The following is a 110,729-nucleotide window of genomic DNA, read 5'->3' on the forward strand; positions in this document are numbered from 1 at the left end:
GCTGGGTCCTCACCGCCCCGTAACTTAGGGCCGTACGGGAGAGGTCAGGTCGAGGCTGGGCGCAGGCATCGGGTTTTATACCCCGGGTAACATCACAGCGTATTCCGAGCCGGGAGGGACACACAAGGATTATGGAGTCCAGCTGCTGGCCCTGCGCAGGACATCCCTACGAGTCGCACCCTGTGCCTGACAGCATTGTCCAAGCGCATCTTGAGCTCGCTGCTGTGACCACTTCCCTGGAGAGCCTGTTCCAGTACCTAGCCGCCCTCTGGGAGAAGGATTTTTTCCTGACGTCCAACCTAAACTTCCCCAGTACAGCTTCATGCCGTTGCCCCGGGGTCCCGTCGCTATCACCACAGGGAAGGGCTCAGCGCCTGCCCCTGCTCTTCCCCTCAGGCTGTATCCGCAATGGAGTCTCCCCCCCGTCTCCTGAACGCACCGAGTGCCCTCAGCCGCTCCTCACGCGGCTTCCCCTCAAGGCCCTTCAACATGTTCACAGCCCTCCAGGAAAGGCTCGGGAATCACCCGAGGAGGTGATCCATGCTCGGGCTGGAGCCCAGCAGCACGGCTGTGTGGTTCAAGCAGGTGACAGCCATGCGCTCCACATACAGCCAGTCCCTGTGAGGCAGCTTCAAGCTGCTCAGCAGGCTCCTCACCCCTCCATGAGCTCTGGGTAGAGGGACTAGAGCATTCACGATTCACTGTCACCCTCTCAAGTCCCCTGCTCTCACTTGCTCAGGTTGATGGAGCCAAGTTTGTAGGTAGTTTGTAACCCCCTGAGTACGACAACGCAGTGTCGGCTCCCGACTTGGAGCGTCGTGGAAAGCAGCGCTCTGCTTTAGGATGGGATTGAGCAGAACTACAGCTGCATTGCCTTCGCTCACGGGAGGAGTGCACCTCCTCACTGGTACCGTGCATCCCAGAACCCCGGAGTGCACGGAATGGGATCAAACTGAACAGGAAAAATCTGCTTAGGAGCACTACTATTGCACTCCAGGTGCTTAACGGAGGCTGTCCAAAGGGCCAGACCTGAGCTAGTCAGAAGCAAAAGTCCCCTGACTAGTTCACAGCATGGACAGCCACGTTCTGCACATCACCCAAATTGCTCTACAAATCTTCTCCTGCAGATCTGTCACACCTGAAGGCATTCCAGCAATATTCACAAGTGCTGTCAAGTGTAGATGCAGCTACTGAGTGCACTCCACAGGTTTGGGAAGCTGCATGTTCCAAGTCCCGAGAAGCTATTGTAACCTGGAAGGTAGCAGCAAAACAGACCATCTTCATGATGATTATTACAACCTTCATTCCACTGTCTTTTATTACAGACATCATTTAATGTTTTTTGAAGTTAAAATCATTAGCTTTGACATTTCCAAAAGATTGTGTCACTTTGTTTCTACCAGAACTACTCAGAATAATAAATTCCCAGAAAATCTCAATTTTCCTAGAACAGGATTTCTCAGCTAATCACAAATTTACTGACATATTTTCCCACTCCTCGCTGTCATCTCTTACCACAGATGAAAACTCAGTCCCTGAGCTTTGCTAAACACTTTCCTCTCCATTCAGGGACACAGCTTGAACTTGTAAAATGCATGCAGCAGCAAATTACACTTAACTGTGTTATTTTAGCCACCTATACTTTTCCAGCATAGTCTTGTGTCCACCTGCTGTGCCTCAGCTCCTGCCCCCTCTCCCAGAGCAGCTCCAGAAAATGCAGTGCTCGCTGCGTGGTGAGGAGTGTAGGTCAAAGTGGGAACAGAGCTACACTCCCCCTTTCCCATTCTTCATTCTTTTGCCTCCCCTGCAAAGCACACAAACAAAACCACACATGGAGAATCACTGGTGAAGGAAAATGGGGTAGAAGGCTCTTGGGAAGAAGTCAGACATTTGGGAAAAGCAGTGAGGATGTTTCAGCACCTTCAACATCATCTCTTAGACTAAGTCTGACAAGGTAGGGTCTGGTTTGATGGGGAAGGAAGGAAAACACAACTTCAGTTCAAATCTCACAATCCTTGACCATCCAGCAAAATAAAACAGCACCAGGGGGTGGGGGTGTTGAGATATTTGTGTGCTTGGTATCAGAAAAGGTGAACATTCACTTCTACTTCAACAGGGAAAATAATATTGGGGGGGGGGGTCCTATTCTTGCCAAAAATAAACATTAGGATCTAAATTTCTTTTTTGAATTTTCTGAAGTCCTGAAAGCAGAGCAGAAGACTGGGCAAATAACCCACAGAAAACCAAAACAGAAAAAACTCACCCAACAACAACCAAACCAGACTAAACCACCCCCCCACCAAAAAAAAAAAACAAAAACAACAAAAAAAACCAAAACAAAACAAACCAACAAAACAAAAACCCAACCAAAAACCAAAGCAGGAAAGAGGACTTTCCATGTTAACATGAAAATGTTCATGAGCACACAAAATCATGACAGTCCATACAGAGTCCAAATATGAAGACCTTAAGTTGAAAGCAACCAGTGGCACAAAGAAATTACATAGGTTACTGATGTGCTGAACATCTATATTATATATACATTACACAATAAAGCAAGAAATCTCCCCTCAGCCAGTACCCAACAGTAGAGACAACTAATTATTAACATGCTTATGAAGTTAGTAAAGAACAGTTTAATTACAGATTTTTGTCAAATCTCTCGGGCGACACGTCTTTCAATTTTGATGCTTAGCTGTGCAATCATAACTTTAATTAATATTCTTTAGATGGTTTCTTGTTAAACAAGAAATTGAAACACCACAGGTAAGATCAACTCTAAATTATACTATTAGCTGTGCAGCAATTATGCAAATAGGAATTGCTGCACATGTATCAACACTGTAAATCTTCCCAAAAATTTGGGAAACGAGAGGAATGAAATAGATTTGTTTGTGGTTGCTCCATTAGGCATAAGGCAGTCATTTGGGTTCAAGAAGTTAAGAGAGGGATGAGAACTTGGTTTGTGTTTACATCTTGGGGGAGGGGGGGTGTAATTTTTTTTTTTTTTTTAGTTTGCAATGCCAAACCAAGATACTACCCACGTATGAGATACGGCCAGTTTTTCTAGTTCCTCACAAGGCTGATGTTAACTTGGACTATCTCGTCAAGAGAAAGTACAATTAGACTTATTTCAAAGCCATCACTTCTGTTACTGTTACTTTTCTTCCAGCCTCAGATTACCAGTGCTTCAGGCATAAGGTGGTGTGTACATACACACAATCAACAGTCAAAAAAGCCATTAAAATCATGCTACATCTGTTAAAAACAAACAAACAAACAAACAAACATCAAAACCCAAAAAACCCCCTAAACCCTCTGCCCATCATCAAAGGTCACTGTTGTCAGCTTCATCATAACTTACAACACATTGATTTCCACTATCTAAAAAAAACATCCCCCACAGAAAAAAAACCAACATATGCAAACAATACTGTATATTAATGTCCGTAGATTCCTTCATGCAATGGAAATGTTTTAGAATTTACCACATGTAGGTGCACAAACTTCCTCCATGTGCTCTTTAAATTTTGAATACAATGATGATGACACAGAGATTGTTCAAATTTACAGTGTAGCCATCCTGGTAAAATTAACCTTTCATAGAAAATAAGCAGTCCAGACTTCATCAGCTGTGCTTCAACAAACTTTAATGAACATTTGTAAGCCTGCTGTGTGTCTCTCTTCAAAAAGTAGACTGCAAAAGTAGTGACATGTGAAGACCAAAAGTGTTTCAAATTGTGCCCAACCACAAACCAGTGAACATTTGGTAAGAGCAACATGGCATGCAGATAGCATATCTGACTCTGCTTGTGTCCAGTTTAAAACAAGCCCTTTGATCAATAAAATTTACCCATGAAAGAAACAAACAAACGCACAAAAAAACCCCAAACAAACAAAAATCAAAACAAAACAAACCAACTGACCCCATATGGGGTCATAACTGCTGATACTAATTACAGAAATCCTTGAAGAAGGGAGATTCTGTAACAAGCAGCACTCTCACATCAAAAAACCCCAGAATTAATAAAATGCTATTAGATTTTATCTCTGTGCTGCTATGACTGAAAAGGCTCAATCAAAAGGAAAAAAAATATATTTTTACAATATGCAAAATACATTTTTGTATAAAAAATAATGCACTAACACTTTATTCCATGCACAGATTCTCCCCCTTTCAAAACTCCAGGTCCTCCTCCCTCTCAGCAACCAGGTTCTGCCCTGACCCTGTTTCCTTTTGTGAAGTTCATTCCTCACCTTACAGTACTGCAACCAGAGGGAGACAGGGCAAGGAAAGACTCTTTTGGAAAACTTACTTCCTCCACCTACTGGCACAGCAGCTAAGCCACCTGACTTACAGAATGACAGAATTAACTAGGTTGGAAAAGACCTTTGAGATCATCAATAATTCCTCCTGCTGCTGTTACTCTCAGAGCAAAAAGGGACTTTGAGAAATTGGATATAGATCTTCAGTGAAAGATAGGGATAAATCTGAAAAAGAGGGTTTCTTAAGCAAGACATAATATTTAATTTTTTTCTATTTAACTACATGGGCAGTTTTATCCCTTAAGTAATGGTTCTAGTTGGATTCCACACATACACAGGTATCTATATGCCTCTACACCCAAATTTCATACATTGATGTCTCTGCCATGGCATCTTAATCTGATTTTCACGTTTTTTTTGCCTCTCTCATGCTGCTATGTTTCTCTTCAGTTGTGATCAGGGCTGATTTTCCCTACAGTGTTTAGAAACTCATGAAAGACTTTGAAAAACACTTTGAGACTTAACATTGACAAATATCTGCTGTCCTGTAACTATAGCATCGGAATACATAGGACATACAGGGGCTTCCAACACAGCTTTTATTGCAAAAACGGTGGGCTCTCATGTGTGCTGTGGACTGTGGTTGTTTTGTGCCACATGTATTTCCTGAGCCCTTGGTTTTAGACATGAATGTCTTTTGTATTAGCATATAGTCAGTGCTTTTGGAGTTACTGCTTGGTATACATCGTCTGAATTCCTTTCTGCAGTAGTGATTATTCTGAATCACAACAGAGACTAGCTACATTAAAAAAACCTCCTACTCACTCACAGAAAACAGAGCAGCTGTTACAAAAGTAATTGGTTTTCAACCCTCTTTTAATTAAAGAGGATAGCTGGGGGGAAAATCATGTCAGAAAGACACGGGAAATCAGAGTAAGACTTCACAAAAGAACTAAGTCCTGGAGAAAATGTAACAGCATTTATTCAGATCATTATCATGCAGGGGAGATTAAAACTATTAAGAGAAAAATCTGACATTGTGTGTGCAGAATGGACTATTTAAAATAATTTACTTTTTGAAGATTTTGTTTGGGTGGTTTTTTTTAAGCAGAATAACATCCCCTTTACAGTACAATAATTGCTCGCTTCATTTCAAGTTTCCATCCTTATACACAATGCACTTACTAAAGGAAAATCTCAAGATCTTAGAGCTATCTACTGGAAATTTATTCCTAAACTTAAAATGTTGTGGGGAGCCAACACTTTCTTATCCTTGACCCCAGACTTTACAGATGGCCCTTCTCCTGCTACACAAAATGCTCTACAAAAAAATACAGACCACAGATACCAAAAAAACTGGGGTGAACAACACTATTCATCACTTCTTTCATTTATGGAGGAAAAAATCATAGTTAAAACACAAGGAGTGTTTTTTGAGTTTAATTCCTAAACTTATATTTACATAATTGACTAGAAATTAGATTATGAAAAAGTTCTTGGAACTTTCACTTACTTAAAGAGGACAGCAGTGCCTTGAATATTAAATTCTGCTCCTCAAAAGATCCTAAATGGATTTGCGTGCCTGGGGAATTTGAACCCTGTTACCCATAATGCCTTTTCAAATGCTGCTCTATGACTAACTGGAGATTACGGATCTTAACTCTAAACGCCATTTGTTTCCAACACTTGGGTTTCAATTATGATTAATTAAAAAAAAAAGTATTATATATGAACAACATGATTTATAGATATTACTATGAAGATCACCTCAGCAGAGGGTTGAATCCCTGTTTTCATGCAATTAACTTCAGACTCTGAGGTACACCAGCAGGCCAATCTGAGGCATCTCCAAACTCCCAGGCCTGCATCCTTCACCTCTAAAACATAATGGAAAGAAAAAAAAACCCTAAACATTTCAGTGAGTCTGCATAGTTTATAATTGTGCAAAAATCGGCACAAGTGCACAGGAGCAAGTACTGATTCCTTCCTCTAAAGTGTATTCCCTGAAAAGCACATAGAAATATGAAAACTTAAGCATTTTAAAGTCTGGTAGGAATTCAAGGAAAACAAGGCATATTTATATTCTCCTTCTCTTCTGGCCTTCTGATTAAAACAATGAGATGTCTGGGTACCTTGTGCAAGCCCCACACACACATTAAACCAGGACCTCAAACAGCATTTATTAAAATCTCACAAGGATTGTCCTTTCTCAAAATGTGATACGCATTTTATTTCACCGCAGATATAACTTACCAGGAAAAGGCTTGGCAATGAAGCGAGATCCTGGGAGAATTTTCAAGAGAGAATCATGATGATTACTACAAGTGCTGACTTTGTAATTGCAGGAAAACATTGAGAGTCTCCATTTTACCAACTTGGTGTTTTATGTTCTAAACTGTACAGGATTTTTTTCTATTCCATTTTAGCTTATCAAAGTTAAATATTTTGTGTGTGTGCACAGCAGATTACACAACTGTACACTTCAGCTAACCTGCTTCTTATAAAAAAGCTGAAGCAAACATAATCATCCCTTTCAAATAAAACATGGAAATTTTCTTTTATGGACCATCTAGAAAGAAAACCACTGGCACCAGAACAGTCTAGCTCTGTTTATCTAACAACGAGATGGCAAAAACCTTTCAACTGGTCATGCATCCAATACCTGTTCTCCTCCCACTTTTTCTACTGAAAACATCAGGGCTGCGGAACCATAAACATATTCTGGAAAACTTAAAATTTTAAAGACATTGTTCATAACCCTCTCAACACCTTTTCTTTGTATCCCACTCTGCACTTTGTCAGGCTGAGAGCTGAACTCAAGATGTTTGTTCAGTTAAGGCAAAAAGCCAGAAACATCATTGCTTGGGATTTGGTTCATCTACACCCAATCAACACAATGTTTTTGTGGAACACATTGCTAGACAAGCACCTTTTTTATGTGGTCATGGGCCATATTACTATCCCCAAGTAATAAAACAAAAAACAAGAAATTAACATTTAAGAAGCAGTTTGGAGCAATACACAGAGATCGAAGTAGATGTAGGAAATACGGAGGATAATCTCCAAATTTAACTGCACCTGTGGATAGTGCTACACTTCTTAAGAACTATAGGTATGAAATATTTCAAGAGATGAAGTGACACTATTGCTGTCCAAATTGCACATTTATATTGTATGGCAATACCTTCTCCTTGAGCAAATAAACATCCGTTCACTTTTCATGACACAAACCTCTATATAGCTAAGGAGGGAATGGAACTTCTGTCCAGGACTGCTAAGTTTCCAAAGTACTTTTGCCAGAGTATTTTATATACATATATATGTGTGTGTATATATATGCACACACACACACACACACATAAAAATGTAATGCTGCAGTAACAGCTAAACATAAGTATCACTCTGATAAGTCTTGCTTTCATAGTGCACTGTGAAAGCTTCCACAGAGGTGCCCATCACTCCCTAATTAGCTACAAGAAGCAATGAATTCTAAATTACTTAATCAAAACAGCCATACTGTAATTTGTCTGCACACCCTAAGTGTGGCACTATGTCACAACTGTCGTACATTAATGGACTGTTATTATTTTTTACATAAATACAAATGTCAGGAAAGGAAAAAGACTAACAACCACATTTGCACCTTTACCAATGTCACATTGCAAAGTTTTAGTGGAACAGAGCAGCTTGTTTGCACCTGTACTTCATGAGGTAATAGTGATTATATCACAGTGTGCAAAAGTGTGGCCATTGGTACTTACCAGATAAAGAAAAGTTCGGATCACGCTGTGGAATGATACCAAATCACCTCTCAAGTCAATCTTGGTGCACAATGCACCAAGTTTTCTTTTGATTTTTAAGAGCAAGATGTCGTGTATTTGTAAAAGGCATACTGCACATATATATTTGCAATTTATCATGACACAGACAGCAATGAAAACTCTATCTGCAACTAGCAACATATAGTTTGAGTGAAACAAGAATAAAAACTTACCTATTTGAAAAAAGAATACTTGACAAGCAACACTAGCAAGCTACTTCTGCTCCAGTATCTGCTGGAGTTTCCACCAGCTTGTCTCCGACTAGAGTGTCCTCACAAAGCTAGTAACTGGAGTGACACAGGCCTGATACCAGTTTCACTTTCTTTCTACCCCCAACAACTTAAGGAGTCACATTTTCAATTTTATATTCACATCCTTAGACCATCCAAGAGCTCAGACAGATCTGCACTGTGAAGCCCCTGTGGCTTCACTGGTGAAAATGAGATGTATCGTCAAAAGTTAATATCACACACCTCTGATTCTGAACAGACCATGGACAACATGTAAGTATGGAAAATGTAATACTGGAATATGGGGGGGTGGGGGGGAGAAACTGCTTAGAAATCTAATTAAAGAGAAATTGTAGACTGCTATTTAGAAAATGTTACACTGCCTGTACAGTGTGGAAACTGTTTTCCTTAACAAAAGAAAGGAGAAAAGCCTAGAAATTAAGAGCGGATTCTCAGTCATAATAAAAAATAGTGTTGTGAATCCTGCCAAATTTTAAATGAAGAAAGAGTAAGTGTAAGCTGTAAATCAATGACTGATGTCAGCGAACTTAGAGCAAACCCACCTTCTATCACTAGCTCAGCAAGAGAGGCCAGCCTAGGAAACTGATTTTTTCCTGGCCCCCAGAAGAGTGAGATTTCACATTATTTGACTTCTTGGTGCAGGGTTTTAAATCAGAGATTCATGTTAAAAATTGTTCTAGCTGTACACGTGGTTTTTGGGAGGTACTAGGAGGTAATCTACAATTCTGACAAAACATGGTTTGTATCCAGGCACCTTCCCAGACACACTGACATCTGTTTGCTGCTTCACAGGACAGAGTTTACACATCAAAACTGAACAACTTGATTTATTGAAAATTCACCTCAAAATGCATTGTGTTTAGTTTCTTTTTTAAAATGAACATTCAAAGCATCAAAATATTACTAATTTAAAAAGAAACTTTGTTAAGAATAAGGTAATTTACATACTGTAGATTGTAGCTGTGAGGGGAGAGAAACAACTGATGGTAGATTAGGCACAGTACGAAGGCCAACATGCCAGAAAACAATGCAGCTTTATGCTCAACTTTTAAATGATCTGGACAAAATAAAACAATTGGGCAGGAAAATGAAACCAACCACTTACTTGGGGGCGCTTGTATAAAACAAAAGTGTTAGTAAGTTTTCTATCTAGACCTAACTCATTCATGTATTTAAAGAATTCTATCTTCTTCCAAATAATAAAAAATGTTTCTAAACCAAGGCAGATTATTATTTGGAACTGGCATAGTAAAATAAAGGATCACAGTATACAGAGCTTAAAATCCTGTACCAGGAAAGAGCAACAAGTGGTTTACAAGGGGATCATTTAGGTATATTATCTAATTTTTAAAAACAGAGATATAAAATACCAGTTGCATAGGGATTTAAATATAAGGCCAAGCAGGAGATTAAAGTAAAATAGAGCTCATAAGAAGGGCACTATGGTGTTAAAACATAGTATTTCCATTTGAATTAATGTCTAATTCAAAATCACAGTATTTTGCTAGTACTACAAAAAGTGAATGTCAAACTGTCCCATTAATCTTGAACTGAAAACTGACATTAGAACTTCTAAACAGTACAAAACTAAAGCTCATTGTCTAAACCTGATCAGTGTATTAGCACAACAGTGCTTGGTACGTACCTGATTTATATACTCTACCTTCTGTAAATAATATAAAGGTTATTTCTTGTTAATAAGTGTGAGATCACAATATTACTGCATGCCATCAGTGGTTTGCAGGCTTACGTGACATTTAATTATTCAGTCTTTGAAAGTGTAAGATCCCACCCTGCAGAATCTTCACCCATTGAACACAGAACACTGTCATTAATAAAATACAATAGAAGTTCCACCACTAACAACTAACATATAAGCCAGGATTTTAGGTCTAAACCCAGTACAGTTCATTATTATTAACTCACAGCAATTTTTTGTTAGGAAGGCAACCTGTAGACTTCCAAATAATCTTGTGTGTATTAAATATAAACAAGTATGTAACTAACAATTGTCTCTTGGCATTTCAAGTAGATTATTCAATTGTGAAAGTATTTCTTCAAAATCAATTTTGAGTTGTTAAAATGAAGTTCAAATATTAATTTCTGTATCTACATGTAGCTTAATTAACCTAAAATTGTAAGGAATAGTAGTGTAAGGAAAAAAGAACTCTCCAGATGAATTAGGCATTAAGGTACACTAACTGTGAATACCTGAACCAACATTGTAACTGAAAAAGTGCATAAACACAGTAATACTACAAACGTGTTAACTACAGAACAAAAGGTTTTCTGAAAGCTCAGTGATATTATTTTACATATTATTTACAGGCTGTGATTTTTCCAGACACCACAGAGCCAATTCATGATCTTAAGGTTCCTTTGATATATTCAAAGTGTCCTTTGGCTTCCATCCTGTTCGGCAAGGAACTGATTCCCACCCCGGGCAATCAGGTACTGTACAGCTGAACAACAGCTCCATTGTGGTTCTGTGACTCTCCAAAACCCACTTCTTTCTGCTCTTCAGAGACAAGGCAGTGTTTTCACTTCACGCTCTTGGTGGGCGTCTCGGACTCCGTAGACTGTCTGCCATCAGTCCACGCCTCCCGCGTGCTCTTCAGGGCCAGCGTTTTCTGCTGGTCCACCACAACGTAATCCACCCTCTCGTCTGCCACGCTGCTGCCCGAGCCACTGCTCTTTTTCTGGGAACAGTGAGAAACAAGTTCAAGCAAATTAACAACAAAGAAGCAACTCGGTGTCCCAAACAGATACAGAACAAGCACTGGTTTCTCTGAAAGGTCCAACACTGACTCTCAACTGATCATGTGAGAAATGACCATTAAGGTGATCTTGCTGAAGGCAGTTTTGAACTCCTGATGGCAGAACTGCAAGAGCTGAACATCTGCTTACCTTGCGAGGTGGGGTGGACTTTCCCGAATCTAGGTCCAGATCTAAATATTCCACTTGTTTATCTCCTTTAGGTTTTACCATAGGGCTGCTTCCTCCATCAAGGCTGTTGCTTCCAAACAAATTCTGAAATCATAATATAAACAACCTCAGCTACAAATATATAGACTAGTGGTCCACATCATCAAATGTGCTTACTATAAATTGCCAAAATGTTAAAGGTTAAAGAAATGACTGAGACTCTTGCAATCACTTAAATCATGCAAATTTCATTGACCCTGTATGGCAAGGGGATACATTCTATGTCAAAACTGGGACAGAGTCAAAAGCCAATGGTAGGAAAAATCCCGAAAACCACCCACCCCCAAATTTAAGGTTGCCACCAAACCCATCTGTGCCTTCCACTTAATGTCCCCTTCATATCATGAAATAAGAACAGAGTGTGTTTTGTTCTTTTTAAATGTAGTTGTTACAGCTCAAATTTAGCATTGCTTAAGCACAAACTTTTTTTATTTCCTTAAATTGTTGTTAAATACCTACAATAACTTCTGCTTTACAGTACCAGCAAAGCTAAAAATGAAACTTTTACATTTTATTCAAAAATCATTATAATTAAGTTGAAAATCAGACTACTGTTCAATTGACAAGATCAAAATAGTCAAGCTTTGGAAAATATGTGTAGGGCTGCCTGAAGTTGCATTGTATATAACTAAATTTTAATTAGCCCAGACTTTTACAACCTCACCTCCTCTGTCCTCTCCCAGCCTGATCCCTCCCTCTTAACAGGTGTTATAGGAACAGTACAATAGAAGGACTCTTCTCTAAAAGATAAAGAAAAAACAGGAAGACAGAGGGCAGCAGTCAGCAAAAAATGAAGAGGAAGGCCGAAGGAAAGACAGAAGGGTAAGGCTGAAAGCAACTTGAAAGAAAAAGCAGAATATTGCTGATTTTATTAAATAAAACAGAAGTATGATATATCCAAACAAGATGCTTCAAAGCTGGTGACAGAAAAAAGATGAAGAAATACAGACTCCTTGCTAAGATAGAGTTGGAACAAGTAAAAATTCTCAAAAAGTCATATTTTAAAACAAAGGCCATGAGATATCTGGGAATGTTCTGGTTCTTTAGGAAATAAAATATTTTATGGTCTAAAGCCAAGTAGGCTGGGCTTTTTAAATGTAAGTTATCCATTATATGTCTATTGTCCAACTCATTTAATAATAAGGGGTAAAAAGGACAAACACAAACAACTGATACAAGTTCATTGTTGTTGCTCAAATACTCTGAACAAATTTCTGCGTATTAAACATACAAAAATCAGATTCTGTATCAATGTTTCCAGCACAAATTTAAAAAGCTGTTACTCTTTAAACAAAACATAATCTGTTATTTCAAACAAACTAGGCAGGCAGAACATATGCATTAGGAAACAGAAACTTTAAATATGTGCAAATGAAACAGAAAGGAAATCTGTAGAATAACCTGAAAATAGGACCGGTGCAAGCAAACAGAAGATATTAATGAGCTAGGCCATTAATTGGACCATCTTGCTATGGAAGTGAAGCCCCTAGAACAGCCTTAAGAATCAACAGAAACGCTTGGGTTGAACTGTGATTCCCTGCAGGGAGAACCGTGGGCACGTGTGGCGCTATTCCCTGGTGTAAAATGGGATGTTACAGGCACCTGTGGAACGGGACATCACCCATTACTTACCAGTGGCCCTTGCAAGAGAGGGGCTAAGATTTAACATCAGCAGCTCCCCCGTGCTTGGTGCCTTTCCCCTGGGAAGCACAGCACAGCTCTGGAGCCTGCACCCTGCCAGTTCCCGTGGGCAATGGCATGAAGGGGACCTGGGATGTGGCATCCAGAGGCAGCAGTAGTGAGATGGGGGGCAGGGACACTGGAGGAGATTGGGAGGGGACCCAGAGCAGCAAGGGACAGGGAAGCAAACAGCCTTGTGAGAGGAGAGTCCAGGGGCAGTGAGATGGGCCAGCATATGCCATATAAGAATGCAGACACGCAAACAGAACAAAAAGGGTGCTAGACAGGCTCTCCCCAAAGAAGGTCTTACATAAATGATTTAAAGATGAAAAATGCTGCAGTATTCCCTACTAAGAACCCAAACATGTGAGTGCACTGAACTGACTGGATGAGGCTTTGAACAACCCAGTCTAGTGGAGTGTCCCTGCCCATGGCATGGGAGGTTGGAGCAAGATAATCTTTAAGATCCCTTACAATCCAAACCATTCCATGATTCTATACCAGACAAAAAGCTGAGCTCGAGATACAGGATTCCTCCAGTGTTTTATGCATATTCTAAACCACATTTTAGTTTAGGCCTAGGTCTACTGCTATTGTTTTCCTTAAAACTACTGTTACTGTGTCTTCTTTTACCCACTCTCCTTCCCCTCACCAAAGGAAAACCACAGTGTGCATTACTGACTTCCTAACTAGCTGCACTCCATTCTGAGTATCTGAGGCTTCATTATCTGAGAAAATTCTCCCCCAAAGGGGAAAAAATAAAGACACTCAATACACAAAGACTCCTTCTATCCTCTTCTTTGAAAGAAGACTAATAAAACACACACGGTTCAGTTTCCATAGAATGCATACAACAAGTATCAATCCTTTTGTCCCCCCTGTTCCTTCTACATTTCCTGGAAGATGTCCTTTTAATACAGTTTTTTAAAGTATGTCTCAGAGGTCCTAGGACAGTTTATTTCCCTTGATGTCGTAATACTGAACTGGTACATAGCCCAAGGACAAGGAATTACAAAGAGGGGACAGATTATAGGAGAAAGGTAGGAAAAAAGTCAAGTCTTGAATTGTTTTATATAATTAATACATATGTCAACCATTCTCTCTTTATGCTCTTAACTTGTACAGTGAAATCCTACCAAAATTACAGCTTTGCTATGGAGATTTTTTTATCATTCTGTTGATCTAGAAGTATAAAGGGAGCAATGTTGAGTGAAGGATCTGCGTTTGCATGATTTAAAAGTAAGGACTGCGCAGGAAGAGAGGAGTTTAAGATGTAGATTTTACATACTGGGTCTTCAGTGGACTGATTTGGGTTCATGGATACATAATTCTCTTCACTGTCGTGCGAGTCACTGCTGGAAGTTGTGCTATGAACTGAATCCGGTCTGGGAGACACGGGAAACCTGGAGGAGCTAATTACCAGGAATTATTTTACAAACAATACATCTCAAATATCTTAAACCTCCTGGTAAACAACAAAAGTAAGCGTATTAGAGCTGAAATTTTCATTCAAGCTTACTGGAGTGTCACATTTTTTTTTGCTATACACAGTCCCTTATATTTAACATCACAAAACAAAATTTCACACGGACACACTTTATTTCAATGAACAGATACACACACAGACTCACACTCTTCCAAAGGAAACGTCAAGCTACAAATGACCTAAAAATATGATACAGATGTACACACATTTATTAACACTCTGGTCAGCAAAAATTATTAACCTGAACGAGTAAAAGCCAAGAAACTTACTCTCGTGCAAAGCTTCTGGTGATAGGAGATCTAACTGGAGCTTGTAGTTCTTCCCATTCAGGCAGAGGTTTTATTTCTAGTGGAGCTGGTTTTGCTATGTAAGAAACAGACAATTGTAAAGCACAGAACATTTCTAAACAAACTTAAATTTAATAAATTTTCACAGCCTAAATACAGAAAAAAACCTCTGTCTTTCAAGTAGTAAATTGTAGTAAGGAAAGGGAGACACTTCCATTTTCAGAGAGACATGATATATTAATTTATGTTTTTAATCTTTTCAGGTAATGTGAAGAAACATCCATTTAAAAATCAAATAATGAAATTTTAAAAACCCACTGCAATTTCAGAATTTTGCAGCATATACTTGAAGGTAGTAATTCTGTTTTGAAAAGAGATTCTGAAAGTGGCAGCATCGTGTTCTGTCCTCATTCTGCCGCGATGACTTGTCGAGCTGGCAAGCCCAGGGCAGGGCTGATGGGGTGTTACAGCAGAGCCAGCTCTGGGGACTTTTCTTGGCTCAGGGCCACTTGTTAACATGCAAACTCTGCCCTGGCTGTGTACATGTGCCCTTAGTGGTGAGGTTTCACAGCTCCACGAGTGGGCAGAACCTGCAGCTAAGACTAAGCCTGCAAAAGTGAGAAATGAGCCAACAGCAGGAAGAGCCTGGCTCGCTTCAGTGCTCATCCACAGAGCAATGTGCGACCCATGACAGCTTGTGCCACTCATGACAGCTAACACTGTTGTCAAAAAAAGTGCCATTTTAAAATTCCATTTTCAGAACAGAACCACGAGCAGGCTATTAGCAATAAACACATTATCCCTCCCTCCAGCTTATATGTCTCACCCCTCCTAAACATTAGAAAAAAAAGTAAAGTACAAAAAGGCTCGTGAGAAAAAAAAATATCACAGAGTCAAACTGCTGTCAACTTTATCCTCCCTAAAACTGTTTTTAGAAAACAAAATGCAAAGTCATCATAAAAACAGCCCTTTCTCTCCTTATGCACCCTCCCACCATGAGTTTTCTGCCTCTTGGCAGGTTCACTAAGATCAAGTGTCAGGCATGTAGTGACAGAACTGAATGTGACATAGGCAAAATGATACTAAAGCACGACTGACACAAAAGTTGATCAGCTTGGCTCAAGTCCACTGTAAAGGTCTGAGACTACCTGGCAGGAATTAACAGTGGGCAAGGTACTGCTGCAGCACAGACAGCCAGGACTTTGTCCAAAGCCCACCAAGAACAGCAGAAGTATTTCATCCAGTTGCAATGGACTTTAAAAACTCAGAGGTGATCAGTGATATTTCTCTGAGATTTTTAATGTTGTTAATTATTTTCTCTACTTCTTGTGACTGTGTTAGGGACCAACTCAGCATCTTCAATAAAGCCCATCAAATTAATTGCAATCCTCTTTAAGGTGCATAAATAGATGTCTGTACTAGTGTATGATCAGAGGATCAATATTTTGCTTAATTTCAGGAGACCTAAGTGAACTGTGATTTCAGGTTATTGCCTAACAAAAGTTTCAAGTAACTTACAAGTTACTATGTACAATTTACAAGTTATTATATACTTGCTTCTAAATCAGCAAACAAAAGTCAATCCAAAATATGAACAGCTACAACTTAAGACATCAGAACATTCATGTTATTATCAAAGAACAGTTTCCATGCACTGTTCAAGCCAGAAAGTCTTGAATTCCTTACACAGGAAACTGGCTGCTTGACATGGAAAATGCATCCATGACCTTAGACTACAGCATGAGAGAATATGCCAGAATTAAAGTTATTCTAAAATAACAGTTTTCTTAATTTTTGCTTCATTTATTTTTATAAAGCTCCATATACATACAGTGCTAAAGTACATACCCTTTCTTCTTGTAGTAAAGTCACCTATGGTTTGTGAATCAGTTCGCTCTAAACCATGTGGTTTAGGTCTTAAAATTTTAGGACTTTGACCTAATTGGCAAAAAGAAGACTCTTTTAATAATATTCTATTTGTAAGTGGAAAACTGGAATTTTGTAAATAAACATCACAACCCCCTGCAGAAAGGTTAATGCCACAAGCATAAGCAAGCTGCTGAAGGAGATTTTACAGTCTAGCTGGGGCTCACGCTAAGGGCTTAAGCACCAAACCAGAAACAAAGACAACACTTCATGCAAGTAATAAATATATCGGAGGCAAGCGTAAAAGGTGCACAAAAAGGCTAAAAAGTGCATCTCAACAAATATTGTAACTGATCATTGCTACTAACAGGTTCCACTAAAAAAAAAATTTAAAAGACAACTTTGAGGCTTATTTAGCATGAAAGGAGAACAGTCATGTTTCAGATGCAAGCTGAAGTACCCTCAGAGAATTTAAATCCTCCTTAGCCACAAAATTAATTTGGAAATAATGACTCTTGGGAGTCTCCACTCCTGTGGTGCTCTAGGGAGGTCTTCTACCCACTGTGTATCTCCCAGTTGAGATGCCCCAAAAATCTTTTTTAACAGTGTATTTGCTAAACTTGTTCCTCAGAGGTCTCCATCTGTCTGTACCAAACCCCACCATGCTGACCCTGCAGACACAATGGGATTTTCTTCCCAAGTTTTCAGCCTGCATACTGCCCCCACACCAAGCCACAACTCAGTCTCCACAAGAAATGACTCTGACATGAAAATATCAATCATCTCCCTCCATCTCCTCCCAACAAGGATGCTCTCTGGCAAACTTGACCAAACTCTCCAAGTGTTCCAGGTCACGCCGTCTATTTTAAATAAACATGATCAATAATGTGTAATAGCCCTAAGCTTTCATTAAAGTCTATCTGACAAAGCGTTAATATTAAAAAAGGCAAGTGCCTTCAAGTGGTACACCAAGAAGCCATATGAATAAACTAGATGAAAAGTTTAAGTCTGATTATGTTAGAAAGCTGCCCTACAGCACAAAATGGAAAAGGACTGGTACAGACTCAGGTGTGGGCTGGTACTCCCAGCAATGGGTGAGAATGCTTTGTAAAAAACTAAACTTGGCAACAAACACCAGAAGTTTGCAAATCTCTACCCCAAGGGTTTTGCATACGAAGTGCTCTATTACTGTTATCACTAAAGTATTGGGAATAATCAAGTAACAACAAGAAAGGTAAACACAGAGGTTTTGTACTGTATCTTAACTTCTATACAGTGCTTCTGAGAGACCAGGTAAGATAAAATTTATTCATTTATTAGTAGTGCTGCATAGCAACTTCCTTAAAAAGAAAAGGATACAAAATTATTTTTATACAGACAGGCTTTTTTGCCAATTTCAAAATCAAATGCTCCCTTAGATGGCTCAATGTGCTGATGAAATGGGTGAACAGTTGGGCAATGCTGACCAAAGACAGTATTTCTGACTAGAGCCAAGTCAAAAGCAGGAGCCAACATGTCGGTGTACTCAATTCTGAGCTGATCCAATATTCTCAAGTCCTTGCCTATAACTCTCTGATAAAAGGTAGCTGATTTAAAACGACCAGGATCTTAAAATCACTTGACCAAATGTAGAAGTTCAAATCTGAACACTTTTTATTAAGGACAATTCAATGCTGAATACCATTACCTGATAATAATATTTTTTTATTTTACAGTTTTATAATCTGATTTAAAAGAAATCTGGCCCAATGCAATTCAAGTTAATACGCACTGACACAGAAGCACGGATCGTAAGCACAGTGAGAAAACTAGCAGAGGTAACAGAGTTAATGAAATTATTTAAGCAGTGTGCACTTAATAACCTCTGCTCTTATAACCAACAGACTAAAGTACCTGAAACCCATAATACAGATAAGCTCAAGGAACTCAGAGCTGTGACTCATTATTTCTCCTTCTGTTAATGATGCTACGTGGTCTAGTGCAACCAACCTTCCTGAACTGGGATTAGCCCCATTTGTAAAACATGGATATTATGTAACTGCCTCCTTCACACTTAATTTAGCATTTACCAACCACTCTGAGATTTTCAGAAGAGCTATATAAATAAGTACAGGTCCCTTTAATACTTCTACATCAGACAAGAACATACAAAACTCACTGAGCTTTCATCTCTTGCTGCTGAAAGACTGTTCAACCTCAATAAATTTGGTGGCAAAACAGCTTGCTACTACCAACCAGCCAGGATAATGCAATTCCTCGAGTTTAATGTCTCACAGAGAATTAAAATATTTGTGCAGACTGTTTACTTCTTCCTCCCTACAAAACAAAAAACCCAAAGTCCTAATCTCTGTTGAGGAGCTTATACTGTGCAACAGGAAAGACCTGACACCAGGCAAAGAGGAGGAGGGGGGGGATCAAAACCATATATCTGAATATTTGTATAACTGCAGAATTCTTTCATCCTGTTTTTGCCCATTTAAGAGAATAAAGTGACATGAGCCAGGGCACTGAAAGGCCTTAATACCCCTTACTGCCTTCCAAAGACCATGTTCCCCAGGAGCACATCCCTGTATCTCTAAAAAACAACAAACTGATTAAAATATGCAGGGGAAAGGGCTTCCCACCTGTACAGCAGGCTGGTCTCCCACATCTGCTCTATCCACAACTACTCACTAAAGTGTCACAGGGCTGTTCTTCAAATCAGTGTAGTGACAGTAGGGCTCCATGAGGAGTCTGGCTGCATACAGCATTCCAACACCAGCAAGACTGAGGAACACATTTCCTGTGGTCTCCACAGGCCCAGATTTACCTCATCTCAGGAAAGATAATACTTATAACTTACACACTTATTCTGGGAAAGATAAATCTGGGTACAGGAAAAACAAAAAGTTACATTTATGCATTTTTATTTTTTTTTCTAACCAAAAAGGAAATAAATGTTGCAACACCACTGGATGCAAACCTACACATGAAAAAAAAAAAAATCCCAAATAAATTATGTCAAGTGAAACCAACCAAACAAGAAGTGAAAATTAGATGTTTTCACTGTTCAGTCAAGTCATCACCTGTGAAATGCAAAATGCCACAGCCAGGAGACAGAAGCTCAGCTTCTGCATGTTCTATCAGACTGCACAAGGACACTCAGAGCTGAAAAATCACTAATGAAGTCTATTTTTCTAACAAATGGCTGCTTGTACAAACTGCCAGGCAGAGCAGGCGATTATGGCTGCGGCACTGGAGCGCACTCAGAGCAGGAATTCTGCTCCTGCCATTTGGGGCATGTCAATGCTGCCTTTGTCTGTGAAGTCACCAGGAGAAGAGTCCTTTTCACATGTTGGAGTTTGTTTCAAACTCAACTGAAAAACATTTTTGGTTTTAGCACTGGCTCTTGTTGTTTTCCATAGAGCACTTGGAATATGATGCTGGGTGGGGGGAAGTTGTCCCGCTGCAGTAAATTCCTGCATCAGTGTAGGTGGGTGCTAATGTTTTTGGTTTTGAGGACATAATGCTGAAGAGATTCATTTGTTCTCAGGTCATTGCCTTGAAACACCAGAACTAAACATGATTTCTAATCAGGGCATTTCTTTCCTAACTGGATGCTTGCTCCATGGCTTGCTGGCAAAGGATTTCAGGTCAGAAAATCGCAAACATCCTCACAAAAGAGGCCAATTCTTCTATTTAAATACTGGCTATTTAGGGCTTACAATTTTAAGGTAAATATACTAATGTGACATGAAATTTGAAAAATGCATGATCTGATAATACTGTTTACTGGCCATCAGGACTAATCCTCATGAAACAAGATCAGAAGTAGGAATGCTAGGGCTTGGGATGGGAGGGGGAGAGCAAAAGGAAAAAACAGCCACATAAGTGCTCTGCATCCACACAAAAGTACTTTCAGAGAGGAAAATAACTAACCACAGTTTCTTGTATCCATCAACAAAATACACATCTTGCCCCCTTTTTTTTTGCAATTAGATGAAACTGAAATTTGCACTGAGGTCCAAGAATTCCCACACCCAGAATCACTGTAGATTTTTCCTCGAAAAATAAAGCTGAAACTCACTGTCTTGCTCCCACAGGGTTTATTATTTGGTTTTCAATTCTGCAGAGTAAACTACTTCTCTTCCTCACCCAAGTGAACTCTGATTCCCAAGTACATGGTCTTCCACACAGAACTCTACAAATATCATCAATTTACATTTTCATCCCTGTTTTTGTATTTTTTTTTCTGCCAAGGTACTTCTAATTAGAAACATGTATTTAGTTACACAACATTCAAATGCATCACCACACTAGTATCCAACAAATAGGAATATCAATAATGTGCTTTGTGCTGATTGGTGATAAGATGTGGATGCTGATACCTACGGTCTCTTTAGGACAATAAAAAAAAAATGAAATCAACTTATTCTTCAATGTTATGAAATATAAAAAGCAGTCACATAAAGAGTCACTCTCCAGTCTTCTCAGACATCTTTACCCCCTCAAAATAACCTTTTACAGCAAACTGGTACTTTGAATGCTACAGAAATTGGAAAAAACTCCCTGATTATGAAAAAGTTCAACTAGATCTGACAGCTAAGGTACACAGGTGCTCCTAAAATATTTGGCAAATGCCATAAAACTGCTGAGAGAATACCAAAGTTATTAATCATCAAAATACTATCTGCTCTAATTTGTGGGCAACTCCACGTGTCTGTATTTTAAAAGCCCCCAAAGCATGATGAACTAAATGTATTCAGTAACAAAGACTGGTTTAAAACCAAAGTACAGTGTTCTAGAGTGTTTATTGATTAGCACTTTAATGCTGCACTAAGGTTTGTGAAGTCCAACAGACTTCAAAAACAAAACACAGAAAAAACCCACAAAATTTAAATTATTCACCAGCAAACTGAAGCTTAACATTAAAGCTATTAGAAAGTAAAGGAAAACACGACAATATGTGCATCAAAAGCTATGTTTTCTTGAAAGAAATTATAAGGACACAGCAAAGAAGAGAAAAATTTTATGAAGAGGAATAAAAATAGGGCATTAATACCCATGTTCTCTTGTTCCTCCTGCTCTTATCTTTGGAGTTTGAAATTACCTAAAAGGAATATCCCTAACCCTAATCCCTAAATTTAAATCATCCCTAGCACTAGTATCAGAGCAAGTATTGAGTTTGTCTTTAGAAAACTGGCACGTTTAATTTTGTTACAACCATTGTGTCCAGCAAAGCACAACTTCCTCTGCAGCTGTGATGCAGCCATCCAAATGAAATCTTTATTGAAATTATTTGTTGTTTCAAAGTTTTAGAAGACAAATCACAGCTGCAAGCTGAGGACTGGTACATCACAGCAAGGAGTTATGTAAACTTCATTTAAAGCTGTTAAGTACAAACTCGACTTGGACAAGAAATTTAGTACAGGCACGGAGGAAATCTAATTTTCAGCTAAATGGGAGCTTGTGGAAGATCAAAGAAGAAAAAAAAATCAATAATTTTCTACTCAACTTGCTTTATGAACTCTGAGGAAGCACCAAAACATCCCCTAACAGCTTAATTTTTAAAAATTCCTAAATGGAATGAACAAGGGGTGTAACTTCCAAGAGAGAATATAAGATGTAATACATGGATTTCTCAGAAGCAAAATGAACAATACTTCTGTTCAGAAAAGTCACCATAAAAATTACAGTTTCTTTTTCAACAGATCTTTAGTTGAGTTCTTGCTGCAGATTGAAATCACCATTCTCATATTTTCAACGCCTACTTTCCCTAAAGCCTCAGAATATAACAACCTTTATTAAAGAATATGCAAGACAATGATGATAGTGCAGAACACTGAGGTGTTGCCAGCTCCTAATCATTATCATCATTATTATTTTTAAATAATTGTCAGTTCTTTCTTAAGTTTTATTTAAGGATGGCGTGGTGCTCCTGCTGTATCAGGACATGCAATATGTTCCCAGTGCCCAACTTAAATATTTACATGTTTGAGTGTCTAACAAGGAAACTGTTCATCAGGCTATTTATAGCCACCTTCATGATTAATGAGGGTTCTTAATTTCCTTAACAACTACCTGCTTTGCCTGGGATTTGTAGAGCACCATGCTACACTGCAACAATGGGAGATGATTCCAGTCATCCAGAAGCATCACAGTGGGTCCTATGGGGACCAGAATGTGGCAGGTGCTTCCTGCCATGGGAAAGCTCTGCACACAATTACATTTTCAAAGTGGGTCTGGGCTCTTTTATAGAGAAAACTGGAATTTTCTGTCAAGTTAATCCATTTGCGAGATGCTCATGAGGAGTGGTGGCAAAAATACAGGCACATTTTTAGAAGCAATCCACATATTTGTGGTTTGACCACACAGACTATGTCTTTTAACATCTTAAATGAGAAAAAAAAACCAAAAACTATGAGAAAAGCAACCAGATAAAATTTTTAACATTTTTAAAAACAATCACAATTCCCAACTCCATGAGAATTTTGTTCCTCTCCCTTGGTTTCTTTTGTTTGTTTTCTTGTTTTCAAGCTGCAACTGAGTATTTTTTTGGCATGAAAAGAAATGTGTGTATCACTCACTGTCTCTAAATCCAAGTTTACCACGTGCTGGGTTGAAAATTACCAGGGCCAAGCAGCAGCCTCTTTTAAAGGCAATCATGTGGATTTACAGTTCCTACAATTAAGTTGTAGGAAGCCTCTCAGTTTAAAGGCTGATATATTTTTGTTGAAACACAAGCCATTAAAAAAAATAAAAAACAAAACAAAGCAAAATCCACAAAAACAAACAAACAAACTTAAAATGCACCACACTAACTATTGGCTATCTTTGCTATCAGCAAAATAATCTGTGCCTCCCAATCCAAAACTAGGACTGAAAATGTTGTTCTAAGTAATCTTGAATGCAATTAAACCCTAACAATATCTGGACAGATAGAGTTGCTCTTCAAGACAAATGAAGCAAAGTCCAGTACCATGTTGTCAGCTAGGAATCCTAAATTCTGTATTGCCTCTGCCAGCAATCTGCTGGGTGATCCTGAGGGCATTGTTCCATCTCAGCTCCCCATGACCCTGAACTAGGACCTGTGCTAAATGGAACTCTCTCAGAAAGTGCTTTTAAGTATTAATGATCAAAAACTTTACAAATGGCACTTATTCATTCATACATTACATTCATATACTATATTCAAATGAATGAGACTTAACTTTTGATTTTCATTTTATCATGGCCATGAATTGTTAGTTCAGCCATATGCCCACTGCTCATGTATTTATTTTCAGAACCTTAAAAAGACCACTTTGGTAGGAATGTGCTGTAACACAGAAAAAAAGAAGTTACCAATTAAATGTAAGTGGGGCATCAAGCTGAGATTTTGAGGAAGTAAACTCCACCATCACCAATTCCATTGCTGACTTTACACTTGGATTCAGATATTGAAAAAACTCTATTTTATCAGTGAAGATGACAAGCACATATTTCTTAAGAGATTTCAACATTACAGATGGGATGATATTACACAGCTATAAGGACTTGCTCTGGACAGCTCCTAAAAAGTTATTAAAAACAAATAAATCTGGTTTTGTAGTTGTTTGGTCTCAAAGTCTTGTTTTAAGATGAGGTACCCCTCTTCCCTAGCCATGGAAACAAATCCTGATGGGGGCAGGAGGAGGTCACTGTCATGCCCAGAGGTTCACAGAGACCCTCATCTCTCAAATGCTGCACCACTCAAATGCTTCCTCCTGACTCATAAAAAACAATTCACACCCTTTAAATTTTACTTTTGACCAAAAACTTTTCCCTCGAAAAGAGAACCTGGTTGTTTTTTGCTGCCTAGTCTGACTAGGGAGTCTTCCTTCACCTCACAGCATTTGGGCACCTTTAATTTTACTGCTCCTTATTGGAAGAACAGTATTTTAATTAAGGCATATCACCATCACAACAAATGTCACTTTAGCTCTGTGGCAGAACCAGTCACTGTCTTTGAACAATTCAGAAAGCAAGACCCATCAACATGGGTGAATGCAATATTTTTTCTGTTTGAAGCCTTTTACCAGCAAACATACTTCCAATTTAGCATCAGGATTACATGCAATTGTGGCAAGCTAAAGCAGCCAAAAAGCAGAAATACGAAAATCAGTATAGCCAATGGTCCTATGTAACTAAAGAAACAGCACCCTAAAAAAAAAAAAAAAGAAAAAACAAAACAAAACAAACAAAACAAACAAACAAAAAAGAGATTATTTTTGTCCTTCACTTACAAGTGAATGCAGAAAAGCACCTGCCAAACACCTTCAATTTTGTCCCAAGCAACACATCACTTACCTTTAGGTATGCTTCTCTAAAGAAAAAGTAAAGTGTTTTGATTCAATTTATTGGGGCAGAGCCAACACCATGTTCTGAAATTACTTTCAAGACTTCCAGAATGTACTGGAAGTTCCCCATATTTACAGAAGCAGCTGTGAGCTAGAGAAATGAAACTACACAAATCTGTATTGTAATCTCAAGGCTATAGATGCTTTTATTCACTACTATCTTTTACCTCACTTTCTGAAACAAAACTCTCCTAGAGACCAGTGGAAAAAGAAACAGGCTGGGGAGATCAAAGAGCCTAAGGCTGTAAGCAGCAAGCCCTTAAACCAAAGGAAAAGAGAAGAGATGCTAAACACATACATCTGACAACAAAAAGCAGTGTATCCTTCCCTTATGGGCTGGTTTCACTGCATTATCTCTTTGGCAAATGCATTTTTAGCACTGGATGTAACAAACCTCCCTGGCCCACAGAAACATGACTAAGCCAAAGCTAATGCTCACGTGAAAGGTGTTGGTGGTATTTCTAAAAGCTTCCAAAAAGCTTGGAGGCAGTGCAAACACTGTTTTTGCAGCAATCTGTAACCAATTAAAAAAGAAAGACAGAGCAGCTTCTTCTGACAGAACACAAAATGTGCCCTCATAACACCTTACCCCCAACACACCTGATCTCTGCAGTATTTCAGAGACCATCTTTTGGAGAAGCACCAGTGGTCTTCAACAGAAGTTCTTTGAACCAATGGCATATTAAATCCCCTCAACATTTAAGGGCGCAATAGCCCAAAGGTAAATATTTTATGTTCCATTTCCTCCCCTTCTGTGTCTGCCAAAGATTTATTGAACACACAGACCTACTTGACACTTCTAATGCACTAATTTGTAGCAGGAGAGCATTGCAGTACATTTACATAAACAGAAACAACCTGATAACTGAAGCTGCTACAAGAACTTGAAAGCTCAAAAAGCAACACAGAAGAATCTAAAGCACACCATTGTTTTAGTTAGGTAAAGGTCCACTTAAACAAGGACTTCACCTCATTTATTTCAAAGGAACCTGCAGTTTTATTTTCCAAAAGGTGTATCTGGAAGGAGTTATTTGCATAGAGGTCTCAACTACTGAAATGGGAATATATTCCCATTCTGATGTGTCATCAGATCTGTCCTTGACAACAATGGAAAACTCAACAGCGGTGCATTTGATAAAATTAGAGTGAGGCAGTCTGTGTGTGTGTGCTACTAAGATAAAACCCTCAGTGGTAAATCAGAATCATTGCCATGCTTGGCAGCTCAAGATATTCACAGAACTTTTTTTTCAGCCCCTAGGCACTATACCATATTTACTTCTAGGGACAGTTTTACTTTAAAATCACTTTAGTTTGTAAATTACATTAAACAATCCTATTATTTACAGTGATAACATCTTCCAAAAGTCTACAGGCAAAAATTTCATCCAGTAATTCTATATTCATTAATAGGCATGTTAACACATTTTCAAGTCCTTCTTCTGGTATTAGCTACATCTTTCTACCTGTAAAGCATTTGAGGATGGGAGCAAAGCAGGAGCCTTACATGCCACTTTCTGAATGTGAAACACTAATTCAATTCCAAAAAGAGAGATGCAAGAGCAACTGCATGCTGCCCCAGCAAACATCTGTGTGGCAGCTTTGCACTGCCAACAGCAAAAGTGAGATGCTTTTCAACACACACATTTATTACTTCTGAAAGTCAAACATTTTACCAGTAAAATACACAAAATGGCCAGTCTGGGAAAATGTCTTAAATCAGCTCAGTTCAGTTTATTCTGAGAATGTTTTCCAGTGTCAACTTTCATCAATCTCCTGTCTAGTATTTCTTAAGAACTAAGCAAAACTGATGTCTGGTAGCACAGAAACAATTAGACACAAGCAGAGGGCCAAAAGTATTAAAAAAGGCCATGCCTCAATTTCTGAAGATGGACAGGCAGAATGAACGTGGTACTTTCCATTTCACACAGCTCATCTATCATAGTGATACCCTCTGCTTCCCTTAATTACAGGCTGTTTTCACTTAGTGGTAAAAATACTAATTTAAAGTATTCAGTTAGTGAGTATTTTGGATCATCTGAATATTTGCCATCACGCTTTCCTAGAATGAAGTCAGCCATTCTCAATGTAAACACTAATTTTTTTCAAGTACATAAGATTAAAAATAGGACTTACTCAAATGCAAAATAGGGCAGACATTTGACCTAATGTTCTTTAGTTCCCTCTCTACAAGAAAGTTATCTATCTTGTCTCAAAAACTTTGTAGGGAAACAAGTTCTTTAAGCACTTGCCTGTATTTCCAGTAAGATGGCTGATAAAACATTTTAGATAAACTTGAAAATTAAAGCTATTTATTAGGGATTCTCTATACAAGTATCTCTTATAGACACATTGCAACTCAATCATCTTGGTTCCTTAAGAACCCTGATCACTCAAATAATCCTCATTTTAAGGAAAAATAAATACATTACGTGCCAGATTTAAGAGATTAATTTTTTAGGATAGATTCAAAGGGGCCTTCTAAAATAAGTATGTGTGCTGATCCTGTACCAAGCATTGTTATGGCTATAAATTTGTGTTCTACCCAATACCTCGTGTTCTCTCTCTGCATCACAAGTGTCTTCTGTAAACAAGGACACACTTCTGAATCTTAGGAATTCAGTGACATTTATTCATTAGTAACTACAGCAACATAATCTAAACCTATGCTTTTATTTGGCATTGTTTTTGTGACGTTTAAATAATGTTAAAAATAATCCTAGGGCTCCTCAGTGATTCGGCTGTCTCACAGGACAAAAATTGTTTCTAAAATAATTTGTGAAAGCATGATAATTTTCCACTAAGCAGAAGTTGAGAGAGCCATGTTATTTTCTTAGATGATTAAAAATTAGGTTGTCTTGGAGGTTTTGCTCACCTTTTCTGTCTGGTTTTAGGTTCCGGTCCACTGGCGGAGGCTCACATTCTGCAGCAGGTACCGACCGTCTGGGAGGGGTCTTTGGGCTGGACCTGAAACCCATGTGAGCAGGAGGAGGGACTTGCTTTCCAAATAATGGAAAATCAAACGTGCCTGGTATCATTGGTACATAGTTTGTTTCCTGGATGGGTTCAGTGAAGCTGCTGGAATGCTGTCGTGGAGGAGAGTTGGGATTCATTGGGACATAATTTTCATCTAGTTCTTCACTTGAAACACTTCCCACTGTCAACATGCTTCTGTTTTTCTAGAATTAACATATATTTCCTTTAACAAAATAAGTTATGCAATCAGCCATGAATCATATGAGTCTTTTAACCTAATCTGCTCAGATTAATGAATTCTACTGAAAGTGAAAAATCACAAACACTGCACAGCTTGCTTTCTTACACAGGAACAAAGAGCATTCAAGCACTGTCACTGTTGCCTCTGATCAGATCAAGTCATACTTACAAAGTGGTTATGGAAGCCCTCCAATGAATTAGATCTGTCATTCAGAAACGTTCGTGGAATATCATAACAGTCTTGAGAACTAATTTCTAAAGAGACAAGAAGAGAAAGTGGCTGTTTATCACCCCTGTTCCTGTCACTTGGCGCAGGCATGCAGAGTCTGCTGTTATTTACTGTGCCCCCCAGATTTATCTATATTTGAGAGGACTGTGTTCACAAACAACATTAGCACTCATCAGTCACAACTTGAAGCTCTCACAGTGGCATTTTCCCATGGCAAGAAAAAAATAAATGAATTTTTTGCTTTTAAAGAAGCAGCAGAGCCTATCTTTCAGTTGAGCAGGTGTAAGAACTTGGTGTAAGAGAGAATCTGGGCCCTCATGAAAAACCTATTCTAAAGCAAACAAACAGATGACGTAGTTTATTGTCTGGAGAAAGGTTTTCTGACTGATGCCCTTTGCTTGGAAAGTGCTTATTCAAGGGGATCCCATCTGTTGCAGGAACAGGTGAATCTCTTCTCTCAGCTCCCCAGTATGGTCTCCAGGGGCTTTCAATTGGAGTGGACTGCTGCAGAACCAAAGATCTCTCCCTTTTCAGAGTCCTGGCTCTTGGCAGTCCCCATTAAGCAGGTCCTCAGCTCCATGGCTGGTTCTTTGCTGGACAGGGGTCTTTGTGAGGCTCCCAAATGCTGCTCATCCATGCTCGTCCCTTACCCTGTGGCAGGCATGCCCCTGCTCATGATGCCAGCACAGAAACTTGGCAAACTCTGGGGTTTATCCCCACCTTGCCCTGAAAAAAAAACCTCTGAAGTTTTTTTTAAGATTTTCCCCACAGAGGAAAGATAAACAACTCTGCTCTTAAGTACCAAATTTAAACAGTGTTTTCAGAAAGACTACTTTTCCTGAAGCAATCCCACGTTCGGTGTAGGAATACTCACCTATAAATGTAGCAACCTGAGAGAAAATAAGCAAAGCAAACAAGGATCTTTCACGGTGACACTTTGTAATTTTAAAACACTAACAACCACAAGTATATTATGCTCAGTCTACAAAATGAATGACAAATAGGACAAAAGTGTCTGAGCATCTGTATGATCCCATACATTCTGTATACTGCCTCCTCTAAAAGCCTTGTTTTTGTCCCCAATTTCAAACAATTCTCCTTTAAAATCACCTGTAATATTAGTATTGATTTAAACCAGTATAAAATTTCACTTTAAGAACAACACTGTAATACCCACCTGCTTCAGAAATCTGAAAGAAAATGAAACCCTTAGCCCAAGAGTGGTTAACAAGACTATACACATGACAGCACATCTGGAGTACCAACATTTAGGTGGCCACAAGGAACAACTTTAATTTTACTAAAAGACTGCAGTAAGCATATCTGTGACTTGGACAGAAAGGCTGGTGGCTATGGTCATCAAATCAGGGTTGGTCTCAAGGCTCTGGGTATACACCATACCCCACTGATCTTCATGAAACAATTCTCAGCTTCTGCAGATTGGACCACACTTCACTAAGCTCACTTTGGTCATTCTGAAAGACTGATAATGGTTCTATTCAATTCAGTTATATGAGCTTATTACCAAATAAATATGTCTAGATCGTCAAACAATTTTAGCCAAGGCTGAATGCCACAGTGCAGTATACAGCCCTTACAGACGTTCTCAGCTTTGGTGTTTAGATGGTTTCCTTTAAAAGTCTCCTGCTGGAACCCTGGAAAGTGAGAATTTTGGGCTTTCTGTGCTGTCAGGCACTGACCCCCAAGAGAACACTGCATTTGACCTGAGGCCATGGAGAAGGCTTCCAAAACTGAGTGACAGAACTGAGATCATGGGTGTGTAGTTTGAATGGAGGTGTGTATCACATGGTGGAAAACTTAGGATTTAAGGTCTTAGAATATAGTAATGTATAGAAAGCAAGATGGAGGTTTTAGGGTAAAGGTTTCATCCTTCTTCACCTTTTTCTTCATGGGTTTGGGTGATGTTTTGTGATTGGATGGAAAGGTCCGCATTGCAGGCCATAGGTGACTGGTTGTTGGGTTAAGAGTAAGGGTAGTTTGGGTGGCTTTTCTTAACTGGACAATTTGCCCTTGGAAGGCCTTGTAGAGAGAGAGAGAGAGAGAGATATGTCTCCATTTTTAGCCTGTTAGCTAGAAGTGCTGTAGAAGTCACTGTAATATAGATAAGAATTAATAAACATCTGAGTCCAAACAAGAAATACCATCTCTCCTTCACTTAATCCCAACCCTGGCAAAAAGAAGAATAAAACGCGATATTCTCCTTCCCTTTTTCTTACGTATTTTAAACACGGTGAACTTTGCGAGGGGGCTAAACTTGTTCCTACAGCCTAGGAATGCCCCCTCGCATCGTTTAGACCACACAGCCGGAGACAAAATTCGCCAGGACAGCGCAGGGAATACCGACCTTTGCGGAAGACGTTCAGATCTCCCGTGGAAATGGTGTTGCTGCGCGAGGGCGGCGCTCCCGCGGCAGGGATGCAGTAACTGCTGTCCGTGTCGGAAGCGGTGCGGCCGACGCTGCAGCTTTCCACGGGAGATCGATCCGCAGCCTGGTGAGGTTTGGGTGGCCGAGGTGGAGGGATGTCTGGAATAGTCTCCAGTTTTGAAGTCTGAGACAACGTTCCCTCTGGGAAAGTCCGTGGGATCTGGTAAGTACCTCCGGGTGTGGGGGGAATGTCGTAGCTAATGGAGATGTGCCTCATCTGTGCGTCTAAGGACGTCGCTGACGGAGTACTGAAAACATGCTGCTCTCCTTCGGCATCAGTCCTGGATGGGGACGCTGCCTTGGGCAAAACATCCTGGGAGTAACTCCTAGGCAGGTTGTAGAGGCTGGAGTCTGCCAGCGTCAGCGCGGAGCGGGAAGGCGGGGAGTCGTAGACGCCCTGCTGCGGGAAGAAGCCGTTCACAGCGTGCTTGCTCCCTGATGGAGCAGGGTTTTTGTGGCAGGGCAGGTTATCGTTGCAGTCTGTTTCTGAAGAGCTGGATTTTGCAGAGTCAGCATGAGATCTACATGTGAGATTGCGAGATTAGAATGTTGGTGAACCCACAGAGAAAAACAAACATTGCGAATTGTAAACACAGCGTTTATCATGTAACCAACTGAAAAGTCTACCAGTGTCTTCCAATTTTTTTTTTTTTTTTATTAAATGAGATGCAGGAACTCAATTATTAAACAAACAGGAGTACCCAGGGATACTAAGTAACAACATTCATATAAATCCATGCACGTGAAATACACAGCACAACTGTGCAGCTTTATCAACAGCTCCAGAACAGGTTGATGTTTCATAAAGCAAGTGATTTTCAGGATGCCAGTTTGAAGCCAAGTTTGTCTGGCAGCTGGAGGCTTTTTAATTACTATTTTTTTAACTCATGCTGCAAACTAGCAGCACTTTATTGGCACTGTTAAAGGTAAAAATGAGATGCTCAATTCTTGGATTTCCAGTACTTGCTCGTTCCAATCAAAAAGAATTAATGAGAAAAATGTCAAGAGAAAAAATATGATTGCTTGTAACCCCCCTAAATGCTTGTCTAAAGTTATACTGACCATATAAAACTCGTTTGAAATATGTAAGGAAAAGAGAAAGAAGAGATAAGATCACAAGTAGGAGGAAAAGAGTATGTTCTTTGAGGGGAAAAAAATCCATAGGTTGCATGTACAACAGAGAGCTTTTGTCTTGAAAGCAAATGAAGGTGGTGTTAGATAAAGCTGCAGAGCAGTTTACTTTTGATTTCTTAGGAAATTCTTTTATGAGAAGTACTGGTACTAACCACTACCAGTAAATTTACGTGGAATGTAATCACATTAAAATAATTTGATTTCCTTTCTAAACCTACCCATTTACTGTGCTCCAGGCAGAGAAATTCTGTTATCAGTCTTGCTTAAATGAAAGTCAAAACAGTCGCAAAATACTAACACAGGAGATGTTAGTGGTGTAGTTAAGGAAGTCCATAATACACTTTTTGATCAAACATATTTTCATTACCTCAATATCATACTATTGTGTTAATTTATACATGCATATGTAAGTATTGCAGCATGCATGAGTATCAGTGAATACCTGCAATACAACTCTTATTAGTAAGCTCTACTAAGCAACTGCTCCACAACTTTTCCACACGGTTCCAAAACTTTTGAGGAATAAAATGCAGAAATAAAGTACACCCACGACCACAAGAAGCATTCCACCCCTTATTTAACAGGCTCTGCACCTCAAAGTTATCATAACCAACATTTATTATTCACATTTCATTTGTCAATGAGTTTGTATGAAACTTTCTTAAGGGACAGCTGGATTTATCTCCCAGGGTTCTAGCAACCTGAGGAAAAAGGAATCCAGTTAAGCTATTCATTTAGGTTCCCTCTCCAGTCATCAGAGGAATGGAGACTGTGTGAAACACAATCTGTTCTTCTTAGATATCCATCTAAACCCAATTAATCACCCCCAAAGTGCCTCTGCCAGCTCTCAAGGGAACCAACACAATCAGCTTGGAACGGACGTCTGCACTCAAGATAAATGTTATTCACCTCACCAACTGGTTTTTGCTCTGTTTAACAGACAAAGATGCAATCTTCCATCAGAACAAGAGGCTTATCACAGCTCGCACTTCAATTTTATCACCTTTTCCTATCAGCTTATTCTTACTGTTTTAGCATTTTTTCCATTAGAAGTATAGAATTTTGCTCTGGCTACTATCTCAAACACAGATTTCAGTTCCGTCACTGGTCAGAACTGGTTTCCAGGTAACTCTGAACTTTAATCTGCATTTAGTTTAATTGACCTCCCCACAAAGAAGAGAATTTTCTCATTACTTGTTCTTAGCACAACCAAGGAGGTAAAACTTCCTACGTTCCTCATGATGTTGACCATTAATATATATTTCTCTTCCTTGTTAACAGTTGTCTCAGAGCTCTTTGCTTCAGAGCTTCAAAAATTCGTGCATGAACCACTGGTTTAAAACACTTGCAAAAAATAGAGCACATAGGACTGAAGGAAGCACATGAGGTTACAGAGTGCATAATAAATTGTGAACACTCTGAGCTCAGCCCCTACTGCAGCCCTTCCTCTTTATTCAAAGGATTGATTGAGGAGTTCCTCACTTTCTAGATATACTCTCCTAGTTCTATGATATCCATTTAGTCCAAAATCCCAGGAAAAATTCAAATGTTTTTCACATGAGCAAATACGGCAGGGATTGGGATCTCCAATTTTTATACTATAAAAATAAAGTGGGCAGCCAAGAGAATTTGGACACTGACAATCAATTGCAGAACCAAAATTATTAGTTCTAGTTCACTAGGATACACTTTAAAAGAAAAAAAAATCTAAAACTACAGGAGTAAAACAAACACTACATTTATCTTACAAAAACATACAGGAATATATAAACAAAGTTTAAAATTGAACAACAGCGTATTTACAATGCTAGAGCCTAAGGATTACCCACGAAATGCAAGCAACAAACACTATCCTTCTTAAATATAGGAGTTTTTCTGGGTCTAAGTGAATGATGCTTCTTCTTTCTTGACCACAAGCACTTGTGCAAACAGAAGGCTTTCAAAAACCATGACACGAGGCAGCCAGGTCTGTCATTTGCTTAGCTGTTGGAAACAGCTTTTACATTTCTTATTACAAGAGGGAATTTATGATTTAATTCACAATTTTGAAGGTAATCTTCTGGACTCAACATCTTAATCTACTGAAATAGTTTTCAAAATGTGAATGGGTTGTAAGCAATCTGATTTTGCACAACTGAAAGTTTGAAAACATTGAAACAAAGAAAGCAGTTTATGCCAAAATGAAGCCAGGGAATTCAGCCTCAGCAATTTAACTATTTTTAAAAGTCAGCAATAACCATAAATCATGATAAGAACACCATATACCATTCTGAAAACATACAGTGCATAATTGACAGGAACAGACTGTACTCCTGGTTTGAGGGTTTTTTTTTTTTTTTAATATTACTTCTGAACTTTAAGAATTTAAATTTTTCCCTTTAGTAAAGCTCAATTAAAAAAAAATCAATTGTCTTAAATATTCCATTAACAATTAGCTACGACAATAATAAGCATTAAAGTGTTTTTACACGGCAGTTTAAAATAATGGCAAAGCTGGATGCAACACAATAACTCCTCCCTTTATAAGCAGAGGATGACTATGACACGAATTCAATGTTATCACACGTGTGCATCACATATGTGCAAATCATGGTAAGTGGCCAAACTGTCCTGTACTCAGTGCTAGGACTGGCCATGTCTTTCCACATATCAAGGAATGAAAACTGTCCAGCCTGTTGACCTACAAGGACTGGGCACTGAGATGCAAGGAGAGGAGGTGGGGCAGTGAGACAAGGGGAGCCCAGTAAAAAGGCAGCCTCCACATACTAACAACCATTTGTTGACAGAGAGCCAGGAAAAAAGATTTATCAAGTGGTTTAGTCTGAGGGGTAATCATCTCATTTTTGCAAATAAATTGTTCAGGCTGGCTTGACCACTCATCCTTTTCATCTGATTCTTTTCCCACCCGCAGGAATCAATACAACTGATTAAACAGAATTATTATGAACAAAATGGCAGCAAAATTGCTCTTGTGTGCCAGCAATCTGGGACAGCAACAGCAAGCATAGAAAAAAACCAGGGTAGACATAAAAATAAGTAACAACCAGACCTCTTTCCAGAAAATGGAAGCCAAAGTTACACAGTTTTTCTGTTAAAACTTACAGAACACCATGCAAAATGAGTCTCAAACAAACAATGTTTTCAGGCAAGTTAATGGCTCTGTGATTAATTTCTCACACGTGTTCCAAGAATGGCTACTGTTCACTCACTGCTGTGGAATCTTTTTACTTTCAAAGTCTTCTAATAGCAGGTATTCCTGCCCTTCTTCTGAGAGAAAAGGAGACCCTTGGCTGGTTCATACACATAGGAAAGATGAGGAAGACAGCATTTAGTATTTCAATACACCTCTGGAATGAGCCAGAACCATAAGGGATTTGGAGGCAATGTTTGGCTGCATTTTCTTATCTAGGATCCAAACACAAACCTTAAAATCTCCCTAAATGCTACAGTGAAGCAATGCTCTTTCTTAAGTCAGCAGTAATCAGAGCATGAAACTCTTTTAGACGAAATACTGAATGATAGTTACAGCTGCAATTGCTGCATGCAAGACATTCCCACAACAGTATGTGGTGCACTCTATGATACTGTAATGGAGCATTTAATAACTATTTGCTAGGTCTGAAACTCTACAATTCTCAAAAATCCCAAAGAGGCGACTCAGAGACATCTATGTTTCAGTAACCCATCTCACCCAGAAAAGAACCTCAAAGCCTTGAAATAAATTTCAGTGGTTCCCAGATTACCTGTAAAGTAACATGCAGAAACAGAAGAGAAAATGTTCCCTCTGCATATTGGTAATTTTTAAGTGTAAAGGGAAAACATTTAAGTAACAGTACTTGCCTGCTTAATTACAGCTATTAAGCCTTGTACTTTACACTAAGCCTGTATGAAATACACAGATAAATTGTTCCAAGCCTGGAAAATAGGAAAATGATGCAGCCATTTAATTTTTCCTCTTTGCCTGTCAGGATGTGGATTGAGATAGAGTGCACTCTTGCTAATCATCTTAGTAATGTGCTACACAGATACACAAATCTCTCATTCCACAGGAAAATGTCTATATGCTCTATACTCTGTCCTAAATCCAGCATTTTACCTACGTTACCAGACATAAAACATTGGCAGTCCTTTTAGGTGGAACTGAAAGTCCAGCACAACTGTTATTCTGAATTTTCCCTATCACAGCCTTCTTAATGAAAGGACACAATTATTTAGTCACAGAAAATAAACTAAGCTGATATAATATCCAAATAATCATAATGTCAATGTCTTCAAATATTCCCATAAAGCCATCATTTATTTAAACAACCTCTACACTCACAAAGATTTTGTTCTGTTCTTTCAGTTCACCAGGGGTTTTATCTCCACTGGACCTTTTGCCTTCCCCAGTACCTTCTCCCCTGTGCCACCAATGAAATTTTGCAGGCTGATCATGGACTCCACACTTTGCCACATTTTGTGACCTCTTCTACAGTCTCCTGAGACTCTATTTATCCCACACATCACATAACTGGGGAAGTCAGGTCAGAAGGTCAATTACACATTCCAACCTTCATAATTCCTAAAAACACCTTCATGTTGTGGTGGTAAAACTCTGCTCTGAGCCTGCCCCTTGCACAAGTGAATGGGCACTCAGGCACATTTCTGATGGGGCAGGCCACTGAAATCCAAGTCAATTCCTCTGCCAAGGCATTCTGGAAGTGATACCAAACTTAAAAGCTTTTGGTAGGAACACTGACATTCCTCTGCAGCACTATCAGCTTCTAAACATCACTAAACACTACAACCTTCAACACTGGGTTTCCCCTTCTCCTGCAGGAGGTTCTGGGGCATTCCATGCTGCCTGTAACCAGCACATTCCATACTCTGGGGGAACTGTAGGCTCATTCCCTTGTTTATAAGGAAGGCTGTAAAGGGTGGATGCTTTTCTACCACATAATCATCAGTAAATGGAGCAGGAAACTCCTCAGGCACAACAGAGCAAGATAAAAAATGCCAAGGGAGTGCAGAGCACATGGCACAGGTAGGACTGGCAAAGCATCAAGGTGTTGGTGCAGAAGGCACTGCCACTAAAAGGTATGGCCCTAAGGAAGCATGTGAAATGAAACTCATGAAAACACTCTCAAAGGAAGCTTTCCTCAGCCTTCCACATACTTGCCTGTAATCACAAAAAGAATATGATTATTTTTGTTAATTTTTCTGGAAATATCCCAGCAGATTTTATTTGAAATTACTGCAGAAAAGAAGTTTGCCAGAGGGATTTATAAGGTTCTCCTACAGAATGCTCAAGGTCAGAAGGGACCTCTGGACATTATCTGTTCAGCTTTTCCAATACCTCTAAGCAAATCTTTCAGAATCAGGTGAAGCTCCTCAGGAGCTTGTCCAGTCAAGTTCATTTGTGGTTCTTTTAAATAGTTTTTTTTAAAGAGGACAGAGACTCCAGTATGTTCCTGGACAGCCTGCTATAGGAATGGCCACCATGATCCACTCTGGAAAATCACATTTCCCAGGTAGCTACTATGAATATCATATCCTCCTATGCAGGAGATGCTGTGCATTTATTTAACTTAGAAGTAGCAGATGGAGAAATAAATAGAGATTTAATTAGGTAGAAGTTCTAAATTTTTCCTTCAAATTTCCTACTGCAAGCTTCTCTAGAGAAGTGACTGTGTAGGTACTCCTTATTCAGTAAAAATAAAGCTTATTTGAGTTTCCTTTTAAATATCTCTTATTTGGAAAAAGCTGAAAATCAGGATAAGGAAACTGAGTGCTTTTAGCCTCTGCATTCTTAGTTATCTTAAAACAATTGTTTTTTTTTCTTGTTTGAGAGTCCGAACCATGCTAGTAATAGTAAACAAATGCCACTTGAAGATCACTGTAGTCAGGGATGTGGTAAGCTGGCCAGTGATAATAAAATCAGCATGAAAGCTTTAAATGGCAAAACTGGGGCACGAAATGCCAGGAGGGAGAAAGGCTAAATTCCTCCAGCTTTTTCTAGTACTAAACTGGACTTAGCAGACCAGACTGGGGCTAAAGAAAGGGTACTTCGTGCCATGCACCACTCCAAGCTCCAGTGCAAAGCTTGGATTGCTGCATTACTCTGTTACTTCATGTTGGCAATTGCTGTCCACACTTCTGGAGAATGCAGTGTGGGTCTAGCACTGATACAACAACTTACTAATGCAGAAGAAGGTTTAACACATGGAAAGAAAAGAAGGAAAAGTTACAGGCAGCTTCCCTGTGTAGATATGTGCATCCAAATGCTCAGTGTCTCGGCAATAAAAAAATGGGTTCAGCACAAACATCCTCGCCCTGTAACACAAATAAATGTCATTAAGAAACAAAAGTCACTTACCTCATAGGTTCAGGTTTTTTACTTTGACAGTTTATTAGCAGTAAGTAGTCTTGAGGATCTTCTTGACCAGAGGAAGGCTCCAGAGGGGGGACGTTAATAAGCCGGTAAGGAGAAGGAAGGGAAGATTCTGCTTGCATGGAAGGTGGTGAAGTGCTGATGGGCAAGGGTAACTCAGCAGATGGTTGTAAAGAGCTAACTGGTGGCTTCACAGCATCTGCAAACACAGAAGCATAGAATTTTTTATACAGTGAAGAAACAGTTTTCCAACACTAAGAAATGAAAATCATTAACAGAGGATGCAAAAAATCTCAGGTTTTAGTTCAAATTTGTGAAATTGGACATGAGAACAACTGGATTTGATGTTTGTTTCAGGGTACTTACATTTATAGATCAATCTTGATATTTTCCAACTGCAATCAGTTTCTTAAGTAAACCTTGGAAACAGAGGTTGTGCTTTATTTAATGACTTATTTAACCAGTTTTCTGGCCACAGAAAGAACAAAGATGCTGACAGCTGCTGTAATACAGCTAAAAACACAAATCTGTTGTTTTAATCAAGAGCAGACAAAGGCCCGTAAGTTATTACTTGAACGTGGCAACCTGAGTCAGAACTTGCAAGTATTCATTTCTTTTTAACCAAGGTCACTTCAGTGTTTGAGATTAGTCACCAGACAAGACCTGGCCACTCTCAATAGCTGAAAATCAAAAGGCAAACTGTTGCTTTTGCAATGGAAGATCCCTTACAGCTACAACAATAATGCAAATGTACAACAGGTAACATGTTCCACTAAGCCCCCTGATTATGTACCCTAATTTTTTGTTGTTGTTCAATAAATTAAGCAGTTGTGGTTGGGTTTGGTTTTGAGTTCTTTTTGTTGTTTTGTTTTGGCTTCGTTTGGATTTCTTTTGGGGTGGTGGGGGGCGAGGAGGTGTTGCACAGTGTTTGTTTTTTTTTTAAAATAACCTTATCTTTATCTTTATAATTTTTATCCACTTCTTTTTTCCTTTCAAATACATGCATCCAGACTATTAAATTATCTGCGAAACCAGAAAATATCGACACCATCAAACGTTAAAACAATCATTTGGTTTTTCATTGTTTTAATGACACATTGACTAAGAACAACATAATTAAGCAAACTGTTTCCCAATTATCAAGGCTCCCTGGCAACTCATTGTACATTCCAATTTGCACATCCCAAGAATGGACACTGATTATTAGCATTGTTTAAATGAACATAGTATTATCCAATGCTCCTGCTCCTGTCAGGCTTACAGGCCATCTATGCACTACAAAGTGGCTTCATTCAGTTTCTGCTTCCCAACACAACCCTGGGAAAAACCAGATGAGCAGCCCAGAACACAGCCCTCCTGCTTCCAGTTCTGTGTACACCAGGCACAAGGGACTTAGACATGGAAATGGAAATAGCAGCACTCGCTTTGAACTCCCATGGCACCTAAACAGGCTCAGAAATTAAATCCCACCACACCCACCATGTGGGTGGAAGAAGTCTAGGTGTATGAAAATTCCTCAACTCAACCTACCTGAAAAGGTAGGATAGCCTAAAAAAAGTTATTATGAAGGGTTGTGGCTGACCTATTCATCAAACTAGTTAACAGAAGAAAGGAAAAACCAGACTGTATTGAGGGATCACACACAAAAACAAATGGATGCACCCAGTTCAGATAAATAATAGTATAGAGATGTTTATAGTTCATAAAATCTTTATACATTACATTTCTTGAAACACATATTCCTGAAAATTCCTGACTACGTCATATGGTTTAGAAAAATGGGGGAAAAAAGATAAAATTCATAACATTGATTGTTTCCTGAAAATTGTTTCTTAAAATAGGCAATGTTTACTTAAATACCCTTGTCTTTATCATTCCTATGCACTTCCTATTTATTTGTATTCTAGAGTCACTTCTCTTTTCCTTTCAAATACAACAGTACTTGGAAGCAAAAGAGTAGTCTATTTTCTACTAAAAAAGTAGTCTATTTTCTACATGCTGAAATAAAAACATGAACAATTTTCTATCACTTATGAAATTCAAGAGCTTGAAGGAGCCTCTCTGAGGCACCTCCTAATGTGTCTTGATTTCCCCTAATGCAGGGGTTCAACAGCAGGAACAGAGAAGTGCCTGAATGGACCTACCAGGAACATACTTCTTGTTCCTGGAAAAGTGGTGGTGGGAAAAAGGACAAGCAGCTCCCTGCCCTGTCGCCTGCAGAACTGAGGAATACAAGTAAATTTATGCACCAGTAAGAATGGGGAAGAAAAGTTTCTTGCCAAATACATCATTCTTTGACCACACTAAGAGATGAGATCCTCAAGAGCTTCCCTGTGCCACAATCCCCACCCCATTCCTGGGCCCTGGCTGTGCACAACCTTCATGTCATTGGAGCTGCTCGGTGCCAGGTTCACACGAGGGGAAAAAAAAAAAAAAGAAAAAAAGAAATCAAACAGGATATCCTTGGGGCTTCCAGGGCAGATGGGTGTGTCAGCCAACCCTCATGCAGCCAGGAGTGCCAACAGGCACAGGTAAGATGCCTACGTGACCTGACACAATTAAACAGACCACGTACTAGCATTCCCAGGAAGAGTAGCGACACTCAAGGAAGTTGTCTTTCCAGGGCAAAATAAAACCAAGAAATCTGAAAGAAGACCAATATATCCACAAAGTCTGATGTACTGCTGCAGCTTCTGGGGCACCCCATGACAGAGGCTGCTTCCACAGCCTCTGCTGACCAACCTGTGACACACTATTCTCTGAATTTCTCCTACTTCTTTGAGTGCCTTTATATTTGTGACCTTTACTACCATCCTGTGGCAGTGAGGTCCACACCTTATTACACACGACATGAAAACCTGCTTCCTTTTAAACCCACTGCCTGATAGTTTCACTTCATATATTTCAGCTCCCATCTTCAAAGAAACTATGAACGATTGCCTCCTATTCATTCCCAACTTTACACAACTTTGTTGTAGTTTTTACTGAGTTGGTGCTGCTTAAGTTTTCCTAGTGCAGAAGCCATTTCACTGCACATCTGGTTTCCCTTTATCCTCACCTTTCCTAGCTCTGCTACTTTTTCCTTCCTGAGAAGGGAAACTAACTATTGCACACAAAGCACATAAAAAAAAAAATAGTCTGGGACACACTTACTGATTTACAAAGACATAACAATGATTCATTCTGTTCCTTTCCTAACCTCTCCCTTTCAATTGTAACTGAATATTCAAGGTGATGCTGTCCAGCTGTCTGGAAGCTCTGTGATCTGTTCCCTGAGCAAGGATTTGGAGCCCATTAATGTTAATGGATCGTTAGGGACACTTTCCTTCTGATGACTTGCCTCATTTATTTTGACACAGATAATACTTGATAAAATCCCTGATCCTCCTGCAGATCTGTGTGGGGTTTGTTTGAGATTGGTGTTTGTGTGGTTTGGTTGAGGGTTGTATTATTTTTCTTCCAGCACACAGAACTTTAACTATTAAAATACCAAATTTCTGATCTGAAATCCATCCTCATACAGGCATTTTGTATGTGTTAAATAGTGTGGGCTAATGCCATATTTAAACACCTACTGAACTTGGTCTAAAGCACTTCAGTTTTGCTTTATGCATTGATGCCATTTCAAATTTGACTACGAGGGAAGCAGTAATGTTAAAACTTTCATCACTGAGCAAATGAAGGCTGCTTGCCTATCTGCACCCTCTCAAATGCTCTCTTCAGCCACGTACTCCTGAAGTTGATAGAAGGAAAGTTTCTCTCCCAGCAGCCCATTATGATTTCAAAGAGTACAATCATCAGCTTGCTCCACTTTGGACTAGCAGATTTTTAGGGAAGGGGTCATCTGCACACCAAAGAGTGTTCTAAGTCATTTGGTTTGTTCCCAGAGCTCAGACACTTGGGCTGCTTTGAAATAATTGGGAGCTGGAAAAACAGCCAGAATATTTAACATGCAAATGAGTCTAACAAGAATCCTATTTTGTTTTTATAATTCCTACATTCAGTACAGCTAGAACAAGCAGCTTTCTCAAAACAGGGCGAGAGTTTTATCTTTTCTCAGCTGGCTTGTTATGAGCAGTTATAGGCTTCATTTTCACTAGAATTTATACTTTTTTCCTCATAGCCATTTTTGTAGCTTATGAAAATAATGAGGCAAAAAGAGCATTTTCTGAACAAGAATAACCTCCACTTTCTTCCTTCTTACTACATCAAGCTTCTTATTCCACAAGTTCCTATATAACTGTGCTTTGTGTACAACCTAGAAAATCTGAGTGTGGGAGTTCCCACTTAGGATTTGGTTTATATTTTGGTTTTTGTTTGTTTTTTTTTAAATGAAAGCAGAAATTAAATTGTTTGCCACACTATGATGTGCAGTCTCTTAATATTCTAATTAATTCTAATATTCTAATTATGCAAAAACTTGAAATGTTCTCATAGTGAACAAAACAGAGCCTCATTACAGCATGCATTAGTTTAAATGTCAAAATTGCAATCAAAGTAAGAGAATGCATTCTTTGCACATTGTAGGTAGAAAAATGAAAACAGAAATGGGATTTTTCCATTGCAACAGTGAATCAACAACAGATGTGCAATGGCATGATTCTTCTTCTTAGATGTTTCATTCCATCCACTTACTGTAATGCAGGTGTTATTAAAATAACCAGTGGCCAACAAAATATCAGAGCAATAACTTTGTGCAAAAATTCACAGATAGAATAGTAAGAGCCATAATTAAAAACAAACAGCAAATCAAAACCTTCATCACTTCAGCTGAACTGTGTTTGTCTGAGAGATCCTGGAATCAAAGGGCCACGTGTGCACATACAGAGCACAAGCATGTGTATGCTTGCTCTGTTCACACATTAACTTGATAGATTAGAGCCAGATCCAGCCCAGAAGGGGCACAGACACATGAGCATGGATTTGGGTTTTGGCATTAAGTGATTAGCTTGGCATCAATATGAAATCTATGCAGTAAAGCTCCATACTGAACCTGCTACACCCAGAGAAAGTCTTTTAAAATGCTCTAATAAAAACTTCCTACGCATTTCATAGGTCTATTTTCTTAGTTTAATATAACCTCAAAGCATCTCTCTCTTTCTGAAGATAAACATGATACCCTATTAAAGGAATGAAGAATTCAGCTTGGCACATATGTCCAGGACAACCCTGCCTGCTGCATCCAAACCAGAAACATGACTGACTGTTCCAGGTTCCATCAAACGCTGAAGTTTCCAGCTTTCAGAGCTAACATGTAAAATTTAGTTCTCACTATCTGCAGTTCATGTGTAATATTAAACTGCACTTTTGGTTACCCATGTAAAATTTGAAAATACCAAAAGCATTTGCACTTGGAATTGACTCCCCCTCCCCACCTGCAGTTTTTTTTTTTAAGACTATTAATTTAAAAGGAGAAGTAAGAGAAACATCTGTAGCCTATTCTCCCCATCCTCAGATGGCACACAGGCTGGGTGATGCAGGAAAAATAATCAAGGGGTCTGTTATAGACTAACTTCTGTAGGTGCTCATGAAGAGAAACAGAGCAGCTCACCACACTAAAAAGCTTAGGAATTCTTTTCCTTCACCAAATAGGCCCAGAGCTTTCCTGGGCAGGGCATGCTGCTCTGACCACATGGTGACTTTCCCCAGCTGGGGCTCCAGTTCTGTGCCTGGACCGTAGGTATCCCTGTGTTCCAGAGAGGCTTCCATCATTCCATGTGCTGCCTCCCAGCACCTCACGACTCACGGGATAACAACCTGCAAAACACTTTTCCAATCCTTCTCCCAGCAGCTCTACAGTAATGCTAATAGCACAAGAGGTGTCCAGCAGGAACAAGAGAAAATTAAATTAATTACTAGGTATAATACACTCAGCTTATTTTTCAAGAAAGAGCAGAATCATCTTCCACGTGAAATTCTGTAACATGCAGCTGTCAGCTTAAGATAATGACCACAAATGCTTGAGATTAAGATTCTGATCATACCTCTGATAGCGAATTATTTTTAAAATATATATGGTTTTGCCTCACTTCTTGTAAGGGAAGACCTACTGTTGCAGGTTTTGTGCTCTATTCATCATCATCATGTCACTTAACCAGCTGATCCTTTACTACATCATCTGGAGCAGAAGACATCTTAGTCCTGTCTGCTGCCCTCTCTTTCTCCTTTGAATAACAAGCAATGATCACCTCAGCTCGAGCTACCAGCTGCCAGCTCTACCAAACTCCTGATTACTCCTATGCAATTTTGCTAGAAAGCTCTAGCATCATTCTTCACAGTCTATCATCACCTTCCTCTCAGTAATTCCACCCTTTAAAAAAATCATATTTGTATGTCTCGGTGGCCATTATGCCCCAAACTTACTCCAAGTAAGCAACCAAGAAAGCCTTTACACAAGAGATGGCTTTGTGTCACTATTCCTTCTAAACCTACTGCCTGGCTGGTGTGACAACAGACCCACAACCCTCCTCTGGAGGGTTCCTCTCCTAATGCTTAACACAGTTCTTTTGTTATTTTTACTGCACTCCAGGTCATCAGTTACCCATCCTTCTGGGATATCACCTTTGAGCCAACAATTCTTTCTAGCTAATTGTATCTGAAACATACAAAATCACCTCTTCATTATGTACATAATCTCTATGGTGCAAACTTACTGCAAATTTTTTAAGTTTATTATTCTGTCCTTGCATTTCTCTTTATGCTCTACCAGATCCTCCCTTCCTTCATCTAGAAGCTCAGCTATTCCTGCTCACTTTTGAGCGTTTTAATGACCAAGGTGTCAAATATTCAACACGTGCTATTGGGATGGTGATTTTGCTTTGCCAAGTGTGCCAGGCCCTGTCATCAACTTTTTAAAGCTGTCAAAGGAAAACGGTTTTTATTTCTTACAAGCAGACCCTTCATGCAGGAAGGCCACCCTAAACATCTCTAATACCCACTATTTATTTATCAAAGACAAGGAGTCAGGATGGCAAGGTGAAGCTATGTTCATCCTGTCAGTCTCTGGTATTGCACCCAAGCTGTGATCAACCTTCAGAGTGTGGATTATCAGAACATCATTTTAAAAAAGCATGGTTACCCAAAAATAATTTTATTGCTCCAAAGGCAAAAAGGTAAGAGGGCATACACCAGACAGCAGCAGCCTGAACAGAAATTTTGAAAGCATCATGTTTAAAGCAAGCTGCAGCTCCTTCATTGTATGGTCCTTAAGATGACTAAAACCTTTTCCACCACATTTTATTATTTGTGTGAATGTAATTGTAGATTTCAACATCATGTTCTTCCCTTTCCCCTTCTTCTTCTCTACCTTGATATTTCTCCTGGTTTATTTTGCTACTGCTATCTTTATTCAAATTAATACATGCAAGTAACATGTTTGCATATAGTAAGATCATTTCCTCCTTTCCCTGCTCTGCCAAGCACGCAATTCACTAAATTACAGAAACATGGAGCTGGATCACATATGAAACATTCATCACAGATGTCTATTAAATTCTAGGGAAGGACTTTCACAGCCTGTTCTCAGATATCCTTCTAAGGCTTTTCTTTATCATTACATCACTCCCTGAGAAAAAAGGAAGTTCTATCTCCAGGTAACAACGGATCTATGTCTTATTTATCACAGTTTTTTATTTTATTTTATTTTTTGAAAGTCAGTTCTTCCCTTAATATTTTATAAACAGCGGAGAAAAAAAATCCTTCAATCTTTCTTCTCATCAGTCATTTTTAAAAACATATTTCCTCTATTTCTACCTTTCTTTAAACATTTATCCTCATCCTTCTGAAAGTTCAAGACACAGTATTTCAGAGGACATCTCCACAGCAGCAGGCACAAAATAGCCATGACCCATCAGGTCCTTTCAGATTCTCTGTCACTAGAGTTCAAATGAAACACTGGTGACACATTTTTGCCTGATAGTTCCATTTTAACCTCTAGATGATCTATTATACCATCATCTTACAGAGTAAAACATGAATGCTAAAAGTGTAGTATGAAACTCCGTGGCAAACCCAAACCCAATGCTCATGGGTGGTGCCCCCCAACTTTGCACATGTTTTAAACACGAAGATGCTGCAGAAAGAAATGTTTTACAGCTTTCATTTGAAAACAAGAAGCATTAGCTGAATGAAACATAAAAAGTACCCAGGAATTTATTTCTAAAAGTAAAAGAATTATTTACCTTATTTAAAACAAAAATTCCTTCCTGTTTCTGTCTTGTTTAAGTTTAAAATACCTAAATCACTATGAAAACTATCTTGAAAGAAAAAAGACAAATATTGCATTTATTGTAACTGTAATGCAATCATTACAGATTACACTACACTATAATGCAACCAGAAATGTGAACACTCAATGCTTGTAAATACCATTGAAGAACATAAATTTATCTGCTCTGTCCAAATACAAATGTAACATCAATTGCTACTTGGAAGATCAAAACAAAGCATTAGGTGAAAATGAATACTCAAAATAATTTCTAATGAAATAAACCAGAACTTTACATCACAGAAATCACTGAGTCTTTGCTATGTATGAAAGGAGCAGCTCAGAGCTACTCTGAGCTCTATTTTTCTGGTCTCTCTACTGCTATGAGCAGTACTCTTTCTCCCTCGTTCATCCCAACACCAAAGCCACAACTCCACACTTGTTTTCTAATAGCACTAGCCACTGGCATCTTGAAATTTTTTTCTTTATAAATCCAAGGAGGCAATGCTCCTGGATTTCTAAATGAACCTCAGCAGGAGCAATAGGGCAGTGGTGTCCCTAGTTCTTGATTGAGCAAAGGATGCCACTGACAGCACTCTCACAACCCTTAATCAGTTGGGCAAAAGACATTTTGTCCAGCTTCAAAGAAAACTATCTTCTGCTTCCACAGGCTAATAGAAAGATTGGTTATGCCCCATACTCCTTTTTTTTTAGCTCCAGACTGAAATAATAGTGTGGTTTTACTGTCTGAACTTCACCTGCTCTTTAACTTCCCCAAATAAACTGCAGGTGAATACAGATTTTATAAAGTACATTTACAACCTGCTCTTCTTTTGGCAGGCAGATTCATCTTGGAAAAATAAGAACCTGGCAATAAACACTCAGCAACTGATTTTCCCATTTCCCTTTTTTTTAATTCTTCCTCAATACACTGCAAGGCATCACTAAACCCATAAAACAGACAGTACTATCAACTCTCAGTTGTGTGAAGTAAAGGTGTTGGAGTAATTCAGCCAAAGCTAAAATGCCAAAGATGAAACATGCAATGAGAGTACAATGGGGAGAAGTTATCGATACAATTGACTGGAGCAAAAACTCAGTTTGGGAGGGCATAGCTACATCTCTCCACATCCATAGCAGGTTTACTCTTCAGTTCAAGCACAGAAAACACAGGGCTAACAATACACCAGCTCTCAGAGGAGAGGTCTGATGGTTTTGAGGGGACCCCACCTCTCTGTTCTGTGCAATGGACACGTGCTCCTTTGTGCCCTGCCCATGTGCTGCCAGGTGAACACGTTTCCTCTCTAGATCCCAGATTCCCAGTTTGTCCCCAGATCCAAGGACTTCTGCCCACAGCTGCACTGGTGCATTGCCTCCCTGCCCACCCCACTCTGGAAGGCAGGGAGGTCTGGCAGGCTGAGCAATGGATCCCAGGGCAGTCGCTCTCTGAGATACGCTGGGACTGTCAAAAGAAGCAAATTCCCTGGATTTGCTATTAGAGTGGCAATTCACAGATGAGGTTTTCAAGACAAAGTTGTAGTTCAAAACTACAATAAGGAGAAAGAAAAGGGCCCCTTCTTCAGAACACAACAGTATTTTCCAGTCACATTTGAAGATTTGGCTGGAGCAAAGTGATGCAAGCCCCTTTTTCTCCTTCACCTCCCTCAATCCACAATCCTACAGAAAGCAGGAATTTAACTTTAGCCCCTTCAGTCAGGCATGCCTTATGTATAACCCTCTTACCACTCTAATTTAATCTTTTCTTGGAACTGTGCACAGAGCTACAGCAAGTCACGTAACCCACTAATCTCCAAAAGGAATGTAGGAATAATAAGTAAATAAATAAGAATGGATTCAGGACAAGCAATGGCCGCAAGGTATTTGCAAGGAATTAAACACACCATCATGTCTCCTACAAGCTGCCTTCATACAATATCTATTTTGGTAGTACTTGAGTTGGATAGTGCAGAACTACAGGTTATTTTTCGTTTGTTTCAGCTGATGGGGGGGTGGATTTCTTTTCCCCCAAGTTTCAAAGCAGACGGAGAAATGGTAATATTAGAAAGCTGACATTTTGCACTCATTCCTGCTTGCATAACCATATGTTTTTATACCAAATGGGACTCCTTTGATGATTATGAAGATCTGCTGCTGTGCATGATTTTACTTAGAGATTTTTCCTGTGCTCCCAAAACCTAACATCACGCAGAACAGAAGAGCGTCATCCAAGCACTACGGCACACTTAATTTGTACCAAATTCTGAATATCTCCCTCTGTTCTGCTTACTTTTTTTCAGGGTAACAAGGAAGATTCAATGCCAATACACACAAGTTTTAAAACATACGCCAGCTAAAGATAGCCATCTGATCTTTGAAACATTCTTCACATGCAGGCACTGCACTTTCTCAGAAAAAGCAGCAGAACTTACCCTCATCTGTAGGGTTGAACCCACAGATATCACAGATACATCGAACCCACTTATTCATCTCCTCCTCGCTGTCTGCTACCAAATAGAAAACTCGGTCTATAGTGTTGATATCAAAAATATAGCTGTTTTCAAACTCCTTCTTGTTGAACGTTAATCCAGCATCCACTTGCTGACACAAATTTAAGTCAATAATACGGATAGGCTTCTTGGCATGGTCATTTTTGTAGTATTCCAATACATCTGGATCCCCCGTTAAGCGGCCGCTCCGAAGCACAAACCATCTTCTCTTCCATGCCTGGAAATTGGGGAGAGAGAAAGGGAGGAAAATTAGAAGGAAGAAATTACACTTGAAGACCTTTTATGTGTGGTTTCAGCCTTGGCTGAAAAAAGTACTAATAAGTAGTTCAATTATTACACTAAGAGATTACAGACCAAATACCTACATTTGACACTATTTAGGTATTGTTACAGCAGTGGACTTGAGGATTAGTGAATTTGTGTTTTAAATTTTATATCTTGGCTTTGTTTGCAACAACAGGATATACAAATTAAATCACTGTTTACAAAATGAGAGAGCATGAATACACTAAAGAAAAAAGTGGGGTGGGGAGCAGGAGAGGGGGAAAAAAGCATACAAAAAGGGCTACAGAGGAAGCTCTCAGAGGCATGGGAAAGACAAAATAAAATACATTTTTAAATGCACCATGATGTTTTGTTTCCAATAGCTGTTGTTTCAGGCTGATGCATTTTAACTGAATTTTTCACTGATACTCAACAGTAGTGACCTGCATTTAAGGAACAGACAATGCTCACATTGTACATGCACCTCAATGCCAGGGGAACTCTGCACTCAGAATGTCATCATATTTCTACAGTAGTACCTCTTACAGAAAAAAAGAGAAACATTATTATGTTTTGAATCTGTTGGAGAGATGGGGATGGAGAGAATGACCAAATGTTACAGTTTCACCACGTAAACCCAGTCTTTGGGGAAGATACAGAAGAAATTAATTTGATAGTCTGACACGGAGCCTATTATACCAGCCCTCCTGATGCTGCAGAAAGAAGCTGGTCTAAGAGAAAAACAAAAGCAAAATATCTCATTCTCTAACTAATCCTCAGCTGCCTTTCATCCCATGGGCCTCCATCACCTGCCATAATTCTCATCAAAGACCTTAACTCAAACCACACAACCAAGCTCTGCACACAGCTGTCCTGCTGCTTCCAACAACATCTTTATTGCCCCACTTGGCAGCACTTTTGTACCTCAGCTCTACCAGCAATACTGTGCTAGCAGCTTCTTTTTGTACCACAGTGCCAGGGTAATGGGCACAGCAGAAGAAAATGGATAGACTGCCATTGCTCACTAGGAGAGCTGCACTGCTTCCACACTGAGAAATCTGAAAGCAGAGCCCAGACACAGTGGGGAGCCACCCCTGTGCCATGCATTTGCTCTCATTCTTTTCAGCAAAGTTGGAGACCAAGGTAAATCAGTGCAGTAGCCATGCCACTGTGCATTACACCACAGACCCACGCCATGCCCCAAGGCACCCCACTTTAAACTTCTTTAGGATATTCAAACAAGGTTGTCAGCAAGTCCTTTGGAAGATAAAAAGACAAGCAGAAGAAATGATAAATAAGACAGGTGAGTGTATTTTCCTTTTGGCCAGCCCTGGCTGTGTGCTAACCAAGGAAAGGAACAGAGTTAGCAAGGATGGTCCCAGAAGGGGTCAAGATCTGTGACGTCCTTTAAATACTGGGACAGCAGCTTTGAAAACAAGAGTTTCTTACTGTGTATTAGGGAAAGATTCTGAGCCACTTCTGTGAGTGCACGAGAGTGCACGAGAATGCACGAGAGTGCATTCATTTCATTTTTTGCAGGTCCTACCTTCAAAAAAACTAGTGGAAGGAGGGCATAAGGGACAAGGAGCAAGAACTGCACTGCCATCCCCCCGCTCGGAATGAGTGCCGTGGGCTTTGCCCCAGAGACTCACAAAACCCTCACTGTGAAGTGGGCATGCCTTTCTGGGGTTTAGAAAGCTATTATGAAAAGATAATGCAGAAAACAGGAGAAAGGGAAAAAAGGATAGACTGCTTAATCAAGGCTTGTGATCCATTCTCCAACTACCAAAGCTCTATGTTTTTTTGATTTTAAGATACTGTCTGTACTTTACAAAACAACTGTATTTATTGTAGTTCTGAATAACAGTATCTGCTTTTAAATGCTGAACTGTGTGAATCAAGTCAGTCTCAAGCAACTATATCCACGGTAGCAGTAAGTTTAACTGGGTGGACAATTAAAATGTAGAAGATGCAATAGATGAAACCCCTTCAATTTGGATTTCAAATGTGAGCATATCCTAGCAGCACAGCTGGATAAGCACCATTTAACAGTGACCCAAAAACATGAGCAGAGTTTGTTTTATTTCCTGCTTCCAAATCAAGTGACAACTTAGATGCTGGGATAACAGGAAACTTCAGTAGGGGAGTCTCTCTCCAGGCAAGGCTGATCACAGATAACTGCTACAAACTGCTTCAGAAACAAGCTTTATCTTTAACCTCAGTCTTCAGTCACTGATGAAATTTTCAAAGCAGACATCAGGAGGAAAGAGATTAGAGATCGGAGAGGAACAGGAGCAATTGAGAAGCATGATGTGTTTTGTCTCATGGTTTGTGCAACAACAAAACCCCATGCAGAAAAAAAAAAATCCATCAACTCTGTATCAACCAGGCATGCCTCTTCTAAAAGTTTATTTCTAGAACTGTGTTGAAGGGTTTTTAGAAATCCCAAGAACTTCTGTTGTGTATTAATAAGTAAATAGGACTCTGAAACTGAGAAAAAATACTGATCTAAAAAGAATTTCAGCCCTTCAGGCTATAAAACAGCAACTCTTAAGTATTTAAAACATTGAATCTAGCCTGCTAGCACCTGCTACTATTTTTGAAGGGTTTTCACACAGTGCATATGCGAACATTTATTTCAGTCCTGTAGTGAGTCACACTCTGAAACTGGCACAGATTATATTCAAAAACAAAAGCAATTCCATAAACTACACACTAATAAGGCAGATACAAAGGTTCTCTGGACCACAGTACAAAGCACAATTTAGCAGCAGAATAAGGCTTAAAGCTAGACAAGAGAACTGACATCAGCACCCTTGCTAATCATAGTACAAAAGCGCCTCTATACTTTGTCAAAGTGCAAAATGAGCTCACATAAATCACCCTTTGTTATTTGAAAATATCTGGGATTCTTAAAGCTTGATCTATTTTTAACATTTCAGTATTTGTTGCTGCAACGAAAGCTGTGCACTGCCCCACTGAAGTACAGAATATTGTGCTATTTGTGTTATATGTGCAAGGAAGAGATTCTTCAGCACCAGCTTTCCAAAGAGCAATCTCTGAAAGAGAGAGTGCACATGTGCAAATACATACTTATGCAAGTTCTAGTTTTTTGTTCCCCCCCCCACCCATTTTGGCATTTTTGTTTGAAAATTTTGTGTTTTCTCTTACAGAAGAGCATGCTACAAACTATTTCTCATAATCACTCAAAAAGATGCAACCAATTTATGTCACAGTAAAATTAAAGGTACCAATTATTTACCTGTCATATAACTGATGTTATTATCAACCATACATTATCAAACACTGAAGTCAACTGCTTTAAGTTTGAGAAGTCGAAAAAATAGCCAGAGTATGATTTACACATTTTGTACTTGTTTAATTCTGGGGGAAAATTTGTGCAATTTTGTTTTTTTAAATTAAAGATTCACTCAAATTTATAAAATATGTTTTTAATACAAATAGGGTTTAAAAATACATTTTATAACTATACTAGCAGTTAGTCACTAAACACTGCTTGCAGAGCAGAAGCCTAATTCAGAAGAAAAATGGCTCCTTTTAGAAGTGTTGTAAGGCAAACATCATGGCAATCAAGTTCACCAAAAGCCTGTGTAGCCTTTGTAAATTAATACGAAATACAGTTTAACAAGGTTTGCTGCTTTTCCCTCAGTCTAAGAAAGGCCTCGTGTGCCTCTGAGCTTGTTTTCTCCTCTGGGCTGCACAGCACATCAGCTGGGCTAACACAGGACACCACCACGCCTGCCAAACATTGTCCTGCTTCTGTCATGAGACCATCGCATCATGAGACCATCAGAACTACAGAAACCAGCTTGTTTGCCTGCTTTTGAGGGAGGCTGAACTGTGACAAGCAGCTCACCCACAGAGCATCAAATGATCAAAGGAACAGAGGAATTCTGTATTTTTCACACAGCATTTTCAGTAAGGTTACAAGGTAAAACCAAGACATTCCTATGACTAGGTTGTTGTTTTTATTTTTAACTAAGGTTTGTGCAAACTGCTGATTTCAATGAGAATGAATGGGCTAAGAAATTGATAGAAAGCATCATGCAGCAGTGTTAGTGTTTAGTTGGTTTTTGGCTTTTTTTTTAACTACTGCATACTACTGCATGAAGTACACAATTTACAGTATAATTCTACTCACAAGAGGTATGCCTGTTGAAGAAGCTGTAGCTACACTTCCCTTAATTTTTACATTTATGGATTATTTTCCCCTCTGCTCTCCTCATATACACTCCAGATGTACCTCATTCAGGTGCTGCCTGTAGTTCAAAGATGTAGGAAATAGGGGATGTATATGTAAATAGAAAGGGAAAGGAAGGAGGAAGGGGCAGGAAAGAGCAGATAATTTATATTTTTAAAATTATTTAACTTTCATTTTAAATTCCCTTAAGCTGTTGCTCCGGAGGCCAAAATGATTACATGACCTGTTTAAATATAAGCTTAGGAATGTTAAATGAAAGACAGCTTTTCTGGTCAATTTTTTACAGATTTAGCTCTCGCATGGTCAAGTGATTGCTCACTGATAAAATGATCAATTACCCTTCTGTAGTTTCCTACTGTTATTACCCACCATTCTAAGGTTGCTTAAAGCTGATTTTCCTCTTCTAGCACATCTGCCACCATTTTTCTTCTGGGTAGCATCCAGTCAAAAAGCCTTTCAAAACTCCTGAGCACTGGCTAAGTCAAAGAGGATATCCCTTACACCCCACCACAGTAACACTGCTAATAAATCTTTCCCCGTGGATAATCAGTAAACCCAAGAATAAAATTACAAATCTCAGGCCTTCCTTCTCATCTCTCAAGTGTGCAGATGTTTGTGCTTAGGTTTTCATCTCTGTATTCAGAGTGCTTTAAAAGGGCACTATTTGGCATCCTTGGCATCCTCCTTTCTCAGAGACATCACCTACAACCTGGCAGAAAGAAATTGCTTACCCAGATGCACAAGGAAGGCTCCAAAAAAAAGTACCTGGTGTTTCATAAACGTACAACAAGACATTTCCTTAGTCCAAAAGAGCTTATGAAGTAAACAGAAGATAGAAGGCAGAACATGAACCAGAGAGAAGTAGGAACAGCAAGAGACACCGTCTGAGGCAACTTCATAATGCCTCTTGTGGACATTTAGGTCCTGTAGCTACTATTGAGCATTTTTCAGTTGTCTGCTGGGATCAAGATTTAATTTTCTTTATGATTTTTGCTCCCATCTGTTTACTCTATCCCTCTCTTGTTGTTAAACAACAGTGAAACTGGTACATGTCTTTGACAAACAACCAGAAAAAGGATCCCCAAACAGCAGCTGAGTATTTCTGCTCCTTTTTGCCTCCACATTTCCAGTGTCCAGGTATTCCAGCCATCACAGAATACAAACACACCTCTGGCACAGCTTCACTGACTTGTGCATTAGACCTGTGCCCTGCATCCCAGTAGAAGCTCAAATGAAACAAAAATAAAAGTGTTCTTTCACACTTTTCTGCTTCTTTTAAAGTCCTCTTTGTGATCAGCCTAGACCAGTGACGACTCTCTCTGAGGAGCTGCATCCCACAAGGCACGTACCAGGGAGCACTGCTGGGAAGTAGCACAGAGAGGTCACATTAGGTAACAATCCTGCAAGTACAGGACTTTAGTTTTTCCACTTGCTGCTCTTCCAACTTGAAGGACTAACTCCAATGCAATGAAATTGTAAAATTTGAAACGTTTTCCCTAAGGAATTAACACTTGCAGATTTCCATATGGATTTCTAGATAGATTTCTTATTTTGGGGTGCTTTAAAGAAGGCATTTTCTGTAAATCTTTTAAAATCTTTTTGGTTGGTTTTGTAGGTTTTTTTTTAATCTGGTTTCTTTTTTAAAGGCCATATCATGAGCACCAGGAACTGAAGAATATGCAATTACTAGATATTTCTGAAACCCTTGTCACAACACCAACTGGCAATAGACATCCTCTTATCCTCTTCCCTAAAAATTATGCCCTTTATTTTTTGAAACCTAAGACAGAATAACTAAACCAAGAACAAAAAAAACCCAAAAAAACCCCAAAGCATATTTAGTGTCTTGATTCTATACAGCAGAATCAGCAATTCCATGATTTGACAATAGTCCAAACATTCTACTCTTAGTAGTGCTAGATACTAAGACGTGTAAACAGATTGCTGGAAGACAAACAAATGCAATATGAGGAAAATACTGAATATGTTATGACTTTCTTTAAATACTTAAGACTTGTTTTCCAGGAAGCACCATCTTTTCTCACTGAGCAAAATAAGGAAAAAACAGTCTCAGTGGAAGTTTCCACTCTCCTGGCCATCATCCTGATCATCTGTTCCGAATACACACAAGGCCAAAATTTCCTGTTTTCAAACTATTGTCACCATTTTCTAGTCTTGTGCTGTCGATTCTAACTTTAGCTTGTTAAATAAACAAAACACTGAAAATGCAGCAGAACAATAGTTCCACACACTTTTACTGTGAGCTCTGTTTCATAGCTGATGTTTCAGCACGTGAGTTAAGTCCGCCAGCATGAATTAAAGTGCCAAAAAAAGGTACAAAATAAAATGCTGACAATGTAGCACAAATTGCTGCTTTGTTTTGTGAATCTGAAACTAGGTTAATATCTTCATGGCTCTCTCCATTTTGCATGAGAATTCTTAATTTTTTCTTGCCTTTTGCATCTTTTTTTCTACATCCTTATCCCTATTCCCAATGTGTAATTGTGCAGCCAGGTAATTCACATTAAACTGATCCTTTTTACAGCTGGGTTCAGCAAGTACTTTTCTGCAACATGTCAGAAATTTTTTAATGGCAAGCACAAACTTACTCCTGCACACCAGCGAATTATCACCATCTCTTCACCAAAGGAGAGCCTGTTCAGAGCTATACAGAGCAATAAAGCAGGAGCCCTGCAGCCCCCAGCTCACTGTCTCCAAGCCAGGAACAGTGACCAGATCATCTCTCTATTCCTACATCCTCTAATCCAACTGAAAAGCTTATAAAAGTTCCATTGTTTCTCACCTCTTGCAAACCCACCTTTTCACTTCTGGCCATTCTCCTCCACCACCCATCCTGTGTGGCCAAGATATAGCCCCTAGGAACTTTCTGGGAGCACGTTCCCCATCACTGATCTGAGCTTTGCCATCTCCTCTCACCACTCCATCTCACTCCTTTGTCAGCAGTGAAGACACAACACTCACAGCATGAGGTCTGCTTTGGCACAAGGAGGAACACAGCTATTGCAGGTCCCTTACTCACACATCTATATAGCCTTTGGTTTGCTGCCCTGTCTCCCAGAATATTTCTGAAATTTGGTCACTTCCTCTCTGACCATGACCATGCTCTGATCATCCCTCTCTCTAGCCTTTCCCTTACCCATCCGGTTTGAAATAATGCTGCCAGGAGAATCCCCCTTCTCTCATTCTGAATACATCATTTTCTGTTTTAAAGTTCCCCATTTATTGACTTGTTTTATTGTACTTGTGGGCCTCTTTTCCTATTTTGAGGCTTTTTCTACTTAGAAAGATCCGTGTTCCTACTTGACTCTTTCCCTCTTCAAGTCTCCCCCTATTGCTTTTTGCTCTACCACTGATTTGGATCGTTTTTCCTTCTCTCCTGCATCTCTCATTTTTCTTTTGAAGGCTTCCTGAACAAATAAGCAAGGGCAAGACATTGCCTTCCTTCAGATTTCTCCTAAAGATCAGCCTCTTTGACAGTGCTTGTGATCACCCAACCGAATTACAATCTAGCTTTGCATCATATGGATTTATTTTGAAAATAATGTTTCTGTGTATTCACCAGACAAAGGTTTGTTTGTTTAAGTGTTGTTTTTTTTTTTTTTAAGTTGCTTCAGTCTTTTCATCAGCTTTTAATTAGAAGTCACTTCTCCCCACAACTCTTAATCTAAGAAAGCAAATAATCCGGGGTAGGCTCTGCCCTGTTTTTAGAAGTCTCTGTACATTGCTTTTCACAAGGATTACCACTGTGCTGACAGGGCTCCTTAACAAGACAAAGCAGAGAAGACACCAGCCATGCCATTTGATTTGAATTCCACCGTGCTCATGACTGTAGGTTGCATGAAGCAACACCCAGAAAAATAAAAAAAAAAAATTGTATTTATAAAGATGTGAAAAATTCAAAGCTGAGACGTAAAGCCTACGCTTCACTGATACAAACAGCTGCTTGCCTTCTAATGGGCATAACTGGGGATTAACAATTTCACCACACATTTTTATCCATTCATTCCTCATTTCCTAGGAGGACGTTCGTTTCAAAGCAGCGTTTGTAACAAGTTGGGGAAAAATTCCCATTTCTCCAGATTACAAACCCAGTGCTTCCTGTAATATTTTGTACAAACTGAATTTTATTTATTTTTTCCTTCTTACTCTCCTGTGTAGATATCTATCTTCATCATCTGTGAAAGACTTACACCCAAGGAACAGCAAGAGGGGACACCAGAATGTTGTAACCTGACAGGGGTTTGGACCCTCTAAAGGACCCTGCAGTTGCAATGACCATACAACACATGCTTGAGTCACTGCTTCATGTTTGGATCACTCAACCATGCTCGTTTTGCAAACAATGCAAGAGTTTTCTACAGATGACAGGAGGCCAAGCATTCTGCACATCATCTCTTCAACAAAATACTCATAGGCTTAAATCCTGTGCTTTGTACACCCTACAAAAGAAAGGGGATTTAAACTACAGAAGCATCAGTATCCCCAGCTTCAATAGGGAATGATGAATTAAGAGGGATTTAAAAATGAATTAAGGATGATGGTACAAAGATACCCCATAATTTCTACCATTTGCCTCCCAAGTAACTAACCTGGTTTAACCTACCAGTTGCATTAAAGAATCTCCTAGCCATCCATTAACACAAAGTCTCCAATGGAAATTCAGTTTATGCTTTAAATAATCCCTGCAAATTAAATTCAGGACATGTTGACACTCCATCCTTATCCATTCCTCACAAGAGCAAGGATACACAGTCACTGAAAATATTTGAAAATCAAGCATGTGCAGACCAAGGCAGCAGCCTCTCTTGCAAATAGTCAGCCACTGCTCCAGCAATGAAAGGACTGACACTTACTCAAGCCCTTTTCCTCAGGCACAGTGAAGGGAAAGCTAAAGGAAACCTATTGTTCTGCCAAAGCTTCACAGGGGGAATCAGCACAGCAGTTTTTATATACTGTGAGGCATTGCAAGGAATTCCTTATTCATATTTAAGGAACATGTAATTCTTCCCCTGTGTATAAGAAAGGGGAAGAATTAGGACTGGCAATTCACATTTTAACACTAAAACTATGAACTTTCCCATTACAAATCACCAGATCTGAAATGAGCATGTGCAGAGATGGCAGGGAAAGTTGCTAAGAAAAGTAAAAGCTAAGATAAAATAAAAGTCAGGATTCTGTCTGATAAACAAATTCTCACTTTACATGGCTGAAAATATTTACCAATTGGGCTCCAGCAGTTTTTTCCTAGCAGAACTGAAGAACTCCAGAGAAAAATTTATTTCAAAATAAACAAGCACAAAGTCCAAATTCTTTTCAAGACATTATGATACATAAATTCCTTTCACTATGCTCCTTAATCCCGAGTTTCTACTGTACGAAAAAAACCCAAAACTTTTCCCAACAATTCAAACAATACTTTTAGATTCAAATAACTCACTGGCAGTAACAAGATGGTTAAAAAAATTCAGAAACCATCAACATCACATACCAATAGCCAATTCAAGTACATACTGGGATACTTAAGAAAATTAAGAAAAAAATAAGAAAATTAAGATTCTTCAATATAATTACTTGGATTATCTTACAAAACACTCCTCTAGATCTCATCAGCTCACATGAAAAAGTTTTGTGGTCCTTCCTGGACTGTAACAGTACCCCTGTGCTGTCCATTATTAGGATGAACAGCTTTGTAGAACATAAACACCACAACCAATTCCCAGTTGTGTGAACAGACAAGGAATCACACACAGCTCTTCAGTAACAGCACAGATACTAAGGTAAAATGTATTTTTAGAGAGCTGTAGTAACACACCTGGCACATACCCACAATGTACTGGAGCAATACATCAGAGCTTTTGTTTGCACTTCATGGCACAAAACCTTTCTCTTGTTTTTCTTTTTCAGAGCTAGTGATACGAGTGAACAAACAGGTAGAGAGGTTTAGGCTCTTGCTTCAGAAACAGAATTCACCGAGTTAAGTTGTAAATCAAAACAAAAGGTCTTTTTGAACAACAAAAAAAATAAATTTCAAGCACAAAGATAACATTCTTTAAGGAAGCCCCTGTTTACTCTCTCCGATTCATTCTCCCCATACCTAAATTACAAAGCAGAAAAGTAAACAGCATCAAGAACACAGTTTTTGACTAGTTTACCTCTTCAAGTCTTCACAAAATGTAAGCGATGTCGTGGCCATTTCTGTAGTTTTGTCTACCCCAAAATAAGCAAAGCTTTCTTTTTCCTGCCGGCTTCCCACCTCACTCTACACCACCCTATCCTCATAACCTTTGACCAACAGGAAGCAGACACAATGGACTGAAAATAACAGCAATTGTAAGATTTCAAATGATTTAATACATGAGGGGTGGGCTTAAGAGTTGAAAAACTTCCCTTGCTTTGGTTTTTTCAACAGCTGCTTAAAACACGTTATCTACATAGACTTAAAATGTTAGTTCAAAATCCTAGGTTAAATGGGGCTAAAAACTGTGAAACTTTTATTAGGCACTATTAAGAGCACGGAGGTATGCTTGCAACAAATGCTTGCAAATGTTGGGATTTTGTGTTCAAGTCATAGTCATTAGGCTGCTATACACAACAAACTTAGTTTTCCAACAGTGTAAGCAAGAGAAGTTTCTAAGAGCATTCTGTCTTTCTTTACAAAAACTTTTAAAACTTTCTTTTAAAAACTTTTATCTGAGCTCTTAGATCAGAAATAGGTATACGTCCCATAAAATTAGAAGACATTCTTGTAAGAAATGCAAGCGTCCATTTAAACACCGCAGTTCATCTGTGGTGATGGAAAGTCACAGGTCAGTTTGCTAAGACAAAAAGGACTTTTGCTAACTCTGAGTAGCCAAGATGCACTTTGTGGTGTAGAAGGAAAGATCTTTACTCCTCACATAAGAGCCCAAGCAATGATCCCATACATACCTTCATTAACAGTAAAAAATTCACGTGCTTTAAACTGTGCCAACAGCTTGGCACAAACACTGGAGGGTTACAGATTCCAAAGTCCAAACAGGCAATTACAGCACTTCTTGTTATTAGTTTTAATGGTTTTTTTGCCTTGCACCCCAAGTACTTGCTGATTATTATTTTGCAAAGCCACAATCACATTCCAGGTTCCTCCTCTGTGCTTACACCACAACACACAGATGTCACAGCCAGAAGAACAGAAGCACCAACTCAGAGAGGGGCTCACCTCTTGTACCAGAGCTACAGTGTGCTTTCTGTACAAAGGAAAGGGCAGGGGTGGGATAAAGAGTCAATGTCATTTTTTACACAAACTCCTGGTCCTGAGCACACCAAACCCAAGGCTCTCCCAAAATCAGAGAGGTTGGTAACATCCCCTACCTTGCAAACACCAAGCAAAATTTCAAGCCGTGAGTACGACATGGAATAGCTACAAGCATGCTGAAGTGCAAGGCCATAGTAATTTTTCAACATTATTAATGTTCCAACATAATTCTGAGTACGTTTGCTACCCCACGCACACACTTTATCAAGCATTCGCTGCACCTCCATTGCACATTAGGTACTGCTCCATTTCAGAGGCATTTTAATAATGGAATTACAACAGAAACATTCTTTTCTTGGCAGGGGAAGCTCAGGCACTGCATTTCTGCAGGACAGGACTGGATCTACGTTGTCAATGCAGTATTTCATTAAGGTCTGCTAGAGCTCAAAATAACTACAGAGAAGCCCCTCACAGCTCTTGGTATCCAACAACAACTTCCAAATAGAAAACATTCAAACAGCACACGAGCAAACTCCTGGGCACAGCAGCCCAAGCCACCACTGACATGTTAGAGGAGCAGCTTGAAACACAAATAATTCAACAAGGAAAGTAAATATGAAGTCCTCAGCCAGCCTGCAGTTTAAGAGTCCCTTGATACCACTCTGTCTGCTAATAGGATCCTCCTCTTCCCTTCCCCCATTTTAAGACACAACCTGATGCCATCACACCAAGGAATAACAGAGAAAGGATATCCTGCCTAGATTTTCCATTATACAGATCAAATCATCAATCCAGAGAGGTCTTTTCTTACACATGTGATAAAAAGAAGATGCTTCCAACTGATAAACCCTGAGAGGAAGCAAGGTTGGCTCTATGACTATTTTTAAGTAGTTAGCATTCACACAATGGCCTAAAATTAATGGCCAACCCCCAGGGTCCATGAAACCTTCATTATAAATAAAACGAAAATTAAAATATAAGGAGTTAGCATGTTTGAGAGGGGGAAAGCAAAAAAAAAAAAAAAAGAGAACTAGAAGGTGACAGATACAATTATGCTTCTTCCTAGACTCACCTTGAATTCAGTTTGGATGCTAAGTTTAAGTAAGTGAAAAGATAGGAAGCTTTATGTTATTTTCTCTAAAAAATGCAGCATTTCCTTCAAAAATTGCTGGGTGAAATCTTTCTTCAACAGCTCTTGTCATTTTGACTAATACTCTTTTGCTGTAAATATCATATGACAAAAAGTAAGCAAACAGAGAAAAATAAAAATATCTTTATTTAGCTGTATTATGAAAGGAGGAACTTGTTTCTTAGCCCTCATTTCCAAGGGCAGATACCACAGCTGTGCTGCAGCTCCAGCTGAACAGCTCCTTGAATCTCACCACCTACCAGACAAAGGGCATTTAGTTTAGCAAATGTCCAGTGTTTCACATTTAGCTCAGTTAAAAGCATCCCACATCTAAGGCTTCATCTAAGCATAAGAAAAGTCATGCTTTGTGCATCTGGACAGATGATAATTACAAACATCTTTGGCATAATCTGAGGATAAATAATTTAAGTGGCATCGTTTCAACGTTAAATTCACTAAAAATGCATTCTCCTGTCAGACATTTCTCTGGATAAAGAACAAGATGAGGCAAAAGGCCCTGTAAGACCATCCTTGTAATCTAGGAAATGCCCACAAACTCAAGACATTTTAAATATCACCATTCATCTCCACCTTCTACTGCTAAGAAGGATTTCTTCTTTTAAGCATTTCTCCTTGTGGAGGTTGTTGTTCTTGTTCTTCTTAATAACAGCATCCTTCTGATGAGTAACTAGGAGATTCATGGAAAACAAAAATTTCTGATCTCATCACAAACTATTCCCCTCCTCCTCTGTGCACTCAATAAAAAGTGAACAATTAGCCTGCTGTTTGCTCAGCACAGTGAGATTGTTCATTCCTTCATTTGTATCAGATCACATCACATCACAGAATAGAGAAAAACATTAAAAATACTTTAAAGAAAAAAAATCTACCATTACACTACCAACACTGCTCCGATAATTTACACCCCATCAGATTTTTATTATTTATTTTGGTAGTTTAGAGCAAGATTCAAGTGTTACCTTACCCTTTACATAATCTGGTCTGAAAAGTACTTCACATTTTTACGCTTTGCTCTTTGACATGAAAAGCAAGTGCTGCATTATCCAACTGGTTTTTTCCACCTTTTTTTTTTTTTTTTTTTTTTTGGTAACAGTTTCATAACTGGTTTCATTTGCTATAAAAGCGTTTAATTTTTAACTTACAGGCAGGAAAGAAACTCTAAAACTGAACTCCTTGCTACTTTATTTGTTGTCTTTCTTATACACCTAAACGGCATCTACTTTGTTTACTGACTGGAAGCTCTTACCACTGCCAGCACTTCAGGAACAATGTGACTGTGGAAAGGGAAAAACATGTTTTTCTACATTTTGTTTGTCATCTAACAGAATTATAAGGTACACATGCAGAAGTTTGAAAATATTTTTAATAGCGGATAACCTCAAATGGACAAAACAACTTAATTCAGCAGGTATTTATCTCAACTCCTAACTTAACCCTTTTCATTCTGGAGTCACATATGAGTAATAATTAACTCATAATAATGTAATAAGTAATAATTATTTGCTATAGCACTGGTTGTTTTTCAATCTCTGTATCATGACATTGAAAAAATGCATTCCGTTTCAAACAATGACCGTTTTTCAGTCCTTAAAATGTAAAGAGCCATGAGACAAGAACAAGAGACATGAAATCAGAAACAAGGTTTCATTTTGTACAGTATCTTGTACAAAATTTTCCACCTCCTAAACCTCTATACAACATTATTATTATGAATCCAGTTAGACACACAGCTGATCTGATGATTTAAGGTTGAACATGTTGTTTTGCCTCTGCTGCAAACCTCTTTCTCCCAGAAAGCCACAGAGCTGAAGCTGCTTATTCACAACTTGAATCATGAGAGACAAGCTAAGACCAGCAATAACAATGTCAAACCAGAATTTTGGAAATCAGTGATGCAGAGTGACTGTATCTTTACTGTCACTGACTGTACAGGCAAGACACTACTAATGTCACTTTATTTGTGCTGCTGCTGTCAGCTCCAGCCCCCTGCCAGGCAGGTGCCACTTCACTGGAGCTACTACAGGATTTGAGAGCACTTAGTTATGCTCCACAGGCAGAGAGGCCAAAGGCTGAGTGACGTGGAAACAAAAGCATTCTCACTTTTGGTAGAAAGCTGATGTGCCAGAGTGGCCAGAACATCCATTCTTACACTCCCATTTAAAAATTTTCCACAGAAAATAAGACATATTCCAGCAGATTGGGCAGGTCAACTTAAGATTTTACTAAAGGAAAATTACACCACCTCCCAGTGAAGACCAGGAGATTCTGAGGATGGGATGATGGGATGATGTAGCCAGAGTATTTAGGTTCAAAAACAAAGTTTAAAACATGAGGCCCCATGGCAGGTGAACGGTATAAATATTGCCAGGGCTGCTCTGATGGATACAATCCAAATTGATTCAATCCAGAGGAAAATTATTTTGGTGATGAAAGTCGGGAATCAAAGTAACAATAAAAAGCACTTATTTTAATGTCTTGGCACCTTAACCACAATACACTGATCAATCAATTTTTTAGTCACTTCATGACTAATAAATAAGCATAACCAGTATTTATTGTATGCTTTCTACTTCTTACATCTCTGCTCAAATACAATAATAAAAGCACAGTTTAATGGTTCACAGATTGATGGTTTGCTATGCTATGAATTCCTCCCCATGGTGGCAGGGACAGGTGATTTTCTGCAATACCTTGTGCCTGAATTAGACATACAAATTAATCACCTTCTGCCTGGCAGCATCGGATGCAGCTTGGGGGAGAAGCTACAGCTGAACTTCTCTCAGCATTTAAAAGAGGTATCACATCATCCCGACAGAACTGACAAAATTCCCACAGAATGTTAGAAAAGTTTCAGTGACTTTATCACACTCAACAGAAATGAGCTGGCAGGGTAGAGAGCCATATACAAATGACTGCTTTCTCTTTGATTCACAATATTTAGATTGTTATTTCCAGCCCAGGTAAAACAAACTGGTGTTATGATACTATTGTTAGGCTGCATGTATAAACACACTTATGCACTTTTGGAGGCAGGCCAGCCAGCTCAGCAAACACATTACAAAAGAAACAGCAAAGAGGTAGATCATGAGCTGCTGCTCAGGTTCACCCACCAGGCTGTTATGGGAGGTGGGAAGGAAGAAAACACCACAAAACAGTGGAGCAAAATATGTTGTGAACACACTATTTTAAGAAATGTGGAAAGTTTCTTGGAAAAAAAAAAAAGGATGGCCAAAGACTAGATTCACGCTTAGCAAAATAACTCCTGAACATTTCATACAGACAGACAATCAAATAGTTTAAATCACCTGGCTTAACCCAAGGCAAAAGAAACAAAAAAACAGCAAATATAGATTTCTTACAGTGAAAGGAAATTGGTGGGCAAAGCACAAATTACCATCATCAAAATTTTAGCCAGTGGAAAAAAAACCTATTTGTTTTCTTTAAGAACAAAGAATAAGGACCAAAAAAACATTCTGGGTAACCTAGATCTTCCACTGTACTTTCTCAGTCTTACCTCCCTCTCTTCTGCAACAGCTCAGGCACTTGACTCCAATTCTCCACTCTACCCAACATTTATCTACAAAATTAAATTGAAAATATTTTTTTCCTCACTTCAGTCAGGAGAGGTGTTTGGAGACAGGCCATTTACAGTTGTTTTCCAGGGGACTCAGTTTACAGATACAGAATTGAAACAAGCATATCTGAACCAAGAGAGATTATGGATTTTTTTCAGCCATTTTAAAACCAGCCTATACTAGCAGAAAGAGAGATATAAGTTTTACATAAGGAAAGCAGACTAACAAATACAGTCATGGATTAATGTCCCTAGCTTTCACTCTGTCTTGGTGACCCTGAAGTCATTTATCTGTTCCAACACCAACAGGGCTGAGGTATCATCCCCAGAGTTCATTTTCCAAGCTCATACAACATGCAGAAAGAAGAAAGCTCCATGAAGAAGTAAGGCCAGCAACTCATTCCCTTTAGAAAGGGTCTTGTGAGGTCTCTCATTTGTGATTTTCTCTGCTTTGTTCACAGGAGATGCTCTAGAAAGGATAAGCTGGGCTGCACTCATACAAACAAAGGAGGTTTTCTATTTTCATAATCAAAACACTTGCCTTGTATCATGGAAACACTCCATAATTTTATATTCTGTTCAAAGGAACAGGTCCTTCACTGGCAAAATACAGCTGCATAACAAGGCCTGGCTTTGCCCTTAAGGTAAAAAGTAACTGCAAAGTAGTGCCATTAATAGAGTAGCCCCAAACATTTCAGGAAGCATCAGGACTTGACCATGGTCTCAGAAAAGATCTTGAGATAATTCATACTTGAGAGCAAGCTGAAGTTGAAATGGAAAATATTTTCATGAGTATACATTCATAAGATATTGTAGAAGTCAATTCACTTCAGTCTACAACACAGAAAAATAATTACAGTAAAATAACACTTTGTGAACAGTTCAAAAGTTTTTTTCAAAATGAAAAAAAATACTACACTTTTCAATTAATTTATTTTCCTAAGTATTTGGTATTAGAGGAAACTTTACTTGATTTTGCATGCAAATAAATTATTGGCCTGCCTCTAATTTGCCTATCACTGATAGCCAGTATAACCCTGGATTTTAAAATCAATCACAAGATGATATCTCCTACCATCAAGCTATGCCACTTTTAGTAAGCTGGTAAAATAAAACCTGAAAACTTGATGTACATTTGCTCTGCAGATCACAATCCACACTGGTGTCTGTAACCTGTTACTAACTTGTACAAGTTTGTGATTTTATCTTTTGTCAAATACACATGAAAGAGCATTGTCTTCATAATGTGTGTGTGAATATTGCCCCATTTCTTCACACAGTGGAATAGTCTGTTGTGGTGGACTTTTGGTTTTGTGGCGGGTTTTTTAAAATTTTTTAATTTTTTTTTTTTCTGACATCAGGTCCAAAATAGATCCTAGACAAAGGCCACTTCCTCACAGAACTGCTAAATAAATAAACCACATTTGACAACAGAATTCAGAAGATAATGCATTGCTGGGGCTCCCTTGCCAAAACATAGAATATGTGTGCTTTTGTCTCACTGGATGTGCTTATTAGTGCTATACAGCACCTTGTGTAAGCAAAACAAATGGACAAACAGCTCAGGACACACAATGGAAGTTACAAAACTTCTGTTTGTACCCAAGCTGCCAACAGATTAACTGGACTATTTTTTAATACAGAAAAATCTAATTATACAGCAACAGTGGTCACTACCAATCTCACAGTAGCAGTCCTGACTTTCCAAAATTCTGGTCTAGTAACAGTTGCATTATAAATACTGTAAAACTGGAGATCCAGAATAAGAAACTTTGCAGCTTGCTAGCAAAAGCAAAGCTCAAGTATAGGACTAATCAAGCATACTAATTTTAATTTGAAATTCAGTGTTTTCAATGGGCTCCTTAAAACCACCAGCATGTCAAGAAGTCAGGTGGGGTTTCTGTGCATCACCAGCTCAGGTGTGAGCACATGCTGCCTGCCACACTGCTTGTAATCAGGACAGGCAAGAGGATAAGGAGTGACACTTACACTACACCTCATCACAAAGGCAAAGCCAACCTGCAGGAGGAACACAGACACTTTACAAAAACACAACAGTGAACACAGACACTTTACAAAAACACAACAGTGACACACAGACTGCGATATTCCATAGGAAGTTACACAAAGCACATCCTCCCAACATTAACAGCACAGAATTTCACAAAGAACAGCAAAGCATGATAAAACTAGCACAAGGCTGACAATGATTTTAAGGGAAAACTGCATCATCATACAGAACCTTACTTTTAAACACAGAAAGACGGAACATTCTTCATCAGCCTCCAGCTGCTGCAACTATTATCCAGGAGAAAAACCCAGCAAGATCTCCATTTCAGCATCAAGGAGAGCACTACACTTATTTAGCATCAGTTCCCAACAGCAATACAACTGAAAGCTCTGCAATCTGGTCGACTCAATGAAGGTTTTAATCATCTAATGAGATTACCTCATCCGTGTGTGGTTTCACAATGCAGTCTCAATGGTAGCCCATTATGGCAGTCCCCTGACATGCAGTATCAATCATGCTAATCGGCTTACTCTGCTATCACTCCTGCAGAGACTCACTGCCAAGCACAGAAACCAGAACCGGGCACAGCTTCCACCCCACAGGTTAAAAGGAATTGTGTAGAGAGGACACTGCTAGCTCCAAACGTCAAAACATTCACGTCGCTTCTATCCAGCAGGTTCTGAGCCACGTTCTGTTGTTAAATTTGACATACATATGCTATGCGTTCCATAGAACATGAAGTTTACCTACAGCAAATTACGTGCCTACACTTGATAAATATCACATTGGAAAAATCTTAAAGCTGCACAGACCATCAGTGGCTGCCTTTCCTGTAGCACGAGCTTCTTCCCCAGGTGCCAACAAGAGGAGCTCACAGAGCAAAGCCCCCTGCCCATTTTACTGTTACCAATATAAAAATGCTACAGTGATTAATGCTCTTCATTCATCAACGCCAGGAGCATCCAACTTCAAAGTGACATAAGGCATGTACAAATAAAACTTCTCCATTTGAGAGACGAGGGTAATGAGAACAACTAAATATTAAACACACACGCAACTAACACAACTAACATGAAGCAGCTTTACATGTTTACAACCCTGATTATCAGCCCACTTTGTTGGGACAAGCATCCAAAACTCTTCTGAATACACCTCACTCCACTGCCAGAATACTCACTTAAAATGGAAATGCAAAATGGGCAAACCAGCACAGCAACGTCAGGGCAATAATGCTTTGGACCTTGTTATCCCAAATTAACTGCCTAGTAAGCCACTGGCTCAGTTGGCCCAACAGAAGCCAGGATCTTACTAGGGACTCTTGTTTTGCTGAGCAATCTTTTTTTTTTTTTTTTTTTTTTTTTTAGACATTAAGATACCAAAAAAGTAACTTTGTGGAATTTGACATTCAAGACAAAACACATATCTTGGAAAATATCTACATTTTCTGCCCTACTTTTCCACAAGCATACTCAATTCAAGCAGTTCTATTTTTAGGATATCATCTTTGCCCATCCCAAAGTGAAGGCAGACAGCTCTAGTTCAAATAATTAAGTAAAGACTTATATATAATTTACCCTTGCTACTCAAATACATATTAGTCCTTCAGAAAAGAATACAAAATTGTAATACAGTTTAAAAAAAGCACAAAATCAAAACTCTAGGTACAAATCAAAAACGCTTCTTCCACTATTTCAACAGAATAACTGAGATGATATAAAGGAAACAGGACAGAGGAGAGGAGGGAAAATGCTTGTGACTTGGCTACAAAGAGAAGGAAAAATGTAACTCTCTAATAATGTTTTACTTCATCTAAAGTATCAAATATTGGCATTAAAAGTGGTGTTATTATTCTGCCACTAGCTTAACACTGAAATCCACCTAGAATGGGCAACTCGTAGCTGGTCTCTGTAAGCATGGAACACTCACAGTGCAGAAGTGTCTATCTTTAAACTGCTGAGCTGTTACTAAACTAAATATTTAATTCTGTCCCATCCAGGAACTTTCTATTGTTTTCAAATTTGAGCAATTTTCCAAAAGTCTCTTCCTTCTGAGACAAAGATTTTCCTTTCCCCCCCACCCCTCTCCCCAGAAAAAGCTGTTGTTGAAAATCATTGAAATGCCTTCCAGAATCTCTCAGCCTTGCTACTGAAACAATTTAAGAGGGGTAGAGGACAAAGAAGGACACCTTGCTTAAACAAACCAGTAATTACCTCATTTTTACTCCCTTTCTCACACACAGCTTACAACAGATATCTAGGACCAAAAGTCATTAGCACAACCAGTTAAAACATGATTTAGCTAAGACAATACTATAATGGGAGATGTTAGGCAACCTAAAACTTTGAAATTCATTGGATGGTGTATCTGTAATAAGATTCCTGATGTTATTATGTTAGTTTTCATAGGGATCCAAAATGTTAATTAAATGAAAAGTCAAAAAATGGGCGAGTTGCACTCTCAAAAGCCACCCCCCAAAAACAAACAAACAAACAAAAACCCCAGAAATCAAACAAACAAAAAAAACAAGAGATCAACTTTAAATGAAATCTGTTTTACCATCCCAAGTTTGCTTAATGCCTCTGCGTGATGCTCTATAAAATTGTCATTTAGATTAAAGTAACTCTAAGCTCAGGTAGGAGAGTCACATAAAGCCCAGGGGAGCTGCGTTAGGATGAAAGAATTAATTTTTAACAGCAGAACACAGAATTTATTGGCTTTCTGTCACTCATTTATCAGTGGGACCATATTTCTCCCACAATAATTTTTGTTATTCTCAGCAGAAGGGGCACAACAAGTCCAGAAATAAACACACTGTGCTGCTGACCAGACTCAGTCTGAGCATCACAGAGATACCCAGGTAGTTGCTCATTACTGTGAAAGAGCAGTGAATCACCAAGAGTGCTCAGAGGATAAAAAAAGGGGAAAAGAAGTTGCCCTGAAAAAAAAAAAATCAAACATATCAAGTCACTATTCACCTTTCTGCTCATTTTTCTGGAGGATCTGCAATGGGGAGGAGGGATAGGAGAGACCAGAAGGTAAGAATTCATGCATGCAGTTCACCATTCAGAATAGACTAAGACTAAATTAAGAAACTGCCTTCCTTTTGATAGAAACAAAGTGACAGAATCATGCAATTCCTGGATTTACTTATTCTTGTTGATCTCCAAGGTCCTAAATACCTCTCCTAGAGCAAGATAGGCATCTTAAAATTGCATGAGCATGCAAGCAAACAGAATGGAAAAGAGTGAAAGACAGGAAGAAACTGATTTTCAGTGCAGGACAAGTAGGAAATAGTGATTTGTTTTGGAATAGGAACTGCAATTATAAAAATAATTATAAAAATATTTCCAATCACTGCCACATATCAGGAAATTATTATCTCAAGCCTGGTATGCAAGACCATAATAATGCTTGATGCCTGGCAAGTCATTTTGGGTCATAAAAACATGCTATTTCTGGCACATTTCTCGTTGGTCAGAACCTACAGATTGCTCCACACTTCTAACCAGGACATTGCAATAGGTGCAAATGTTGAAAGAAGGCTTTAAGAAATATCTTCCCACCTGACATTAATTTCTTTCTGACTTCATTATGATGAAGCAGAGTGTGAAGCTGCACTGGAACTTACACCCACAGAAAAACTTTAAAGATGAGAAAATGTTTCTGGAGGTGGACATTTGACCACATTACGTACAGGACTGGGGTTGTTTGGGTGTTTTTGTAATTTTGCATATTTAAAAGAGTCCGTCCTGGGAAAGTGCAGGTGCTCCTCAGGCCAGCATGCTTTCAAACCTCACCTACAGGATTTGCAATGGATGCAGCTCAGAACCACAAACCTCAACACGTTGGCTGCACGGCACCGCCAAGACCACGTCTGCAGCCAGGCGTATCTCAGCCTGCCCAGCACACCAAACACCCTCCCTGAGCAGCACCACACCAGGGACACACACACCTTTGTACCCGGGCTGGCAAACTCGCTGCATCCCAGCTGCTCAGAGCAAGGAACCCTGACCACTTCTGCTGATCTTATCCCCCGGCCAAGCGAGCAGGGAACAATCATCACCAGGGGACAACCCAGCTGAAGAGTAAGGAGCTCCAGGGCGTTGTCTTACTAATAGTCAAAATAAAAAGCTGGCCTAGACAAGTCTTCAGAGGCAGCAGAGATCTAGCATAGTGAGCTCTAGACCCAAGAGGTTGCTAATAACCAACCTGCGATATCTTCTAATCTCTGTAGTGCAGATTCAGGGCTGAAAATAAAGGATAACATCTTTTTTTGGAATCTGCCTCCTGCCCCTAATTTCTGTTGTACATTATTACATACAGAGATACGGTATGCATACACCAGAAACAACATGATTTTACAATTATAAATTACCAACATCTGGTAAGACAGTGATTTTAGCCATTGTTCCAAGAGTACCAAGTAGTCATTCGTTAACATATGAATTGAAACTACATGAGATTTTATGGTATAAATTTACAGCCAAAAAGAAAAACAGAACAGTCCCATTAATTTTACTTACTAAAAGCACACTTGAAATGTTTCACAAAGTCCAGCAAGTTTTATGGAAGAGGGGGAAAGCACTGAAGTACACGCACGAAACCAGAGACAAGACATGCATAGGGTAAGTTGTTCCAGGTACAAAATACCATGGAAGAAACAGACCTGCAAGAAGTGGGAAAACTGATTAATCAGCCCCAAGACCGCACCAGTTAAAGCAGAATTAGCTAGCAGTAATAGACGTGTGTATTTCAGCAAAGCCCTGCCCACGCAGGGCCAGCTCTGGTCCCCGTCCTGCGCCGGGGGGACGCGTGGGGTGGCACACACCTCACCACCCACTGAACCTCCTCCTAAGGCCACGGTTTCCCGAGGCCATCTGCAGGAAGGATGTCTGTACAGACTGCATGTGGCTGCATCTTAGATACTCTGGCTTCAAGATTCCAACTTAAAAGGGAAAGCTGGTTGTATTTATTTATACTTGATCAGAGGTGCCTCTTAAGATCATAAAGAAAACAACTCTTGCTCATCCTTCAAGAATCTCCCCGCAGCTGCACATGGGTGCACACACACTTGCAGACATGTATCTTGGGAGGACAGGGAGAACAACAATTGATTTCCTGCAAGTGTAACGTCCTGTTGCTTTTCCGAGGTAATCTAGAGAATTATCACAATCCCAGATGTTTACAAGGGGAAACAGAAACTGCAGTAACTCTGCACAGGATAAGACAGTTGATGTTGCCTAAGCACATTATACTAAATGCAAATTCAAAGTTTCGCTGCTGTTTCTATAGAGGCTCTCTGTTCCAAATCCTGGAACTGCAAGCTGTGGGATATTAACAAGCATACATTTGAGTTTCCAGTCACTTCAAGTGTGTCTGAGGCAATGAACTTATACAAAGTATTTTTAGACTTCCTGCAATCAACTGTCCTCCCAGCATTGCTCAATATGACACCCAGTTGTCTGAGGGATGCAGTTGTGCTAACATACAGCTTAATTTTAAGGTTTCGTTTCTGTGTTTTCCATAAAATAAGTACTGGCAAATTTGCTCATCCAACAAGCTGAATCACAAGTGATTAAGGGTCATCTAAGCCGTGCCATATTGTGTAAATGCTTATTAAATTACATTTATAAAAAGTAACTCGTTTTATCTACATAAGATAATTGTGTAAACTAAACAAAACACTAGTAATGACTGGGCGTGTGTAGCAAAAAGGGATGGCTGAATTCTGCCCAGTGAAGTTTTGCCATTACAGCATCTCACAAGCCTAAGATTAGTCTTGCCTGGAGATAACCTACATCATCTGTGAAGGAAAACAAAAAAGAAAATGCTGCCTCTACTTTACACATCCTGCTAGACAGAACAACTGATCTCTAAGAACTGCCCTATTTCCTGGTGTGGGGCAGAAAACAATAAACAGTTCAATCATTTTGAGGAGGAGATAGGAAAGAGGGTGACAGCTTGCATCATCTGGGAATCTTATGTGTCCAAGAAAAGATCAATATATATCAGTGCAACCATGGCAAGCCAGTCAGAATATCCCAACACAAGATGTTCTTGCAAGAAAAAAACCATGGACAGGGTGATTACTGGAACAACCTAATTATTCAGCAGCATTGAGTAACAAATCACTATTTGATGCAGCTCCAGACTATCCACTATTATAATAAATACTGTCATTAACCATGATTAGGCATTATCTCTAATGAAGACGCTTCAAATGAAGGAGCTTGCTAATTAGCTGTGTCCTACATCTCAGAGCCAACAAAGGAATCTTAGAAGTCTTTTGCTACCAGTTGGTAAAAATGGGTGACTAGGAGTGGCCTAATAACATGTTGACGACACTTTTTCCATTAAGAAAACAAAAGATGCCATCAAGACGTGGCACTATGATTTTAAACTGTAGCTGATGTGTTTCTTTTGGACTGTGACTGCTCTTGGTGTTCTTTAGCACTGCGACCCGTCACTTAGAGAAGAAGTTGACAACTACTTTTGGCAACTGCCTCAATTCATCATGTCCTCACTGCTGCCATTACTATTAGAATACTAAGTCACAAAAATATTGATCACACTGCCAACTATTCAGAAAATAATGATAATCAGTTTCACAGACTAAAGCTGATGTAGAGATTTAACTGAATTGCCTTCGATTAAAGGCCCAGCTGAAATTACAATGCAAATAAAGTAGTTCATTATAAAGAGTCAGTTTTCACAGCAGTGTCCTGTTGCAAAGAAATTTAAATTTTTTGTGACAAATGACATCAAAATGACCTCAGTTTCTTGTTAATAAGGATGACTGTTTTCCTCAGACTAAATGATAACAGACGAAGAATTTAAATGAAAGAAATAGTCTTGGGGAAGAGAGAATCCTCTAAGAATGGCAAAGAACTGAGTGAAACAATCAGAATTACACTGAATGATTCAGTGCTGCTGAGGCTTACTGAAGTATGTACAAGTGACAGTAGAGCATTGTATTCCTTTTTTCCAGTTATAATCTTGGTCTTGATAAAACCAAGAATGGCTCAAGGAGTTAAAAAATAAGCCACATACAAAGCTAAGGATCCTTTTTAGTAAGCAGAGAAAACATTTCTTATTATGATAAAAAATGGGTTGATTAACTGTGTTAGCAAAAAGGAAAAAAAAAGCTCTTTTGCCATTTGGTTTTTTAGAACTCCTCTCCCATTCTGCGCAGCACAACCAGCAGCTCCACAAATGCATTATCAAAAAAGAAGCTTTATTAATTTGAACAAATTTCATACGTTTGGTAAACTGTAGAGAGTCCTTCACTGGCCAGCACATATGCAAAAGCATTCAAGCATCTGTTTTACAAAACTGTTCATTCTCTTTCACGTCACATGCAAGGAATTTTTCTGAAACACCATCTGAATGCAAGACTATTCTTGCTATCACCTGCAAGTCCAAAAGTAGCACAGCAGTCTCAAAGAGACCTTGCCCACATCTGCAAATTCCAAAATGTTGGTTGTAGGCTGCTGTTTTCACCACAGCTTTAGTCCATGTTTAGACATTTAGCAGCCCAGCACAAACAGCAGCAGCTCCAAGAGCAAGCCAAGTCTCAGCTTTTCAGAAGTCGAAAAGAAGAAAAAAATAAAAAATAAATAAAAAAAAAACAAAAAAACAAAAAACCACAAAAACAACAACAACAAAAAAACACCAGGCAAAACTCCAGTTACCATACTGACTTTGGGTTTACATGTGCAAAATATCAACAGTGACAACAAAAGGCAATGCTCCGAGTCCAAACTAACAACTCTTGCATTTGACATCTCTTGGCTGTCATGGTATTTAGCCAATTGACTCATGTCAATCAGTAGGAAATGCACATCTATTTACTAGGGATGTGATAGGAAAGACATAACCTATGTTGTCACTGTAATCCTGTTCATGTGGAATAAAACCAAGTTTGTAGAGTAAACAACCGAAAGGAAAGAGAAAGCACCAACTCCTGTCAGGCAACATATTTCTTTTGTCTTACATTATGAAAGGCTAAGAAATACTCCAACAGGAATTATGTGAATGTTTTAACAGGAAATTTTAATCTGAGAGCACCAAATAATTACTTTAATACCTATGGATTAGAGCAGAGCATAAATAAAAAGGTTTTGTTCATATTGAGGTAAAGCAAAGAGGTTGGTATTTGTGCCAGGAGTACACAAACTATTCGTAATAAAGCACAAGTGTTACTCTTGATACTCCTAAGAAGTATTATGAAAAAACACATACTGAAGGAGAAGCATGCACACAGAAAAAAAATTAAAACCACAAGAGAGCTCAAACTCAATTTTATGCCATCTAGTTTGACAGACTGGAAAGGTGAAAAACCTTGCCATCTCCCCAGTCCTCTCTGGGACATTTAATATTCTGCCTTGTTTTTATTAAGCACACAGAAAGTCATATTGAAATAAGTGACTGGAAACTATTTCACTTCTCTCTACAGATATTCTCATTTTGTATTGCCATCAGATCCTGACACTTAAATAAGAAATCCTGGTTGTATTTTATATGGGCTGTTATAGAGATTTGCCATTCAGAACATACTTTGCAAATTATTCTCCAGTGCTTTTAACTGGATAGTTAAATGCAGCCAGAGGAAAGTGCTTTGAGCAAGCCTTATAAAACAAAAGGCAGTTACAATTAAAACTGCATGTATAAGACACAAGAATTTACACAAATCAAGAAATATCTCAGATCCCACTTTTAAAAGCACCTATCCCAATGTCTACAGTTAAAAAACAAAACATAGAGAAAACCAAAACAAAAATACAGAACAGAGACCTTCATGTGAGTGTTTACTACTGTTGGGTGAACTTGAAAGCACAGTCAGAGCTAAGTTCCTCCTTTAAAGCCAAGTCAGCCCAACAACTCCTGTTGTATGCAGAAATAGTGCAACAAGTTAAGTTCATTTTCAGTATGGGAACATCAGCACCCAGAACAAGACAGCAGCCAAGGTTAGTTTCACATTTTCTCACTTGAGGAGTGAACACCACTTATCTCTGGACAATACATCATCTCACAGAAGTTGCTTTAACACAGGTGATGCATGAGGGAGGAAAAGTCTGTTCTTCACATGCAGAAAGGCAAAGTGTGTAGGGCATCTCCAAAACACAGTTTCTCTTTTCTCTTTACCTTTCCCAGTTTTTCTTAAAAGCATGGTCTGAGGCACTTTCCAGATCTACAACACTAAGATGAAACAAAATGTTTTGAAATAGACTTGGTAAACTAGAAGTCACAGTTTTAAACATAAGCACCAATCATTACAGTAGCACAGAAGTTTGAAAAACAATACTGCATTAGCAAAGACTGAATTCCAATTGTTTATTAGGCTTTTTCAGGCAGCCATGAGAATCCAGATAGTTAGCAAACCCCCACTAGGATTTTTTTTTTCTCCTTCAAGCTATATGTTGTAAGGAAGCAAAATCCATTGGAGCTTTTTGCTAGCTTTCTGTGGTATATTTTCAAACATCCACCCTTTTATTTATTATTGCAGTTCTTGAGAACTCATAAAAATATTATGAGGAACTGCTTTCTCCAAAGTTGACAAACGTTGTTTCAAGAAAAAGCACATTACCTACTGTAGTAAATCCAGTCAGTGTTTCATCACAGTCTCTTTACATCCAAGTAAAAAGGCACTGAGGTTACAAAGAGGAACACCAGCCCTATGCCTGTGAAATTGGTTTATCAATCTAGGACACGTAATCCCTGTCAAGATGACTTCAGATTTCATGTATTTTTTGTTACCCAAATTTAGCAACCTCTACATTATTTTAGGCAAAATGCTTGACTTTTTCAAAAAAAGAAACAGCTAATACGGAAACTTTCAAGATAATAATGATGACAACAATCCGAGTTGCTACATCTATTTATCGTACCAGTAGTTATCATGTTCAAAGAACCCCTGCCACGATTTTTAAAAGTTTGGCTTGCATGATATGCTCATAGGTGCACACCTGCCTTTTTGTTACACAGAGATCTACTAACCTTAAAAGCCAAGCCTGTTGAACACGACTTTCACCAACGAAGCGTGGTTGCTTAATGACTTAATGGAGGCAGACCCATTAGCTTACAAAACAGCACTGCTCTGCCTACCCAGAGAGAAAGTAGAATCATCCCAGTGGGACAGAAAGAGAGAGAGAGAGTCTAGTAAGGAGAACCCAGGACATGTCAAGTGCAGGATTTGGATATGCTAAAGATGGCAGGGCAGAAAGACCAGACATACCTGTGCCCTTGGTGCTGCCCCTCTCCATGGCTCACCTCCCTGCCTGTCTGTGTGTTACAGTGGTCTTCACATCCAGCTGCACATCCAGCACAGGCTGGCCCGCAGCCAGCCGAGTGACTTCAGCTGCTCCATATTAATACGGCCACAGAAGCAGCAGGCAGGGGGGACAGCCAGAGGAAATGGAGGGGGTTGCACCCTGTGCTCAGCAATCCCCCTTTGGCAGCCAGGGCTCAGAGATGGGAGCTGCTCCTTGTCGCCGGACTGTGCTGGCACCCGCCGTGCCACCTAACACAGCGCACAGTTTGGTGCAAGACAAAAAAAGACAGACAGGCAGACAGACAGACAGACCGACCTCCCCCTCCCTGCTGGGTAGCTGCTCACTGTTCACACACCAAGGCACTTACAAGGCAGCCACCTCCTCTGCCCAGCCACCCAGCACCCAGCACCCAGCACCCAGCGCTGACACTCGACAAGCAGAACCTCCCCGGGGTAAAGGGGAAGATTAGAGAGATGGAATTTTAAACGGCCTTGGAAGTTTGGAAGAGTGATAAAATGCACCAAATTCCTGCAATAAATTATCTTGCACATTCTAAGCTATTTCCTGATACACGAGCTGTTCAGTCAAAAACTTAAAGGTCAAATTTGCATCAATAGCCTCGCCAAAAAGTTTTCTACAGAAAAAGGAAAGGAGGAGGAAAGGCTAGAGAAGCAGACATGAAAATAAGAAACCAGTATCCATATTTTATGCAAGATAAAGTCACTTACAGTGCAGAATCAGCCTGAAGGGGTGAGTTATTAGTCTTGTTTTAACCAATATGCTCTTATCTCTAAGTCTTTCCAATTAGCAGTATTCTTCTCTCCGGTGTTACTTAGAAATCTTTTTTTCTTTAAAAAGAGAGGAGGGGGACTAACGACTGTCTCAGTTTTAATCCTTCCTCACACTCCCACATAGAGACCTTTTTCTTCCTTAAGGACACTTCACAAGTACTTCATTATGTTAATTTTTTTTTTTTGTGCCCAGTATATATAAAACAGCTACTTGCCATTTTTAACTCATTCAAGCTGCAGCCAAGCATCTTGCCACAGAAAATTAGGCACACTGCTGTTAAAAGCAGTGAATACTGAACACTTAGAGCTATAATGGTATGCTTAAGCAAGCAAACACATGAAAATGCCAAATGTAATTTCTTACCTATGTCACTTGCAGATTTCTTATGAGTCCACATAGGTTTGATTTGTTTGGGGTTTTTTATACTTCCTTTAAATGAAGGAGAAATGGAAGCACTCGTATTTTCTACGACCAGCACTCTCCAATAATAAATCTGAAAATCTTAATTACTTAAACCTGTCTAGTTCACAATTAATCAAGAATGTACAACATGAAAATGTTCCACATTCAACCAGCTGGTATTTTAGTGAGATCACATTCATATTAAAGATTATGTGCTACAACACTCAGATGGGGAAGAAAAAAAAAAGCACAGCCACATGTATGCCTTATTTTCACACCTCATACTGTCAATAAAGCCTTTCAAAAGCAAAACACTGAAAAAGAAAAACCCTGTCTCTTAATGGAACCTGACACTGTGATTTGCGAAGTAAACAGAACACATATAAAGCTGTTACAACTTAGTAATAGTTTCACAGTGCTCAAACCATAATAAGCCATGCACAGCTAATATCCAAGGAGGAAGACTTTACAGTAGCACAGTTTCCAGGCTGCCACTTCATCCTCCTCAGCTTCTCCTCCAGAGAAAAACCTGCAAGGTATGTACCCAGCATCATTTATGCCTGTCATACACCAGTGCAGCTGTGCCACCTGGTACTCGTGCAGAAAGGCTGAACTCTGTTCAGCCCTTCCCTCCCCACTGCAGGAGCAAAGGAATACCAAGAACCCAGCACGTTTTTCACACCTTGCTTCAGCTCTCCCCTGTAAGGTCACTGTTTTCCCTGGGGACACAGATTTGCACCTAAGAAAAAAAACCCTGTTATCACCAGGTGCTGTGATCCACAGAAAGTAATACTGAAATTCCCCAAGAGAACAGATTCAGCCCAGCTGACAGCAACTGTAGGTCTGAATGACATATTAAAAAGCAATCAAGCTGATTACATTATGCATCAAAACATGGTTAAGTGGTACAGTTTTGCTGCAATGTTAAAAGAACATCTGATCTTCCTCTGAAGAAATACAGCTTCACTGTCAAGATACTGGCAGGGAAAAAAGATGAAAAAACTGCAGTGGAAGAAACAGGGTTTTGTCAACAGATTTTGCATTATAAGTCTAAGGCTTCCCACACCCAGTGAAAGCCTTATGGAAGCAAAGGGTGAATTTAATGACCTTGCTTTAAGAAGATGGAAGAGACTGTAACACTATAAAGTTCTGTTCCTTTCGGCTTTTCTTGCTTGTATTCTTAGGTGCAAGTTATTCCTGCCACTCCCCTCTCAGCAGGTGTAGGCTCACTTCTAAAGCTCCCAGTAAACCACCTCTCCTCAGAAGCACAGCCTGGCTGCTGCAGGCCAGCTACTCTCCAGGCTTCTATAATCAGAGCCCAAGATAAGAACAAAAGTTTTCTGTAGGAAGCAGGAGCATTCAACATGTCAAGAGAGGAGGAATTTAGCAGAGATAAGCAACAGCAGGGAAAGAAATCCACCTGCCTATCTTCTTCTGCACCATTTTTCCTGAAAGTGTCAATGTGCTGCTTTTGGCTGGGCTGGAGTTCATTTTTTTCACAGTAGCTGGTGTGGGGTTATAATTCAGATTTGTGCTAGAAGCAGTGCTGATAATGGGGATGTTTTTGTTTGTTACTGCTGACAGGGCTTACACAGAGCCAAGGCGTTTTCTGCCTTTCACCCCAGCCCAGCAGTGAGTGGGGTGGGGATGCACAGGGAGCTGGGAGGGGACACAGCCAGGACAGGTGACCCTGACTGACCACAGGGATGGATGTTCCAGGCCATGTAACACCATGCTCAGCATAAAAGGGGAGGGAAGAAGAAACAAGGAGGGATGTTGGGTTTTCCCAAGTAGCTGTTACCCGGTTCTCAGCTGGGGTTAAACCAGGACAGTGACTCCAGGAGACTGCAGAGCCCTGCTGTGGATGTGCTCCGTTCCTGCTGCAGACAGAAACAATGCACACACATGTTCCCACCAGCAACTACAAACTCTGGGTGCTGCCCCACGTGTAAAAGGACAGCTTTGACCCTGAAAAGAGGGGAGTAGCTTAGGAGGAAAGGATGCTGTCAGAACTTCACTTGCCTTTCTAAATGCAAAGGCTGCTCGTCACCCAAACAACAAATTTTGAATCCCTATTAAGTTCACCCTAACAGGGAAGCATCTGTTGGGCACAAAAGATACCCCAAGTTCCTTGGCCAACAGTATCAAAACATGCTGTGGATGACCCCAGATAGCACTAGGTTATCCAAATTGACAATATAGTGTCACAATTTTAAATGGGAATTCTCCTTCTATTTTTAATTGAAAACTTCAAGTCTCCTCCAAATTTTGGAAGCTTGACTAAGAGAGACAGTTTAAGTCAAAAGAGCTGCACAGAGAGATACAAGTTTACACACTTCTGCATACCTCTGCATTAGTACTTTTAACGTGGTATGGCTTTTTCTTTGAAGGCCTAGAGAAACTCAAGAAGTAATATTCTGAATATTAAACTTATGTTTGGATTTAATGCAGGGTAAAGATTAATTATCAGTGTAAAAGTATGCTTTGTTGGACCACCACCAAGTCTATCTGTGAACCTCACAAAGCTCCAGAACTGTACTTCTGAGGCTCTGCTGTTGTAGCCCAGGGGGCAGAAGCATTTATTTGCCCTCAGGTGGTTTGCATTCACAGGTTAAAAAATACATCTGTCACTCACACAGCATTTGGACCAGTAAGAACTCACAGTCTCCTTTTAGAACTGCCTTTCCCCCTTTTTTCTTTCCTGTTTTTATTCCAAAAGGGTTTTGCTGACTCCTCTTATGAAGAGCAGTGCCACAAAATAGCTCCAAAGTCTAAGGCACTCCCTCATTGCAACTCCGAAATGCAGACTTTTGTGGGCAGCTGAGAAGATACAAAAAGAATGTAACTATTAAGGCAAGACTTTTCTCCAGCATACTGTAATCAGCCTGTGAGTTCTGGTCAAAGTCTTGCATCACATCTGTGGAATAAAAAATGCAAAAAAAAGTATTTTTCCATGTTAAAAAAAAGAAGATTATGTCCCACAAAGCTCTCTGCAGGCAGCAGGGGAGTGGATGTCTCCTTTTCCTACTTAGCAAGTAAGAGCATTTAAGTCAGCCAGCACACCAACACAAAGTTTCACTTTTCAGCACTGAAAAAAAACCCCAAGAAAAATCCCAGCAAAAACAAATACACACAACAAAAAAAAAAAAAAAAAAAAAACCAAAAAACAACAAATTCTGCTTCCATGCATTAGGCCTGAGCAGGAATAGTCACTAATGATGGCTTCTGACTCCAGTGAAAGTTGTTCCAAGTTATTTTTTGAGCTATTCAGTCAAAAGGCTTTGCATTTTATACCATGATCTAACGAATGAATTTCCTTCCAAAACCCCACCCTCCTCTCCACGCCAAAAGCTCACAAATCTGAAATTCTAGCCCCATCCTGGATTAACCATTCATTGCTCTGTCACCAAGTCATATTTCGCAACCTGCCTTCAGTGCATTTGTGGCAAGAACCATCTATAAAATCCTGAACTGCCAAAACCTGCTCTGATATTCCCACTCCATTTGCTCTTATTCTCATTCAAGACTCCAGTGCAGCCTGAAAGCAGAGACAAGGAAAGGGCATCTCTGCCAGGAGTCCAGGTATTTTTCTGCTACAGCTACTGAGTTCTCTATCAGTTCAAATTGAAAGAATCCCAACACGTGAGCAAGTTTGAAATTGAAAGAATAAAGCTATTTATCTCATGAATGAAGGAAAAAGAACAACTACTAATCATAGATCAGTCTACCACGTGCTGCAGATCATGGAACTTTTGGTATATATACTGATAAGAATAAATGAGGAAATCCTCTAGAGCATAGCAGTCAATGTTATAAAAAATACCTAGTTTCTCTACTCTACCAGTGTGCTATAATGCTCTTAAATACTTTAAATTTTGTTCCTGTAGATGGTTCTTTTTGAGAAGGCTTGTCAATAGAAGCACTGATTTCTGAACATACGGACTGAAAGCTGTAGACAATCTGAAATTTAAAGACTGAAAAAGAGCATTTGATTTCAGGCTTCCTAATTATTTTTTACGCTTAGCATGAAATTGAAAGATGGAAGATTTAAAATAGCAAAGCTATCTGGAAGTGAAGCTTTTAAGGAACAACATCACAAAGGAAGTGTATTTATAGGTTTGGAAATGGCGGGGGGGAACACTGAAGCAGCTGCACAGTTTTTGCACAGTGGACAAGAACAAACAATTACAAAGGAGGAAAAAGCAGACAGAGAAGAAAGTAAAATAGTTAAAACTAAGGCTGCAGTACTTATCTTATTCCTGTTTCATCTATCATGAAAGTGTTGCTGCTTTTTGTTTTTACTTTAAAACTAGTGCTTTTTTCTTCCCCCCACCTGATCCAGTTTTCGTAAGTGCCTTTCCCAGTTTTCATAATTAAAGCCATTAAATAAATAATTATTCGGCTATGACGCATGTTGCTATGGCAAGGACTGCGATAGCAAAGATTCGAGCTTTTATGACTTCACTACAAGGTCACGGAGAAGCCTGTGAGCAAGAAAAATGCCTGGTGAGAAAGGCCATTTCCATTAACATCAACTGCGAGGAAAGACACCCGGGATGAAGGACGTGGCTGCACCCTGAAGAGTGGTCTAAGGGCAAGCTCTCCATCTTTCACTCCAGCCTCTGCACCAGCTCCCAGGAGGAGGAGAGATGTGACTGCTGACTGCCCCATGCTCCTGGTCCTGTCCGAAGGCTCCGTTAGCGCAGCGCTCCAGCAGGATGTGGCTCCCCAGGGTCACATCCATTCATCTGCCCGCTCACCCAGACCAGTGCTCTTTCGCCTTTCAAAGCATCCATAAAAACACTGCAAGGCTGTGATCTCGAAAGAGAGCGCGCTCCTTGTACTTGACTTTAAAGCGGCGCTCGAGGAAGATAAGCGCAACAGCCTGGCTTCCCATAGGAACACGGGCATCTCCGCTCCCACCGGAGTCCAGCCCAGGTGGGAGAAACGCCGCAAGGTGCACGAGCACAGCAGCACTGCCGGCCCAAGGCAGAGGGGCAGGAACTCCCTGGGGACAGCCAGACACACTTGGTGCTCTCCTTGGAAAGCTGCGCATGGAGTGAGGCAGAGCCCCACAGCAGGGGAGGGAGGCGCAGGGAGCAGCCTCCAGCCCTGTGCCCAGCAGGGTGGAGGGGGAGAAGAAAAGCTGCCCTCACATTTCTGAGCCAACTTCCTCCCCAGCCAGTTAGAAAGCACTGTCGCTGAAGGCTGTCTTAGGAGAAAGAAGTGGCCACTCACAGCATGGTGCCCTCCAGGTGACAAAGGCACAGGCAGGCACAAACACCCATCTCCAGCCAAGCTAAAGCAAGATGCCTCTAACTTGTTGCTATTTTTACCAGTAAATCTTGTCCTAAAAATATTTGCGTGGGGGAGGAGGGGAGGAAAAAAAACAAAACAACCCAACAAAAAAAAAGAAAAGGTGGATTTAGTGGGGTGTCAACTAAAAACTTCTCATCAAATGCATGGACATATTTGAAAGCAAATAAATCGCTTTGATGCTGCTCCACAGTGATGTCTACAACTCACAGAGAGGACAGGCAGGCAGACTCTCACATTAACAGGAGAGGTGGGAGATTCAAAACTACAGATGAAGAAAGCACACACTTGTACTGAACTTTCAAAACAAGTTATTCCAGTTTAACATTTTTCTTCCTGAACTGACATAGCATAAATAAGAACCAATGAACTAATGAAATGCAAAGCTTATCCCGAAGCATGAAAGTATTATAATTGTGCTGCGCTTTGCTAATTTTAGAAGACGAAGAAGAATGACTATACTATAATAAGTCAAATGTAAATATATAAGGCCATCCAATCACCCACAGTACACGCAGCCCACACTACTCAATTCTCTGCATCCTCTCAGTATAAGGCAGTAAGAGCAGCAAGGAATTCCTCTACTATCTCCAGTTTGGTAGATAAACCTATTCTACTCCAGAGTAAGTTTAAAATTTACCAGTCACAACTTCCTTTATTTCAAGGCTGAGCTTCTGCCTGTAGGATTCTTGACACACAGGAATGTCAGACAGTGAGATACAGAGCTGTAAAGTCTAATGCCTTCACGGTGCTCCATGCCCCTCGCTGGCTCCACCAGCACCTCTGAATCCCAAGGAATGCCAGATTTTCATCCCGATGTACCCACACGCTGGGCTAACATCACTACAACCTGAAGGCAGCAGTTTCTTACATGGCACACAAAATAATTGGACTGAAAACTCAAACAATGAAGGAAAAAACCCAAAACAAACTACTGCAGAGTTTCAAATGAGGGAAAATCTTCCTTTATATTTCCAGATAAAATTCACTATGGGTCATGGCCTCTCCTATTATAAAACCAGCATTTTGTACAAGCCTTCTTCCTCTAACACAGATTATGGAGGTAACTGCTCAGAAATACTGAAACACAAGACACGTGGTAAACTATACGTAAATATATGTTCACTATCTCCACTTAGTTACCCTAAGAAATTCTGAACAATCCAACCCAAGCAAGCTAAAAGCACATTGGGAAGGCTATCAAAATAGGAAAAGTCAGGAAAATCAAAGATTATGAAGCTACTTTTCCTTCCAAAGAACGAATGGGGAGAGCAGAAGAAAAAAAAATCTGGAAATGCATTGCTTCGTTGGAGCTGTATTTTTAGTTTTCTGAATAAATTTTGTTATTGCTTTCATACTAAAATTAAAATACATATTTTTTTACTGTGACAGAAAAAATAAATATTTATATTTCATTAAAACATTTTTCTACAAAGGTCATTAAATCAATTGATTATAATTAAATACTTCATCTAGATAACAATTCTGAATTACTCTCTTGAAGGAGACATCAACTCTTTTGAGAAACTTCAGATTCTTAGAGACAAACAATTATTACATACTAATGTTCAAAAGGGACAACAAAAGCAAATCTAGGCATCAAAGCCCCAAATTTTTACAAATGAACCTGATTCTATAGCTGAAACAGTTCTCATGAACAAAACTGGCAAAAAATATAATAACTGCAGAACTTGGTTCACTACCAGACTAATTTCATGTTTTTCTGTTCAGCACACTAGCAATCAACTTAGAGTAGCTCTGATTTACTGGCTCACTTGAAAAATCCTTTCCTAGATTTTGGTTCATATTAACTCATGAAGCTTAGTTCAAGTGAAAAATAAAATTTCCCTTAGCATTGAAATTGTTATGCACAATGACTACTACATTTTTATTACACTAGATCTTCTCAGAGAAAGCAGCCGTTCATAGTAGCTATATTATATGAAATACCAAAAATATTCTTGTGATGAACTCCAAAAAGTCACCAGAAGACCAACAAGGCAGCGAGCTTGGGAAAGGAGATTAAAAAAAAAGAAAAAGAAGTCACCTCATTTGATACAAACTCTCCATCAGCACATTTTCACTACATTTCAGAACAACCCAGAAGACCATCAGCGAGAAAATCTGCAACTCCCATTTCCCTCTGTCAGGAACTCGGGTCCCTTGATTTCTCTTTTTTAATACGAAAGGTGCTATTACAGTATTTTATGAGTGTGCGTGATTTCCCACAATCTGCAAAAAATTGGTATCATCATTCTGAGGTGTGTCTGAAAAGCACAGAGATTTCATGTGCCATTAGTGTGTCACAGCACAGGGGCATATTTTGTTAATGCTATGTAAGATATTACAGTACATTCACGTAGCTCTGCAGACTTCACCACACTCACCCAACAAGACAGGCAAGTTTGGCTTATACAATACGTAAACAAGCCTTAGAGCAAACATGCAGTAGAACAAGTTGAAACATTGGTTACATTAGTTAAACCTCATTACACCTGAGTAGCCTCTTCATTTCCAGTTATTCCCATTAAGAACACTGTAGGTTAGCAAGATTAGAAAATAACAAGTCATCACCTTCTCCACCCCCCTCCTGGACTCCCCTTCCAGGAACACTTGGCACAGATTGATGCAGCAGAACAATTGGAGAGTGCACAAACAGGTCTGGACCCCTTCCAGTTTGCTTTCTCATCGATATGCAGACAGATCCATCTTTTTCCCCCAGTCAGGGTCATTGCAAAACTCACAACATGCAGCCTGGTCAGTTTTAGCTCAACCAGCAGCATCCCTTGGCACCTTGATCTGTCACTACGTGCAGGATCCTGGCGAGGGGGCTCACAAAACTATTTCCTCTTGGACAGCAACAGGATTGGATTACATCATCAAATCACAGGATATTCTGAGTTGGAAGGGATGGCACATAGGATACAGGGCTTATCTCCTGTGCACAGTAATGAATTCTGCTTTGTCGCACATCATTCTCAGAGAATTTCTCAAAGACCTGTGAAAATAGAAAGCAGTAGTCCCAGTGGCCTTGTCAGCACTGTAAATGTATCTTCCAGCTCCAAATCACTTCAGACTTGCCTGGCACAGTTTGGGAGAAAAGTACCTGATAGAGGCACAGCCCAAGGGAGTCATGGCTGATGCTGTCAAAGCATCTGAAGACTCCAAACCTTTCTACCCCATTCAGATGGGGGAATGCATGCTGCGAATTCCACTGCCTTCAGGTTTTGTTGTATTAAAAATAAAATTTAAAAAAAATAATTATTTTATTATTGGAGTAGTGAGATCATCAAATGAAAGAAAATTTGGCTTTATAGTTAAAATTGCATTCCTTCAGGGGTCAGCTTTCATATCTCAGTGGAATTCAAACCACGTACTCTATTTGGAGCTTTACTGAAGGATGACCACAAAGAAACTTTACAGCTGATACAGAGGAGAGCATCTTATCTTGGCAGAGCTCCCAAAAGAGCAGAGATAATTCCTGTGCTCACCAGTCTCTATTCTGTCAATTGTTCCCAGGCACAAATTCAAGTCATTTTGGTCTTCATGGATCTCCATATGGGCAAAGTCCAAACTACAAAGGAATTTCTTAATCTGCCCAGATTAGACTAAAAAAAAAAAAGAGCAATTACATGGAAAGCATTACATTACATTTCCAAGCAGAGATTAAGATATTTTCCACCGTGAAGTCTTCTGAAAAATTTCTATGTAGTTCCCTCAGTATAGACATAAGAGCATTTCACATAAATACACAAGTGAGTAGAATTACCACAAAAATCCTTTGTACACATAACAGAAGAAATCAAACTTGATTAAGAACAGAATGGAAAAAAACACCCTCCAGTTCTAATAGTTCAGAAAATAGTTTGATCACTTAATCCCAAACTTACTGCAGAGTTTAAAACCAGAGATAAACCTGCTAGAGCAGGCAGGAAAAATAATAATATATAAGTCTCTATAGAAATACAGCACAGTTATGAATGGCTTTAAATATGACCTTCAAGGAGACTGCATTTTATGAATCTATGAAGAAATAATAGTTGTGGCATTTAGAGATATACAGGCCAGTCCTGATTAATATCTTTACCAATGACCTGGATGAGGGGTTCAAGTGCACCCTCAGTCATTTTGCAGACAACACCACGTTGGGTGGGAATGTTGATCTGCTGGAGGGCAGGAAGGCTCTGCAGAGGGATCGGGGCAGGATGGATCAATGGGATGAGGCCAATCATGTGAGGTTCAACGAGACCAGGTGCTGGGTCCTGCTCTTGGGCTGCAACAACCCCAGGCAGCAACACAGGCTGGGGCAGAGGGGCTGGAAAACTGCCCAGCAGAAAAGGACCTGGGTGTGCTGAACATGAGCCAGCTGTGCCCAGGTGGCCAAGAAGGCCAGTGGCATCCTGGCCTGGACCAGCTGGATCAGCCAGCAGGACCAGGGCAGTGATTGTGCCCCTGTACTCAGCACCAGTGAAGCCACACCTCAAATCCTGTGGTCTGGGACCCTCAATACAAGAAGGACATTGAGAAAGACATGGAGCATGTCCAGAGATGGGCAACAGAGCTGGGGAAGGGTCTGGAGCACAAGTCCTATGAGGAGCAGCTGAAAGAGCTGGAGCTCTGTAGCCTGGAAAAAAGGAGGCTCAGGGAGGACTTTACTGCTCTCCACAACTCCCTGAACTGAGGCTGTAGTGAGGTGAGATTTGTCTGTTCTACAAATCAACAAGAAATAGCAGAAGAGGAAATGGTTTCAAGTAGTGCCAGGAGAGCTTTCGATTGGGTATTAGAAAACATTTCTTTATGGAAAAGGTGGTCAAGCACTGGAAAAGACTGCTCAGGGAAGTGACAGAACTGCCATTCCTGGAAGAGCTCAAAACCAATACAGATGTGATCCTTAGGGACACGGTTTAGTGGTGGACATGGCAGTACTGGTTTAACTGTTGAACTCAATCACCTTAATGATTCCAAGAATAGGAATAGCAAGCCTGATACCAAATAAAATTAAAAAAAAGAAAAAAGCAGCCACCAGCTATAGTTCTAGCCATAGTTCACAGCTATAGCTCTGTCTGGAAAATGCCTGCATGCTCAGCCAGTGGTGAATGTGGGCAAGGCCATCTACAAGTTCCTGGAATGGGCAACTCTAGTGGTGAAGAGATTTAAATTTATGTTTGGAACATGTTAAAGGAACAGAGATGTCAGCTGCAAAGACAACTTCGAAGAAAACAGAAAATACACTTAATTTGGCAGTAAAACATTAGGAGTAGTAGTATATAGAAGAAAATCTGAGAAAAGGTCACCATTTAGGAGCAGAGAGATTGAGTGTGTGCCATTGATGCAAAGTTTGCATAAAATGAACATGAGGAGCCATCCACAGACAGGTCAGTGGCAAGGCAGAGCAAAGATGAAGAGATACAAACTGACACAGAAGCTGCAGATCTTCAAGGGAAAGTGAGACCAAAAGGAAAAGGAAAAAAAGAAAATAAAAGACTACTACCTTTTAGGAAAAACATTAATTAAGTTACAAGAGTAGAAGGTTATTATGTCACAAGGTTAAATACAAGACCTCAAGCAAGGAGTTTTTGATTGCTTCTAAAGTGAATAAAGGTAAAAAGGGGAAAAAAAAAAGAAATAGAATGAATGAGTATCAGCTTGGAAAAGGGCACCTGCAGGCATCCGCAAAAGTCATGAGGAAAGACTGAGCCAGGTTAAAGCCAAGGCTTCATCTTCTGGGAAGGCTCTTGGCTCCAAATTTTGCTCCAAGTGACCCCTCATTGATAATCTTCTGGACACACTGCAAGACTGATTTATTTACCCACAATTTTACCTGAAGGACACAGGAAGGGAGATTTTGTGAAGATTTTCCTATTTCTTACTAGGAAGGGACAGAGATCTATTTTGTTGGCACATCGCTAATTTCTAAGCTGTTTGAACTGCTTTAATTACTATATATATATGTATATATATACACATAAACACCAAGAGGTTCTGATAATCACTGAAAAACATAAACTGAACTTGATTATATTTAGAATATATCTTTATTTGGACATTGAGGTAAGTTTTACCACACTCAACTGAATTTCAACTTGGTCCTTCAAGTAATTTCATTAACAATACTTATTTTAACTGAGACATATAAATTTGAAAAACTCTTTTTTTTTTTTAAGTTACAATAATACCTGACTAACAGAGCTACAGTTCAAGAAATATGTCCTTGTTATCACATAATTACCCCAAACAAACTTTCTGAATTACACCATTGAAATCTTAAAGATTTGCTGGGTTCTGTCTAATCTTCACGATACACCCTTGGGTAATTTTACCCTTGTGAAATTGTCCTCGTAAATCAAAAGCTCAGTCCTGCAATCTCATCTGCATCTAGGGATTCACCTTTTTCTACAGGTGAATAAGAATGTTTGAATGCTACCAGAGAAAAACTGCAGTTCAGAAGAGTAACACTTAATAGCTTCAATGAACTCTCTTCCAATCAATCAGTCTCCTGTTAACAGGGTAGCCTGCAGTTTAGGGATCTGTTATAAAAAAATAATTAATCAGTGTTGGATGCTGCACTTCTTCATGGAAAGCCAAGATTAACGCATTGAGTCAACAAGTTCTATTTTGAAATAGTTTAATTCACTAAGGGGATGACTGCTTTCCCCAAATGATGCAGACTTGTCTGCTGTTGTCTTGGCCAATTCAGACGCTTGCTATTCACTACTTGGTTGATTTCAAAATCAGGCTACCCCTTCAGAAAGTTGCAGAGACTATGACATCACATTTATGATAATTTGTTGCACAATTACAGTGGCTACATCCCTGGATTTTATTTCATGGGAAAGCATGTTTCTACTACAGTCTCAACCATTTTCTTACACCTGTCCAAAGTCACAAGATTTGGTATAAAGCTTAACATGATTTTTTTTTTTTTATAATACTATAGAGCAACTTAATAGCAACTTAAGGCTGCATAGTTCAATTGCCTAGAGAAATATTTGCACTTTACAAGGAGAACTTACTGAAATTTCACAAGCAACTCAGAAACGCAGCTTAACAAGTTGCTAAGAATCATACAACACTCCATCAGATTTCATTTTAATACTACTTATGTCTTCTTAAAGAAATAAAAAGCCCAACATCCTTTGAGAAGGCAAGATTGTCATCGCCTCAGATGAATGACAATAATGCAATCACTGAAATTCATTGCAAGACTATAATTTAATAGCCTCAAATTCCAATGGAAAGGTTTGCACACCACTGTGATGTTTATTGGCTCAAACTGATAAAACATTACAAGACAAAGTAATGCCAATGACTGCAAAATTGTGTTTCACTGTACTTTGGTCAGTGTTATCTTCATTCTAACCAAAACACTTTATATTGCAAGCTTAAAAGACAATAATAGACAGGCCCTATAATACTATAATTACAGGACCCAGCCCTTACATTTTTGCTACTGATTCAGGAAAACCTTCACCACATAGCATAGAAAAGACACATAATTATTTAACATGGCATTTTTTTTGAATATGTACTATTAAGACTCAAGAATTCCAAAATTCATGTAGCAAACAGATAAAAATATTTTCATGTAATTGTTTCCACATGGTACAGTATTATTATTAAAGAGGTTGTCATGATTTTAGACTGGAATATATTAATAAGAGGATGCCGTCTTCTATCACAATACTTTCTTTCCAATTCCCTAGTATGTACAACAGGATATTACCCAAATTGCACGCCCAAAAAAATTACTTTGATACTCCATATACAGAAAACTCATTTCAACCCCAACCATAAGAAAAAGTAACTTCTCCCACTATTTTGAAATAAAATGTAAAATCTTTCCTTACACATAGGGAAACAGTGCAAGTAGACAATGATGACAAAAAGGGTACCCAACCCAGCCACAACTAAAACAAGCTCTCAGGTCCAAAGTCTCTCAAATTTATATTTCTGAGGAACTTCATCTATTCATTTACTGACTGGATGAGAAAAACTGGCACAAGGGAAAGCCCCATGTCCCTGTGCATATGCAGCCTCAGCCAGAACAAACTGGAACAAGAGGCATTCCTATGGCACGGAATAGCAGGGCTCTTTTGCTTCAATTCTTTTCTGAAACTGGTGCTAAACTAGGCTAGAGTAAAATTCTGCTGCTTTTTCTTATTGGCACGACCTGCAAAATGGTTTTGGTGGATTTTTTAGATCATCTGCATAGAGAATACGCTCTTCCCATGCATTACACAACACTGTCCAAAAAGTCAGGGTAAGTTGTAACTTAAGAAAAAGGAGATCTCTTTATCTTTTACAAGAAAGCACAATTAAATCAGTATAATATTAAGGGTGTTGTTACCTCACCTAATCTATCCTAAACATATTTAATTTATTCTCACCTTCTTGCATCTTAGTAGTAAGAACCACAGAGGGAAGTGAGGAGGCACAGATGGGGAGGAAGGTACAAGTGCAAAGCTGCCAAAACAAAGACTGGATCTTTCCTCTGCTGTCTCCATTTACCAAGTGAAGTCCATTGAACAGTTCCACATGTAGCACTGGAGCTGTCGTGTTCAATACAGTATGAGGCTGATCTATGATGATTCAAGATGAATTTTCTTCATAAAGGACAGTAAAGATAATGCAAATGCAAAGGGAGAGGTGGGGAGCCTCCATGGGTGTTAGCTGTGTCTTCTCTGCATCATTCAGGAGTCACAGACAATTGAAAAATAAAATAAAGGATTAAAACAAAGCTAACAAAAAGGAGTAATAACATGAAAAAAAAAGTGAAGATGACACACTCCTATTTTGCAGCTTTTACAAATGTGGTCTAAGATACACAGCAGGCTGATGGAGGCTGACACATGCTCCAAAGTATCCTGTGTTATCTTCCTGCCTTGCAGTGAAAGAATCCAAAAAATGAGCAAAGCCTGAGCGTTGGACCAGGCAGTGTTTCTCCCAAGTGACTGGTTAGATGACCCACATCATGTATCACATGCAAGGTGTGAGAGAGCCAAGGGGCACCACCAACAGCAGCAAGACTTGAGGCAATCTGCTTGCTGCTGCTATTGCCTGCAGAAGCTCAAAGCCTGCTGCTTATGTTCTGCTTTTATTATCTGCTACCATTCACCTGCTTGGCCTGATCAGCCCAGCAGCTCCACCAGTTTGGAAGATAGGAAAGACAAGGAAAGCAGCTAGCCACAAAGCATGCAGTAAGCAGCTTACCCAACCTGCACACAAGTGAATTAGCTTCCCAAGCACACTGCCAGAGGGACCCCCTCCACCTTCATAAACACAATCTCAATGTTTGGAAAGGTGCCAGGAGTAAAATGTTTGTTTACTGCAGGCAGGAAGAGCTACCTATGATTCAGACATTAGGAAGTGACAGGAAGGACTAAACTATGCAATTTAAAAGTAGGAAAATAAACACAAAGTAGTTGCAATGAGAGGAAGAAGGAGGAAAAGATGAAGAGACAAGTGTTGTATCTTCGCTCCCACTTGTGCGGGGCTGAAGCCTTCATTGCAGCAGGAGGCCCCCATAGGATTCCTTCACCTTTTAACCCTCATTCTAGAGCCCCTAGCCAGGGACTTTCCTCCTTAGCACTGAGTAAGAAACATCTGTCCAGCTCAGTCTCCCAGTTGGAAAGGACAGATCACAGTCTTCCTTATCCCTCATTTTATTTAAGCTGACTGAGTTTTCAGAAGATCATTCTATTTGCCCTCCCTTTAAACAACAACCACCTGAAGGCAAAGGATCGAAGAGCTCATACTCCAGCCAGCTAAGGGAGGTGGGAACACTCTCCAGCTCTGTCCAACGTTGGTTGCAGAGAGTGGTAGGAAAATCTCTTCCCGTAAGCAGAAGGCAGGAGAAGCACCCCGGTGGGAATTGCACTGCCTTCCCAGCAGTTGTTGGAAGCAATCTCAGCAGGGCTGCTTACGACTTTGCACCTCCCATGCACAGTTTGTTAGATCCCAGCAAAAGTTTAAAGTTTCTTAAACTGCAATAATAATCTGCATTACTGATGTGTCCATTCCAAGGATAAAAGGGCAAACAAGCACATTTGTTTCACAGTGAGTTATGTACTGTAACACTGTTATGTTCCTGTACTGTAAAAAACCCCACCAAAGAATACTCTCAAATTTATGTAACGATAGTGGTGCCTCCATTCTATTATCAGTAAACATCTTCCTGTCATCCTCTATAAATCAGACAATAAATTCCTGCTCTTCTTTTTTTTTTTTTTTTTTTTTCTGGAGCTGCAGAGATTCACAGACTGACAGAGCCATCAAATCAAGGAAAAATTCAAAGGACTGTGAATTAACTTAGCCCTGAAGTATCCACCATAGCAGAAAACTCTGTAGTTACTTGTCCTGGGACCAAATTACCCTGGGATGAAACCAGGGTTAAGTTTCCCAATTTACACTAATGAGTCATTTGTACGCTACTCTTCAGTTTAGATGTTCCCCCTGCCCCATTTCTCCCTTCCCCACTCCAAAACTCCAGGAAAAAAAAAACCAAAAAAAAAAAACAAAAACAGGTTTTATTTTAGTAATGAGTGAATGCTGACAGACCTTTGGTAGTGAAGAGTCATTTTAGTTATTTCTCATAGCGCTGAGAAGCTTATGCAATTTAACTCCATTTGTGCACACAGACAACTGCATTAGATAGGTCATAACTAAGAGCACGACATGACCTCAGCTTTGAGCTTTGAGGGCATTATTTCACACTGAGTAACAAGCCATTAGACTGAAAAACTTACTCACACAGCATGATGCAAATAATTTCAGCAATAATTGCATACAAACAGTGAATGGAAATGCATCAGGACGTGCAAGATTCAGGAAGATAGACTTATTGACATCCCTACTCCTGCACTTATTGAAGTTAATCTCCCTTAGCAACAGGGAAGGATTTTGTAAACAAGTGTATCTAATGCCACCATGAGAACATCACCCAGTGTAACATGTAATTGAAAGAAAAAACAATTTGTTGATGAAGAGCAACAAAAGAAATCATAGAATTCTGTAACAAGTAATAGATTCAAAAGGGATACGTTTTTGTCAGTTTGTGGCTTAAATCTCAAATTAAGTTCATATAGATCACTCCTTTCTAGGAAAGCAGAACTGCCAGATGGCATCACACTCACAGCCTACCTCTGACACTTCCTGCACATCAGCAGAACCAGGAAAAGACTGGATCACACATGTGAACCAAAGGAACCAGTTACAACATGACATTTTACAAGTTTCCTCTTATCACAGCCCAGACCTCCGAGCATGCATATTTACAGACGGGGGATTCTCTCCAAGCCTCCCTGGAATCTCCTGCATTCCCAGTGTGGATACCACACGGCACAGCGTTCCACTGCCTCATTTGTCCTGGAAAACACCAGCCTCTTCTGTTTCAAACTACACTCTAAACACTCCCCTCTTCCTTCCTGCCCTCTCGTTTTTGTAAATTAAACAATGCAAGGACAAATTGTCAATTCACATCAAGTTCATACATTATTCTGACATCCTCTTTCTTGGTTGTTTAATGATGAAACAAACACATACCAATCCTTATAATAACCATTAGAGGCATCAAATAAATTATCCCCAACATCTCTTCCCTAATAAATTCCTTACTTTTCATTGCTTGCTGCAAAGGGACACACTTGCTGTCAGTGTTTTGCCCTATTTTAAGGATCACAGATATGCATACGCACTTTTTAAAATGTTTGTTAAATTCTGTATATGGACTTATGAGTGGTTTCAAAAAGCATTCCTTAAAAAGCAGCAATTCTCCCTGCACTATCCCAAAACCAGGTGCAGCTTCTCCACTACGTTTGATCCCATTTAAGATTCTACATGGAAATACAAATGTCAGAAAACTGTAACAGAAACATGCATTAAGTGTGAATGGGAACATTTGTCTACCACATTACATGACTCAATGCAGATATTCTTCATACAAAGGGAAAATGACAAACTGACACATAATTTTCAGAGCTGCTTTTTTTTGTTTGTTTTGTTGGTTTTTTTTTTAGAAATGGGTATCATTGCATTTTGAAACTCAAATTCCATTTTTCATCTGCTATCATTTGTATCTTTACCCTTTTAATAAGCCTCCCAAAAGCACTGTAATTCTTATGTGTTGATTGCACCAAAGGTCTGTTTGAAGGCAGGAGCACTAACTGTGTTTGAAGAGCTTCCTGTATTCTTATTCCATACCCAAATCTAATCCAGCGAACTCCTACTGTCAGCATTAAACACCTACAGAGGGTTTATTTCACTTTTAAATCCCAAACCCCAGACAACACAGAAAAATAAACCAAAGTCTAATTCGGTGTTGTTTTTCTTTCCCCCCCCCCCCCTTTTCTTTTGAGGCAGAAACATTGAAGAGCACGATGTAGCCCCAGAGAGAGGAGCCTGCTGGCCTGCTCCACTGAAACCCATCACATTCCTCCCAGGGTGGAGACAGGCTTACCCAGGAGGAAGGAGGGAGCACATCTGCCATCACCCTGCCCCAAGGCTGGCTCTGCTGGGAAGTGGGTGGAGAAGCAGATTTACTTTGTGACAGCCACTATCTCCACAGCCATAAAGGGTTTATCTGGCGTTGTTTTCACTTCTAAAGCAGCAGAACAACCCACATGTCACCAGCAAGCTGGCTGAAAAACTCGTGTAGGGAACAGGCAAATGGACCAGGTTGTTTTTCTCCTGCTAGGCAAGGTTATCCCAGTGCCTGGCCAACATCCCCAGCCACTGGCCTGCACAGCAACCCCATCAAGGTTTGCCATCTGAGCTAGCCAGCCTGTGGCAGAAGGCAAAAATTACCTCCTTTTAAAAAAACACAGAAAGGGAAAAGCTTTTTTCTGCATTCCTAGAAATTCTCAGACCAAAAAAAACAAAACAAGACAAACAAGCAAAAAACCCAAACAAACAAACAAACAAAAAAACCCAAAACAAAAACAAGCACAGCTCCTGAAAAAAGTGTGGTTGTTCTTAAACCAGTCTGCCAAGAAATTGCCGTACAAAATAAAAAGGAGCAAAAGTTTTTCATTTAATTCACTTCTTGATGTGGAGCCTAAACTCAGCTGTCTGAAGAGACAGGCTGGCTCTTGGCATGGCTTCCTAGCTGAAGTATCACCTCTTTCTCCAGGTATGTTTTTAAACAGAATTATTTGTATTGTGCACAGATATTATATATAATAATACACAGGCCATATGGACATAGCTGCTTGACCTTCTTAATTACATGTTGCTATGCCACCACTTCCAAAAGAGACAACTCCAAATACCCCATTTGCCATTTATCCCAAATAACTGCCATTTACCAAGGAAAAAAAAAAAAAAAAGAAAAATGTGTCACCATAACCTCATGGAGTTTAATCACAAAGTTGTAATTTTGGGACATAAAAAGCAATTAGATATATTCCTACTCCTCAGCTAAAAAACAAAAACACACCAAGAAAAAGATGGTTAGTGAGTTCAGCAGAGAATTCAGTCTCTTTGATCTCAGAGAAAGTTACCTTGTAAATATTTCCCTGCTGGATACTGCTAAGCAGACAGTCAGATACTACATAACATAACAGTACTTTTTACAACTAAAAGCACAGTGGCACGTTTCAAAGAGCTTCAAAAGTTCAGAGCGAGAAACAAAACCTTTGTCAACAGCTAGAAGCAAACACAAGTACAAAAAACATACTACGTAACCTTTTATTGGAAGCCAGAGGTTCTTTTCTTTCAAAAAAACCAAAAGGTTCACAAATACAACTAGCATATTGCACTGAACAATACTTACAAAGCTAATGTTATTTGTGCAACTATGAACACTTTTCCTAAAGCAAACAAGCCAGTGAATTCATAAAAGAGCCAATGTAAAAGCCTAATCAAGAACTGATAAAGGAGGAATTGAAAATAAACAGTATTTTATTGCAGTTGGGAGATGGCAAAATCCACCCTCCATCCTTCAAAAAAAAAATTTAAAAAAACCCAAATAAACAAGAAGAAAGGAAAAAATAAAGATATACATAGTAGTCCTTTAGAGCTAATTGCTTGTACATATAAGGTGCTGAATTCCCACTAGAGTCCCTAAAACAGCAGCAAACTACACTATACTACAATATTCACCTGTACACAACACTTACCTGCCGTGACAAGATTATCCCTTTCTGTGTGATCTTTCTGCCTGCCTTGCTCAAGTAATTTGCAAGACATAAGGGTTGTCCCTCCTAATGAAATACTGCAATGAAATTGCAACAGTTGAACTTGCTTCTATTGGCAATAAAATGATTACTCACTTAAGCACAGAAAACATTAAGGTAACTTTGAAAAGGTCTCAAGAAGTTTGTCACTGCAACACTGCAAAAGTGGGAATGAAAAAATAAGGAGGTGAATCTCAGCTCTATGTCAAAACAGAACTTGGACCTCATCAGTTGTACTCCCCTTTAGTGATTTAGGAAAATACTTCACCCAATACAGTCCAGTGGCATCTACTTTTAGATTAGGAAAAGGTGAGAGAAAGACTAAAGAAGTATAAGGTACCCAAGCCAGAGTCATCTACAGTCTAAAAGTTTATCCTCTTCTTTAAATTTACTACATTTTGAATCACTGATGTTTCTCTCGCTTTTTTGCCAACACTTCTATCAAAGCCATCAGTAAAATTTATTGGGGAGTAAATGTTTTCTAAGTGTCTGTAGAAGAGTGCATTTGATTCTAACAATGTGATCCAAAAGCTGTGTCAAAAAAAGACAAAAATAAAACATGCCTCAGAAGTGACCAAACCATCATTCCAAGATTTTTAAAACTTAAAGAGGGAGAGAAAAGGACACTAGAAACAGTTCTGTTTGTCACTTTCTTCTCTCTCTAAATAAGGGACTATTGAATACCAAGAACTACCTCTCACATGAAAAAAAGTTACCTGCTCTACCAAAGGTTTCCAGAATTGATGCTCATTTTGACAGTCAAAGCTAAACTCTCAGTTTATCAATTGACAATTCATACAGCTGCTTTGGGCTGATGATTGACTGAAAGGCATGCAAAACAAACTCATCTGTGTATAATTGGAAATTAAAAGCATGGTATTTCATTATTTCCTCTGCTTAGTACATATGTTACTTATACTTAATTTCAGTGCTTCATGATTCTGTGCATACCTGGAGGAGTGGTCGCTACGCAGCATCAAGAAAGTGCCAGACACTGTTTTGTTTTCCCACTTCCTTTCCCTGCTCCCTGTTAGTTTCTCACTGAACTGTAATCCCCTGTGATTACCTGCACCAAACCTCATTAACAGACTTACCAAAACACAGAAGCAATAGTGAAAAAGTAAACTGCTATACATCCAATTGAGAGCCATCACGAAAAGTCAGAATTTGTTTGTTCCTTCATTTCTCAGCTACTGTGTTCTCAAATCAAGAGTTATTGTTTCACAGCTGTTAGGGAAAAAATTTCACACCACTTAACATATTTAGAATATCTTGCTTATTTCATATGTTCAGTAGTTCACCTGCACTTCAAGAGGAACAGGACAACTTCTGTTAATTAGGTCTCCAATCTTCCTAGCTACACCAAGGAAAAAAAGCATTCAAGTGTTTCAGGTACCATCTAATCCCCCAAGCTTAGAAATGCTTAAATGAATAGTATGGTAAACTACATAAAAATTAAAATAACTAGCAGAACATAATCTTACTATGCACACATTCAACTTCTTAATCTGTTTTATAAGATGGTGCCTGCTCTTACCCTCTGTAACCAACCTCTGGGAGTTAATTCAGAGCGTGCACCACAGGTCAGGCACTAAGAGTGCTGCAGCTTTGGCAGCAAAGTCCACACCAGCTGCTGAGGTCCAGTCAAAGATGACAAATACTTGTATGATGAGTTCCACACTCCTCAAGTGAGCCTTACACCCCAGCAGCAAGCTCAGGACGTAGCTACAGCCCTAAAGTCATACCCAAGATTGTATCAGCATCTTCAGTTGGCACACAAAACAACGTAACTTCCTCCTATAATCAACAAAAACACTGTGTTTAGTCATGCTTTCAACTTCATAGTTTAGGGTTTACTAACCCATCTTTGAAAGGATCAAAAGTCAAAGTGCTGGTTTTTGACCAGTGCATAGCAGAAGGGGAAGGTTAGACTTCCTTCCAGAAGGAAGGTTTCCTGCCTGAACACCAATCCCTGTGAGGTTCTTCAGCAACTTATTGAATAGCAACAAGCACAATCAAATTTAGAATACAAAAGATGTCACATAATATTACTTGATTATACTCATCTGTCTTGAGTTAACTTAACTTGACCCAGTTCCATGGGGACAGCACTGAATGATGTCAGACAAGCTCATCTTGGTTTGGCTTTTGTTTCCCCCTGTAAACCAACCAGCTTCTTAAATTTGCTCACTATGCTGATGAAAGATCAGGGAAAAAAAAAAAAAAAAAAAAAAAAAAGGCTTAACACAAACAGGTGTCTTCCAGAAAAAGGGCCTTGGTCAAGCACTGCAGCTTTTACCAAATTACCACTATTCTGCTGCATATAGCATTTCTTAGCACCATTACATACCTTAGTACATTTAAGTATTACTCAAGGCAGAAGATGCACCTATGTGATTAGTGCCAAAGAGCAATTGCCAAACAAAACCAGAGCAAAATATTCCACTTCTGTACCTATACTAGTTTAAACATCAATAACTAGCTCAATAATCTGGTACTTTTTCAGTCACTGTCTACAATTGAAAAGATTAGAAAATAAGAGGATGCTATCTGTAGCCTTGTTTGAATCATATCAGTGCCCCTTACATCATAGATCAAGTCCATTTCTCATTTTAAATTCCTTGCTTTTAAGTAACTAAATGAACTATCAAAATGAACAGTCAAATAACCACAGGATTTTTAGACATACTTACATCAAAATTAGGGTTTCTTAATTTACTTTCAAAAGTCATCTTATGAACTGTAAGAAGAATGGGAAAGTCTATTAGATACAAAAAAACCTGAACTAATTTATCCCAGAAGTGTTTAGTCTGCACAGAGTATTTTTGATGGAGCTTTACTTTTACCTAATAAAATGCATTTCTAAGCAGGACATATTAGAATCACAGAACAGTTAGGGTTGGAAGGCACCTCTGGATATCATCCAGTCCAACCCCCTGCCCAAGGCAGGGTCACCTGGAGCAGGTGACACAGGAACACAGGTCCAGGTGGGGTTTGGAATGTCTCCAGAGAGAGAAGGTCCATGACCTCCATTGTCAGCCTGTTCCAGTGCTCTGCCACCCTCCATGTAAAGAAGTTCTTCCTCCTGTTAAGGTGAAACTTCTTGTGTTTTTAGTTTATGGCCATTGCTCCTCATCCTGTCACTGAAAAGAGTCTGGCATCAACCTCTTGGCACCAGAGTCTGAGAAATTCATATGCACTGATGAGATTCCCTCAGAATACTGAGAATTATTGTACTACACCAGTAGACTTTCTAAAAACTGGTTCCATATACCAGCCATCAATGCCAAGATTCTGATTTAAAGCACATCCACGTGTCCTACTGAGCCCTAGCCTACCCCAGACAAAAGCACAGTCGTTCTAGGAGAAGAATTCAAAATTTATTCCTATTCCCTCAAGCTTTCCTTCCTTGCTTTACCAAGGACAGCTGTGTTTAAATATCTGGTGGTTTCCTAGCATAATGGCAGTAAAAAACCTCTGTGCTGCTGCCACAAAGCATCAGCTATTTTAACTGGCACGTGCACAGCAGAACTGCAACGCAGCAGAAAACCACGAAGCCAAGGTTTACTATCACATTTTAAAGGACAGATGGGGAGAAAGGGGCTTTCCAATTACCTTTTTTAAAAAATAAGGGGACAGAAAAATCACAGCAAGTTAAAGTGAGCATATAAACGTTTGCAAAGTTGAAGGCAATGGAACAAGGGAAGAAAGAAAAACGTACAAGAAGATAGCTGAAGCTGTGAAATTTAGCAGTCCTCCATCTCTCTGCACAAACAAGTTCTTTCATGTACTTGTGAAACCACAGCATAGGCTGTGGAGAGCTGTGCAGGATTTAGCCTCAGCTCCCTTTTCCTTCTCCTCTGCTAAATCCATGTCTTGGACCCCCAACCAGCACCAAAAGTTAACTGCACTTTCCTCAGAGATCTGCTGCTAGAAATGACCAGTCTATTTGTTAAAATAGACAGTTTGTTAAAACAAACTGTTCTGAACATCAGCTTCAGGAAACTGACAGCAGGTGCCAATGGCTGTCAGAATATTAACTCCATACCAAAAACACATGAAAAAGGCAGAGAACAGAACTCCTAAGAGGGGAAACAGGCATTCATGGTATTAAGGCATACACTCAAGGAAATCTGATTATTCCACCTGCAGGACAGGGTTGGTTGGAGGGTTTTTAGTTTTCTTAGCCCCAAAACGAATAGGAGCTAGCTTTAATACCATGTCCAACTGTTTCAAACTAAAAATTGAAGTCCCTGTGAAACATATGTCTGTGTACTAGCTTCAAAGCGCTCCTTTTCACCCTTCCTAAGAACTAAGCCATACTTGACTGCAACTCCAGATTTTTTATCTCCATTCCCAGATGGTAACCTGGGTTTGCCCCAACACTTGCATGCAAAACCTAATAGAGCGCGAAGCTACAATTTTCCATATATACATGTGAAAAGTATGCATTGCAGAAAAGCAGTTTCCTCTTGAAATCACTTTCCCTGATCTTTTCATCTGGTGCAGCCCCTTGAAATACCACCACCATAAAACGAGGCTTTGGAAAAGGCAGCTCTCTGCTGTGCCTTCGCTTAAGCGTAGAATTACAGGGAGCACAAGCCAACTCTCCAGCCAGTGCACTCAGCTAAAGTTCACGTCTTAAATACGTCAACTTTTTGTTTGCTCGAAGACGGCGACCGTAATGTCAAGGTCACTTTTAGGTCTTTGAAGGAAGCGTCAGCCTTCAGCCTGCAACAGATCAGGCATTACAGACAAACAGGAGGAATTTTACTTCAAGTCCTTCTCTAAGAGGTACCTTTCTTTTACACAAGCAGAGAAGAGTCAAAAATAACGTGTAAGATTTAAAACTCACGACCCTACGGCCTACAGTGTGTGGTGATGATAAACTGAATCACGCTAACATAAGCTTGCCATATTATCACCCTGATACTCTGCCTACTCAAAAAGCAGATCCACCTTCCAAGTGAAAATTAAGTGAAAATTACCTCTTTAGGACAGGGAACCACTTGACCAGTGCTGTAGTCAGGGTTTTCCCCTCAAAGGTTCTGGTGTAATTCCAGTATGGAAGTGGAGCTATAAATACACTGAAGGGGCAGCTACATGGAAAAAATTTGGCATATTTAGAGACTGATTTATGAGATTGATTTAGGAGGGCAAACTTTGTCCATTTACAGACAACAACCTTCACGGGATTTAGAGTTTGAGCAGAAAATTTATTAAAAGTTTTGAAAAGTGTGAATACTGTTCTTAATTCCTACACATCGGTAAAGAGGCATGTTGTGAGTACACACACAGACACGGAGAACTGGCCAAAAATACAGCCCATGTCCAATTCAGCAAGGAAGCAGAACCCTGCTGTGACCCATCAGGACGTTCTCTTTCCTTCACACAAACAGGATTTTTGACACTGGGAACCAGAGAATGGGCTACTCCAAATATTGTTTTTTAAATTTAAATAGAGTCATTTCACAAATTTCCTGGCATTTAAAAAAAATCACCCAGAACAGTTCTTCAAGAAGAGACTGCTAATCACTCACAGACGAAAATAACACGGTCACGTTAAGATCTGTATTCACATATTCTCAAATAAATCTGAAGCTTAGCTGCTTAAAAAAAAGGGGGGGGGGGATCAAAAAAACATTGGGGGGAAAAAAAAAAAAAAGAAGAAGAAATGAAGGAGAGGGAAAAAAAGCCCAACATTTTGTCCCAATTACACAGATGCCGCGAAACAAGCCAGGTGCCAATGGGAAAGGGCTCAGCCAGCAGCGATGACTCCTGGCATCACCCATCCCTCCTACGTGACCTGACAGCCTCCCCGGCGGCCCCGCAGCTCCGCTGTGCCCTGTCACGGAATCTGCCCGCTCAGCAAACGCGCTCCATTTTCTCGCCACAGCAGCGCGGTGTCCGCTCCGCCGCAGCCACTGCCGAGCAACAGCGGGAACAACTTCGGGAAAACACACAGGCGCTTCTCTCACAACTCTCTCCTCTTTTTTCCCGGTGCGGAGAGTAAGGGCAGAGCTCCCCCCGCCCCAGCGGGAGCGCTCCCGGGGCATCCCCGGCTCCCGCCGTCTCCAGCCACCAGCCCCGGGTGCGATCCCGCCGGGAGAGGAGCGGAACCGGGGCACCCCCGCCCTCGCTGGGATCGGGCACCAGCCCCGGGACGGCAAGTGTTTACGTTTAAAAATCCATATACACCGAGCCCGGACCCAGAGGGAAGAGGGGAAAACTCCGCCCCCTCTCTCTCCCGACTCCCTCGGAAAGGCGATAAAAGCTGGGCTGAAACATCTGACCGCTCAGCGCCCCTTTTTTAAGGAGGAAAAAAATAAATAAATAAAAACGAACAAGAATAAAAAGAAAGGAAGTAGGAATAAAAGGAAAAGGAAAATAAAGGCTGGGGAAGCGGCACGGGACGTGCGGTGCACAAGTCCCGGCTGGAACGGGAGGGCGGCTCGCCCGGGCCCGGCCGGGAGGGACCGCGCGGGGAGGGGAGGCCGGGCCGGGCCGGGCCGGGCCGGCTGGAGCGGGCGGCGAGCGCGGAGCTCCGGCGGGAGAGAAGCGGGGCAGGGAGGAAGGGAGGGAGTAAGGAGGAGCGCGGCCCGCGACTGGGAGAGGGCACTCACGTAGCGTTTCAACTTCTTCTCCGGCGGGGACTTTCGGAGCCAGCCCGAGCAGACCACCTCCCCGCCGCTCATGGCTGCGCCGCTGCCCGCCGGGGCGCTCCCTCCGCCTCCTGCTCCTTCTCTTCCTCAGGCAGCGGACACGGCAGCGGCGCTCGGGCCGGCCCGGCCGAGGGAGCCGCGATCGGCGGCAGCACCGCGCCCGGCCCGGCCTCCCGGGGCTGCGGGGCGGGACGGGGCGCGGGGTGTGTGTGTCTGTCTGTCTGTCTGTCTCTCTCGCACAACAGCCCGCCGGAGCGGAGCGGAGCGGCGAGCGGGGCTGAGGCGGGAGGGTTCCCCCTGCCTGCCTCCTCCTCCTCCTCCTCTTCGCCGCCGCGGAGTCACACGGACATCGGGAGAGACGACAGGGGCGGCCGCCGCCCCGCCGCAACTTCGGCGTCCCGGGGCAGGATCCAGGATCCAGGATCCAGCCACCGCCCCGGCCCGTGGCACCGCCCCCGCGCCGCCGGGACCCTCCCGCCGGGCAGGGCCGAGGGGGCTTCGCTCCCTGCCGCCCGCCCCTCGCCCCGCCGAGCTCAGCGCCGGCCGCCGCGGCTCCCGGCTCGCTCCTTCCCCTTCTTCCTCCTCCCCCAGCGCCGGGAGGAGGGGATCGGCAGCGCTCCTGCTTTCCCTTCCTCGCCTTCCCCTCCGCGGGGAGTGGCGAGGCGGGGGTCCGGGGCCGTGGCCGTGGCCGTGGCCGGGTCCGTTCCCTGCCGGCCAGCGAGGGAGAGCTTTTCCCTGGAATTCACGGCGCCGCGTCCCCCCCCCGCCCCGAGCCCCCTTTCCCCGGCGCCGAGCGGCGGTCCCGCCCCGGCCGGCCCCGCCTGCCCCCGCCCAGCGCCGCCCCGAGCGCCGCGGCTCCCCCCGAAACTCCGCCGAGCCTTTTCAAACAACAAGGGCTTGGAGGCAGGGAGGGACGGCCGGCGCTTCCAGAGGGATCCTGGGAGCTGTAGTCGGCGGCCGGGGGGGACTGCGGCGGCGCGGGCGGGAGCGGAGGGGACGGGGGTGAGTGCGGGACGGGCTCGGTCACTACGGGGGAAACAAATAAACAAACGAAACCCCAAGCATGCAAAGAAACAAAACACGACCTTAAGATGCCTGATAAAACTGCACTAAAAACAGCGCGGCCAAAGTAAACTGCTCTTAGCAAGTCTGAAACTGCCTTAGCAAAAAAAGAAAAAAAAAAAAAAGTTAAGAAAACTTTTAAATTACCCAAGTCATTCACCATCTCTGCAGTGGGCGCTCGCTGTCTCTTCCACTCCGTCAGCAAAGAGTTAAATAAATAATAATAACAACTAAATAAATATAATCAGTAAATGTTATGCTATTAAATTACGAATAATAATAGTACACTTTTAACAGAAATAATTATAATATTAAAAAAAAATTCCAGACACTAAACTTCAGATTCTGGAATGGGATCGCTGCTGTGTTGTTTAGCCCCAGTGCTTTTCCACTGCAGAGAAATAGTCCCCCTAGTGTGCCTTGGCTGAAGGGAGCCCGACGATGCTGCCATTCATCTAGGTATAAGTGTATTAAAAAGTTACAAAGGGGTTGTAGCATATAGGGGCATTCGAAGAAATAGCAGGAAAAAATAAAGGAGAAAGTACTGAGGTGTTAAAATCTGTGCATCAATTTCAGCATAAATCTTTACATGATAATTATGACATTATGAAGCATTATTAAGCGCTAAAAGAAGGATCATCAAAGAAGATATTTTGCCGAAAGCTTTTGATATAAGAAAAGAGGTGAATGTTGGCCTTTAGCAATATTCAAAGCGCACAAATCCCAGCACCCAAGTAATCCTGGTGTGAATTTCTCCACGTCATCACTTCAGCTTCCTCAGTGGGGCTGGTGGAAAGAGTAAAACAGTGATTTGGTTGGTAAACATGAATTTAAATTGTACTCTTAGGTTTAGATTTCAAGCTGGGTTTCAGTGCAACTCTTGTTTAAACCACTGATGCCATTGTTTAAGAATCTCAGCATTTGAGATTATCCAAGTGCCAGATAAGACCACAAAGTTTTCCAGTTTCCTTTAGAACCCTGGAGAGGATTGATTATTTAGAACATGTAGAGTCAGTGTGAACTAGCTAAAAATGCCACTGGCACTAGGGCACTGTGGCCTGATCCAATGGTTCATTTGAGTGCCATTAGTTAACCCATGCCTTGAGGGCCTATCAAACAAAGCCTGTTTTGACTTAAGCAGTCTCCATGGAGGCACCAACCAAACAAGTTATCTGGTCCAGAGACACAAGATTGTCCCTGAGGTCAAATTTCAAAACATTACGTTTGTGTTCTAAAACACGCTGAAACCAGTGTCAGTCCAGCATAAGTTTTCATGTATCTGTTTGTCATTTTTGTGGGGGGGTTTCATCCTTGTCATGTAATGATAAAGCATCCTCTAGGGAAAAAGAGTTAATGTCATAGTGATGAATAATAAAAAAATAAAACCTGCCTTTTGGACTAACTTGTTGACCCTAGTCTCAAGCCCCAAGACTGGACATAAAATGTTTTTATTGCATTGTGGAATTGAAGAAAGTGTAATAGAGCAGTGCACAATTTCCATAAATTAAGACGTTGTCTCATGGACTGCTCCTTTCCTAGTCATGGCAGTGGGTTTTCTTTTCTGCTCTCAGCCATTCGAGTTACCCATCCATAGTCCCACTGGTGCCTCCACTCACCATCTCAGGAGAGGGCTGCACAGAGCTGTACCTCTCTTTCCAAGTTAGTGAACAGCTAGAAAATCCAAGAATATTAATCCTGTGGATTCCTGTGCATATCCAGCAGTGCTCCACAGTTCATAATTTAGATACCCTGTATTAGGGTAAACTGAAACAACTAAGGTTAATGAAACGCATAAAGAGCACAATATTTAGGTCTGACTCTTTAACACCTGCATATTTACAACTGTAAAACTGTTGTACTTGTAGAGAGTTGTAGAGAGTAGTTAAATAATTACACTAGTCAGTTCCTCCATGTAGAAAAATTTTTACACACAGCCATCTTAGGCTAGGGCATAATTTCCTGAACTTGAGGATAAAAGTCACAAAGGCCTCTGTCGAGAATAACTGTTTGAGCTACACTTCTGTCCTGAAAGTTTAAAAAACATTAAGCATGCCTCATTTTGAAATTCTCCTGCAATATGGCTTGCGCTGGGAAGAACCAAACTCCTTCAGGGCTTGAAGTGGACAGGACATGGCCACCCGCTCACGTCACTTTGTTCCCTCAGGTTATTTCAGTGCTGTTCCTTGGGAAGCCTGCAAAATAAAGGTATTTTGAGCTCAATTATTTGCACTGCTGAAGTCTTTGATATTTGTGTACAGGAAGAAGGGTGAAGGAAAGAGGATTTTTTTTTTCTTGGAGGGAAGGGTATTTTGCCTGTTTTTAACAAGGATGTTGCAATGACAGCTGTTGGATGAAGAAGAGGATGTGGCCAGCAGAGCAGCTTGAGAAGGGTGCTCAGACGGGATCCATCCTCTCTGCCTACAGCCCCCAATCCTGCTACCACACTGTTGGGAATGCTGCCATTCCTGGATCCCACATAGCTATTGCCATCCAGAACAGTCCCTGTGCTGTGAGTGGACATTGTGACCCACCTGCAGCACGCACAATGCTCAATAAAGTGCCCTTCCACCAGCGAGGTGATGCCATGGTCATGGGGAATGTGGTGACTACGCACACATGGTCACGGTGCTGGTGCTCCCTCCCAGCTCGGGAAGCACGTGCAAGATGCCTTGATTCCTCCACTGACCTTGTGTTCTTCCACAAGTGCATTCCAAAGTGTTTAAATGGCTTCTCCAAAATTTTGGAGTAGACTATTTATGTATCTTGCCAGATAAAGTAGGTCATGTGGAAATCCATTTGTCTCTGGTTTGCTTGCCAAGTCGCCTTGACAAAGGGAACAGGAGCTGATAGAAGAGGAGATTAAATACACATGGGTTTGCTTTTAAAAATATAAATGACGCTAATTTCTCATGCAAATAGTTTAAGAATTCTCTGCTTGCATAATAAGATGGTGCTCACTAGAGCTCCCAGCTTTGTGTTATACTTCTAGTATGAAAACCTAAGCATTCCTTTCTGGTTTCACCTTGCAGTCACAGACAGCTGTGGCTCCTGACAGCGATCCCTAAACTCCTCTATGCCCCTTGCTTACATTTGAACACAAGATTTTTATTTTGACAAAAATGAGAACCAAACAGTCTAATTAAAAATAAATTAATTTAACATAAAATTTTGCATGTGAGAGTACAGCCCAAAACATCTTTAGGTGTTTATGTAACAATGAATCAGTGAAAAAAAGCGAGATTATTTTAAATTTGCAAAAATCTGCATTTACATATTTCTTTTCATCTCAGATACTTCCATTTTGACTTCAAAATTATTCCCAGGTAAATTTAATCTTTGTAGTTATTTTGGTCATTTTGTGGATGACATTATTTACTGTTTCATTCAGACTGTAGTTATTTAGATTATTTGGCAAACAGATTGAGGAAAGTAAATACGAAACAGACATAGTTAAAAGAGATTACTGTATGTCCACACACTTTAGAGTTGTTTACCGGTTGTTAAGCTACCTCATCTCTTTTCTGTGACTACTTTTAATATTTATGTAGGCAAATAAAGGCAAGAGTATACTGCAGAACTCATGCCAAAAAAAAAGACCAGTTTTCAGTTCTGCATAGGTGTAACACATTGATATTTCCTTTGTGTATTCTGTGGAAAACTCTCATTCCCCATTCTGGAGTGGAAATTCACTGGTAAATGTTTGTCCTCTCTTTCTTCGCCAGGGGATCAGTTGACTACCTTACTTCATGCAAGGGAATTTCCCTTTTTTTTTTCCTAGGCTAGTCAAGGAAGAAGGAGCAAGCTGGCTGGTTGGCCAGCCATGCAGAAACTTCCTCGGGTCTTTGCTGTTAAAAAATTAATCGGAATCTTTTCCCTCCATAAGGACAACACCTTTGCACCTATGTACTGAAAATATGTGAACTTTTTCTGTCATGGGAAGCATTTTACAAGTTCAGCACTATGGAAATTTAATCATTCAGCCACCTTAGGCTTGGTCTTATAACAGAATAAAAATTACTGTAGAGATGATCATGTTTCCAGGAAAAAAAGTAATGTATGGTCATATGGAAGACCAATACTCCAAAGCTGTGCAGAGTCAAAGGAAGCATCAGCCAGGCTATTTGGTTGAGCATGGTTTGTCCTCAAAAAGCACAAGGTGGAATTTGTACTAAACACCTCCCAAAAGTAAAATTATTGCAGTGTAGAATCCTGGGGAACAAGTTAAGTCTAAGAGACAGCAAATATAGTGACACTGCAGGCTGGTGGTTTCTGTTACTGCTTTGAAAAGTAGGCTCATATCAGAGAATATTTTGGTTAGAAAGTCTTTTTATACAATACAACAATTTTAATAATTCTGGCTAAAATGCAAGTGTAATAGTAAGTTATGTCAAGTAGATTTTATGCTTTTTCTTGTCTTTCTTTGTCTGAATTTCCATGCTTAAACAGTTCATTACAACTGGCATTTTGAAAATA

General features: G+C 40.0%; 1 protein-coding gene across 2 annotated transcripts; it reads right to left on the minus strand.

Annotated features, from left to right (window-relative positions):
* Positions 1–10,628: 10,628 nt before the first annotated feature.
* Positions 10,629–105,610, minus strand: GAB1 (GRB2 associated binding protein 1). Of its 2 annotated transcripts, XM_062493918.1 has the most exons (11): positions 105,156–105,610; positions 49,027–49,321; positions 38,377–38,590; positions 30,807–31,408; positions 28,382–28,467; positions 27,872–28,175; positions 16,625–16,714; positions 14,759–14,852; positions 14,292–14,415; positions 11,246–11,368; positions 10,629–11,037 (listed from the first exon to the last, which is right to left on the minus strand). In XM_062493918.1, exons 1-11 carry the CDS (start codon positions 105,225–105,227, stop codon positions 10,879–10,881), a joined length of 2,163 nt encoding a protein of 720 aa, XP_062349902.1. In that variant the 5' UTR covers positions 105,228–105,610; the 3' UTR covers positions 10,629–10,878. The 2 variants fall into 2 exon arrangements, with proteins under 2 accessions (XP_062349902.1, XP_062349903.1); XM_062493919.1 differs by lacking the exon at positions 16,625–16,714.
* Between the last annotated feature and the right edge of the window lie 5,119 nt (positions 105,611–110,729).

The sequence above is a fragment of the Cinclus cinclus genome, chromosome 5, assembly GCF_963662255.1.
Source record: "Cinclus cinclus chromosome 5, bCinCin1.1, whole genome shotgun sequence".
Lineage (NCBI taxonomy): Eukaryota > Metazoa > Chordata > Aves > Passeriformes > Cinclidae > Cinclus > Cinclus cinclus.

What these genes read in the sequence shown, in the direction of transcription:
- GAB1 (XM_062493918.1), bottom strand. Translation starts at nt 105,227, where the DNA reads ATGAGCGGCGGGGAGGTGGTCTGCTCGGGCTGGCTCCGAAAGTCCCCG. An exon ending in AGAAGAAGTTGAAACGCTAC is followed by an intron (nt 49,322 to 105,155) that starts GTGAGTGCCCTC and finishes CCCAATTTCCAG; the next exon opens with GCATGGAAGAGAAGATGGTT. An exon ending in AGTCCACCCCACCTCGCAAG is followed by an intron (nt 11,038 to 11,245) that starts GTAAGCAGATGT and finishes CACTGTTCCCAG; the next exon opens with AAAAAGAGCAGTGGCTCGGG.